General features: G+C 32.5%; 3 protein-coding genes across 3 annotated transcripts; 2 read left to right on the top strand and 1 right to left on the bottom strand.

Annotated features, from left to right (window-relative positions):
- The first annotated feature begins 13,808 nt into the window (after positions 1–13,808).
- On the top strand, positions 13,809–45,067 carry LOC127701686 (syntaxin-16-like). Its single transcript, XM_052205684.1, has 8 exons — positions 13,809–14,005; positions 23,191–23,285; positions 32,670–32,722; positions 33,989–34,095; positions 34,700–34,862; positions 36,833–36,942; positions 38,124–38,267; positions 39,891–45,067. Exons 1-8 carry the CDS (start codon positions 13,925–13,927, stop codon positions 40,071–40,073), a joined length of 936 nt encoding a protein of 311 aa, XP_052061644.1. The 5' UTR covers positions 13,809–13,924; the 3' UTR covers positions 40,074–45,067.
- A 17,118-nt stretch (positions 45,068–62,185) lies between these two features.
- LOC127701687 (uncharacterized) lies at positions 62,186–82,908 on the top strand. Its single transcript, XM_052205686.1, has 2 exons — positions 62,186–62,749; positions 80,176–82,908. The coding sequence occupies exons 1-2, from the start codon at positions 62,686–62,688 to the stop codon at positions 81,033–81,035; spliced, it is 924 nt and encodes a 307-aa protein (XP_052061646.1). The 5' UTR covers positions 62,186–62,685; the 3' UTR covers positions 81,036–82,908.
- Positions 82,909–93,268: 10,360 nt separating this feature from the next.
- Positions 93,269–102,561, bottom strand: LOC127702796 (uncharacterized). Its single transcript, XM_052207100.1, has 5 exons — positions 102,284–102,561; positions 99,605–99,670; positions 96,496–96,582; positions 95,280–95,423; positions 93,269–93,523 (listed from the first exon to the last, which is right to left on the bottom strand). The coding sequence occupies exons 1-5, from the start codon at positions 102,554–102,556 to the stop codon at positions 93,269–93,271; spliced, it is 825 nt and encodes a 274-aa protein (XP_052063060.1). The 5' UTR covers positions 102,557–102,561.
- Positions 102,562–112,247: the final 9,686 nt, after the last annotated feature.

Genomic DNA, 112,247 nt, shown 5'->3' with positions numbered 1-112,247 from the left:
AAAAAGGGGCAAAAAACAAGCATTTTTCTAGTTTCATGACAATAACTTGTGTGTAAGTGTATGGATCTTTCTGAAATTGTACTACAATGTTCCATGTCACAAAGGGAAAGCTGGGTTTGAGTTTGGGGGTAATTGGCCTAAACATTGAGGAATTTGGGGCCAAAAAGGGGCCAAAAAACACATTTTTCTAGTTTCCAGACAATAACTTGTGTTCAAGTGTATAGATCTCTCTGAAATTGTACTGCAAGGTACCATACCTCAAAGGGAAGGCTGGGATTGAGTTTGGGGGTGATGAATCATAAGGGGGTTCAAAAAATTTGGGGGGGGGGGATTTTTTTTTTTTCCTTTTTTTTTTCTTTTAAAATTTTCCATTTTAAGTTGGTTATTTCTGATTTATATTTAAAAGCAAATAATAATGATATGGTAGGAGATACACACCAAACAGGATGTGTAAATTATTATATAATAAGTATTGTGCAATAGCAAGAAATTTTCAATTGCACAGTATTGCACAATAGCAAGAAATCTTCAATTGCACAGTATTGCGCAATAGCAAGAAATATCCAATAGCACAATATTGCGCAATAGCAAGAAATTGTCAATTGTACAGTATTGCGCAATAGCAAGAAATATTTAATTGCACAGTATTGTGCAAAAGAAGATACTTCGTATAAATTGCTTATTTGAATTCTTAGGGTTCTTTAATATGCTGAATCTAACCGTGTATTAATTTTTTGGATTTTGGGCCCCGTTTTTAAATTGGTCCATATTGAGGTCCAAAGGGTCCAAAATTAAACTTTGTTTGATTTCATCAAAAATTGAATTATTGGGGTTCTTTGATATGCCGAATCTAACCGTGTATTTAGATTCTTAATTTTTGGTTCCATTTTCAAATTGGTCTACATTAAGGTCCAAAGGGTCCAAAATTAAACTTAGTTTGATTTTAACAAAAATTGAATTCTTAGGGTTCTTTGATATGCTGAATCTAAACATGTATTTAGATTTTTGATTATGGGCCCAGTTTTCAAGTTGGTCCAAATCGGGGTCCAAAATTAAACTTTGTTTGATTTCAACAAAAATTGAATATATGGGGTTCTTTGATATACTGAATCTAACCATGTATTTAGATTTTTGATTTTTGGGCCCCGTTATTAACTTTGTCCACATTGAGGTCAAAAGGGTCCAAAATTAAACTTTGTTTGATTTCATCAAAAATTGAATTATTGGGGTTCTTTGAAATGCTGAATCTAACCATGTATTTAGATTTTGGATATTGGACCATAATAGGTGAATGTCCAATTTAAAATTTTTAAGTTCTTAGACCACATTCATTCTGTGTCAGAAACCTATGCTGTGTCAAATATTTAATCACAATCCAAATGCAAAGCTGTATCAAGCTTGAATGTTGTGTCCATACTTGCCCCAACTGTTCAGGGTTCGACCTCTGCGGTCGTATCAAGCTGCGCCCTGCGGAGCATTTTATTTGCAATTGAAAAGTTCAGTTTGAATTTTTCTTGTAAACATTTTAGACATGAAATCAGTATTGGTCATGTAATATGTCTACCGGGTAGTTTTGTTTTAGGTGACTTAAGCTTAGATATTTTCTGCAGTTCCTACTGAGCATTTTTGTAAAAAACACATGATAGTTTTGAAAACAGCTCTTCATAGAATGAAAACACTATTGACCACCTGCAACAAAATGTATTTACATGAGTGGGACAATGGTTTTAAAAAAAATTACGATAGCATTTGGTTTCATAAATCATTGTTTGTTTTAAATTTTGGTTTTGATGAAAGTCTGAACTGATATTCTTTAATTATAAGTCAAGTTATTCTCTGGAAAATATTCAGATATTTACATATATTCTTTTAATGCATAAAGTGGATATTGAAATAATGAATAAAAAGATGTGGGGTATACGTTGATAAGACAGCAACCCAATAACACAAAAAAATACAACCTCTTTGAAGTTTGTTTTAAAAAAATGTAACAGTATAAAACTTACCTACTGACTAGTTTAAAAGGAGATCACATGTAGAAAAGACCAATGTCTTTTACTGTAACTGAATAATAATGACATTTTGTAGGGTCATATTTTTAGCTCACCGGGGCCCCATGTGAGCTTATGCCATCACTTGGCGTCCGTCGTCGTTGTCGTCTGTCGTCGTAAACTATTTCAAAAATCTTCTCTGAAACTACTGGGCCAAATACCTTCAAACTTTAACTAAATGTTCCTTAGGGTATCTTGTTTATAAATTGTAACCGAAGTTTGTATCCATCGACAAACATGGCTGCCATGGCTAAAAGTAGAACATATGGGTCAAATGCAGTTTTTTGCTTATATCTCAAAAGCTAAATCTTTTAGAGCAAATGTGACATGGGGTAAAATTGTTTAATTGGTCAAGATCTATTGGCCCTGAAATTATCAGACGAATCGAACAACCCATTGTTGGGTTGCTGCCACAGAATTGGTAGTTTTAACAAAATTTTGCAGTTTTTATACGACCGCAAAAAATTTTTGAGGTCGTATATTGGTATGACGTTGGCGTCGTCGTCGTCGTCGTCGTCGTCGTCGTCGTCGTCGTCGTCGTCCGGCGTCGTCGTCCGGCGTCGTCGTCCGAATACACAATGGTTTTCGCACTCTAACTTTAGTTTAAGTGAATGGATCTCTATGAAATTTTACCATAAGGTTCAATACCACAATAGGAAGGTGGGGATTGATTTTGGGGGTTATGGTACCAACAGTTAAGGAATTAGGGGCCAAAAAGGGGCCGAAAATAAGCATTTTTGTAACTTCCAGACATAACTTGTGTGTTAGCATATGGATCTCTTTGACATTGTACCACAAGATTCCATATCACAAAGGGTCAATGCTGGGATTGATTTTGGGGTTAATTGCCTCAAAATTTTAGGAATAAGGGGCCAAAAGGGGGCAAAAAACAAGCATTTTTCTAGTTTCATGACAATAACTTGTGTGTAAGTGTATGGATCTTTCTGAAATTTTACTACAAGGTTCCATTTCACAAAGGGAAAGCTGGAATTGAGTGTTGTGGTAATTGCCCAAAACGTTTAGTAATAAGGGGCCTAAAAAGGGGCTTAAATTAGTAATAAGGGGCCTAAAAAGGGGCTTAAAATAAGCATTTTTTAGTTTCTAGACAATAACTTGTGTTCAAGTGTATGGATCTCTCTAAAATTGTATTACAAGGTACCATACCACAAAGGCAAGGCTGTTATTGAGCTTGGTTTGGGGGGAAAGGGGGGTGGGGGTGATGAATCATAAGGGGGCGGGGGTCAAAAAAGGGGTAATTTTTTTTTTTCCTTTTTTTTTTGTTTAAAATTTACATTTTAAGTTAGTTATTTTTTATCACGAAGAGAAAGTAGGAATTGAGTTTTGGGGTTAATTGCTCAAACATTTATGAATAAGGGGCCAAATATTGGTCAAAAATAAGGATTTTTTTAGTTTGCAACAAAAACTTGTGTTCAAGTGTATGGATCTCTGTGAAATTGTATTGCAATGTACCATACCACAAATTGAAGGTTGTGATTGAGGTGGGGGATGATGAATCAAAAGGGGGTTGAAAAATGTGTGGGAGGTAGGATTTTTTTTTTTTCTTTTTTTTTCTTTAAAATTTTCCATTTAAAGATGGTTGTTTTTCGGATTTATATATGAAAGAAAATAATAATGATACGGTTATATATCATGAGGAATTGAAATTTAAAATTATTTATATTGGAAATTTAAGTTACATTGGAAAGTAATAATTGGCTTTGGAGGGGGGGGGGGGGGGGGGGGTGGTTATGGCTCTTATGTTTAAGGAATAAGGGGAAAAAAGGTTAAAAAACAAGGGTTTCCATTTTAATAGACAAATAATTGAGTAAAGAACATTATTTAAAAGCAGTGTAAGGTTGGTAATTCAAACTCATTTGAATATCTCATCTACACTGCTTTTAAATTATGTAAATATTCAAATTTTAAAGTAAATTTGGATTTTATTAGATAAATACTTACCATCATAAATTCTGAGTGTAACCCCAATTGCGTCATAGGTCAGATGGAAAATCCCGACTAAAAATAAACGTACTCTCACTGGTCCGGACATATACCCCTGTTTGCCCATATTCTCCCATTCAATTTCCTCAAGACAGAAACGTAGGGAAAGGGGATGAAGGGGAGGTGGGTGGGACCTATAATTTATGATGGTAAGTATTTATCTAATAAAATCCAAATTTACTTTAAAATTTGAATATTTTATAGCTATAAATACGTTACCATCATAAATTCTGAGTAACAGAATCTAACGTAAAGCTGAATCCCCTGTAACAGAAGAAACAGGAGGAAAGTTCAATCTTTGTGCTGAAACTATAGGTCCAAGAGAGTATAAACTCTCGGCAAAAGTAGCCATAGATTGGAGGTAATGAGATATAAAAGAGTTCTCATTTCTCCAGAAACCTGCAGACAGTACCTCTTCTAAAGATGCACTGTTAAACAGAGCCCAGGATGTAGAGATACCCCTAACATCATGAGCTTTAACATTAATAAAATTGAGAATGGAAATGGGGAATGTGTCAAAGAGACAACAACCCGACCACAGAACAGACAACAGCAGAAGGCCACCAACAGGTCTTCAATGCAGCGAGAAATTCCCGCACCCGGAGGCGTCCTTCAGCTGGCCCCTAAACAAATATATATACTAGTTCAGTGATAATGAACGCCATACTAAACTCCAAATTGTACACAAGAAACTAAAATTAAAAATAATACAAGACTAACAAAGGCTAGAGGCTCCTGACTTGGGACAGGCGCAAAAATGCGGCGGGGTTAAACATGTTTATGAGATCTCAACCCTCCCCCTATACCTCTAGCCAATGTAGAAAAGTAAACGCATAACAATACGCACATTAAAATTCAGTTCAAGAGAAGTCCGAGAATAAAACTATTTAAAAGTTCTGACTTAGAAGAACCATAAGCTAAAGATATGCATTTGCATATCCAAGTAGAAATAGTTTTAACAGAAAGATCTGAGATTCCTTTTTTAATAGGAATAAAGAGTCTTGAGTTAGAAACAGAACGTAAACTACTCGTTCTATCCAGATAAATAGAAAGGATTCTTACTGGACATAAAAGTACAGAAATAGAATCGCTAGGGAGTGCAGGAATCACGACTGATTCTGCACCCTTATCTGGAATCTGATTCTTTGCCAAAAAAGCAGGATCCGTTAAAAGAGTAACAGAAGATTTATCCCTGTTAAATCGAAGGCAAGCATCAGAAATAGAGAAGGCATGGATTTCACTCCTTCTCCGTCCAGAAGCCAAAGCTAAAAGAAAACAGCATTTATAGGAAAGAAACCTTAAATCTATTGTTTCTGCTGGTTCAAAAGGAGGAAGTTTTAAAAAGGATAAAACTAGTCCAAGGTCCCACTTAGGAACTAAAGTTTTTTGTCTTGGTCTTTCAAGACTAAAACTACGAACCAAAAGAGAAATATGCTCATTGTTTCCAAAATCTGGGCCACCAGAAATATGAATAGTTCTTGAAATAGCTGATCTATATCCCTTAATAGTAGAGGGACATAATCCTTTGGATTCAAAAAGAAAAACTAGAAAGTCTGCTAATTGTTGTACAGTGACTTGGAAAGGATCAATTTCCCGCTCACTACACCAATCTGAGAAGATTGACCATTTTGCATCATAGACAATGCTAGTGGAGTCTCTGACAGACTTTGTGAGATGCTTGGTTGCTCCTTCAGAAAAACCTCTCTTTCTGAGGCTAACCCTGAGAGAAGCCAGGCGTGTAGATGAAGTTTTTCTGGATTTTGATAAAGAACCTTGCCCTTGATTTGAGACAGAAGGTCTGGTCTCAGAGGTAGAACTAGAGGACAAGCACATGATAGGCGCAGAAGGTCTGGAAACCAAGACTGTTTCGGCCATGCTGGAGCAATAACTATGATCTTGCAATTTTCCCCTGCTATTTTCTGAAGTACTGGGGAGAGAAACCTGAAAGGAGGGAAGGCGTACCCGAACATTCCTTTCCAAGATAGGCTCATTGCGTCTACCGCAAAAGATTTTGGATCTGGAACAGGAGACACAAATGTTAGAAGTTTGTGATTGAGACTGGTCGCAAACAGATCTATCTGAGGTGACCCCCAATGAAGAGTCACAGCTTTGAAAACTACTTGAAGTAGTTCCCACTCCGTGTTTACTGGAGCAAGGGATCTGGATAGAGTGTCGGCTAGAATATTGAGGTGCCCCGCAATATGTCTCACCACTAGATGAACCTGGAGTTGAAAACACAGAAGGAGAATGTCTCTGGCTATCTGATAAAGAGAAGGTGAATGAGTTCCTCCCTGATTCTTGAGATAAGCTACAACTGTTGTGTTGTCCGTGGCCAGAATGACAGACTGGTTCTTTAGAGACATTTGGAAATGATTCAGTGCAAACAGAACTGCTTTCATTTCCAATACATTGATATGCTCTTCTAAAAGATCTGGATTCCAGACTCCCGAGATTGTAAGCCCCTCCAGATATGCTCCCCAACCGAGGGTGGAGGCATCTGTGAATAATGTTAGACTGGGAACTTGAGGGGACAGACATAGGCCCCTCATTACATTTTCCCGTACTAACCACCATTGAAGGTGTGGAAATAAAGGCTGAGTGATTGGAATCAATGCTTCCCATTCTTGTGAAGCTGGAATCCATAACTTGTGCAGATAAAACTGAAGCGGACGAATGTGAAGTCGTCCCAATGGAATTACATCTGCCAGTGAGTTCAATAGACCCAGAAGTTGCAAGAATTGACGTGCTGTGACTGATTGAACCGTCAGGAATAAATGTATTTTCTGACATAGTTTTGTAAATTTTTCCTCTGGTGGGAGGACTAGGCCTACACTGGTTAGGAAATGTTCTCCCAGGAAAACAAAGTCTTGAGAAGGAATTATCTCTGACTTTTTCCAAGAGATTAGGAAGCCTAGGGACAGAAAACAATTGATGACCAAATCTGTCTGAACCCTCAATTTGATTGGGCAAAATTCCTTGAGAAGGGAATCGTCCAGGTAGGAATGAATCTGAATAGACAGGGAATGTAGGTGAGCTATAGCTGCCTGCATGATTTTGGTAAAAGCCAAAGGGGCTGTAGACAGGCCAAAAGGGAGAGCCTTGAACTGGAAAACTTTGTTGTTCCAAACGAAGCGAAGGTATTTCCTGTAAGTATGGGAAATGGGAATGTGGAAATAAGCATCTGAAAGATCCAGAGAAGTAGTCCACATTCCTGGAAGGATTGAAGCCCTGATTGATCTGTTGGTTTCCATTTTGAAATGGGGAACAATAAGAAAGTTGTTCAGAATAGATAGGTCTATGACCGGCCTCATTCCTCCAGTCTTCTTTGGAACCAGAAAAAGACGGGAATAAAATCCCGGAGACAGAGTTAAGAGCGACACCTCCTCTATTGCAGATTTTTGTAACATTGTGTCCACTTCTACTGATAGAAGTTGATACTTGACTGGGTCTTGAGTATGAGACAAACTTATCGGAACTGCAGACAGAGGAGGTGGGTTCTTGAACTGAAGTGTTAATCCCCCTCGAATTATTGACAGCACATAACAGTCTGAGGTAATTTTCTTCCACTGATTTAGGAAAAAACTTAACCTCCCCCCTACTGGTATTGATTTTTGAGGAACTTGTTGTAAATTTTCCCCTGGGGAAGCTGTCAATAACGTACGAGGGGGCAAGAACCTAGGTACTAGACCCAGGTTTCTTGGGACCCTTAAAACCACCAGAAGGCTTACCTGAGCTTTTTCCGGAGTTATTGGGTTTGTTCTGCGGTTTGCCGTAGTTATTCTTCCTTTTCTTAGCAGAAGAAGGAGGACCACCTGAAGCAGAAGTACTAGTAGAACTAGATGTAGCATTAACCGACCTCTTGCCATTAGTAACTTGTACACTAACTTTAACTGGAGGAGGGTTTTTGCTGAGTTCCTCTTGAACCCGCTGTAAGGGTAAACCAAACATCTTGTCAGTAAGTGGAGATTTCAGTAAAGAATCTTTCAAAGGCTCAGCAACAGAAATGTTTTCAAGAAACTCTGCTCTTTTAGATAGGGTGAAATTAGCAATAGAACCCATTAAAAGCAACTGAGATGAACCTAGAGCTTTATCCAGTTGAAGTAAGAAGGATCGTACTTCTGCTGGAACAACCGAATCTTCGCTGTTAAGCAAATGTCCGGTTGCAGCTAGAAAATGTTCGGCTGTGCCAAGAACTTGAGAAGCACTACGAAGGAGATTCTCAGTCTTTGACCAAACAGGTTGAGTGAGACGAAGACCATCTACTGGCTTTTTTCCCAATAAAGATGACATAGATTTGTCACAACTGGGAACAAGTCTACCCAGTGAAGAATCGAAGATATCAAAATCCTTGTACTTAACCTGATCAGAAAAGGATGACATTCCAAATCCAGAGATATTGTTATTAGCAACCTTTTCACTAGCAGAATTAGCGATACCTTCATTAATAAATTGTAAAGCAAATGCCATATGGCCAGATTCAGGAAAAGAATTGTGAGAAGTCACAGTATCCTGAGAAATACCACAGGAAGCTTCAAAAGTTGAAGAAGGTTTCTTCGGCTTGGAAGGAGAGGCAAAAGGGATATGTGCTTCATCCCTCATCAAGGTATACACCTTATCCCTAAGATCCTTCAAGGATGGAGGATCCTCAGTCTCCTTGGTGGGAGGTTGTTGAGCTGACTTAGAAGAAGGCTCAGGGGCCGTCTTCGATACCTTGGGAGAAGAAGAACTTTCAACATCCTCATCAGTGAGGAAAGCCCTTTCATGACTCCCAGGGGAAACAGAAAGCTCGTCATCCTCCCTCTCATCACATTCTACAGACTTAGCTGGAGAAGGTTGATGAGAAGAAACTCTATTCTCCAGTAGAGACATACGACTGGATAGAGTACTAAATTCAGCCTTGAAAGACTCACCAAAGTCCAAAAGCAACTTCTGAAAACCATCCAAAGATGATGCATGATCAGAACCCTGAGTACCATGAGAAGAGCTAGAAGATTGAGCTCGAGAGTCAGGTACGGTGGTAGAAGGAGCTACTGCAGGAGTCAAAGATACTGCTACGGGTGGAGCAGGAGCTAAAGGTGGTGCAGTAGCTACCCCAGAAGGGGGACCATAGAAATTGTCCCTATAAGGCCAAAAACCAGGTTGGTTTGGCATAAACCCACCATAAGGGTAAGACTGTGGCCAAGGTGGCTGAGACCATGAGGGTAAAGGTTGTGTGCCCGTGTTGGGAAGCATATACCCACAATAGGATAATGGGGGTCTAGAACCTGGCAAGTTCAAGCCCATAGCTGTACCTGGGACAGAACTAATAGTACCCGATGAATTAACAGGCCTAGATAAAGTATGAGTCACCGAAGTTGATGTAGGTACCCCCCCAAAATGCATGGCCGAACCTTGTGAAAGGGTCGGATAGGTAGCATTACCAGACACCGTTGTCGAAACTCCGGTCATTGTACTGGTAGTTTGGGGGGGGGACTTAAAGGTAGTGACCCATCTAAGAGATAGTCCGAACCAGGAATATTTACATACGGACTATTCAAATTAAAGTCCATAATAAAATTTACTTTAGTCAAAAAAACACAAATAATTTGTTTAGAAATTCAAGCTAAACAAGGGAATAAATTTCCAATAATATACACAATATGAAAAGCAATTAAGCTATTCAAAAACTTTACAAACAACTAAACACTTCTCTGTTGAATCTGTATATATTTGCACGTGTGACCGATGTCGCAGATGGAAATTGAATGGGAGAATATGGGCAAACAGGGGTATATGTCCGGACCAGTGAGAGTACGTTTATTTTTAGTCGGGATTTTCCATCTGACCTATGACGCAATTGGGGTTACACTCAGAATTTATGATGGTAACGTATTTATAGCTATAAAATTGGAAATTTGCCAATAACTTTATTGTTAATAAATGCATTGGAAATTTGCCAACAATTTTAGTGTAATAAACTTCATTGGAAATTTGCCAATATAAAATTTTGCTGATGAAGGTTTTTTTTTTACCTTTAGCCTTGACTATGAAGTCATTTTCTATTTTTATAGCCTTATGATGTAGTTGAATTATTTAATACTTTTATGATGTGTTTAAATGGGGTTTTATCATGTTTATGGTTGCAAATTTATTGTTTTAGTATAATAAACTCCATTTAAAATTTGCCAATAAAAAAAATTTTTGTTTATTTTTAGCTATGATTATGATGTCATTTTCTATTTTACTTTTATGGTTGCAAAGAAATTTTTATTTTTAGATATTACTGTTAAATGATGCTGATTAAGGTTTTTGCTATGTTTAGCCATGACTATGATGTCATTTTCTATTTTAATATCTGTTATGATGTATTTAAATGGGCTATTATGGTAATAAAGGAATTTTATTTTTAGATATTACTATAAAATGTTGCTGATGCTGATTAAGGATTTTGTTTATTTTTAGCCATGACTATGATGTCATTTTCTATTTTAATACCTTTATGATGTAATTTCCATTTTTAGATATTACTGTTAAATGATGCTGATTAAGGGTTTTTTGCTATGTTTAGCCATGACTATGATGTCATTTTCTATTTTAATATCTGTTATGATGTATTTAAATGGGCTTTTATGGTTACAAAGGAATTTTATTTTTAGATATTACTTTAAATGTTGCTGATTAAGGATTTTTGTTTATTTTTAGCCATGACTATGATGTCACTTTCTATTTTAATACCTTTATGATGTATTTAAATGGGCTCCCATGTATTTAGATTTTTGATTATTTATACATGTTACCAAATTGGTCCACATTGAACAAAAACGGTCCAAATTTCAACTTTATTACATTACATCAAACATTGAATTCTACATATTCTTTGATATATTGAAATTAACAAACAATTTAGTTTATGGATATTCCACCATAATAGGTAAATTAAATTTTTTCCAGTTCTTACACCACATTCATCCTGTGTCAGAAACCTATGCTGTGTCAAATATTTAATGACAATCCAAAGTCATAGCTGTATCAAGCTTGAATTTTGTGTCCATACTTGCCCCAACTGTTCAGGGTTCGACCTCTGCGGTCGTATCAAGCTGCGCCCCAGCGAAGCATTTTATTTGTTATTATTTTGAATATTATTATAGATATATATAAACTAAGCAGCAATAATGTTCAGCAAAGTAAGATCTACAAATAGTTAATATGACCAAAATTGTCAATTGACCCCTTAAGGAGTTATTGCCCTTTATAGACAATTTTACACAATTTGTTCATCAAGTATGCTAACATTTAAAAATCTTCTCTGAAATACAGGTGAGTGATTCAGGCTCTTGAGAGCCTCTTGTTTTTCACCAAACCTTGTACAAATCTCTCACAAAAAGATTTATTAGATTTTTATCTCGTAGTCCATGCAAATAACAACATCCAGAATTTTTATATATAAAATTTGTTAGGGATTAAAATCAATATCACTCAAAGATGAAATGCCTTGATTCAGGTGATTTTCTTATACATGTAGTTACAACTTACCTGAGATTAATCCCAACAAATCTGGTTTTTTACAACTTATGACTTCGGAATAAAAACCTGTAACTGTTGGATTTAATCATAATAGCACCTGCTAGGAAAACAGGTTAAACATATATGGTTTATGTGTATACTTCTTAGAGAGAAATCTTTTAACCACTGTGTAAAAGTATTTAGGGGACAACCATTTGATTCTGAGGAGGGGGCTTGCAGATTTTGGAAATAAATATTCTGGCTCCCATTAAGGTGAAAATAGATAATCTTGCCTTATCACACATGAAAATAAATATTCTGGCCCCAAATATTCAAATTGTTCAAAAAGATTTTGGCTAGCTTCACTCGCCACATTTACAAAGGTGTCTTGAAGTTACAGATAACCCAGAAAAAGTTGGTCAGAACGCATGAAATAAATAAAGTGCAGAGGGGGCATTAAGTTTTACCCCTGTCCGTCTGTACATACGTCCCAAAAATGGTTTCTGTTCTCTAACTTTAGTTTGCCTCAACCAAATGTTATGAAATTTATACACAATGCTTATTACCACAATACACAGATCAAGTTTGCATTTTGATGGCATCACTTTTACTGTTCTAGAGTTATGCCCCTTTACAAATGGAGAAATTGCTGAATTTTTCGTTTCCGTTCTTTAACTTAAGTTTGCATCAACCAAATGTTATGAAACTTATAAACAATGCTAATTATCACAAAACTCAGATCAAGTACAAATTAGGGTAGTGTCATTTTTACAGTTCTTGAGTTTTGTCCCTTTATAACGTGCAAGCGGGGGCATCATCTGTGTCCCATGGACACATTCCCCATTTATTTTACAGAAGTCAGTGGTTATCTTTGGTAGGCGAATTAAATGTACATCCCTTCTCCTTTTAACCTGAAAAAATATACTTTTGTTCATGACATTTACTAAAAAATTTTGACTCGCTATGCTTGCCAGAAATTTTAGATAATAACACCTCTCTTTCCTTTGACCCTGGCTCTTACCCCTGATTGACATGTATTTTCATATTAATAGAATATATATTCTGGACTTCATTTTGAATGCTCTATTTGCTTTAAGTTGTATGTGTATCCTACAAAAAGATAATGTGTATCAAAACAAAAATTAAATTACTTGGGGATGGATTGGGGGTGACGATGAGGGGCAGTTTTTGTGTCAATTTGTGGAAGATCAGAAAATGAATAATCTGGCCACTTTTTGTTGGAAATAAATATTCTGGTCTCATTAAATTTGCCAGGCCCCCATCAGAATCAAATGGTTGCCCCCTTATAGGTTAAGAAACTACCTGCATACTGTCAACAGAAATGATTGCCATTGAAAAAACACTACATGCATCCAATGCATACTTAAAACATTTAACAGTAGCAACAAATCAAATTTCTGAGTTGTAAGCATATAATGAACATTATATATCTTAGATATATCACCAAATGAGTCAAATTATATCCAAATGAGATAAATTTATAACATTTTAATTTGTTAAAAGGAAAGTTGCTTCAAGTCCCATGATTTCTTTCATTTGTGGAACATCAAAAATGAATTGCAGTTTGTAATTTTTTAAGGGGAATGTTTACATGAATGTAAGTAGAAAAAGTAATACTCTTTGTTTCATTCAAATAAGAACATATATATAGTTCAAGCGTCAACTTGACTTTCAAGTAATGAGTTCATCCCCTTTATACAGACATCATAAAGATAAGTTGTGTTATAGCCAGTGAGAAACAACCCATCAATAAAATTCAAGATTAAAGAGTGAATAGCTACATATACCTTAAGGGAATTGTACAGTCTCCAATTTTAGGCAAAAGGTAAGCGATTAAACCTGATACAGTGTATATGCAGCTGTGTGTGAATCATGACCACACAGTATACAATTCTTAAGCAAAGGCCTGACAAAAAAACCAATATTTCACAAATAATCATCACAAATCCTATATTTCAAGAGAAAACTTATACAATATATGATTACCAGAGCACTAATAACAACATCACTATTATACATATTGCACCAATGATGGTGCTCCTGCATAGGAGGGGTTACTCGAGTGAAACTAGATTTCTTACGGATTTTATTAAACATAAATATAGTTAAGGAATGTGTAACGACAGAGTACATTTTTTTTTTGATCTGTAGATGTACTCTTGCATCTTTTTAGCGTGATCTAGCATTGAAGTTGATACGGACATCGATCGGTTTTACGGAGCACCGGAGTGAACCTTGTGAGAAGCAAAGCAAGACTATTATTTACTGCGGATGATGGATTGGATGAAAACAGTTTCCTGAAAATTTGACAGAAGCCGGCTTTTCCTACATATATTTTATTGTACAAAACAAAAAGAGAAAACATTAAAATGGCAACACGTAGTTTAACAGAGGTTTTCATTTTGATGAGAAACAATGCTTTACAAAGTCGTCATATGTTTTCAGAACACGTAAGAAATCAATAGATTCAAGAAAATAAACTCCTGATAATTTGATCTTCGTATATATTCACATAAAAGTTTCATTATATATTTATTCAAATTCAAAAGATAAGCGATGCAATATATTTGAAATATGCAATTTAAATATGCAATATATATCATTTGACATATGATATTGATGTTGCAGTTGGGGGAAAGATATAATAATGATAAAGTTGTAGATAGTAGAGGTAAAGACTTATTAGAACTTTGTATTGGAAACAAATTAAGAATAGTTAATGGGAGAGTATTTGGTGATAGTACAGGTAAAGTTACATGCCATAATTATGCAGGTTCTAGCGTAGTGGATTATTACATTTTCTCTAATTCTTCGTCAATTTATCCCTTTCTGCACCCATTGTATAAAAAAAATTTAATCAACGTGTGGTTCGTTTGATCTCAGTTCTTCATTGGTTAAAATCCGATTATGACGTCGAATTTTCTTGCTTTCCTCTGAAACTCCTATTGTGACGGCATGAAAAAAGGCGACCATGCCTGATGACGTCACATAGAAAGAACACATCTTTTTGCAGATCATTCGAAAAGAAGGAATACATTTGCCTGCGTATTGTTTGAAAATCATTAGAGAAACAGATTCCACCACCAAATCTCGTGTAATACGATATTTATCCACTCTCGACAGTTAAATTTTAAATATTTAAAACGCTCGGCGAGCCTCGCGTTTTAAATTTGAAAATTTAACTGTCTCGAGTGGATAAATATCGTATCACACTCGATGCAGTGGTAGAATCTATATGTATCAGAAATGTTATTAGAAGATATATTATATATGCAGGTATCAGAATTTACACCATTGTCAGATTGCCACTGTAAAATTTCTATGAAAATTTTATCATCATTTCAGAGGGAGTATAACAAAGAAAATATGACACACTTCCCAGAACGATACAAGTGGAATAATTTAATAGTAGAGAATTTTCAAAAAGCTTTCTTACATCCAGCCATTCAAAATGATATAAAATCATTTTTAGATAAATCTTTAGATGTAAGTGAGACTGGAATAAATGCTACTTTCTATATACATCAAATTTTTGATAAGGTAGTAAGATTTTCACTGAAAAAGAAAAAGTATCAGAAGAAAGTTTCAGATAAGAAGTGGTTTGATTTCGATTTAAAGAAAAAAAGAAAAATTGTTTTTGAAAAGGCTGTACTTTTGGCAAAATTTCCTCGTGACCCAACAATTAGAGGGTCCTACTATAAATTAAATAAAGAGTATGCTAAATTGAGGAAATTTAAGAAAAAAGAATTTAAACAAAACATTTTAGATAAACTAGATCAATTGATCAGTAATAATCCAAAAGAGTATTGGAATTTAGTCGCATCATTGCGAGAACATAATAATGATCAAGAGAACCTTCAGCATTTCATAGAAAGGAACACCTGGCATGAATATTTTTCAAATTTATCTAAAATCCCAGAACACTATAAAGCAAGAATACAGGAAATTGAAAGTAAAATTAAACAAATAGTTAATAATTTAGAATATACCAGTTTTACCAATCTAGATTTTAAAATATCACAGTCAGAATTGCAGAAAGCAATAGCTAGTTTAAAATCAGGTAAAAGTCCTGGGTTAGATAACATAAATAATGAGATGCTTAAAGCTGCACAGTTATATATAAACCCGTGTTTGTTAAAGCTATTTAATTCGGTTTTTATACGACCGCAAAAATTGAAAATTTTTTGGTCGTATATTGGTATGATGTTGGCATCGTCGTCGTCGTCGTCGTCGTCGTCTGGCGTCGTCCGGCGTCGTCCGAAGACACATTGGTTTTCGCACTCTAACTTTAGTTTAAGTGAATGGATCTCCATGAAATTTTACCATAAGGTTCAATACCACGAAAGGAAGGTGGGGATTGATTTTGGGGGTTATGGTACCAACAGTTAAGGAATTAGGGGCCAAAAAGGGGCCAAAAATAAGCATTTTTGTAACTTCCAGACAATAACTTGTGTGTAAGTGTATGGATCTCTCTGACATTGTACCACAAGGTTCCATATCACAAAGGGAAGGCTGTAATTGATTTTGGGGGTAATTGCCTCAAAATTTTAGGAATTAGGGGCCAAAAAAGGGGCAAAAAACAAGCATTTTTCTAGTTTCATGACAATAACTTGTGTGTAAGTGTTTGGATATTTCTGAAATTGTACTACAAGGTTCCATATCACAAAGGGAAAGCTGGGATTGATTTTGGGGGTAATTGCCTCAAATTTTAGGAATTAGGGGCCAAAAAAGGGGCAAAAAACAAGCATTTTTCTAGTTTCCAGACACTAACTTGTGTTCAAGTGTATGGATCTCTCTGAAATTGTACTGCAAGGTACCATACCACAAAGGGAAGGCTGGGATTGAGTTTGGGGGTGATGAATCATAAGGGGGTTCAAAAAATTTGGGGGGGGGGATTTTTTTTTTTCTTTTTTTTTCTTTTTTTCCTTTTTTTTTTCTTTTAAAATTTTCCATTTTAAGTTGGTTATTTCTGATTAATATTTAAAAGCAAATAATAATGATATGGTAGGAGATACACACCAAACAGGATGTGTAAATTATTATATAATAAGTATTGTGCAATAGCAAGAAATTTTCAATTGCACAGTATTGCACAATTGCAAGAAATCTTCAATTGCACAGTATTGCGCAATAGCAAGAAATCTTCAATTGCACAGTATTGCGCAATAGCAAGAAATATCCAATAGCACAATATTGCGCAATAGCAAGAAATTGTCAATTGTACAGTATTGCACAATAGCAAGAAATATTCAAATGCACAGTATTGTGCAAAAGAAGATACTTCGTATAAATTGCTTATTTCTTGATCAATTTCAATGGGGTTTTATTCTTGAATTCTTGGGGTTCTTTAATATGCTGAATCTAACCGTGTATTAAGTTTTTGGATTTTGGGCCCCGTTTTTAAATTGGTCCACATTGAGGTCCAAAGGGTCCAAAATTTAACTTTGTTTGATTTCATCAAAAATTGAATTATTGGGGTTCTTTGAAATGCCGAATCTAACCGTGTATTTAGATTCTTAATTTTTGGTTCCGTTTTCAAATTGGTCTACATTAAGGTCAAAAGGGTCCAAAATTAAACTTTGTTTGATTTTAACAAAAATTGAATTTTTAGGGTACTTTGATATGCTGAATCTAAACATGTATTTCGATTTTTGATTATGGGCCCAGTTTTCAAGTTGGTCCAAATCGGGGTCCAAAATTAAACTTTGTTTGATTTCAACAAAAATTGAATATATGGGGTTCTTTGATATGCTGAATCTAACCATGTATTTAGATTTTTGATTTTTGGGCCCCGTTATCAACTTTGTCCACATTGAGGTCAAAAGGGTCCAAAATTAAACTTTGTTTGATTTCATCAAAAATTGAATTCTTGGGGTTCTTTGATATGCTGAATCTAACCATGTATTTAGATTTTTTATTTGTGGACCCGCTATCAAATTGGTTCATATTGAGGTCAAAAGGGTCCAAAATTAAACTTTGTTTGATTTCATCAAAAATTGAATTATTGGGGTTCTTTGATATGCCAAATCTAACCGTGTATTTAGATTTTTAATTTTGGGTCCCGTTTTTAAATTGGTCTACATTAAGGTCCAAAGGGTCCAAAATTAAACTTAGTTTGATTTTAACAAAAATTGAATTCTTGGGGTTCTTTGATATGCTGAATCTAAACATGTGTTTAGATTTTTGATTATGGGCCCAGTTTTCAAGTTGGTCCAAGTTGGGGTCCAAAATTAAACTTTGTTTGATTTCAACAAAAATTGAATATATGGGGTTCTTTGATATGCTGAATCTAACCATGTATTTTGATTTTGGACATTGGACCATAATAGGTAAATTAAAAAAATTGAAGTTCTTAGACCACATTCTTTCTGTGTCAGAAACCTATGCTGTGTCAAATATTTAATCACAATCCAAATTCAGAGCTGTATCAAGCTTGAATGTTGTGTCCATACTTGCCCCAACTGTTCAGGGTTCGACCTCTGCGGTCGTATCAAGCTGCGCCCAGGGAAGCATTTTATTACAGCTGGGATATACCCAGAAAAGTGGCTAGAAGGTTATACTACACCTATTTTTAAATCTGAGAACCCTCGACTACCACAAAATTATAGAGGGGTAACAATATGTAATGGTATTGGTAAACTTTTTAATATTATATTAAATAATAGACTAGATGTATTCCTATGTGATAATAATGTTATACATGAAAATCAGATTGGTTTTTCAAAAAAGTCAAGGACATCAGATCATATATTTGTAATGAAATGTTTAATAGATAAATATATAAACACAGGAAACAAACGATTATATGCATGTTTTGTGGATTTTCACAAAGCATTTGACACTGTGATTCATGAAGGAATAAAGTTGAAATTATTGCAATGTAATATAAATGGTTTGTTTTATAATATATTATGTAGTATGTATAGACATAGTAAAATAGTAGTAAAAATTGGGAATAAGATGACAGAGTCTTTTGAACCTGAAATTGGTGTAAAACAAGGGATGTACTAAGCCCTAATATTTTTAAGATATTTTTGAATGATTTTTCTCATATATTGGAAAAAGATCAGGACAATTCAGTCTCTCTGTCTGGAAAAAGAATTACATGTCTACTATATGCTGATGATCTTGTGATCTTATCAGATAATCCAGAAAATTTACAGAATAAATTAAACATGCTAGATCAATATTGTAAAGATTGGTGTTTAAAAATTAACAGTCACAAGACTAAGATTATTATCTTTAATAAAGGTGGGCGTCTTCTCAAAGGAAATTTTAAGATTGGGTATGATAATATAGAATGTGTCAACAGATGTAAATATTTGGGACTTATGATGTGTTCATCTGGTTCATTTAAAGAAACAAAAACTATTTTATATAACAAGGCATTAAAGGCATCTTTTAAATTATATAAAGATGTAAAATCATTAAATCCTCCAGTTAAATCATTATTACACATGTTTGATCATATGATAAAACCCATTGCAATATATAATTCTGAAATTTGGGGTACCCTTTCAGAAGGAAAGCAGAGAAAGAACAAGGATCTATATGAGTTATGTCAAGATTGGGAAGTCGAAAAATTAAATATTAAGTTCTGTAAGTTCCTTCTTGGAGTAAATAAGAAAAGTACAAACATTGCAGTATTATCTGAGTTGGGTAGAATTCCTATATTTTATTCCATTTTTATAGCTATGTTTTCATATTGGCACAGACTAGAGAATGCAAATGAAACTTCACTACTTCATTGTGCATATCAAGAGAGTAAGACACTCAGTAATGATAATATTAACAGTTGGTACAAGTCTATTGTGTTTCTTAGTGAAAAAATAGGTATTAAATTATCAGGTTGTAAGACATTAAGCCTATCTGTTTTAAAGAGTAATATAAAGAAATATTTAAAGAATTAAAAACCAATTGTTCAGAGAACAATTGAAGGTCTTTCCACATCAATGTTCTAAATTATTGATGAGAAGCTACATCCAGTTTACTCAAAATTACTATTGGCGTCCAAGCTTTGGTTTCTTCATACTGATTCAATTTATATATGGTTTCTATATACTTTTGCCTGAAATAAGGGAGATAATTGCCAACTTCCGGTTTAGAAAATGTCACTTCCGGTCTCATATGATAGCTTTATTTATACTGATTCCAAAAATATATGGTTTATATATACTTTTGCATGTAAAAAGGGAGATAATTAGCTACCTCCGGTTTCGAAAATGTCACTTCCGGTCTCATATGATAGCTTTATTCACACTGATTCCAAAAATATATAGTTTGTATATACTTATGCCTGTAATAAGGAAGATAATATGCTACTTCCAGTTTATAAAATGTTACTTCCGGTCTCAAAAGATAGGTTAACCTATGGTCATTCAAAAAATATATGGTTTCTAGGTACTTTTCCATGAAATAAGTGCAAAAAATACTACTTCCGGTTCACTCAAGGTCACTTCCGGTTGACATTTTTCAAGGTCATAGGTCAACCAACAGTTTGCAAAAGACCCTATGGCTTTATCATGTAACAAGTTGGAGTAATAATCAATTAACCTTAAATTGAATCATTTCAGGGACAATAACTCCTATAAGATGTCATTGGATTGTTTCAGACCAAATGTATCATATCTTAATCACAATTAGGCAAACATTTTGCACTTGTTCTTTAATTTGTATCTTTAAAAGTGACAGAGGAGATCAAATAACAAGGAAAAGTCAAAATTTAGAATATGACCTTGACCTTTGACCTTGGCCTCAATTTCATTTAAATGAACCAAGGAACTCAAATCAATATACCTTAGGTCTCTATCACTTACCATTCATGCTATACATTTATATATCCCTTATGTCAAATACAGAAGGGGAAATAACTCTCATATGGAGTTTACGTACCGCCTCGGTCAAAATTGGACAAAACATCCTGAGGATATAACGAGCAATTTGGTAAAATAAATTTGTCGCTTTCTTTTACGGTTACGGAGGAGATGCAGTAACAAGGAAAACAGTGTTTGGGGAGATAACTCCTACAAAGAAAATTGTTCGGCTTAGAATGGGTGAAAATAAAAAGCGCATTAACTGTATGATATTATATAAGAAATATCTAAGCGACATCTTGCGAAACAAAAATTTTACGTGAGAACAAAATTAGGCGGAAGAAAAAAATAATAATAATAATAATAATAATCAGAACAAATACAATAGGTCTTTCCACAGAAAAGTGGAAAGACTGAATAATTTTTTAAAGTACTGGTACAAAAGAATGGATGACGGAAAGTTAACTGGAAAATTAACCACATATTTTGATTTGAAAGATAATTTTTTTACTGAAGAGTATATGAATTTAAAATCTTTCGAATACAGAAAAGTATTATGTAGATTTAGAATTAGTGCCCATAATTTGAGAATCGAAAGTGGAAGATATGAGTTAATAAAAGATGAAAAAGGGAAAAGGGTAATATTAGAAAGGAATAAAAGAACTTGTCAATTATGTAATTACAACTGTGTTGAAGATGAACCACATTTTTTGATTGAATGCCCTCAATATAACATTGATAGACAAGTATTTTTCAAAGATATTATTATGTCTAATAAGAATTTTTTTGGGCTTAATACTAAAGAAAATTTTTTGTGGTTAATGACAAACGAAGATAGACACATTTTAACCAATTTAGGTAATTTTCTAGTAAAGAGCTTTGATAAAAGAGCAAAACTATTGTCTTGTCTTAATAATAAACATAAGTAATTGATTTATGCACTGATTTGTATGCATTGCAAATTATATATACATATATAGTACATTACAATATTTTGATTTTTTGTGTGTATTTTCCCCAGCTGCAACATATGGAAAAAAGGGTTTACCATTATAAAGATTATATATATATCATTATTATATATTCTAACAATTTGTAATTTGATTTGATATTTATTCTGTCATTCATTGGATTTTCTTTCTTTGTTTGTTATAATCTTTATGCCTCTCGGGGCCCAAAATTGGATAATAAAATTTATCTTATCTTATCTTATCTTATCTTATAGTAAAAAGAGAGATATTAAGTCAAGGGATGCATGTCTATTCTTAACCCTCTTCACAGCTCTTTGCTGTCGCTATTTTAATGTGGTTATGTTTCATATAGCTGGACGTCTGTGACTTCACATGTCGAATTTTGACGTTGTCTATAAATGATGCCATGCCCTGATGGTGTTGCATTTGAGACCCATTTAAAAAAAATATTACACTATAAAATCTGAATTCTATGTTTTATTTGTAAGGGATGCAGTAATTAGCAAGTGTTTGTATAAATTAGATATATGGATATAGCTGTTGTGAACACATGCATGCATGAGTCCCTCCAGCAGCAAGACGGTTAAGCAACTCGTGCAACAGAACATGTCATAAGTTGTGACTGAATGTGGAAATATGAAGATAGATAGAATCCAAGTCCATATCACCACAATCACGTTCTCCCCTGTTCCTGTTTGCCTTGGGTCTGTTAGCCCATATTTATGATTGGATTGTTTGTCATTAACATTGTGAAAGCAGGACAAGTGGAGCCAACTCTGAGGTGAATCAAAGATGAAGATTAAAGTAAACACATTACACTATTTGATTTGCAATGGTTGTACATCAATCATTGTATTTTGCCAGTATCAATCATAGATAATAAACATCATACAAGTACCATGCAAAAATCCAAATATCATTTATTTGTAACCCCGGGGGGATTACTTCCTATATATTTAGTGGTAGGAGTGTGCCGCAAAACAGGGTCACTTTTTCATGCCCTTCTGGTAAGAACAGGGTCCCTTTTTCATGTCCTGCTGGTTAAAACAGGGTCACGCTTTTTCTTGCCCTGCTGGTGAGAACAGGGTCTTTTTTTAAACAAAAGTATTTGTCTAGAAGAGGATCGCTTATTTAACTGTTTAAGATACCGTCTAGAACTCCGGTCTAGAACAGCATCTATTTTATACAGTCTAGAACAGGATCATTCCTGGTGCATATTTCTGAGCGTGTCTAGAACAGGGTATGTTTTCAATATTTCTGTTTAGAACAGGGTATGATTTGGCAAGTGCTGTTGGCACAGTTATACCCGAAAGGATAGTCAGTAACCCCCCCCCCCGGGATTTGTTATCCAGACATAATCATGATCATCCCAAAGAAAACAGCCACAAATGCAGTGAAGCACAGTGTGTTTTCATGGTTTTAATTGCAATTTAGTCACCTAAAATTTATCATTAAATAATGAAAACTGTTCAATTTTTTTTGTTGATTAAAACTTTTTGGCCTTCTTTAATTTAGGGGTCCCTGTACTTTAAGGTTATGGTTCATTAATGGTTATTGATAGGTTAGGGGTTGTTCTAGCTTAGGGATAGGGTGCATGTTAGGGTAAGGTATGAGGTGCATGTTAGGGTAAGGTATGGGTTAGGGTAAGGTTTAGGATAAAGGTTAGTTGAGTATACCTCTATATGGATTGAGACCCCTAATGTAAAAGAAGGCCAACTTTTGATCTTGATGGCAATATCAAATGGGCTAAGAACAACCTTGCAGACATGCAACTTATTAATGAGTTTTTAACTGTCAGTATTTACAATGATTTATGTGCATGTTCTGACATTATGAATATAATTTTTTTAGGTTAATGATGACCGGATGGCACTTGTTTCAAATGCAGCTTCTGATATGGAAATGGGCAGTATTAATACAAAATCATCAAGACTGCCTCCAGAATGGTTAGTAGGACAATATATAAGTGATTATTTCTTGTGGCACACAGAAGAAATTAGGGTTTGTAGTTTATTTTTAGAACTGTTTTTATTATACAACCGCAAAAAATTTATGCGATCGTATATTGGTATGACATTGGCGTCGTCGTCGTCGTTGTCCGAAGACACATTGGTTTTCGCACTCTAACTTTAGTTTAAGTGAATGGATCTCTTTGAAATTTTACCATAAGGTTCAATACCACAAAAGGAAGGTGGGGATTGATTTTGGGGGTTATGGTACCAACAGTTAGGGGCCAAAAATGAGCATTTTTTAGTTTCCAGACAAAAACTGTGGAACGGTGTATGGATCTCTCTGAAATTATACTACAAGTTTCCATACTACAAAGGGATGGTTAGGATTTGCTTTGGGGGGTTATGGCTCAAACCGTTTAGGAATTAGGGGCAAAAAAGGGGGAAAAACAAGGTTGTCCTGGTTAATGGACAAATACTTTAGTACAAAACATAATTTAAAGCAGTGTAAGGGAGATAAATCAAATACATCATTGAAATTACCTCCCTTACACTGCTTTTAAATTATGTATAAAGTAATGGTTAATGAACAATTAAGATAATTTAAAACAGTGTAAGGGAGGTAATCCAAATACAACATTTTGATTACTTCCCTTACACTGCTTTTAAATTACGTTTAAAGAAATGCATATTTATAAAGGAAGACCAGTAAAAATATCTGCAAATGTTGCATCTTTTTTTTTACAAAAAAATCCATATGAAAGATTTGACACTATATTTTAAATTCTATTATAAAATAGATTAAGTTAGCATTATGGTAAATTTAAATGGGTAATTATGGTTGCAAACTCCATTGGAAATTTGAATTGAGATTATGACCATATCTTGAGGGAAAGAATTTTTTTGGGGAAAAAAAGGGGGGGTGGGGTAAAAAGAAATTGTGGGGGGTCAATTTTTTCTCATTTCAGATTTCAGAAATTAAAAAGAATTATTCTTCAAATATTTTTTTTTTTTTCAAATTTCAAATATTGAAAAATTTCAAGAAGTAATCTTTAATTGCACAGTATGGCGCATTAGATTTGTAAAATCTTTGACCACATTGGTCCAAATTGGGGTCCAAAATTAAACTTTTTTTGATTTCAACAAAAATTGAATATATGGGGTTCTTTGATATGCTGAATCTAACCATGTATTTAGATTTTTTATTTGAGGACCCCGCTATCATATTAGTTCATATTGAGGTCAAAAGGGTCCAAAATTAAACTTCGTTTGATTTCATAAAAAATTGAATTATTGGGGTTCTTTGATAGGCCAAATCTAACCGTGTATTTAGATTTTTAATTTTTGGTCCTATTTTTATACGACCGCAAAAATTGAAAATTTTTTGGTCGTATATTGGTATGACGTTGGCGTCGTCGTCGTCGTCGTCGTCGTCGTCGTCGTCGTCCGGCGTCGTCCGAAGACACATTAGTTTTCGCACTCTAACTTTAGTTTAAGTTAATGGATCTCCATGAAATTTTACCATAAGGTTCAATACCATGAAAGGAAGGTTGGGATTGATTTTGGGGGTTATGGTACCAACAGTTAAGGAATTAGGGGCCAAAAAGGGGCCAAAAATAAGCATTTTTGTAACTTCCAGACAATAACTTGTGTGTAAGTGTATGGATCTCTCTGACATTGTACCACAAGGTTCCATATCACATAGGGAAGGCTGTAATTGATTTTGGGGGTAATTGCCTCAAAATTTTAAGATAAGGGGCCAAAAAAGGGGCAAAAAACAAGCATTTTTCTAGTTTCATGACAATAACTTGTGTGTAAGTGTTTGGATATTTCTTAAATTGTACTACAAGGTTCCATATCACAAAGGGAAAGCTGGAATTGAGTTTGGGGGTAATTGCCCGAAACGTTTAGGAATTGGGGGCCAAAAAGGGGCCAAAAATAAGCATTTTTCTAGTTTCCAGACAATAACTTGTGTTCAATTGTATGGATCTCTCTGAAATTGTACTGCAAGATACCATACCACAAAGGGAAGGCTGGGATTGAGTTTGGGGGTGATGAATCATAAGGGGGTTCAAAAAATTTGGGGGGGGGGGGGGGGGGTTTCTTTTTTTTTTCTTTTTTTCCTTTTTTTTTTCTTTTAAAATTTTCCATTTTAAGTTGGTTATTTCTGATTTATATTTAAAAGCAAATAATAATGATATGGTAGGAAATACACACCAAACAGGATGTGTAAATTATTATACAATAAGTATTGTGCAATAGCAAGAAATTTTCAATTGCACAGTATTGCACAATAGCAAGAAATCTTCAATTGCACAGTATTGCGCAATAGCAAGAAATCTTCAATTGCACAGTATTGCGCAATAGCAAGAAATATCCAATAGCACAGTATTGCGCAATACATGATAGCAAGAAATTGTCAATTGTACAGTATTGCGCAATAGCAAGAAATATTCAATTGCACAGTATTGTGCAAAAGAATATACTTTGTATAAATTGCTTATTTCTTGATCAATTTCAATGGGGTTTTATTCTTGAAATCTTGGGGTTCTTTAATATGCTGAATCTAACCATGTATTAAGTTTTTGGATTTTGGGCCCTGTTTTTAAATTGGTCCACATTGAGGTTCAAAGGGTCCAAAATTTAACTTTGTTTGATTTCATCAAAAATTGAATTATTGGGGTTCTGTGATATGCCGAATCTAACCGTGTATTTAGATTCTTAATTTTTGGTTCCGTTTTCAAATTGGTCTACATAAAGGTCCAAAGGGTCCAAAATTAAACTTAGTTTGATTTCAACAAAAATTGAATATATGGGGTTCTTTGATATGCTGAATCTAACCATGTATTTAGATTTTTGATTATGGGCCCAGTTTTCAAGTTGGTCCAAATCGGGGTCCAAAATTAAACTTTATTTGATTTCAACAAAAATTGAATATATGGGGTTCTTTGATATGCTGAATCTAACCATGTATTTAGATTTTTGATTATGGGCCCAGTTTTCAAGTTGGTCCAAATCGGGGTCCAAAATTTAACTTTGTTTGATTTCAACAAAAATTGAATATATGGGGTTCTTTCATATGCTGAATATAACCGTGTATTAAGTTTTTGGATTTTGGGCCCCGTTTTTAAATTGGTCCACATTGAGGTCCAAAGGGTCCAAAATTTAACTTTGTTTGATTTCATCAAAAATTGAATTATTGGGGTTCTTTGATATGCCGAATCTAACCGTGTATTTAGATTCTTAATTTTTGGTTCCATTTTCAAATTGGTCTACATAAAGGTCCAAAGGGTCCAAAATTAAACTTAGTTTGATTTTAACAAAAATTGAATTTTTAGGGTTCTTTGATATGCTGAATCTAAACATGTGTTTAGATTTTTGATTATGGGCCCAGTTTTCAAGTTGGTCCAAATCGGGGTCCAAAATTAAACTTTATTTGATTTCAACAAAAATTGAATATATGGGGTTCTTTGATATGCTGAATCTAACCATGTATTTAGATTTTTGATTTTTGGGCCCCGTTATCAACTTTGTCCACATTGAGATCAAAAGGGTCCAAAATTAAACTTTGTTTGATTTCATCAAAAATTGAATTCTTGGGGTTCTTTGATATGCTGAATCTAACCATGTATTTAGATTTTGGATATTGGACCATAATAGGTGAATGTCCAATTTAAAATTTTTAAGTTCTTAGACCACATTCATTCTGTGTCAGAAACCTATGCTGTGTCAAATATTTAATCACAATCCAAATTCAGATCTGTATCAAGCTTGAATGTTGTGTCCATACTTGCCCCAACTGTTCAGGGTTCGACCTCTGCGGTCGTATCAAGCTGCGCCCTGCGGAGCATTTTATTTAAATTGGTCTACATTAAGGTCCAAAGGGTCCAAAATTAAACTTAGTTTGATTTTAACAAAAATTGAATTCTTGGGGTTCTTTGATATGCTGAATCTAAACATGTGTTTAGATTTTTGATTATGGGCTCAGTTTTCAAGTTGGGGTCCAAAATTAAACTTTGTTTGATTTCAACAAAAATTGAATATATGGGGTTCTTTGATATGCTGAATCTAAACATGTATTTAGATTTTAGATTTTTGGCCCAGTTTTCAAGTTGGTCCAAGTTGGGGTCCAAAATTAAACTTTGTTTGATTTCAACAAAAACTGAATATATGGGGTTCTTTGATATGCTGAATCTAACCATGTATTTAGATTTTTGACATTGGGGTTCTTTGATATGCCAAATCTAACCGTGTTTTTAGATTTTTAATTTTGGGTCCTGTTTTTTAAATTGGTCTTCATTAGGTCCAAAGGGTCCAAAATTAAACTTAGTTTGATTTTAACAAAAATTGAATTCTTGGGGTTCTTTGATATATGTGTCTAGATTTTTGATGATGGGCCCAGTTTTCAAGTTGGTCCAAGTTGGGGTCCAAAATTAAACTTTTTTTGATTTCAACAAAAATTGAATATATGGGGTTCTTTGATATGCTGAATCTAAACATGTGTTTAGATTTTTGATTATGGGCCCAGTTTTCAAGTTGGTCCAAGTTGGGGTCCAAAATTAAACTTTGTTTGATTTCAACAAAAATTGAATATATGGGGTTCTTTGATATGCTGAATCTAACCATGTATTTAGATTTTTGACATTGGACCATAATAGGTAAATTAAAAAAATTTAAGTTCTTAGACCACATTCTTTCTGTGTCAGAAACCTATGCTGTGTCAAATATTTAATCACAATCCAAATTCAGAGCTGTATCAAGCTTGAATGTTGTGTCCATACTTGCCCCAACTGTTCAGGGTTCGACCTCTGCGGTCGTATCAAGCTGTGCCCAGCGAAGCATTTTATATAGACATGTAATAGTAAGGATCTTTGCTATAACAGTGCTTGTCTGAAAGGTATCAACAAAATTAGAATTAAAGGTTTGCATCAAAATTTGTCTTTGTAATTCTACTTGCTGTTTGAAGTAATAATTTACTTAAACAGGTTTTATGTGGGTAGTTTACTTTTAATTACTTTTTGTTTATAGGTAATATGTTGGTAAGCCCATTACAAGTATCAAAGTTAAAAATTAAAAAAAAACATTCCAGAGAGAAGATAAGAAAACAGTCCTGCAAAAATGTTTCTTTTGTGTGTAAAGAGGATGTATTGTAATAAACGAATAAAACTCTATACTTTGCGTTGTGTTACTTTTATGATCAAAATCGATATCGAAGGCGCCCATACAAAGGTACAAATTAACGTCATAAACATAAGACGTAAATACGGGAAACATAACGTTAACATTTGCAGTATATTCTCAACATACTGGGGGGCCGCAAAAGTATATCTTTGTATAAAATTGAAATATTTCTTTAACTGTCCATATATGAAACGAAAAAATATGTTTTAAAATATGATGGGCAATTACTGTCTCTAGAAATCACTATGATAAAATGAAAAATTAGCAGTCTCTATAACGATTTTAAAATCGGACACAAAATTAATGTCTAAGATATTGTCCAAGTTTTAATGTTCTCCTTTGCACGCATAGCTGCCTTTCGCATAGGCACTGTTTTTCTGGTATCAACTTTATTCGTCTCATCTGCTTTATTTGGTAGTTCCTCTTCGTTGATCTCTAGCGGATAAAGTTTGACGATCGGGCGAGTCGTATGGCCACTGTTAGTTCTGATAGTTGCAGATCTGATTAAACCATCATTTCGAACAACTAATTCTTCAACAATTGCTATTTTCCACCGATTTCGAGGTTTGTCGTCATGAACTTTTACAATATCTCCGACCCGGATGTTGATTTTGTTGTCTCCACTCTTTTTATGAAACTCTCTAAGTGCTGTTAAATATTCGGACTTCCAACGGTTCCAAAATTGTTCAATTATAAACGAAAGTCTTTGTGCACGCTTTGAAGCATCAGACGTGTTCATTATGTAAGGTTCATCAATATTATCTATCTCAATTCTCGGATATGGTACAGATGTAATACGACGACCATATAGTAGGTGGGCCGGTGTTAATGGTTCACTGTCATCAATGTCTGTAGATACATAAGTCAATGGTCGATCATTGTAAAACTTTTCAATTTCGGCAATTATCGTTTGCAGTGTCTCTATGTTAATCAATGCACGTCCAAGTATTTTCTTTAAATTCGTTTTAGTTAATGCAATAAGTCTCTCCTACCATCCTCCGAACCACGGGGCTCGGCTAGGGATAAATCTCCACTCGACTCCATGCGTAGATAATGTCTCTTTGATCTTCTGGGATTCACACAGTTGTTTAATCTCTTGTGATGCTGAAATAAAAGATGTAGCGTTGTCTGACATCATAACATGTGGTAAGGATTTTTTACAAGTAAATCTTCTGAATCCTAACAAAAATGATTCTTCTGTCATGTCGGGTACAACCTCTAAATGAACGGCTCTTGTCGATGCACAGGTAAATAAACATATGTATGCTTAATGAATGTTCCGTTCTTTTCCTTAATATGAAGAGCTCCAGAAAAATCTACACCAGTGACGGTAAACGGTGGGGCTTCTTGAAGTCGTATTTTTTGTAACGGAGGAGGGTCTGGTGCCCTGTATGGTTTTCCTATAACTCTTTTACATGTTGTACATCTATATAGTAATTTGGGCGTAAATTGACGCAACGTGGGATCCAAAATGTTTGACGGACTTGTGTAACTGTGGCATTAACTCCAGAATGTAAAACTAGTTCGTGTGAGTTTAATACAATAAGTTCCGATAATCGCTGATTTGGCGGTAAAAGGTAAGGGTGTTTTGCCGATTCGGGTATTGGCGCATTATGAATTCTTCCTTTGCATCTCATTAAATCGTTGTTATCTAAATATAACTGAAGTTGTCGAAGTCGTGGCAATTTAGTTTTCTGTATCTGTTTTAGCTTTAGTGCGCGAACTTCATCTTGGTATGCTATCGCTTGACAACATCGTATCCATAATATTGTTGACTGCTGTAGTTCATCTGGTGTCATTGCTCCAACGTTTCTAAAAGATTTGACTGTTCTACAATTGTGAATAAATCGATGGACAAAGGCTGACACTCGCAAAAGTTTCTTGTATGATCCATAATTGTTAATATCTATAATTCTGTCTATTCCATACTGAATATCATTTTCGCAAGTTTTGCTCTCTTTATCGTCTAATGGTTCTTTGTCGTCGTCGGTAAATACGGATAAAGCTGTATTTATCTCTATAAATGTTTTGATTTATCACCTATCCAAATCGGTCCTTTTATCCATAACGTGCTTTCCTTGAACTGTTTCGTAGTCATACCACGTGATAGTAAATCAGCAGGGTTGTAATTTGTTGGGCAATACTTCCATTCACAGTTGTCTGTTAATTTCTTAATTTCATTGATTCTATTTGAAACGAAACGTTTTAATGTTTTGGTAGTCTTTATCCACTGTAATACGATTTGACTATCTGACCATAGTGTAATATTTGAACATTTTAATGTAGTTTGAAGATGACATGCTAAACAGGCTCCTATTACTGCAGCCATTAACTCTAGTTGTGGTAAAGTTAGTTTTTTAAGAGGCGCCACTCTTGTTTTTGCCATTACCAGTGAAGTGTCCTTTTTGTTATTTAAATACCCAACTGCTCGGTAAGCTTTCATACTTGCGTCCACAAATACATGCAGTACTTTTTGCGATGACTCGCTACTCTCATCAAAATAGTGCCTAGAAAAAGTGGTTTCCGTAGCAGTTTCTATGTCTTGAGCTAAACGGGTCCATTCTGATAGCAACGCATGTGGTAAAAGCTCGTCCCAGTCATTACCTCCTTTCCATAAGTCTTGTATAAGTATCTTAGCTCTAATGCTAACTGGACTCAATAATCCAAGCGGGTCGTATATTTTAGATGATTCCTTCAAAATTTCACGTTTTGTAATACTTTTTTCATCTCCTTGTGCTGGTATGACTGTCCGTTTTGAATACGTAAGTTCATCATTTTCAACGTTCCAGCGCATTCCTAGGATCTTTGTCTGTTTGTCGGTGTCTAATACATCCTCTTTGGCAGCTTGCTGACGAAGTTGTTCACGGCACCAAAATGTATTGTAATAAACGAATAAAACTCTATACTTTGCGTTGTGTTACTTTTATGATCAAAATCTATATCGAAGGCGCCCATACAAAGGTACAAATTAACGTCATAAACATTAGACGTAAATACGGGAAACATAACGTTAACATTTGCAGTATATTCTCAACAGAGGACACTCATAAAATCATTTGCCTTAAGTCAAAATCTATTATTTTGTACATTTATATGTTATATGGGAAATTGTAATTGCATTTTTTTTTTAATCCTTGAGGAACACATTGGTGTGCTATATCTAGTGATGGGAATCAGTATTTTTTTTCAGATAAATGGCAGAATAAACCTTGCAATATACTTTTTTATCCTTCAGGTCTCATGTATAACTCTCAGATTGATAACTCTGCTTTTGTGTAGAAATATAAGCAATTTACAAATGTTTTATTTCCTTCAAGTCTGTAGCCTAAATAAATTGATGTCCAAATATATAATCTATGTAATTGAAATGATTTTGTGTGACTTCAAATGCATATTTCATATATGATGATTATTTATCAAAATTGATAATCAAACATAGATAAGATTTTTTAACAGTTCAAGAGATTATGATATTAGTAAATTAGGAACATGTTGAAATATACATTTGAAAAAACTAAACATGCTAAATATACCCCAAAAAGTTCGATAAACACGACAAACTTTAGCAACAAAAAATTAACTTTCAATGACCAAATGATTTTTTATTTGGTTTAATGTTATGTTTTAAAGCATATTTCAACATTTATATTAATTTGATCTTGTAAATATAAGTTCAACGGTAAGTAACACATGATATGTCCATCACAAAAATTGTCAGCACCCCCTCAGATATAATATAAATGTCCATATTATTGCCAAAAATAGAATTTATGTGACAAACCAGGTGAATGTTTACAATTCATTACTGTATTCATATTTTAAATACAAACAACAGAAATAACAATGAACATGATCAACCAGTAAGCTTACAAACATCATGAACATAGAATCAATATCTTTAGAGTCGTGAACCGATCATTGGATAGATGGCCCTGAAACAGCTTACAAGTCAATGTTTTCAATTATCGGTGCACCACTAGTAATATCAGCTACACTATAACAGGCAAAGAAATCAACAAATACAAATACTTTCATAATTTGCCCTGCAATACATTGTAAAATACAAAAACAATACAAACACTGAGCACGTAAATAGTTGCTGTAACTTACAATGTAACAGGAAATAATGTGTGAATAGGGCAAATGATTTGGATGACTGCATTTAACATAATAAATACATTTAACGATTTATTTTGACAGGGTAGATGGTGTAGAAGAGGTGCAATATGAAATGACAAAAATCAAAACAAAAAGTAAGTACATTTTTGTACTGTGAATTCATTATTATTTGAGGGATATCAATTTTCTTTGGAATAGGCGTTCCACGTATTTAAAAGTTAAACGAAATACAAATTTGACATACAGTATTCGGCAAAACCAAGAAATGCAATATCCACAAAAATACTATTTCTCCTAAATTCACTTAAATAGGTACCAGATAAAATAAATGAATGTTCTGTTTTCAAATTATTTAAGATTTCAATTACTGTAAATTCAGAAATTATTGCGATTTTTTTATTAATGCGAATAATGCGACTAGCTGAGTATCGCAATAAAAGGAACTCACACTCTGATATCTGATTCATATATATGTAAGCAGATTTTCCTGAAATCGCAATAATAAATATCGCATTTGTGCCCATTCTTAAAAAATTGCAATAATAAATGAACGCATTAATTTCTGAATTTACAGTAATATATGTAAATTTAATTATTGCACTTATTTGAATTGTAAAGGTTCTTCCTTTTTCATTAGTCAACACTTTTGACAATTTGGACATAATAAGAACGCAGAGAATTTATACAAATTATGTCACGCTAAGATAGAACAAAGGAGTAAGTGTGGTTAGGGGCCATATTTGGCCCTGATTATTAAGTTAAATGTTTCAAGATATAAACTGTTTTAATTTGATGAAAAAACATGTGAGAAAGTTAAACAGAACTTTTTTTAGCCAATGATTATTCTAAAGCCTACATTTCTACATACCAAATAGGCCAAAAACAGAGATTTTTGCAAAATTGACAAATTGTCCAGATTTCAACCAAATTAAAGCCTAGGAAACATAGAGCGCAAACATTGACAAACTTAATATTCAATTCAGATATGTAGAAATATTAAAACAAACATTATGTGAAAAGATCTTTTTTGTCGACACATGCACTCTGTTCAAAAAAGCAATAGAAATTTGGCCGTTTTCACTGAACTTTTCATTGAAAATCAAAATGAGTGCTATTTGTGATGCCATGAATAGAACGCAATTTCGTAAATTTTCAACAAAAAGCTTAAGATATATCTCCTATCTAGTCATTGTATTAGCTATGATATTGGGATATTGGTCAATAAATTCTAATTTGAAATTGCAGCTAGAAATAGGGGCCATTAAAGATGCCGTCATTTTATTTCTAAACAAAAGAATTATAACAATTGTTATCTTGAACTTTACCGTATATTATACTGGCTTTGTCTGGTTAAAAAAGGTTTGATCATTACATAAAACTGCATTTACATAATTTTTTAGTGAAGGAACTTGCCACACTCCATGACAGACATTTAAACAGACCAACGTTAGATGATAATGTGCAGGAGGAACATGCTATAGAAATAATGACACAAGATATTACACAGGTTGGTTTTCTTACAGATTTGGGGTATACATGAATAAATAAGCAACCCAATGACACAAAAAATAGACTTCTAGAAGTCAAAATAGATACTTCAACGATAGATCAGTGTCTACAGGATGACAAGCTCTAATTGCCCAGAGTATAGAAAAACTGTGAAATTTAACCAGAAACCAGCAAAGATTTGCCTTCCACATTAAATTCACTAAATGACAAAATATATAATATAACTAAAGACCACATATGACAATGTTCCTGACATGGGGAGGCTAATGAACATGTTATAGTATATATTCAAAACACAATGCCATGCAAAACAATAATAAAGAATACCCTAGCAAAGAATACTTGCTTGTATCATCAAAATAGCACAGTTTTTTCTAGTAACATCCAAAATTTTTCATACTGTGAATTCACTTATTTTTTTTGGGTAATAATTTTCATGGATTAAAAAAAAATTGTTTTTTTGTGAATACTTTGTTCAAGTCTGCATACAAGCAAATAGATAATTTGTACATTGTTGTTCATTGAAATTTCCACAAAACCCATGAAAATAGGTATCCAATGAATAATATGGAATGGACAGTAAACAATTTGTTTTTTTGCAGATGTTTACAAGATGTCAAATTACAGTTCAGAGAATAAGTCACAAAGGTAACCATGGAACAGAACAGGAAAAAAGACTAGCCAAAAATATAGTATCGTCTGTAGCCAGATCACTACAAGATATGTCATTAAATTTTAGAAAAACACAATCAGATTACCTAAGAAGTAAGTGGTATTGTCTTTTGTTAATGTAGAGAAGAAATACTTTGATAAAGATACTGTTCACTACTGTACTTTAAACATATTTTATTGTCAAAACAAGAGAAATAAAGGATAGGACACAAGTTTTCAACTTGCAAGGTCTTCTCCAATACACAATCATCATTATATAAGAGCTTATGACATGGTTCACTTGACACAGAATTATATGATATTTGAAAAGAAAAAAATGATACAACATACACAGCAGGCATTTGCTGTTGTCTGAAGAAAAGAGTTAAAAAGAGTAGATTTAAACTAATCACTAATAGTCGAAATTATACAATTTTGTATTGCTTTAAATAACATACAGTTGATGTCAAAGTGCACATCAGAACATCTAAACTTAATATTGTTAATGTTAAATTCAACACACAGATCTTTAAAGATTTGTGAGACTTGAGCGATGACTAAAGTTGGGCTAGAGCATAATTGTTTATTTATTACCATGATGAAGTACTCTAAATTTGTATTATTTCTTGGGTTTCAGATCTCATTGATTAATTTGTTTTGCGAACAAGTGCCGATTGAAACACTGAAGTTTTATACTCCTCTACAAGTCATAGCTTCTTTTTATATTACACCAAGCTTCATCTTGTTATGCCATGGGATGTATTCAGTTATTAGATTCCTGTTAGTCAAAAAACTTATATCTTTAAATGTTCATATAATGTAACTAGAAAAATGCTTATTTTTGGCCCCTTTTTGGCCCCTTATTCCTAAACGTTTTGGGCAATTACACCCAAACTAAATTCCAGCTTTCCCTTTGTGATATGGAACCTTGTAGTATAATTTCATAAAGATCCATACACTTACACACAAGTTATTGTCATGAAACTAGAAAAATGCTTGTTTTTTGCCCCTTTTTTGGCCTCTAATTCCTAAAATTTGGAGGCAATTACCCCCAAAATCAATCCCAGCATTCCCTTTGTGATATGGAACCTTGTGGTACAATGTCAGAGAGATCCATACACTAACACACAAGTTATGTCTGGAAGTTACATTTTGGCCCCTTATTCCTTAACTGTTGGTACCATAACCCCCAAAATCAATCCCCACCTTCCTTTTGTGGTATTGAACCTTATGGTAAAATTTCATAGAGATCCATTCACTTAAACTAAAGTTAGAGTGCGAAAACCAATGTGTCTTCGGACGACGACGACGATGCCGGACGACGCAGGACGACGACGCCAATGTCATACCAATATACGACCACAAAATTTTTTTGCGGTCGTATAAAAATAAGGAGATGTGGTATGATTACCAATGAGACAACTATCTACCAAAGTTCAAATGAAGTGGATGTAAGCAATTATAGGCAACTGTACAGCCTTCAGCAATAAGAAAACTCCATACCGTATGCACATATATGAAATTTTCATCTCATTTTTCTTAGCAAATACAAGTCATATATTCTTGATATATGACACAAAACAGTGTTATAAGTAATAAACAATAGCTTACAATATATTTTGTTTAGTTTATTTTTGTATGAAGGGAGATAAAAACCATATAGAAGATTGTACGTTGGATTGGAATTCATAAGACAACTGTCTCATTAAATATTAGCAATGTTCTCATAAAATATGTAGTGCTTTTATTGCTGTTTTTCATTTTGACAATTGTTTAAAGATAAATGGATAGAAAATCAACCTACAACTTACATTAAAATATACTGTCAATTCATTATTATTCATTGGATACTAATGTTGTAATGTATGTGAATCACAAATTTATTTCAGCCAAATTCAAATAAGACTTTTTAAAAATCATGAAGTTAAGTACCTATGGAAATGCAATTTTTCATCAACCATGAATAATTTAATCAACAGTAGACAGTTATGAGTGTCATGGGTTCTCAATGTAGAAGACTATTTTTTGCAAATATATATTTATTTATTCAACATTAAACAATCTATTTCATGTTTGCATTTCAGAAATTAAAAGTAGAGAAGAAAGGTCTAGAGAATTTTTTGATACAAATATAGGTCCAAGCTCAGGGTCATTTATGGAGGAAATAGAACCTTTTGAAGATGTATTTGACAAGGTAATGGAGGGAAGCTACCTATGTTAATCATTCAGAGTTGTGTTTCTGTTAATTCTGTTAAAATTAAAAAATAGATACAGAAAAGATAAATTAAGTCTTATTTTAGAATTCAAAAACATTAATTTGTGAAATACGAGTTTTATTGCGAATATTGCAGTAAAATGTTCTGAGACATATAAAGTTAATGTTCTATTTAATGGTCATCCATTTGTGCCCTGCATTTTATAAACAAACCAAGCGAATTATTTTCATAAAAATTCATAAGGGTTCCGCGGTACCCAGTGTCTCGCCTACTTTTGCTGTTAATCGCAGGCTCAACAAAAATTGAGGAAAAAAATTAATAAAAATTTTCCTCTCTATAATATCTTTTGATTGTAAGTAGCTTCTGTCCAAGTTTGGTAAAAATCCAGGATAGTTTATGAATCTAATAAATGTTTTAAAAACTTAAACTGCAGACTGTATGTAATGTTAACTGGAAGAAAAACTAAGTCCATTTATAAGTAAAATACGGAAAAAATGGAACAAATTTTAACAAAATTTCCTTCTAGATACTAGCTTTTAATCATAAACAAGCTTCTGCCCAAGTTGGGTACAAATCCAGGATAGTTTAAGAAAGTTGTTAACATTTTAAAAACTTTAACCACAGAGTGAATGTACTGTTAACTGGCAGAAAAACTTACGTCCATTTATAAGTAAAATACGGAAAAAATGGAATTTTTTTTTTACAAAATTTACTTTTGAATATTATCTTATGATCATAAACAAGCTTCTGTCCAAGTTTGGTAGAAATTCAGGATAGTTTAAGAAAGTTATTAAAATTTCAAAAACTTTAACCACAGAGTGAATATTTGTGGACGCCGCCGCCGGAATGTAGGATCGCTATGTCTCGCTTTTTCGACAAAAGTCGAAGGCTTGACAAAAATTAAGAGAATTCTGAGTATTTGCATTATTTTTGTGATGAGTGATATATAGATTTCTTTGTGTCATTCCCTTTAGAAGTTTTTCACCACTTTCACTTAATTTATTTTAAGCAAGAAACATTTATAAACATGATGTCGTAAAATTGGTTATACACTTATATACTCTTTGGTTGTCATGACAACAGTTAACTATTATCACAAGGACATCTTCAAAAATACTGAATCTAGTTGAATGATAAAAGCTTCATTTTTTTATTGAAGGGTTTTACATCATCACAACTACATATGGTTGAAGATAATACTGTACATGTAAAACAAAGAGAGAAAGAAATAGCACAGATAGTACAGTCTATAACAGATCTGAATGAAATATTTAAAGATTTAGCTACTATGGTTGTAGATCAGGTTAGTGTACTAAGTTTAAGTAGCTAGAATATAATTACTTGTCAGAATGGTGGATGCAACTAGTCATTTTATGTTGCATATGTAGCATAGGAGATGATATATAGTGATTACTACTTGTGGCATTGCATGGATGGCAAACTTACCTGTTATTCATAACTTCTTTGAAAGCAGTGGGTCAATTACAAAACAAATAGAATCTTGAGAACATGATATAGTCACTTTTATTTGTTTTATTTCAATTCAGAATGAAATTTTAAATTTGCCAGACAGATATCCAAAATTTTAATATGCAGGCACAGGAACACAGGAGGATACATCTTCTATAACTATGTTTGGTCCAAAGTTTGTGCATTTGTAAACTTGAGCTACTTTGAACAACTCAATAATTGGAATACTATTTAATTGCTGGGAGTGACTTCAGCATTTTAGTTTTGAATTCAACTAAATTTCTTTTTTCGAGTATCTGCAATTATTGATCAGGTGCAATGTTAAACATATATACAAATGTTAAGTGAGGTGTGCAAGACAAATATTTCTGTAATGAATCTTTTGAGTCTAGAGGTTTTTAAGTCCAAACAAAATAGAAAACAAAATATTCTCATGGGAGATACTCTTCAATATTGGTCATTTAGAAATAAAGTCCAAATTAATGCAGATTATGTTAGATAGTTATTGATTCAAAGGGGAGATAATTTATAATTATATGTACTTTGGTTCACGTTTATGTTTGTTAGTTTTACAAAGTTATTAAATTTATATATAAATAACTTTATAATTATGAATTAATAAAGATGTGGGTTAAATATCAATGACACAGTAACCCAATGACACAAATGACCAAAAGTTATCCAAGATTATGCTGGTCAATTACAGAGTTCTCTATAAGTGGTGGTCTGAAGGTTTTGACCACCAAAATTTGGCAAAGGACTGACACCAATTTGGTATTTTGCAATATAAATAATAGTTAGGAGCAGCAAATTTTCTTCAAGGACCACCAGGGAAAAAAAGATTTTGAGAACTCTGCCATAATTTGTTTCAAACTCCAAAAGAAAAAAAAACTGTCAATATTTGTGATATTACAATTGCACATCTTAAACTTTTATGAATTTAATAATGGACAACTGTTTATGTTTGTAAAGGACTTAAAGGATGTATGCTTCTAAATTTATGACCTTTTCAAGTGCCAAAAGTAATATTAACTAGTTGGTAATTATTAAGATTGTAGGTCATAAGACCAATTGCAATCCATATATCAAAGGGACACAATTAATTTGTTTTTTATAGCAATCAATGTCACTTTAATTACAGCATTGTTGGAAATTTTCACACATACTGTAAATGAAATATTTTATACCACGATTCAGGATCTCAAGGGTAAATTAAAATCATAAACAAAATAAAGATGGTGTTAGTGGCTCAATAAAAGATTATATATTTGAAATAGTTACTTTTTCTTGAAACACAAAAAGTACATTTACATTTCCTTGAAACACAAAAAGTACATTTACATTTCCTTAAAACACAAAAAGTACATTTACATTTCCTTAAAACACAAAAAGTACATTATACATTTCCTTAATACTTGTTCATATCAGTACCAAAGTAATTATTGTAATTTTTCAGGGAACAATATTAGATAGAATAGACTATAATGTAGAAAATGCCAGTGTACAAGTAGATAAGGGACTACAACAATTACAGAAAGCTGAAAAATATCAAAAGAAAAATAGAAAAATGTTATGTATTGTTATATTAGCAGCTGTTATTATATTATTATTGATTATATTGATAGCTGTCAAAAGATAGCATAAGTTGTCATTTAGAGATTTTAATTAGTTTAATAAAAAAAAGGCTGTGATTAACTTAAAGTTTAAAATGGACTTAAGGAAACATGGGATTGTGCCATTTACTATGCATTCTGTTGGAGCAGAACGTTAGGTTTTACCTCAATTATACTTAATGTCATGTATGATTTTTAAGATATCTTCAATGGTTTCTCTTCAAGCTAGATGTTAAAGGTTGAAGTTTCCTTACATTTATATATAGATGTGTATAGAAGAGTCTGTCAGAGAGTCATCAAAGTTAAAATTTTGAATAATCTAGATAATTAGTATTTTTTAAGTTTATTGAACAATTTACAATAAGACACAGTTGTCTCCATGACTTTATGATGGTGAAACTCTTATCGTTTTCTAACTTTCCGCCATTATCAAATTATCTCATCAATGGTTAAGTTTGCCAGTTGCCAATGTTAGGCAAATTTGATTTTGTGTCATTAGTTGCCTCTATTTTTGTTTTGTCAACTATGGTTCATCTAATTGCAAAACCCCTATTGTTAATCAACAATGCCCTCCAAGTTACTATTTTATCGACCCTAGGGGCTGTCATGCTAATGACAGCTCATCACTTTTTCCTGTTTTCACACCTGTCAGGAGAATATATTGATCAAGTTTGCATGATGACTTCATTATTTAATTTTATTTATTTTGCAGCAAAAGCTATCCACATTTTGAATTTAAAATTACGCAAGTAAAGGGATTTTAAAGTGGTTTTATGATATTTTGTGTCTATGACATTTTATCTGTAGATTATATTATTATTCACTGTGCAATAACTAGTTACTGTGTTCACCACTGTGTATTGTCAATTCATATATTTCTGTGTGCATTTATTATTGCAACTGTTGAACTATGTACAAAAATATGAGAGTTTAGGAAAGACTACATACAAATGATGATATCAAAATTTAGAATGAAAGTTAACTTTACAGTAAGTTAGTAATGTTGTCAATCTAGACATCGAGAGGCCGATGCATAACTTTCAACAATGGACAATAGTCCATACCAGATAACAAGCCCTTAATAGTGCCTCATTTGGTGGTCTTGTGGTAGTGTGTTTGCCTCAAGGCGGGAGGTTGTGGGTTCAAACCCCAACTGGGTCAAACCACAGACTTTAAATTTGGTATTTGTTGCTTTTCTGCTAAGCATGCAACATTAAGGAGTAAGAGAAAAGACTTGTAGGCTTGTCCTGAATATTCATTAAATTTGCCGCTGGATGTTCAACATCCATCATTATCGGCATCTTATAATTAATAGCCAAGAATCTAGACAAATATAGATTTTCGTTAGATTAAGGTGGTACATAACACTACAGGAAGATAACTCTGTAAAAATCAGCTGAACGTTTTAATCACGTTCTATTGTTAAGGAAATATTAAGCTTCTCAATGATCAAAGTTAGTGTTTGTCAAACTGCTATATATCCAATGAAATTTTTCTGATAAAGTGTGTGGTTCAAGTTTTTTGAAATTGTTATATTTTTGTCAAAGGGTCAAAGGAAATATATTGTCAAAATTTTATGAATTAAAATATTAAACGAATCAAATTAATTTTAATCAAGGTGTTTGGTACCACCTTAACAAAGTTAAAACATAAAAGTTATACCTTTGACTGATACATAATTTGTTGATTATTGATTAGGGTTGATGCAATAAATACTGTTAATGACAGCATACACTTGACGACAACTTTGGTTAAATCTGTAAAACATGTCCTTTAAAAACAAGGGGGGGGGGGGGGGATAATTGAGCATTTTTCCGGAAATTTTAACAAAGGTAGAAAATATTAAAACAAACATGTATTCAAGGGAAATGCTAGAGGTTGTAATAATATACTGTTATTTGATTACATTGTATTTGAACATTCACTTTTTTTTTTAAATATTCCATCTTAGAGGGTTTTTGTTATGAAATGTTTTAGGAAAATAGTGGTTATGATGTGGACTGTTACATTATATATATGTAACTCGTGTTATTTTGAAAAATCTTTTTCAAGTCTTATCTTTCATGTGAAATATCAGTAAAATTTGTTGAAAATCAAAGTCTACCAAATTGAAATACGTGATGAAATTCATGATAACATATGAGGTTAATGCCATATCTTGAAAGGTTGGCTCCATATTTGTGGCATTTCGTTTCAGAAAAAAATCTTTAATTTAAATTTGCTATCATCGAAATATAATAGTTCATTCTTTTAGAAAATTCACAATTTAGAATCTGTCAGTTTTCAGTATTTATCAATATTTTAAATGTGTTATATATAAAGTAAAATATAAAAAATAAGGAGATGATTTCAGTATTATTTATATTGATTTTCTGTGCAGTCTGTATGATATTGACTAGAGGAAAGATGTTTTACATAATATGTGTATGTTTAGTTTTTGTTCAATATGTAAAAAGTGAAAAAGTAAGCGGATAGTTACAAAGTTTGTATTGAAAACACTTTTTAAGTATTGTTTATTTCACCATTCCTGTAAGAAATATACACATTCCAAAATAGTCTAGTCAATACTGTCATTATATTAAATGTTGTCATATTGTACAACATTATACATGTAATATGATGTAAAACATGTTGGGATATATATATTACATTAAAACTATGTTGAATAGAAACAAAGTGACATTTCACTGTGATCAAAATTTGTATTTAAAAAAATTTTGAATTGCGTTTCAAAAATTCATTTTTAAATATGAAGACAAGTAGGGGCAGAACAATCAGAATTTTTATAAATGGATGCACATATATCTATTGACTAAATTGCTGTCAAATAAGGTTTAAACAAATAAAATAAAGAGTTCTGGTTTTCGCTGTGTTTAATACATAACAAGGATGAAAAAATGCACAACCTATCTCTTTTGGCATCATGTCAATTCATTATGGAAAACATTCTAATTTTTGTTTAGAAAACTGTAACAATATTATATTAATATATTTCCGTGAAATTTTTAGCTTCTTTGTAAAACCATATCTGTTTTGTTTGTTTGTTCAGCACAGTTCATGATTCGTGTAACTCATTATTGGCAACAAAAAATTGCATTCAATGTAACTACTGTTACAATTTCACAAAATAGTGGTAAAACTTATACTTACATGTGTGTATTATATATACTTTTGTTATGTATACATATCCTGTGTTGTTTAGTGAAATGGTATCTATATAAAAGTAAGGAGATGTGGTATGATTGCCAAATGAGACAATTATCCACCAAAGTTCAAATGAAGTTGATGTAAGCGATTATAGGCAACTGTACAGCCTTGACAATGAGAAAAAACCCATGCCGTAAAGTCAGCTATAAAGGGCCCAACATAAAAAATATATAACAATTCAATTGAGAAAAATATTGACCTAATTTAACAAAACCATTTGTTAAAAAACAAATATGACAGACATGAACCAACGACAACCACTGAACTTCAAGCTCCTGACTTGTTACAGCTGATGTAAAGACCTTATCACTATTTGTCAATCTGTGACACTTGACCTGAGAATTTGCATCATTTGAATTATTGAAGCCATACAACAACCATGTTTCTTTTGGGGTGTCAGACGTATTCTCTTGTGAGTCCAGATTTTATAGGAACATTCTTGAGGTCCAGTAATGGCAGACAAATAGCGATAAGATGTATTGATCTGATGAAGTATTCTTAAATTGTGCAGCAGTATTTTATTTTATGAAAATATAGTAGGGGATGTTGAAAAAAGAGTAAAATTGACAATATCTTATAAATTGAGCATTTTTAAACAAGCATTTTCCTTGTCCAATTAATGATACAAAACATTTACATGTCTACTAAATTACATAAAACTATATAGACATGATAGAGGTAAGTAGAGCCATTATAAGTAATAATGTAAGTTTATGAAATATACGGTAATATATTTTTACTGCTGTGAAAACCTTATGTTAAGATTTTAAAGTCTTTGTTTTCGTAATAGTGGATTATGTGTGACTCTTATCCAGATTGTTGACACAAAGGCTATATATTTACATTTATTATTATCGTTACAATATAAACAACTGATCTCCACTGGAACAGATCATCCCAACCTATCAAAATTATAGAAGGGATCAAGACTAACTACGGTCAATGACAAATAAGAGTAACTCCTATCTGATAGATGCAGGTTCAGCAATCTGATTTTCTCCATACAACAGATTGCCATTAAATTGAAGACTGTCAATCGGACAATCAAACCATATGTACATATATCAAAACCACAGCAAAATGTTTTTTTCTCCTTTTAAGCACTGTTGAAATCCAAATTTGTCATTGCATTTGGAGTTGTTAATCAAAACAGTACTGCCACTCAGTACAAATTTAAACTGTAAAGGTTTTGTACATCTTAAATTTTTAAACTACCTATTTAAATGAATTTTTAATGGGAAGAATTTCTTTTTTGGTTTAATACAAGTTTTTTTGTAAAGATTTGAATGGGTATAGATTGCCCCATCAATTGTGGATGAATTGGTCTGATTTGTATGGAGTAACCACACACATGTCTCTAAATAAAACAAATATTTGTACGAGGCTCAGAAAAAGGTAGAAATGTAAGGCTTGCTAAGCATTCTATCCTGGTTCTAGCGGAGCACAAAACAATTTTATTTTAGAGATAATGTTGGTTATTCCTTTAACTGCAACATTCATAACTAAATCTTTTTGGTGAAAATTGTGAATTTTGGACATGAAGCCGCAATCTAAAGAATTCCTCAAGCCTGTATTCTTTCATAAAGTCATTAAAAAAATCAATATAGAAACATAATGTTCATGTCATAAACAATGCTTATACGGTCAGTAACTGTTTTTTAAAAATATTTATATTTGACTGTGCAAATAGCATGGTTACAATATAAATGACTATATTATGTCTATATCATATAAGAAATAAGTAATACTTAAATATTTTAAATATAAGTTATCAATTAAAATTGAAATAAAGCAAATTATTTTGTTAACAAAAAATGTCTTGTTTTGTGTTATATTTTAGCATAAATGATATGAAACCTATAGAGTGATCTTTGAATCCCTAATTTAGATTTAAAGAGCGAAAAAATATCTGTTGGCGTATACAGAGTGATGAATAATTCGGCGTTTCAGAATCTAATGCATTCTGGGTAGTATTTTCCAAAGTGTACATCAAAATCTTGTGATTGGTTAAAAACCTCCTTAACAATTGACAGTCAACCAATGATGTACCGTTATTAACATTATGTTCATATATTGACATGCAGATTCAGTGAAAATAACACTTCAAAGTACTGTCTTTTCAATAGGGTTTAAAAGACCCCTAACAAGTTTTACCTGCATTGTTAATTTTAGTGTTGCAGCAGCCAGCAGCTAACAAAAAGTAACACAAACCTGCACATTTTAAGGTTGAATATGAATAAAAGGAGATATGTGGTATATGCCAGGGAGACAGCTATCCAAAAACCATACCTTTCAGCTGTATTAGTAGAAAGAGAGAAAAATAATGATTGATTGTGCAATTCTTGTATATTGAAAAGATGTTTGTTTGTTTGCAAAAGAGGTGTGATAAATACTACTTTTTTAGCCTATAGAACAAAATAATAACACAACCTTAGTTAAAAATCTATTAATAAACAACCTTCACAAGACACTAATCAACAAAGATAAATATTTCTTCACTTAGCCATCAGACTTAGCATAGTCTAGGAAAACTATCAAAATATTCTGGTGACATCACTTTAAAATCAAGACACGAGCAACAGCTATTTTGCTAAACCCATTCACCCCCCCCCCCCCCCCCACAATCATGTTACAGCTATTCCTTTATATCCCATATGACCCTCCTTACTTTTTTTGAAAACTCCCAGCTGAACTGTGTTGGCAGCAGGAACTACAATCTTGCAATGCATAGTCCATAAATTCTTTCCAGATGTGTTGTTATGAAAATATGACAACCCTAATGCCCTTCTTGCGATATAAAAATGGGGAAAATGTCAAAAGTAGCCAAAATCAGGTTGGATAGAGAGTCATTTGGTGGCCACTTCATTAATGTATAGGCCGTAGGTATTTAATTGTATCCTAAATGCATCAATATATAGTTCAGAAACACAGGGAGGTATTATATGTCCAGAACAATTCAGGTCTGTAAAAACAGTATACTGTTTTGTCAGAATTATGTAAATACAGACATTTTGTCAGACCTGGATTGCCATAATGTTAACTCAGCAAGACAAGTCGCATTTACTTCCAGTGAACATGGATGGGATGCTGTTACTTTAAGGTAACAATTGAATGACAAAGAAACACTTTTGTCCTAGCTCACCTCTAAAGGTCGTATTAAAATCGAAAAATAGACTGAAAATGACAATTAATTTATTCAGCAGGGTTTGGGTTTCCAACCAACCTGCCTAGCCACCCAAACCCAGATCACCCATACAGTTTTATAATTCAGCATCAGTTAAATTATCAAGAATCAATTTATTTGCATATAATTTTCATGTTTTTGCAAAGGAGAAGGTCTGATTGGGCCACTTTATTTTAATTTGAAAATCAAAAAAGTATTATAAATCTACCAAGTAAATGTGATTTCACATTTCGACATGTCAAGGAAATGTTATATTACAGTATGACATGTCAAGGAAATGTAATATTACAGTATGACATGTCAAGGAATGTAATATTACAGTATTACATGTCAAGGAAACGTCATTTCACATTATGACATGTCCAGGAAATGTAATACCTGGCACAAAATGACATAGCAACAATTTACGGACAATTAGATAAATAGGTCAAAATACTTTGGACGAATTGGAATTATAATTAAACAAACATAAAAAATATTTTTTTAAACTGATTCAAAGGCATGTGACCAAAGTAGTAAATGTTCTTGAGATACAGATATGGAGTAGTGATGTCATATGGCCACGGTCTTATCAGTGTGCAGAATGATTTAGATTACTAGTACTGCGTGTATACGTTTGAAATGTATTCTTTAGTCCTGTTCATAATTGTGGGTAAGTACTTTATTTTCTAGATTAAAATTAATAATGAGTTGTCTCGACGGCGACGACTTTCCCTGAAAGCGATGTAGGTTTTGGTATGCTGCTTCTTGTGCAAAACATATTTGAGAAGATCAAAGAAAAGAAGTAGAAATCCGTGTTCTAGTTCATAGAAGAATCATGGTAGGAAGGATTTTAGGCATAGGGTATATATCAGGTTTTTACATTTTTTATCTCTTTTTCTGCTGAATGAATCCCATATTTCTTTTGGTAGATTTGCATTTACCATACAAATAATAGGTCAACTATGTTAGGTTGTACGGTTTACATACTCGTCTAACAATTAACCGCTAACCTTGACCTCATTTTCATGGTGTTCAGTTTTAGGAGATTTGAGTTTTCTATAATTGAAAAAAAAACACCTATTATTCTGGTTTCAGTGCATATGCTTCTTAAAGAACTATGTACGCTCAGAGCAAACAGTTTAGAAAGACAAAATATTAAAAGTTTGACAGCAGAAAACAAAATGGTTTAAAAAGAACAAATCAAATAGTATAAAGTTCACTTTGACTGAGGGCGTCTCAACCTTACATTATTATATGAACTGGAAATATACAAACAAGATTAAGATGAATCATTCAAATCACGACGCTACGGAACAGTTGGTTACTGAGCGAATTGTTTCGGAATAACCATCATCAGGTACCGTGGACAGAAAAAAAAATGGAAAGCCAAAATATTTGGTTTTCTCGTTTGAATTGATTTACTTTTTGTCTCAGTTTATGAGTTACTGTATTCAATTCAATTCAAAGTTTGATTTAAAGTCGATATTCAATAAACACAAGCTGGTGAGCTTTTCAAATCGACTGAATAGCAAAATATATACACACAAATACAAAAGTCATGAAATCAACACAATTTAAACATACAGTACATGGTAGGATACCAGAGATGAGCATATTCTGCTAAATAAAGAATATCTTAAAAAATAGCATACGTTAGAATGATAAGCACAACAGATTATAGCCACTAAAAAAGCTAAACAAATCAAACAGTCAAACAAAATTAAAAATTATAAAAGCACTATATGCATGCACTGCATTGGCATGAGCTGTTATTTGGATCCCATGTTTGTACCAATTTTTTGAATTGGTCAAAAGATGTTTCCATTCGACAATGGTTAGGCAGCTCATTCCAGATTTGTGCAGCATTATAGCGAAACGATCTCAAACCATACCTGTTAGTTCTGACTCTCGGGAGTACTGTACGGTATGAGTTTTGGTTATTGTTGAAGGCCGCACGTTGATCTATAGTTGCTTTCACCCACGTCATTTGTTCTCTGGTGGAGAGTTGTCTAATCAATCATACCAATCTCTTATTTAAATAATATGTACGAATTTTCAAGTTGATATGACTTCAACTTCGTGGTAAACTACCTTCACCAAAATCTTTTACCTGACAAGGAACGGACGAACAGGTGGGAGTACAAACAAAACATAATTATGTCCTCCCTATATATAGCTAACTATCGTAGGCGGAGCATAAAAATAAAATATTTTTTTTCAAAATTTACTATAGATATTGCATTCACCTCGTGTTCGTTCTAATCTTACTGGACATGCTGTAGAATTCAACACTGAATTCAGATTGTCTGTATATTTATTTCCAGGGTATGTAAGTGGAGCTACTTCACAATCGTGTCATCAAGGATGGACATACTTTCAAAAGTCTTGCTACTATTTTAGCGACATTACGATAGACTGGATAAACGCGGGAGTATGTTGTTTAGAAATATATCCATTGTTGAAAAGCTTTGTTTGAAGTTAACCAATCACTTACGGATTTGTTTCAAAATGCAAACGGCATATTCGTTATTAAAACATACGAAAGATTTCCAAGGCGATGAACTTATTAGATTTAACAAAAATTCAGTAAGATTCCTCTCATAGCCAACCATTCCATTTCTGAAATTCTCTGCTGAGTGATGAATTTAGAAATTTTTAGGAAATTAGGGTTCCAACTCTCTCAGGCAAAGCTGACCTTATATGGGTTTGGTGATTCTCCTTATATCCCATTTAGTCATATAGCTCCTGACGTGTACAATTACGATGCATACATATATATATATATATATATGCTTTCAAATTTGAGAGTTTGAGTTTTCCTGGGTGAAGGTAAATTCAAAAGAACGCGTTGTACTTACTAATTTTATACAGTGTTATTTTCATGTTTACACATCATATACTCATTTGTTAATTAATGCCTTTTGTTATTTTTGTGTCGAGGTGTTGCTATTTCACTGATATATACAATTAACCATATTTTTGGTATATTAAATAGTCCAGAATAACACTACTAATTAGAAATAACAATTAAGTGTTAAGGTCAGATACCGTAAAGAATCAACAAATATAACAAAAACTATTATTATAACAACATAAGGTATTTTCCATGCAACTCGAAAATTATAGAAACTTCTCAATAAGAATACGCTATCGTGCCGTTGATATTTCAAATAAATGTGTGAACTTTATTTTCAGGCTTTTTGTCAGGTTCATCATTCTGAACTTTCTGCAATAGAAACGCAAGCTGAGAACGCATACATAGAGAGTGAAGTGAAAAACAGAACAGGTATACAGTGTATGATTAGCTATAAATCTTAGCGAGTCAAAACAATCCATAACGATGAACTATACCACTATATAACAAGAATGTGTCCATAGTACACGGATGCCCCACTCGCACTATTATTTTCTATGTTCAGTGGACCGTGAAATTGGGGGTCAAAAAACTAATTTGGCATTAAAATTAGAAAGATCATATCATAGGGAACATGTGTACTAAGTTTCTTGTTGATTGGACTTCAACTTCATCAAAAACTACCGTGACCAAAAACTTTAACCTAAAGCGGGACAGACGGACGAACGAACGGACGGACGAACGGACGCACAGACCGAACAATACCCCTAGGTGGGGCATACAAATAAGATGCATGTGCAATGATCTAAGATCACTATATTACATTCTCGCAATGTTTGCATGAAAGAATTGCAAACTGAAATATTTTCACAAACAAAACATCGATATTCATTTGATTGAACACTTTATTATCCTCGCTTCATTGTTGTTTTAGTGAGAAAATTGCAAAATGTACTTGAAAACGGTCATTCTGTATATGTATTTTCACCATGTGACTTAGTTCACTCTTGTAATAATGATACCCATGACTTGATAGAGTGTCAATTATTTGGAACAATACAGAGTTTTCCTATACCAATAGCATTAAATGACGGATTTTTAAATTTTTCAAACTATTATACAAAAAAAAAAACCAAATTCAGTAAGAGATCTTTTTAAGCTATGGATGAATCTGCTCTGAAAAAAGTATTTTTTTGTTGTTGTTTTGAATATATTGAAAGGGAAATTAAGTGAGTCTGGCGTTATAAGACATTAACCTTTTGCGTTTGACTCATTTGTACTTGTTTTGAACTGTTCCACTTTTTCTTAATATAGACAAGAAATTTTATACTAGTATCAAGATATGCAACTTCCTTAGTGAAGAGGTTCAGCGAGAGAGAAAAAAATGAGTAAATTGCAGTTTCACAAAGTCAATCTGATTAAAATACAATCCAATCTTTGCTTACAATGATCTGAAAACTCTGCGTTCTACTTTATGTTTTAAACACTTTCCGGTATCCTCTGGTTTTTTCGGATTAATACACACCTTCAAATATTTAAAGGCTGAAATTTAATTGGCTGATGTAATAATTACCAGAACAGAAAGTTAAACGGAGAGATGTCATATCCTTGTAAGCAAAGCTTGAACACAGGAGCTGTATTTGAATTAGATTGGCATTACCAACCATAATTGATACGAAAAGCTGGTCAGCAGAGCAAAAACAAAACTTCTTTGTCGTGTATCATCAAATCAAAGGCATAAATTGATAGTTTATAGCTGCTTCAATAAGGATATATAATTCATACTACCATATTACAAACTGCATCGTGTGCAATTTGTGAAGGTTTTTTTGTTGTTTACAGCGAAGAAAAGTATTGTAGCTACCGCAACTAAATACTTTTGAGTTTTAATTAATATATGATAATATTGTATAATGATTACCAGAATGATTCAGTCGTTATATTTCGCAGCTGTAAGATGGCTACATTAACCTCCCGAGTGGGAGAGTCGATCAAGGGGAGGGACTGAATTATTGGGGTTAGTGTACTATTCTTATTGTAGTAAAATTCTGTAACTCGTCTTTCTTGTATAAAAATCTGATACAGGACATTACAATTGTTTTGCATTATCGTTCGTATTACTAAGATATGAAGTATAAATACTTAGTATATAAAATTTATTTTTATAAAAATGCAGTTTTGGGGATATTCACAAGTTACCTTACACTGCCAATAACTATGCTTTATTTGTCACAAATCCAGGTGGATATTGGCTTGGAGGAAATGATTCTGTGACAGAAGGAGTATGGGAATGGACATCAACTGACGAAGTTTTTGATTATTCTAACTTTGCACCAGGAGAACCAAATGATGTTAATGGAGGAGAAGACTGCTTGATGACGAGTAGTGTTCTCAATGGTAAATGGAATGATGGAATTTGCTCTGCCAATTTACAATTCATCTGCGAAAGAATGTAGGTTACACACATGATATATTTATAACGTTATATATCAGCGATTCAAATTAGAATGTTTGTTCTTAATGAGAGCTATTGTTAATATACTGGTTATATGTCTTTACTCAAGAAAGAACCCATAAGAAACAGCTAAAAATACTCGCCAGTCATGGACATTTCAGTGAAATTTACGATCAATTTCAATCGCAACATATCTCATAACCCGAATAATCTAGTCGTTATATTCCGCTCACTACAATCCCTACATTAACTTTAGGATACTGACCGTCAGAGGACACTGAATTATTCGAGATAAACGGATATTTATGGTAAAAAGAGACCGTGATTAAATGCATCGTAAACAAGAACGGTTCCATAAATGGTTCATTGGTATATGTACAAAACAATAATAACACTTTTGAGCTAATCTAGCCTTAAAGGCCATGTGAACGTTTGCCATTAATTGGCATCCGTTGGCGTTGTCCGTCCGTCCGACGTCGTAAACTTTAAAAAATATCTTCTCCGAGCTCTGACACTACTGAGCCAAATGTTACCAAACGTTACCTGAATGTTCCCTAGTATAGTTTTAAAATTGCATCCCGGGATTTGAACCATCACCAATTTTTGATGTTGCTAAAATAGAACATAGGGTTAAAATGCAGTTTTTGACTAACAACTCAAAAACTAAAGCCGTTAGAGCAAATCTGACATGAATAAAACTTATCAGCAGGTCAAGGTATTTCAGAAAAAAACGGAAAACCAATTTTGGAGTTATTGCCACTGAAGTGTCAGTCTTTATTAAATTTCAAAGTTTTTGGCTTAAGTTATACCTCAAAAACTAAAAACGTTAGAGCAAATCTGACATAGGAAGAAAATGACCAGGAGGTCAATGTCTATCAAAAAAATCGGGCAACCCATTTTGGAAATGTCATTTTTTTTTGCACATTTTGGAGTTTTGGGACATTATCTTGAAAACTAAAACGATAGAGAGATATTCTAAAGGTAAATATGACCAGAACAATAAGATCTACAAATAAGTCAATATGGCAAAATAAAGCCTACAAATAAGTCAACTAGGCCGAAATTGTAAACTGCCTGCGTATACGAGTTGTTGCCCTTGAAAGATTGTTTTATCCATTTTTTTTTCATTTTTTGCAGAAACCATTAAAGATAGAAAGAAATTGTAACTAGCAAGCAAAAATGCTAAACACAATAAGATCTACAAATAAGTCAACATGGCCTAAATTGTCAACTAACTACTTTTTTCAGTTATTGTCCCTGGATGGCCAGTAGAAACAATGATAGATAGAGAACAACAATATATAGCAAAAATGTTCAGCGAAATAAGATCTACAAATAAGTCAACATGGAGTTATTGCCCGTGAAAGATGGTTTTTATCCACTTTTTTTCATTATCTGCAGAAACCATTAAAGATTGTGAATATTCATCGCAATAAGATCTACATATCAGTCATCATGACCAAAATTGTCCACTGATTCCTTATAGAAGTTATTTTGCCTGAATGATGATTTTTGGACTCTTGGAAGCCTCTTGTTGTAAATAAAATGTGCTATCTTATAATGAATCGTATGTGACAAAACTACAGATTAAAAACATCAAGAAATTGAAACATTGAGATTTTCTCTATTTGTTGCATGTTTATCATTTTAAATCAATTTAAAAAAAAATAATAATTTCTTGATCTGACAGCTCATGCCAGTGTTTTGCCAGCAAACCAGTTAATCTGGTTGAACATCATGTTCTTTGTCTTTTGCTTTGTTTTTAGCATAGAAACTTTATGTTTTAAACTTATATTGCCTTTGCTATTTTTTTCTTTTCTTATTTTAGTTATATAACTAATATCTATGTGTTTTTTATGTTTACTATAGCTTTTGTATTTGTATGTGCATGCTTTAATAAATATGTGTGTTTAAACTGCTTGATTAAACTTTTGTGTTTTATGTAAGCATAATGTGAACTTTCGCTTTCTGTGTTTAATTGTGTGAGGCATATTTTGTTATGTATTGTTTGATGTGCTTTTTGTTTTGTCGGTTTTAAAAGCTCCCAAGAGCTTATGTTTGCAAATTGTCTTTTATATACCGACTATAAATAAAGTATATGTCTTACCGTATGTCTTATGGTGTTTTTTTGTTTGTTATTAAAACGTATATATTCTGTATTTCAGGAAAGAAGGACCAGTCATTGGATAGATTGTTGTAATTATTGATTTTTTTAAGTAAAATTCATTTAAAAATTATGTCTAGTGTATACATTTGTTGAATAATTCAAACTTAATTCAATATGTGATTTTACTTCTTTTTTTAAAGTTTAATTGAATTGTCTGAATTAACCTTTACAAGAAACGGACAAAACTATAAAAAAAAAATGGGTAGAAAAAAACCCTTAAAGATTAAGAAAGAACAAATTAAAAGCAAACTGAAGTAAGAAATAACGTATGTAAGAAAAATTCCATCGGGTACCGCGACTCGAAACAAAAAGTTGAGAAAGCCAAAAGTTTGACATAGTTTGAGCGAATAAAATCCAGAGGGTACTAAAGAGAACAGCATAAATCGTCAATTTTTCCCGAGGGAGTTCCATTATCAGGTCTAGTACAATAACCTAATTTATGAATTGTCAGTAAAAATGCTTTTCTATATATTAAATAACAAAAGTTCTGTAAAAGATATATACATATAAAATGAAATGTTCTTTCCATTTCAATCTTAATTGACAAGGATTGTCAATTTTCGTACCGAAGGTCGGTGGTTCTTTCTGGGCACTGCGGCCAACTCTACCAATAAAAACTAACCGCCATGAAATTGAACAATATTGCTGAAAGTTGCGTTTAAGACCAATCAATCAATCAATCAATCAATCAATCAATCTTTCCATTTGTCAAATTTTCAAAAGGTGCTTAACAGTCCTAAGAAAAACACATTTTCCAGAAATCTACCATTTTTTTAAACAAAGTTTTCGAGCACAATGGTTCTTTCAAAGGAAAGTTTCAATATATCTGTTCAGATTTAACGACTTTCAAGGTTCACGACATCCAACTTGGTCAAATCTTCATGGAATTTCATGAAATTTGGACAGAAGGTTGTTTATGACCAAAATACAGAGCAAAATTTTGAAAATATTTATTTTCATTTTCCTGTATTTAACTGATAAATGGACTTAGTTTTTTACCGTTAACATTCAAATTTAGTCTGGAGTTAAGTTTGTTACACATCAATTACTTTATCAATAGATATAAGAAGATGTGGTATGAGTGCCAATGAGACAACTCTCCATCCAAGTCGCAACTTGTAAAAGTAAACCATTATAGGTCAAAGTACGGCCTTCAACACGGAGCCTTGGCTCACACCGAACAGCAAGCTATAAAGGGCCCCAAAAATGACTAGTGTAAAACCAGTCAAAAGGGAAACCAACGGTCTAATCTATATAAAAAACGAGAAACGAGAAACACTTATGAACCACATCAACAAACGACAACCACTGAACATCAGGTTCCTGACTTAGGACAGGTGCAAACAAATGCAGCGGATTTAAACGTTTTAAAAGGCACCAACCATCATCCTACCTGAAACAATAGTGTAACATCACAACATAGAAAGACACTTTAAAATATCAATTGAAATGGCTTAGCTCAATCAAAAGACATATTAACAAAAACAAATGAACATACACTGAACGAATAAATTTGATCTATGACACAATGTAAATACAAAATTAATAAAACAAGGGGGTTAGATGTAAAACAATATCAGAAAGACAACCATAACATTGGACAAAATGCCGCCAAATAAAATAACGTACACAGGTAAATAAAAATAATTTTGTTGTAAGGGAGCTACCATTTGTTTTTTATGGGGGGGTAGGATGAAAAATTGTGTCCTGCATTTTCTTTTAGTTGTAATCTCGGTCCTGCCTTTTTATTTTTCACTTTATTCGGCCCTGCCTTTTTTTATTAGTTTATCCTGACTTTTTATACATAATTTGTCATCCTGCCTTTTTTTTTTTGCCAAGTTGCTCATCCTACTTTTTTTTTACTCAAAACTTCTGTCCTGCCTTTTTTCAAATTTCATCCTAGCCCCCACCCCATAAAAATCATATGGTAGCTCCATAAGGTATACATGGAGTACGGAAATAATTTTTACAAAATAAATAATTTTGTTGTTCCTAGTACGAGAACAAAAGTGAAAATTTATCGTCATACTAAACATTTATCAAAGGTGGTATATATTAAAAATAGTGAGACTAGATATAACACTGAATAAGTAAACATTAAATAACAAAAACACATTACAAATTGTATCAACAGGTCATATTAACACGAAAGTACCTCCATAGGATTTTATGAAACTTTGGCAGAAGCTTTTTGATTATTTAGTGATTATGTCTGAAGCAAACTTTGAAAACATATTTTTTACATTTTTAGTATGTTTCTCATAGATGGACTTAGTTTTACAGTTAACATTTACATAAATTGTTTTTACATGATAAATTTGTAAACCTTCATGGATTGTTATGAAACTTGGACATAAGCTAATCTTTAAGACCAAGAAATAGCATCTAAAGAAAAATTCAGTATTTTGCAACGACAGCAGCAATCGCAGGCAAGACTTGGGGTTCCGCGGAGCCCTTTACAAATTTTTAGATTAGGTCGTCTCGATTATTATATACGGTCTTTTCGATTTCTTTGCATTTATGTTCGAATAAGATCCGTTTGAATTTGACTTATTATAAATTAATGCTGCACATCGTTCGGTTTCTTTGGTATTTTATCTTGAACATGTAAACTCGTACATATCACAGAGAGGATTCGCATGTTTCTTTGACATACTAGCATACAACCAGAACTAAAATAAATTAGGGTTGTCCGTTTGGATTCTGTTCTTTATAGAAACACTTTAAACTAATTTACATAAAACTCATATAGCCTGCTTTTCTCTTCGTTAGTTATACATGTATTCAGAGGAAAATAATATTGTTATATTTTCATTATTACTATTTACCCGAACTTTTTCTTGCCTACTTTTAACCAGTAATAACGTCCTTGCAAGGAACGTACAAAACAATGAAGTGTTTTAGTTTGAAGGGTGATATTTCATGTCATCAATTCTTTTACTGATGATGTCAGATATATAATATTATATATAGATAACACGACAATCAAAATAAATTAGACATATTCAATCTGAATTTGTTTATAAGGTTATGTGCATGGAGACAATAATCCATCAAAGGCCAAAGGACAAGGACGTAATCAATTTAAATCAATTTAAATAGCCCCTTACAATATGAAATGACGTGAGACGAGTTATGTAATATACAAAGATCAACTATATTTTTTTGTAATAATGTATACAGTGGGTGTATTACTATTGTTCACTATTACAAAAAGACAAATTAACCTTCAAATTTGACAATGTTCGGGTATGTTCCGTAAACAGCTGGATGTGTATTTATTTCTAAAGGATTTTTACAAAATATACAAATTATTGAAATCCCCGGCTATACCATTCCATACAATCTTGCATTTTCTTCTCCTCCGTTAGTGCATTTTATCAACAACCAGTTGCTTAAGGTAAATGTAAATTTGTCGCATCCTGTCTTTTTTAAGTAGGTTTCTTATCAATTTTTGGATAAAAAAAATATATATATAATATATTTATGACACCATACCGTGTTTGTACAATCTGCTAGCATATTTTATTCACCACAAATATCACATTCTCCAAACGGGAAAAAAGTGCTCCGATGATCTGAATCGGACTTCATATAATTGGTTGAAATGATACATTTTATCTGTAAATTTCTAGTCCAAAGATTAAGTTAATTTCTAAAACTAAGGTTAAATTTGTAAGTCTAGGACATAGTTGACCTTTGACAGTTTTTCGTCGAGCCTGCGACTTCTGTCGCAGAAAGCTCGACAAAGGGATAGTGATCCGGCGGCGTTAACTAACAACTTATAAGCTTTATATTTTAGAAGGTGGAAGACCTTGATGCTTCATACTTTGTATATAGATGCGATATGAAGTTTCCGTCTGTCATATGTCCATCGTCCTTGGCCTCATTTTCATGATTTAGTGACTACTTGAAAAAAAAGTTAAATTTTTCAGTGGTTAAAGTTAAGTTTTTGTGTTTTGGTCTTTTTTCTAATACTTTATGCAATAGGTCAACTATATTTGGTGTATGGAAATATTTTACGATGTACATGTCAGTCTGGTAGGTTTTATTTGACCTTGACCTCATTTTCACCGTTCACTGCTCAGTGTTTAGTTTTTATGTTTTGGTCTGTTTTTCTTAAACTGTAAGCAATAGGTCAGCTATATTTAATGTATGGAATTATTGTAAGGTGTATACGTCTGTCTGCAGGTATCATCTGACCTTTACCTCATTTTTTCATGGTTCATTGGTCAATGTTAAGTTTTCGTGGTTAAATTAGCTTCTAGATACTTCAAGCAATATGTCAACTATTTTTAATGCATAGATTGATTGTAAGGTGTACATGTCTGTCTGGCATGGGTCATCTGACATTGACCTCATTTTCATGGTTCATTGTTCAATGTCAAGTTTTCCTGGTTAAGTTCGCTTCTAAGAAACTATAAGCAATAGGTCAACTATATTTGGTGTATGGAATGATTTTAAAGTGAACATGTATTTCTGGTTTTGTTTATCTGACCATGGCCTCATTTTCTTGGATCATGTTAAGTTTATGTGATACTTGTAAAGCTTTATATTTAGGACTATCAACATAAAATCAATGGTCAGTAAAGCAGGCGAGACATTTCAGCGTGTGCACTCTTGTGTTGATCTGTTTAGGCACTTTTGATCTCAAATGTTTTATATTTTGGCTTGCCGAACTTTTGGTATCGAGTGATAAAAGTTATATCAGACACTGGTATCATGCGTTCTTTTACAACACTTTTGCAGAACTTTTAATGGATTTGTTCAACATTTTTCAAAAAGTTTTTACCCTAAGACTTCAGAACTTGGCGATGTATTGGTTCTATAATAGAATCAAATAGTTTTAGAATAATATCAGCAGGTAGAGACTTCATATAAGCATAGGCACAGTAAAGCCTTTATTGCTTGTTTTTGTCTTGTCGCGATATAGTATTCATTTTCACATGTTTTTTTTGTAATTTAAAACATTTACACATTGGACATACAAAAATTAATGTTTTTCGGTGTCTAATGGTTTTTGTTAGTATGAAAAATTAATAATGGTTGATTTCCTTGATAGTAAGTTTAGTAACTACCAAGAGATCTATTCTGACTTTTAATGTAATGTTTATAGACTCTTTATAATCAGAGATTTGTGATTTTCTTGGAAAGATTTAATTTTGGAATTTTATGTGCTGATTTATGACATACTTATCCGAAATAGATATGTCAAGTACAAACGAGAAAAATCATCTATTTAGTATCTTTTAGCATCATTTTACCGGATTCCCCTACAGCAGATACAACTGGATATCATATGTTCCCGATTGCCATTCAAATCAATTGGTTTTGCTGTCGTGTACAGCAGATGCAATTATAAAATAGTTTAGTTTAAACATATTTTATTTGCATAAACACAAATTGGATGAGACACAAGTCAAACAGACTTATGAAGTCTTCTCCATTTAACTTATTTCACATTCTAATATGACGTGCTTCTTTCGCTTTGTGAATAAACCCATGCTCTAAATCCAATAAAATTCGTTTGCACATGCTTATATTGACTACTGCAGATAATGAATTTTAGCAAATTGGCATGCATTTAATATATTTCATTAACTTAAAACACTTCCAAAGTCTTAAATGATGCACATGTTGTTACTAATTCATTTATCGTGACTGTAATGTGTTGCAATCAGAAATTTGACACATTTGACCTAGATACGACAACCGTTGGCTGTTCAAAACTCCCCCTCTGAAAAATCACATTGCCTGTCGTTTGCTTGTTTACAAACAAAAAAAGGGAGATTTTCATGGAAGAGCCTATACAAACACTCTACACTTATACATATCGGACATAGAAATCACCTTCATTGTCCTAATCAGAATCGAAATAATTGATGCAAGCTATACTTTATTGTAGTTTTAACATGGGTAGGCATTATATTCGTGTTATTTTAGCCCTCACTATCGCTCGGGCAAAAAATAATCACGAATATAATGCCTACCCATGTTTAAACTCCAATAAAGTATAGCTTGTATTAATTATTTCTTAAATACAATATATAAGAGCATGCATACAGTACATATTATTTCTTCATTTTTATGAATTGGACAGAAAATTTAAGTGGCACAATAGAACAACAACAAAATAGAACACGAAAAACAACAAGGAAATAATTAATTTAAAACAAAGGAAAAAAAAAACACTAAACAAAACAAAACAAAACAAAAAAAAAAACAACTGAACTAAGATGGTGATGTGTGTGTGGTCATTTTTTACTATCTAAAGAATAAGAAATCTATTCGACCCTCTAATGAACTCAAATATATGTTTAAAGATATTTTCATTATGCTCCTGAGTAAGTTTACAACTACCAGAGGTTACTAGTAATACATGTTGTAGTTCTATATTTAATGGGCAGTTATTTGGGAGCCACCTAAGATTTTATAAAAGCTTACTTCGTTTTTCTGAATATAATATACATTTTAAAAAAAGAAATGATGCAAATCTTCGCAATTCACACCGCAGCGGCAATATTGATCAGAAATAATATTAACTCTATACAGATCAGAATTTAAGAAGGAAGCAGAACATCGAAGTTGGTTAAGAATAATATTGAGTGGACTTCCAAACTCATATTGTTTCGGCATGTATTTATTAATATTGGGATTTTAAGTTTTTAGTTTCGTTTTAAATTTTCCTATGTGTCTACCATGTCTGCTCCACGAGTTGAAGTATCAATGTTATTCCATAGACTATAGTTGATGATGTCAAAGAGAGGCGAAAGATATCAAAGGGACTTTTAAACTCATAAATCGAAAATCAACTGACAACGCCATGGCTAAATAAGAAATAGACAAACAAAAGTACACAAAACACAACATAGTAAACTAAATATTGATCAACACGAACCCCACCAAAAACTGGGGGTGATCTCAGGTGCTCCGGAAGGGTGAGCAGATCCTGCTCCACATGTGGCACCTGTCGTGTTGCTCATGTTAGTACAAACCCGGTAATAAGTCTATTCGGTAGGTCACATTCGGGGAAAAAAGGACGGGATTGCAGTTACGACATTTGGAACATATCCGCTATCATATGTGAAAGGGATATTCCATAACGGTCAACCAACTCGTGATGGCGTCCATACAATTTACGAAGGGATGATTTCAACTTCACACTTGGAACTCTTGGTTTAATAGCTTCCTTGTGAGCAGCAACCCTCTATCAAGGACATCATGATAGGAAATACAAGCCCTGGAATATCGCACCAACTGGGAGATATATACTTCGTATGCAGGCTCTGCTGGAATGTTGCTACATAGAAATGGAAAGTTCACAATTGGGAAGCTGATATCATCTCTGTTGTCGTAAAGTTTTGTTTTCAACCTACTCTCATTGTCAATTTCTAGATGTAAGTCAAGATATGAGGCAGAATTAACTGTATCTGTTGCATCCTTAATCGCAAGTTCGATGGGATAGATGCATTCAACATAGTCACCAAATTTTGAATTATTTAGTGAGAGAACATCATCTGTATAGCTGAAAGTAAAGTTAAAGGATACTGCTAACTTCTTTTCTTTTTCCTAAGAAGGTCCTGTATGAATTCAGCCTCATAGGAATAAGAGAACAAGTCGGCAAGAAGAGGGGCACAGTTGGTACTCATGGTAAATGATTCATTAGTTAATGCGAGTCTATTATATCGTTACCATTGTGCAGTGGATAAACAATCATACTTTGAATTGTTGGTGGAATTAGATTACTCAAAATGATAAAGTATGCGATAGTGTACAGCCGATTTTGATCTTTGTTCCCTAATGCATCTACACTGCCGATAAGCAATCCCGATTTTGCTGTATTGATATTTGGAGTTACTTCCCATTTTTATAAAACTTTTCAATCTCATAATTGTTGTCGTAGTTTGGCATCTCCTTTTACATCTCTCTTGATATATATATATAAAAAAGCAGAATTAATACAAATAGCACTGATTGGTTAATTAGCGAAACTTGTGTTGTATCAGAGACATATAATTGTATTATACGTCTTTATACTATTAATTAAATCTGTTGCTAATTAACCTTTACCTTTATATGTTACCACGACATTAAATGATTTAAGTACTTATAAATTACTGACAAGTATTTGTTACAAACGGTGTAATGACATAACATTATAATGTTTCAATAGAAATTTTTTCTTATTAATCAGCTTAACCTCCAATTAAAGACAGATTATATGCTTTTTAAACACAATCGATATATTAACGGGTATATTTAAAGTTTTTCTGTAGAGGTACACTACGATCTAGTTTAAGGAATAATTAAATAGCAGGTTAAAATTCGGTTATACCTGATTTAATAAATCGTTTGTTCAGTTATAACTATACACATAGAACTGTTTGTTTGGAGCAAAGCATTGTTGACACAGAGAGCGAAAATTGGTGGATATTAACAATATGCGGAGGTGTTTCTCGTTTCAAAAAGTTTGCTAACTTTTAATGGACTCATACTGTGATACTGGTAACTTAGAAATATATTAAATATCAACATACAATCTGAAGATTATAAATGAACACATCGCTATTTTTAAAGGATCAATGGATATGTGATTTATTTCAAGATAACCGGACTGCAAAAAATTGACGAGTGTTTAACAAAAAGGAACACATTTATGATTGACCTGAGTCAAGGCCATTACCACAAATTAATAATTGCTGAAATAAAACAATGAGAAAGTTTGAATCGCTCTTTTCTATGATATTATGTAAAAATGGGATTTATTGAAAATTTGATGGAATATCATCATGGTGGACCCTGTGACTGGGTTCACAGTTGTTACATTTTGCACACTGATTCATGAAATAAAAGGTAAGTTTGAATAGAACAATTTAACCCTTTTACTTATTGTACATGACCAGGATGAACTTTAAAAAAAAATCATCACAAACTTTTAACTATATTTTTAAAAAAACATCGACTTTTACGTCAATACGTTGGATATCGCATGCGAAGTGAAGTAGGATTCTATGCCGCATGGAGCCCCCTGATATTTATCACGATTACTGGTCTGTTCTGCAATAGCATCACATATATCATGCATGATTGTGGTGGAATGGAGGCAAGCGACTGGGTTAGTCACCACACTGAACCACCATTTGTCATACGAATCCTTAATATATGTATATACATGTATTAATAAGATATTTTTGTTGTCAACATTAAAATAAGATAAGAACTTATCTAACGGTAAATGTATTTATACACAAAAATTTTGCCAGTTCAATACGGACAAATAATCACAGGTCTTTTTGTATCCGGATTATTATTGGGCAAATTTGTCTAAATTTACTACTAGGGGGTGTTTAACGACCTTGACTACCCATGAGGGTCTCGCACGGTCGGCTTGTCTAAATGATAAGTATCGCAAACTCTTATACATGTCGTACATGTCTTATGACATTCTTGGTTTTTTTTTATAATTGGTGGTGAGTGGATTAGATATTCCAGTGGCATAGCACCAGTATATCATTGTAAGCATGTGCTTACAAATAATTCTATTAAACATATTATTTTCCATTAGAATTTTACTACAATCGTTCAGCTTCTAGGGGTGGGCTGTCGCCCCCAGACCCCTGCTTACTTTTTTGTTCCAGTGGCGAAACTGAAGTATTCATTAAGTAATGGAAAAGAGGTGAAATTTCACGCTTAATATTTTAAAAATGCGATAAATATTATCATATAATGCGCTAATGCGATATTGTAAGCATACATTATTTAATATACACAAATCTATAGACACCTCTTAACTGTTTCCTTCAAAAAGCATAAGTAAATTTTCAAGGCCTTGATTACATGAATTTAACTTTAATTTTGTATGTTTGTAAGTTATTATCTAGGACAGTGTGATCTATTATATACTTATTTAGTGTGTGCTTTTGTGCAATAAACAATATTACACAAGAAATAATGGTCATTTCAAAAGAGGATTTAAATCTTACTATGTTCAAAGTAAACGGTCCAAAGATTTCTTTAATCGTATTCTTACATACTCAGCTTTTAAACTAGATATAAAAATATTATTTATAAAAAAAATGTAAGGTGCTAGTGTTGACATTTATTCATTTTCATTTATTATTTAAACAATTTATCGCCCTTAGCCATTCATAACTTTATATTTAGTTTTTACCATGAAAGGACATATTTGGCACTGAAAGTAATTTCATTACATAAATTATATTTAGATATATATATATATATATATAAACGCCTAAAAAGTGTACACAACAACACCAATAACAAAAAAAAAGGAACTATAAATGTAATTATTTTTAAATATTTCGGATAACAGATATCCTTCATCAGTAAATATGATTGTGATGTTGAATGAATCATATATCAGTCTACTTAGATTAAACTATAACAATCTTTAAATTTATACAATAAAAAAGTCAAACCGAACATCAGGTAAGACGCTTGCACAATTCTAAATATGTGTTAAACACGACATAGGTTATATGACTAATTACAACAGAGAGTTCAAATATATGCTTTAAATAAAAATAATAATGTGCGATATGAACTAGCACAATTCTAAACGTTTAACGATGACGACAGTTATGATGTTACAAGAACGATTGCGTCAATAAGAATTCCAAATAAACAGCACTGTACGATCTAAATTTGTAAATATTTCAAATTTGACAACGGTAGAGTAGTTACAACAGAGTCTGCGTATTTAAACATCGCAAACAAACGGCCGTTAAAATATGATAATAAATTTTGACTAAGGTTAACTAGTTGAACGTGGCAGGGTACTTTTACATCCCTCAAAAAATTAAGCAATTCAAATTGGTATATTCAACAGATTTATTTTAGAGATGAGTAAGGTAAAGAAATAGAAACAGAGACTGTAATAATAAGTAATATAACCCAAATGTGAAGCACTGCATGGAGTCGAACTACATCTTTTCATTTATCCCATTTGGTGCCAAAGTTGTTAATTTTCTTATCCAAAATCTTTCCCGAGTGAGTCTATCCTCCCTAGACCAAGCAGATTTGTGGTCAATGATTGTAATGGTCAGTCGATTGAGATCTGCCTTAGTGTGGCCAGGGGATCTCAAATGTCGACTAAGAGGGAGGTCTGGCTTGCATTGGTAGTCGCTACGATGACCGTTCATTCGTTTGTGAAACGGCTGTTCTGACTCGCCAACATACTGTTTACCACATTTACACTGTAGGAGATACACAACATTTTTAGTCTTGCAATTGACATTGCAAAATATGGTGTATTCTGTACCAGTGGAGTGACTGTTAAAAGTCTGGGTAACCAGCATTTGTTTGCAAGTCAGACATCGTTTGTTCCCGCAACCCTTGCAAGAGCCCACAGACGAAGAGCCTGCTTGAGAGGATAAATCAGCTCTCACAAGCAAGTCTTTTCGGCTTTTGGGCCTACGGAAAGCCAGTACAGGTGGCTCGGGAAAGATCTTGGATAGTTTAGGATGTTTTTCGATTTCTTTCCAATTTTCGCGGATTAGGTGAGATAAGTTGTCAAATTTTGGATGGTAAGTCAACACAAAAGGCACCCTCCTGTTGACCTTTTTGACTTTATATTGTAAAAGTTCATCTTGGCTGATGTTGTTAGCACGAGAAAAACCTTTATCAATGTCTTACATGTATCGTTACTCGTAACGATCCAGCGCCCTCGTGGGAAAAATCGTTGACTATTATTCAGACGTTTTATATATATATATATATACACATACCGTTTAAGAAGTTAGTAAAATTTTCAAACATTTTAAGACAGAAAGTTAAACAGTAAAATTCTAAACGACGGAAATGTTTATCAAATGATGTTGAATATACATTAGTTAGCCTTGCTAAATGATGCCTTTTGCATTTCTTTTGATTAAAAAAATCAGTTTGCACTTAAAGAAATGAACCGATATCTACACTTTATATTTTCCTGACTAAAGGAAACATTTAGTACAATCAACAGTAAAATTGGTACCATTTATTTTATTTATGCATCAACGGATATCACATTCTTACACATTTACGATGATGTTGTTAATAGAGCTCGTAAATTCAGAAGCCAGCCATATACACATGTTTATCCTTCGAATAAATTACATTACAGAAAAAGGCTTTACATGAAATACAGCTAATATTTTCGAAGGTCTATTTGAGTAAAAAAGAAAAGTCATGTTTGATAAGATTGTGTGAAAGTGTAGTCACGGTTGTGTCAACCGAAGCCAGTGAAACGATATTTTAATTGTTTGTGTAGTTTAGGTAGCTAATCCATTTAATACCGTTAGTAGGGACCTTATTGGCTTAAGCTGAGCTATGGTAAAATTGTATGCTATTTGACTCTTTGTGGAGCGCATAACATGAGCGTAGAAAAATTTATAATTTCATTATTAAGAACGACAAACCTCTACCACATTGTTGACTGCCATATGGGCTGGTACGAGCACAAAACGCCTTGCGAGTACCTTGAGTTTATTTCTAATCCTATAAAATTTGCTCATTATAAAACCTTTTATTAAGGTCTTGGTTATTTTCGTCAACCGCTGAATTACAGGTTTTTGACTTTTGACAGGCACAAACAGAATGTGGCGGGGTTTAAAATTTTTGCGAGCGCTCAATCCTCTCCCTGACCAGTATGAAAAAAATAAGAAGATGTCACACAGTGGTATGATTGCCAATGAGACAACTCTCCACTAGTGAACACATGCATAGAAGATAGCAATTATAGGTCACCGAACGGCCTTCAACAATGAGCAAAACCCATACCGCATTGCAAGCTACCTTATAAAAGGCTCTGAAATGACAAAATGTAATACAATTCAAACGAGAAAACAAACGGCCTGATTTATGATCAAAACGATAAACGAAAAACAAATATGCAAATTCGTTGTACGCTTGCATGCAGCATAGAATCAAGTATAACATGGCAATACCATTATATTTTTCATAAATAATAATAAAGGACTATATTAACAACAATACTTCACTATGCGGTATGGGTTTTGCTCATTGTTGAAGGCCGTACGGTGACCTATAGTTGTTAATTTTAGTGTAATTTGGTCTCTGGTGGAGAGTTGTTTTATTGGCAATCATACCACATCTTCTTATTTTTATATTCAAAAACTTGCATCCAAATACTAGCCATACCGTTTTAAAATCGCAACCGTTTTAAGATTATAACAGTAAATTTAAATTTAAAAGGATTAATATTCAAGGCAATGTAAACTACAATTCGTCGCTTCGTAAGCCGTTATGGAAATATTAAAGATTAAATATAAGGAAAAATAATTTAAAAAAAATTACTGAGGTGTTATCTTGTTAGAATGTGTTAAAAGAAAAGTAACCTTTTCAATACTAAATTTGAATATTTTGATAGGGTCTACATGTATTTGATTATACATAAGATTGGTCAAAATCCTTTCAGTGTTATGCTCTTCATACAATAGAACCGTAGCAACCATCCTTCCTATCGGTCATATATGAAACGTTGCAGGACTTTGAAAATATAGACGTCAAGATTTATAAACAAATAATTTAATTTTGGATGCAACACGTCTTCTGATTGGTTGAAAGCTTTTATCAAATTCAAATTCAAAATAACCTCAAAATGAGGGGGTTATACAGTGTGCACCTCATTTGGGATGTTAGTTCTTCATAGACAGAAGAAATATTACATTCATTCCTTAAATATTTTGTTTAATCCTGTCATTGGCCATTTACTATACAATTAAACCTAACTGTAAACGGTTTATAGCACAAATATTGGTGAATATTTCCCCTTGAGAAAAATAAGTTTCAATATTCTTACAAGGAAAATATTCAGATATACCCGTTAAATAATCTTATATTTTGAGACCGTACATTTTCACCGGGAAGGACCAATTAGGTTATGTATAGAAAACCACAATAATTGTTCAAAACAGATTTTTATGTGTCCTTGAATTGTCTTGTCTTGTCTTTTATATTTTTAAAAGATGGTTTATTTATTTGATTTTCAATATCAACAAACATTATATAGATGATGGAATATTTAGTCTAATATTTTGGGATTTGCTTCTACTGCAAATTTCTAAATAGCCCAGTTGAAATTGAGCCCTATTACTATACCTTATTCATAAAATTGTTAGCAACACCTTGATTGATAAAAAATGCATACGTTTGTCTTTTTTCCTATAATCTTTAAATTACTATTCCGGGAACAAATGTAACTATTGATTATGACAGTTGTTTCACAAGACAAGTGTTGTTGATTTTCATTTCTGTCAACTTCAGGTTGACAAGTGTGCTTTCAGTATAATAAGCACTGTGTTCACTTCCAATGAAATTATAGTCGTGTATAATATCTTGATATCAGTGACAGCTAATGGCTGTTCAATAAAGCATATACCACTCATTTCTTTTTCGTTCATATTTTTAAGAAATGTGACTATGGCATCTGAAGTCTAAATTTCCATTTGAACATAGTAAAGTTTACCTTTGGGAAAAATTCTGAGTTTTATTTCATTAATTAGTGACTTTATCTTTATCAAAAAGTATTCAATAAAAACGTTATAGCGTTTCCGACGAAAAGATGGACCTTTCAGAAGACTTTTGAGTTTTATTTCACTATAAACTTTGTCAAAAAGCTCACAAAGATGGACGTTTCAGAAGACTTTTGAGTTTTATTTCACTATTAACTTTATCAAAACGCTTTCAATGAATAACGTTGTAAACTCATATAAAGCAGGCGCGGATTCAGACGGGGGAACACTTAGCCCGCGCACCCCATTTAATAAGAAAACAATAAATGTAAACTACAGCCATTGTTTTGTCAGAATATGGTCCATTTACTCCTAATTCTCGGGGGCGTCCCCTAATATCAGATCCTAAATCCGCACCTGTAAAATTAGGTAATTCAAAAGCAGTCTACGGCACAAAATATCCATATCTTGAAGTTTATATTTCAAAGTCCTACAACGTTTCATATATATGATCCCTAGGAAGGGTGGTTGCTATGGTTCTTTTGCATGAAGAGAGTTTAACATACTCTCAATACATGACAGGAATTTATACTCATCAAATGTGTAAACCTAAACCTTTTCAGACAAGATGGAAATGTCACTCGATTTTATTAAGGAGTTTACGAGTTCATATTTTTATTATTTCACTCTGAAGATGTGTGATATCAGAAATGTATAAAACTTTAAAAGCAGCTACTGTTTCTAGATTAAATAGTAATAGTTGGTTTTACGGGATTAAACTGTAGAGGCCATTATAAAGTACGCTTTTATATATTATATCAGCCGATATAAAAATATTTAAGATTTAATCCCAAACAGTTCAGAGTATTGTTGTGTGATTAGAATGTGTGTATAGCAAGGTAATCAATTGTTAAAATAAATTCACTTTTTGAATAAAGATAACGTCATATACATACATTGTAACGTAATTTATGCGAAAAAGGCAGACGATACCAAAGGGCAATCAAAAAACATATCCGAAGTACCGTTAATCCCACTATTTTTTCACATTATGTTAAAGACGTCAGACAATTTCATTCTGTCGCCAGTTTAGGAACCAATTTACACTAATGTATAAATGCTATGTGCTTTTCGGTTAATAGACAAATAGTCTTGTTAACACATTTCAAACATTAAATAGAAATAGTTTCAACAAAGTTTCAACATAAAATAAAACGAAAACAAAGAAAAAAAAGCAATAAACAAATTATCACAAGATTAAGCAGAAGAGATTTTTTCTTAACACCCAGTGGCAAATATTTCATGAATGTTCATGGACGACATAGTGAATATAAAAAGATACTATTTACACTTTACATCCAATTTGAATAGAAACATCATGAATTATGTCACCCGTTTTGGAAGACTGCACTTTCAGCATCTTTATGAACCTTTCTGCTTCACTTCTGGTAGGTCTGTAGGTGGCCTCTAGCGAAACATAGTATGTAACCTTACTCATTATTTTCTTGTTGAGGTCAACATAACTAGCCTACCCGTATAATCTATTGACCTTCAGAACCCACCAATGTAATTTGCAGTGCGGTTGACATAAGCGTTAATATGTTTGAAATATTTGCCAATGGTCGTAATGAGGTTTTTAAAATAAAAAGGATATATTGAAAACGTATATCGCCTTTCTTTTATCAATTTTTGAGCAATTATTCAAATATCGCATCATAAGGAATGTCGATTCTAAAGCCCTTTTCTTTATATTAAACTGTTATTTATCTTATAATGTCATTTTCAAAATCTGGGTAGGTCCAAACTGAATCAGCACCAAATAATATCTAAAAGCCATGAAAGGACATCTCTTATATGTCAAAATACATTTTCAAAACTAACCCATGCAATTTGTTGCTCTTACCCTTTTGTTATTTTCTGAACATATAGTGTTTTTTTTAACATTTTCATTACTTGAGGTAAAATGTTCATGCACATTATCATGTGGTTTTAGATGCACAAACTATCTACGCTATAAATTATTTATTAAAGTTCTAAGTATTAAACTTGAAGCATGTTTGATAGTAGATATAGACATGCATAAGAGGAAATGTGTTAGTCTACTTACTGTCTGAAAAATACCATCCACAAACATGATTATAATACTTATTTCATTTTAATGACCTGTTAAAGGAGAGCTTGATACTATGACATTTCACAACTTCGGGTGCCTTTGTTTAATAGCAGTGAAAGTTTTGAATACTAGACGTCTTTTGAAGTGGATTTATGTATAATATTGAAAAATCATATAGGTCATGCCTTTCCAATTACCTTTACGTTATGTATTAATTTGATATTTAAGGTAAGTACTTCAAACGTTACAAGTTTACTTACAAAACAAAAACAGATATACTTAGAACGGTACGAAACCAAATGAGATAATAAACAAATGAATAGATTGATTCAAATTAATTTGGTTGTCCTGTAAAGCTAAGAATTCAGTGAGGATTGCAGACCTTTTGTGGTCCCTAAAAATTATGAATAGATTGATTAAAATTAATTTTGTTGTCTTTTAAAGATTTCAGTGATGATTGCAGACCTTTTGTGGTCTATAAAATATTATCCACAGATTGTCTAGACTCCGAGTGGTCTTGAGCTTGACAAATAGATATACTATGTTATAAATATTTATAAATTGTAAAAGAATAAACAATACAATTTGTTTGCGTCGGACACTATTTCGACATGGTGTAGTATTGAGGTATACCGTTATTCAAGTAAACGTGTCAATGAGCATATCTTAGGCCACACCAAATTGATTATTAGTTATTTGGATTTTCCCGCTCCTGTTTTGGAGAAATTGACTTTTCAATAAAAAAAAATAATTACCGCTTCCGCAAATTTTTGGGCCGCATGCCGCTCCAAATTTTGTTTCTTCTTGAAATTTTTTTTTCACATAGACGTTTTTCTTGTGCATATATTGCTCCGTTCGATTCAAACGCACGTGTGATAAATCGAATTGTAAATAAAAGATCAAAAATCGGGATGCCAACATGTAGTTGTGTCAACTCATTGCCGTGGACAAGTAGTTACTGAACACACAGTTATCCGAAATGCATCTTGTTTTATCTATGAAGACCTGTTCTAGGAGACGAATATTAAAAATCTGTCTTTAGATGACCACGATCACATCAATGTTCGTTAGAACCATCGTCATCCCGGATTATTGTTTCAACAGACATAGACCTGAATCTGAATAAGTACGTTGCAGGGCCAGGATATAGCATCAATTGCAACGCCAATGGAAGAGAGGCGCTGGAAAATTAGTCCAACGATGTGAGAGCAACCGAAGTTTTAAAGCTCTCAATTGTCTTGGTACACACGAGATTGTTTGGTAGTCTATTCCAATAAAAATTGTTTTTACAAAGAATGACTGTTTATATTGTTCAGATTTGCTATGTGGAATTTTGAAACACCGGCTGCTGTTTTGTACAAGTTTATCTACAATGTTTGTTATTTTATAGACCTATCTATCTTGGATGAAATTAATATTAAATTCCCGTGAATTTTAAAAAAAATCACAGATTTATCTTATTTTGATGAAACCATATCTCCTTGTTCGTCTATTGGCATACAAGCAGAAATTTAAGAGTTCCAACGTTCGAGACCAAAGTGGTGGTATTGTGATAGGCATGCTCATAACAATTAGGGATGTGTAATTGGTTCAATCTCTTCTAGTCAAGCTAAACAGTTTAAAATGCATTGCAGCTTTTAGGAGCAAAAGGAAAGAGTATTTTGCTGTCAGAATAATGCATGTGAATGTTGTGATATGTATTTTAAAGGAATATTTTAATACATTGTGATCTACATGCATAGCAATATAAATATCTTACTCATGATGTTGAAATATTCACCTCACTCATTATGTTGATCCTTTGTATGGATAAATTATAGTTATAAACAATCATTACCATATAAAGATATAATGAAAACAACTATATCAAAAAATATTTAATATTTTGCAGGGGCATTTTTTTTTTGATACATACACATATTTAAATTTTATTCAACATATGTCATTTACCAAACTAACATAATTCCTCTTGTTAAAATGCATCTGCAATTTTAATGAAAATTCACGCAGACAAAGCTTATTTGACGAAAATAATCAAAATTAACTAAACCCCAGCGAGACAAGAAAGTTGGATATGGTTCATGCGCCAATCCATCAAATTATATGCATTAGAGCATGTTTTTTCCTCCTTTTTCTATGAATTAACCCAGTTTTAACATGTACATAAATTCAAAATCGCACAATTCAAAAAAAATTATATATCGCTCGCTTCACTTGTAGAGCACCCGCCTCATAAAAACTCATTTTCAAGTAAAAAATACAACAAAAAAAATTTCGCTCGCTCGCCCCATATTTTTTGGAGCTTTTGTCCGAAGAACTATAAATCAAATTGGTGTGGCCTTATCTGTATTGAGCCATCTTAATTTTTCAACTGTTTGTATATCTACTATATACTATATGTTATTCGGCATCTTTAAAAGGGATATATGCTCATATCATAGTGTTTCATATCTTGAACTGTCAGGTGAAGGGGGTATAGGCCACTGTCAGGTAATATGATCCCATATTGCCATAAAGCCCGAATAACAATTATATAATACTGGAATGTCCTAATTTAACACTGATTACTACTCTAATCCTCATTTTTGTTCACTGGGCTCATATACCCTCTCCAATTGTTTGTTTGTTTGTTCTCATTGGTAATCATACCATATCTTCATATTTTTTCATTATTTGTCTTTCTGTCGTCTTTCGTTTTTGACATGGCGTTGTCATGCAGTTTCTCTCGATTTGTTAGCCTGGCATCCTGACCCAATCTGATACTTCGTCGATAGGTCTACTGTCAAGCAGTTGGCCAGGATCCCAGGCTATCGATTTGTGAGATTTTAATGTCCCTTTGGTATCTTCAGCTTTATTCATAAATAAGTCTATTAAATCAGAAAAAAATATTACAGCAAAGACAACACCTAAATGTGTCTTTTCTGTAAATATCATTGACACAAGAACTGAATTTGAATTTTTTTTCTGCAACTAGTAATACTCTTCAGTTACTCTTTCTATTACACAGCAGATCATCAGCTTGCTGGTCGAATGTTGTATGTTGTATCTAGTGCGTACCAGTGATTAACCTCCCCCAACCCAACCCAACCCAAAACACACATACAATTTCATTTTTGTTAGAACTGTATTATTTCGCTGTTGAATGAAACGTTAAACATTTTAGTCAGAGTAAATGTAAACGGTGTCAGATAATTTGGATCGCACATCATCATGATTTTTGCAATGAACACTGAATCTAACTGATCTTTTTGAAAAATTAATTTTCAACTTGAATAACAATTCTACGAGTATCAAACTACGCGTCTTGAGATTGATTTGAGTTTTCGTTTGAAATGTCTTAATTACTTCATTTAAACTTCGACTTACAAAAATTTACATTTTGAACTAATACGTATATGTCCTTTTCGATGACTGGTTTCCTCAGTGTTATTTTACGCTATATTCCTATAGTAAAAAAGCAGTAGACATGCATATTAATTGGAATCGGAAGTTCACAAGTTAGTGACAACTTTTAACCCAACATATTATATACTTTTGATTTTTATGCCCCGCTGTAAGCCACGGGGGAATTAGGTGTTATCCTTGACTGTCCTTCCGTCCGTCGAATTTTCGTTTCCGCACTCTAACTTAAGTTTGCCTCTTACAAATTTTACGAAACTCATACACAATGCTATAAGAACCGCAAAACGCAGACAGAGATCGAATTAGGGCAGTGAGTCATTTACCGTTCTAGAGTTATGTCCATTTTTAACCTAATAAATTGCAAAGCTTGAGCGGGGTCATTCGTGTCCTTAGAAACATTCTTCTTTTTTTTTAACAGTTAAGCAATGTCAAAGTTGCAAATAAACTGTAAGTATTTAATACGGTTAGTCTGTGCAATCTCATACATTGTCTCTTTTTTTCAAAACCCTGATGAACAACTTGAAATAAGAAAACGACAAGTTTAAATTTAATTATCTGAAATTAAACAACTTAATTCCAATCAGAAATCATACCTTAAATAAAATCGGAGCTTTACAATAGAAATACTGAGTGCTTTTTGAATAAACAGTTAAACAAACAATTGAAAATACAAGAGCATTTAAAAAGTATACTTCTCCTTAGAATTACCTATTTTCTTCTGGATCCGCAAAAAAATATTTCAACACAGCGAAAAAGAATTATAACCATAAAAATAGTCTATCACGTTTCTTGTGTTTATGAGCGGCAACTCTGCGATGCGACGTTTTAAAATATATGAGTGTGTTCAATTCATACAGAATTATTGTTTTATTGGCAAAAACGACGAATCACCTGATTTAGTCAGATGTTTTTTCAGTTATATTAAAGCATGTAAGTATTATATCGATATTGCTTCAAGGGTTAAATCAACCCCGAAAATTAATAATTCAGTATTAGCTCCGCCCACATGTTTAATCACACCACTTTTATATATTATTCTGATTGTTATTGTAATCAAAAAGCTTCCTTGGTGTACTACAGTAAATGTTTAGAAAATAGAAAAATAGCAAATTCTATATATTTTGAAAAAAGTTGTTTACATTCTATATCGTGAATATGAAGCATTAATAGAAATATGAAACAATGAATAAGTATCCCATAATACATAATATTAGTTATTGAAATGTATTTTTACTATTAGTTTTCTAGTTTGAATTGTTTTACATTTGTCATTTCGGGGCCTTTTATAGCTTACGTTCCGGTATTGCTTTTGCTCATTGTAGAAAGCCATACGGTGACCTGTAGTTGCTAACCTCAGTCTACGTCATTTGGTCTCTGGTGGATGGTTTTTCTCATTGGCAAACATACATCTTCTTATTTTTATATTGAGTATAACAAATTTACCATTAAACATTTTTTTTTATTAAAATAAAATATACAATCATAAACATAACAATAAATTAATTATCATAACAAAGAAAATAAACCAGATAGTCAGGATAAATTTTTATTTGAAATAAACAATTTATAAAAAAAATTATTTCCGTAACTTTGAAATTTTTTTATTTTAATTTTTTTTACTCAATATACTTTTAAAATCGACACATACATAATGCGAAAGAGTTCTACCTTTATGACGTTCCGTCGCATTACGTTTGCGCGAACAGTTTACCACCATTTTGCGACATAACGCATTACGCGGGAAATTTACTTATTGGAAAACAAACAAACAAATAACAAATGTCTTACACACAAATAATTAAAAAATCGTCAACTGAAATAGAAATGTGGTTAACGCACGACAAGGATTCGGGATTGCAATTTCTTCACGGGAGAAATTTAAGGACAGTTTTATAGATGAAATAATGCCAGATGCTACTGATAACGAAATCCGCAAACTATTTGCCACTTTTAAAAATTATATCATCAGTGAGTCTATAATTCCGCCAATATTATAATGTGGACGGCTGTTCCAAATAAAAGCACAAAACGTAAAAACAACGAACAGACAGAGTCTTTTCACAGCAAAGACTGACTTATAGAGTGTTCCTGTCGAGATTACATACTGTGTTTTATTTCAGAATAGGGTTTATTATACTTAGAATGTTCCCTTTGACGTCATCTCAGAATAAAGTGATTAATACCTTCACAGGATAAACGATGAGTCTCATAAACTTATATTTATATATTTCATAATATTATGATTTAAAAAAATATAGCATGGTAAGATATTTCATTACCGGGAAGTAGTAGAAAATAATTTAATAAATTAGAATCAAGGGTTTTAATTTCTACGTCAATGTTACTGACAAAAGTACACATATACTAAAACACAAGTCTTAGCAAATGTCGTCACAGCAATACTTTTTTTAATTATTGAAATAATGCACTATTATACCCGTATGGGGTTGATTGCATACATGTAAACAAAATAACACATTACATAATACATCACAAAAATAATAAACAAAAAAAAAACAAAAAAAACCTGAATTCATATATGTACATATCATATATATAGTATAATCATTTATTTTTATAAAATTTTCTGGGATATCACTGTATTGTATATAAATGTTTGTAAATAGATGCATATTCCTTTACATAATTTGCACTTTCTCTATACCTATTTATCTGCAATGGTTACGAGAATAAGGATATTGGGCAAATGTAGTTTTTATAATCCTTTAAGTACTAGTAAATTGAAAAGTTAGCTCGATGAAAAGATATAACAATAAAAAAATTCAAATGAAATGCAATTTAAATCAGATAAAATAATAATAATAATAATAATAATAATAATAATAATAATAATAATAATAATAATAAAGATGATGATGAAAAAAACTATAAAAAAAAACTAACGAAAGCCAAATTCATCCTTGGGCATTCATAAATCCATCCCAAATTTCAGGATGAGGTGGTTTTCCATTGTGTGCAAAGAGATGACACATAACCTTATGCGAATCAAAAAAGAGGAAAAATACACGTTTAGAATCTACAATGGTCACAATAAATCATAATATATATGAAACTAATTCATTTGTGTGTCAGATAGTACAGTTAAGTGGAAATGATTTTGTCCCTTGAAATGTCCAGATTATTGTTTAAAAAAAGGTTTTTGTTAATTTTTCAAAATTGACAGTAAAAGATCAGGCAACGCGTAATTTGGATCGTGAAAGATCAGTCACTGCGTTATTTGTTCTTCTATGGTCTTTCGCAGAGGGAATACAGACAACAAACATATACATGTAAAAAGTCTAGCGATTGCATCGTTCATGGGACTTATTGATAATTCGGTTCAATACTTTTCAAAACTTTTCATTTATATATATATATATATATATATTATATAAACTCAGAAATAGACCTGTTTTCACTTAGAGGCAGTAAAAACAAGACAAAAAAACCTAACTTGTTGCAAAAATAATCTATCTTTGTATGACTAATGCTACATGCGCGAAGTAAGAGTGGATCTTCTCTGGAGATATATTGAATGTAAACGCTACTTCTTTATTTTAAGTAAGGGTTATTACGCTAATGGAAACCTACCTTATTATCATTTATTAGGAGTTTCGTTCGTACATCACTGTTTACATCATAGTACCCAACAAGGTGGTGAAAATACCAACGTACGTACATCGAGTGTGTTTGGATCAATTTTCCAAGTTGGTCTGTAATTGTACCAATATTGTTCTATTTCCTATCGTAACAAGTCTGGTTCCCTTGCCTGGTGATGCCTGCAATAGCAAAAGACATGGTATGGCCTCCCTTAGTTTGGAAATAATTAGTGGCTATAAGGTTTTTTTTTCCATCTTAGTTTGTATCTTCAAAATGTGTCTTTAATATAAAGTGATAGTCAATTCCTCTATGCTAAGCACGAATCACTAGTATCAAAATTATATGTCCGGATATAGTGATCCTGCGAACTGTTAACATTTCTTTAGCTCGAACTTAAATAATTCAGCTCGGCGTATATGATACAATAAAGAGATAACTCTCTTCTAATCGCATCATTCATTGTTTCCATTCCAGCTATTTAGACGAAATTGCATAGTATTGAAACGTTTAAACACAACAAATTTAAACCAGGAATTATTTCTGGATATATTCTATGTATTTTACCTTTTTTTTCCAAGCAATGTGACGGTCATTTCGAAATGTCCACAAACGGATAAAATTGACACGGGGATCAATTCGAAAAGGCATATAATACCTAAGTTATAATTTTCGTAAAAAGGGCACAAACAGATGATTCTTCAATTTTGTGATTTTTTTTCCTTAAAAGCTTAGTTTTTACCACAACTTGGACATCTCTAATCAAAATAAAATAGCATAAGACACTTCATTTAATTTATTAAAGTTATGGTAATGGATTCAATTTTCTAGCGTAAGAAGTTTAACAGATATTTAAACGTATGGTGCGATGAGATTTTTACAAACATCTACTGCTTTTATATTATTAAATCTTAATTATAAGATAGATTTAAATTCTTTCAAGAGGGTTTTTTAACAATGACATCGCTTACAGGAATTGGTTAACCAGACCATAAATTTTAATTAATTGAACAATCACAATAAAATGAAGATTAAATTATGCTTGTAAAAAGTTGAACTATTTACAGTATTGTTGTTTATATATATAATACTGAGACACATTTCCATTGATTAGATGAGTAGACTAGGTTCAAAATCAACGACTTTATTTCAGCAAATGGGAACGCGGGTTAAGTGTTCTTTTTCTACTATGGTTTCGTGTTCCTTGATATTTATTTTTTTTGTTAAAGTACGGACTTGTCTGTCTAATTTTAGCATTCTTGACTACTATTTTGTTTATTTTTTTTTTCATCTTCAAACTTTTTGTTAACTTAAGATATGCTGTATAATCTGTCAGGGTGTTTACCATTACAGGTGATCTGGTTTGCTTCGGCCATAACATTAATCGACGTTCATGTGTAAGAAAATATTAAGAATTACCGCTAATGAAAAAAACAACAACAAAAAAAGCCCAATAAAAACAACACTACCCTAAAAAAAAACCTAGAAAATTCTCCGAAAAATATTTTTTCAGAAAGAAATAAGCAAAGATACTTGCAAAGAGAGGCGAAAGACACCAAAGGGACATTCAAACTTACAACTCGAAAACAAACTGACAACGCCATGACCAAAAAGGAAATAGACAAACAAACAACAGTACACAAAACACAACATGGAAAGCAAAAGACTGAGCAACACGAACCCCACCAAAAGCTGGGGGTGATCTCGGGTGCTCCGGAAGGTTAGCAGATCCTGCTCCACATGTGACACCCGTCGTGTTGCTCATGTTAATACAAATCCGGTGATAAGTCTAACTCGGTAGGTCACATTCGGGGAAAAGGGGACGGGATTGTAGTTACAACAATTGGAACATATCCGTTGTCATCTGTGAAACGGATATTCCATAACAGTCAACCAACTCGTGTTTCCAGGCGTCCGTAAAATTTACGAAGGGACAATTTCAACTTAACCTCTTGGAGCTCTTGGTTTAATAGCTTCCTTGTGAGCAGCAACCCTCTATCAAGAAAATCATGATAGGAAATACAAGCCCTGGAATATCGTATCAACTGAGAGATATATACTCCGTATGCAGGTGCTGCTGGAATGTGGTTGCATAGAAATAGGAAGTTCACAATTGGGAAGCTGAAATCATCTCTTTTGTCGTATAGTTTTGTTTTCAACCGACCATCATTGTTAATTTCTAGATGAAAGTCAAGATATGACGCCGACTTAACTTTTGCAAGTAGTAGACTAAAAAAATATCCATAACTAATGCATAATGGTAACTGTGCCTCTTTGTAAACACAATTATGTTATATATGATTTAGTACATGTAACTTTAATTTAAGTGTATAACCTTTGCTATTTAGATTCGTTAATGTCACGAAGAGATATAGATATTTAAAGGCCCCTTTAAATCCAGTTCATGGATTTTAAACTGATTATCTTTTCAGTATTAATCGCTTAGTATTTAGACCGATAAGTAAGCCACGAATAAGAACTTATAAACTACTATATCTATAAAGAATTGATAAAAAAGAAGACTAATACTGTTGAGAACTGTATGTTGATCTATAAATGTCTTTGGTTAGTTTCGACATTGGTGTTGCTGTGTCATTGAGGTATACCATACATTTCCTCTTATTTATAAGACTCAATTTTAATATCGAACATATTTTGATTAACGTTTCTTCTAAGAACATTATTTCTATTTGCAGGTTCCAATAGTACGGTAACGGCAAATTACACTGAAACATACCCCAAAATAGTCATAACTATATGTATAGCATTATTTGGTGTAATTCTTGCAGTCATTATAGCAAAGGTAGCAAATGTCTGTCACGATAGAGCCGTTATTGAGGACGACGCCAGCGACATTAGTGATAACACTAGAAATATCATAAGAGCTAGACTGTCGCTTATAGCATTACAAAGGAAGGCACGAAGTGTAGGCGTAGGCCAGAGGTTTTTCCGACTGTGGTCCAGAAAAGCAAATGACACATTAACAGGAAATGAAAGTGACAAGACTTCAAGTACTGTTATTACAGTAGAAGAAGCGAAATCAAAGATTAAAGAAAAGGATAAAAATGCATTGTCTAATAAATTGACTGTCCTCCTATCAAACAAAATCAAACAAGGGCCTGAGGACGAATTAAAAACGAAGACTGGAAATATACAATCAAGTGAAAATAGTAAAGAAAAAGCATCAACTTCTACTACAAACAATAGTTCTCCTTCTTCAAAACTAAAACACAAATTACCTACAACCAGACCGCCGTCTGGTAAGAAACAAGAAAATTTTATAGGACCAAATGTTTCTAGATCGAATTCTATAACTGACTCTAGACCCGATTCTAGAGCGGACTTGGTAACTAAAGTTTCTCCTGGAAGACCACGCGATGTTACGTCAGCAACAGGCGTTTCTATTAGTGTTTCTATAAATGGAAATAATGGCAATAATAAGACAAAGAAAAGTGTTACATTTCAAGACCTTGTAGAAGTTAACGGGAACAATTCTTCTAGTACGAAGGCTGCAGATGTTAGTAGTTCAAATAAATCTAATTTGAAGAAGACATGAAATTGACAAAATTTCTTTTCATTTAATCTAAGTAGTGGATGGCCCTTACAAAGTATTATGCTATTAAAGATGCGACAGTCAATGCAGGGTGACATCTTTGGTTTGCTGAAAGAGATATTGTACAAGTTCATTGTAATTGCTATTATTTTTTAGTATTCCAGTGCATTGAACTTTCTGCAACTGCAGTATATGAGTATCAGAAACGTTAGTTTAAACTTCGCTCAAGTAAACATTAGACTTAATCAAAAGTGCTTTATGATTAATGTTGTACAGGTGTGTTTGCTCGACAGTTTCCTTTCAAAACAGATTTTTGTGCAAATACCTTTCGGTAATTAATGCAATTTCAATGATACTACAATATTTATCACATATCAAAAGAATCTAAAGAAAAGTATATAATAGTAGATGTCTGAGTCACAGATTTTTAACCACGACAATGAATAGTTTAACTTCAATATGTTTCCTTTTTTTGTAAATTTATAATTATACATTTGATAAAACCAGGTTTCTTGTTCTAAAATCCTCATGTCCGTTTATCCGTCACTTTTTGTAGATTCAAATCCTTTGAAACTTTACTTAAAAGTAATAGGCAAAAACAGCATAGGTTAAGACAATTTGGCATTTGCTATTAAAGAGTATTTCTAACTGGTTAAACAAAACGGTAGGGTCTTTGAGACAAATGATTTACTTTTGTTTATTTATTTTATTTGTATATATAAGGAAAATGCATTTTTTTATATCCATTTTTATTACAATTTTATGAAAGATACAAAGATACTAGATACTTTGTATGAACGCATTGTTAGCATCATTTCTTTAAAGAAATTACCAATACCTAAATTATTTAAAACCCATGAAAAGCAAATCGTAAATGACATTCAAAATATTGTCTTAGATATTTGATATTATAAAAGGAAACTTCATTTTATTTTCAATATGTGATTACTGATGCCAAAAGCAAGTCATATAACCAAATAATATCAGCAACATAATTTACTATATAAATATTTCTTTATTTGCTGCTGATGATTTTTTTTCAAGACTGGTTGCAGGACATTAATCGAAATACTACTATAGAAATACGGGTACCTAATTACTAGTAACTGGATTTTTATATTAAATATAGAGTGCCGTTTTAGGCATGAAAAAGAATCAACAATCGAAATCACAGAAAATAGACATTAAATAGGACTATATAAACTTATGAAACACAATCCAAAATAGACTTGCGTATATTATATTTTCTATACGAAACTAAACATCTATTCTTACACGAAGCACATTTTCTGCCCCTTTCCAGTGACTGCCAAAATTTCCCTCTCTTCATCTCGGTCGGTCCTTTTGCAAAACCTATTGTACAACATTTTTGATAATTTGTCCTGAAAAATATGCATGACATATATTAGTCACTGGAAGTTAGGCAAGCAACGATCAATCAATCAATCTTATATGAGCGAAACACAACTCAATGATTCTGTCAATGTCCAAATTTTTCCCGAATGGTTAGTTTTATAAAGAAGATCATTGGCTACAAAAAGTAACATTACAAATCAATGAATTTGAAATATTTGTTTATTGTGATAAAATGGACATATGCATAGAAATTTTTCAATATTGTTTTGCCTTTCATAAGTTCTTTTATTACAGTTTATGCAAAACTGAACTTAAACAAATAGCAGTATTTTGTTGGTTTTATATTTTTTTTTATGGCAGTTGATATGCCTGACCAAATCTGTGATACCCATTTAATATTTATTTTTGTTATATGTATTATATTGCACTGTATTGATTTTTAATATGTTATTGTCTTTCATATTTGCTTGTAGTTGTCATGAAAGTAATCCTACGTTTAAAATACAATGTCTGAGCAGTATCAAGATATGCATTTTTCTCGCCTAATAAAGGGAAAACATTTAAGGAACAAATAAAAATAAAATGTACGATTTTTGCTGATGCCGATGACCTTTTTTGCATTCTGAATTAACCTTCACTAGAAAGATGTAGCATCGAAAGGGAGATAAATACAAAATGAGCTATTATGCCAGTTGTCGTAATACAACAAGATTAGAACAAATTCATCTAAACTAATACTTTACACCAGTACTAGTAAAAGGCCTTTTCAGGTTGTCTTCCAATATCTGAAACAGGCTTTCAATAGAGCCGAAAATAGTCAAGGGACTGTGCTTTACGAGAAAAAAACCTTATAGACCGTTGAAAATAACAGATTCTGTTTCACAATTATTTAAATATGCTCAAATGTTAACAACAAATACACAACCTTTCAAAAACAAAAACAGACGTGAACACGACATATTTAAGGTTAGAAACAAGAAAGAGATATCACGTGCTCTGAAATTATACTTAAAGATTGGATTTATTTCTTTCTTCTCTCACAAGAAATTGAAATTTTATCTCCGTTAATTATCATGTTTCATATCTTCAGCCCGATCCGACGCGATGCATTTAAGACCATCAGCATATACTTTTATTTAGGTACTTTCTGATCATATAACTGTTCAACTGTTTCGGTTTTTATACATCCTTGGCTTTCAAATATTCAGCTTTGAGCGTTCCTGATGAAGGTAAATCCAGAAAAGCGCTTCGGACGTATCAAATTTATGTAGTGTTGTTTTCATTTTTTACAGCACTGGGTCGATACCTCTGCTGGAAGACTATCAGTCCCCGAGGGTATCATCACTAGGAGTCAGTACTTCGGTACTGACATGATTTATAACAATTCTTTCTAAAATTGTCCTTTTATAAATTTTGAAATTATAAAGAAACTAAGGCTTCAACTCCCTCAGTCAAAGTAAACATTTTATGGATTTGTCTTTTTAGGTACTATTTGACCATATAGTTCTTCATCTGTTTCGGTTTTTATACATCCTTGGCTTTCAAATATTCGTCTTTGAGCGTTCCTGGTGAAGATAAATTCAGAAAAGCGCTTCGGACACATGAAATTTATAAAGTGTTGTTTTCGTTTTTAACAGCACTGGGACAGGTTATATTTGTCCGAGAATGAAAGTGACATAATGTCCTTGCTGTCGACCAGGTCACTTACCACGTCAAAATTCGACTCAGATTGGCTGTTGTGTACAACGCAGAGTATACATATCCATACGACAATTACATACTATTGTCCTAAATATACATGTAACATTTGCACAGAACGTTAAACCTATATCTGCCATCAATAAATGTTATTAAGTTAAACGATTTTTTCACATCTGTATTTACGAAAACTTACCTAAAAATAGGTTAGCAAAATATCATGTTGATATTTTTCAGGATTTAAGTAAGTTTGTTTTTATATTCTTTGTTAAATTCAAATAACACTTTATTAATTCCTTGCGTTCGAAGGGCTTTTCTGGATTGAAAATTCATAAGGAATGCTGAATCGTTTGAAAGCCACGGATGTGTAAGACCAAAACTCAAAAAACTATATGACAAAAAGGAACCTGAAAATAACCAAATCAATCTTAGGTTAACTTTGTCTGAGGTAGATGATGGAACCTTAATTCGTTTTTTTGTTAAAAGATGAAATAATTTGCTGTGTCGTGGAAACGCTATACCCATTTTTATGAATATTTGGATGTAACCATATCTTGACACCAGCTTAAGACTGAACAAAATTAGCAAATATCATTACTAATGAATGTTTTGTCTTAAGACAATACTACTTGAATGTTCCTTACAATACCTAAATTTTTAATTTGGATTTGCGTATCTAATGGTTTGGGATATTTGTATCTGCATGCAATGATTGATGTTGCAAAAGCAAATAAATAATTAAATTCTCATCAAGGCTTAATTAAGTTAGAGAAGTCCGTTGAATTACAATTGAATAACATAAAAGACATTGATACTTTCTTTGACAACGTAATCTTTATCCCATCTTTTCTTCAGACATCAGCATAACCATAAGGGATTATGTAATTTATATAACCTGCAACAAGGACGTTCAAATGCAGAAAATCGGAATCAACATTGTCAAACTTATAATTTGGTACGCCTGACGCACGTTTCGTCTACTTTTGACTCATCAATCAGTGGCGTTTGAATTAAATCAGGTGAAAGGTCAAATAAAATACGAAGTTGAAAAGCATTAAAAACTGAAAATTTCTAGTCATTCAATATTTCATAAGCAGCAAATTTACAGAAAATGAACATATCACTGATATTTCATGGCAACACAAAAGTGATGACCACTGGACTTGTGATACTCTCGGTGATGCCCTTGTGATACGAAACAACTACCAGTTGTGCCATGGACTCATTGGTTGTAAAATTTATCATAGATACAAGGCTTATGATTTAAAACAGCTAAAAGACCGCATTAACAACAATCAGACATACGAACTTACCCCACCTGAAAAATGTAAAATAGAAAAAATACCAAACTCCAAGGAAAATTCAAAACGGAAAGTCCCTTATCAAATGGCAAAATCAATAGCTCAAACACATCAAACGAACGGAAAACAACTGTCATATTGCTGACTTGGTACAGGCATTTCCTTATGTAGAAAATGGTGGATTAAGCCTGGTTTTAAAGCTACCTAAACATCTCACTTGTATGACAGTCGCATAAAATTTCATTATATTGACAACAATGTGTGAACAAAACAAACAGACATAATAGGTAAAAATGTCAAAATATAGGGGTACAGCAGTCTACATTGTGTTAGAATCTTAATCACTATAAAAACAAACAAATATGTCAACAAAGAAAAAACAAAATGGCATCTAGACAAAGCATATAAGCAAAGATGAAAGACAAAAATACAAAAAAAATGACCATAGTACAATAACACAATGGCGGGATGTATAAGTACCGAGCCACGCCAAAAGGGTATTACAAAAAATGGACTAAACAGGCAAATAATTTACAAAGACAAATAAAAGAACCATATAACATGTATGTAAGATGATAAACAACGTCAGTACTTAGAATCTATACTTCATCATGTATTATTTGTGAAGTTGATACGGAATATTTATCAACAAGGTCTTGGTATGTTCCGATGAACTTTTTTAATAAAAAGGACGAGACGTTCTTTGACATAACCCTAGTTCATCAACTTTTTGCTGAGAAACTGGTGACGTTTTATAAAGTCTGAGTAGCAGCTGCAAGCTCTTGAATACCGAATGAGTTGGGAAATGTATATCCCATATGCAGGTGAAGTTGGTAAACTCCTATTAAGGTCGGGGAAATTGGTAATTTCAAAATAAAAATTGTCTTGTTTGTCATGGATCCTGGTATTAAGATGACCGCTTATGTCAAATTCGAGGTATAAGTCTAAAAATGAGGCGGAGGAAGCCGTGTCTGTTGTTTCTTTAATTTCTAGTTCTGGAGGATATATAAATGAACTGGATTCAACACGACACGACATGTTGACAACACTTGCGGCATATGTCTTTGGGATAAATTAAAGATTAGTTTAGCATAATGCAGAGGTGCAAGCACTTAGTCGGCTATATATCATTAGTAACTTGTTAAATTCATCCGTAACTCAATGATACCGAAGTTAGATGTTGAAAGCTTAACTTTATCATCATATGTCTTACGTTATAAATGTTATCCAAAAGAACTTAATGGACTTCAAAATAAATCTTTAGACTCTGATATCCACATTACCATAGTCTATGCTATTGTAACTTTTAAATCATAAAACCTAACTTCAACCATGGCAGTTTAAGCATATTTCGATTAAGACACCAGATGACAGCTAGTCCTTTCCATTGTACATGCACCAACTGTCCTGGTAGCTCTTCACAATAACACGTTATCTCATTGTACTACCAACTGAAGAATAAGTCTGCATAGACGTCTTTGACTATCTATGGAAAATCCCATACAATTCCTGATGATCATAACCCGGTTTCCTTTTCCTATAACCTCTAACAATTTATACGTTGTTTTTTTGCCATCCACTATGACTAGGCAGTTAACTTTCAATTTTATTATCATATTAATACATTATGTCTGTTTGGGTTGCACACTACGTTTTGACAATATGACGGAACTATAGACAAATGTCATACAAGTGCAGGAATATGGCAGTTGTTTTTCACTTGTTCCGTTGATCGCTAGCGTTTGATTTTGTCAATTTTCATGGACTTCCCCTTTTTTAATTCGCCTAGAGTTCGGTATTTTCGAATCAGCAGCTACAACGATATCTGGGATTGCATATGTGAGTACTGGCATTGTCACTGACTCGCAAGTTTCAATGAATGACGATTTGGAATATTACTGCAGGTATACTGGTTCAAATCTGGTACTGTCCTGAAATGAGACTGACATCATAACGGTCGATGTTTTGTTAGAAGTCTAATGGTTCCAAATAATGATAGAGATTGTTTTAACTACAAGAGAAATGGGAAGGAACCACGCACCACATTCATAAGCCATCGGAGAATGTGCATAGCAAGGGCAAAGAATTAGTAATAGTTGCAATAGAGAAAGACCGAGCAGGATATAATATGAAAGATAGAAGTGGTATCATCAAATATGATTCAAGGCGTTATTAAGGATTGTCGCTCGTGTGGTCAATGAATGGGAAATACCATGATACAATGATTCACCAATCCAACAACGACGGAGTAATCATTACAGCCAGTAAGGGAAACGGAGAAGGATGTACTTAAACTCTACACTGCAAACTTCTGCTGCTCAAAGGATTCATCATCAATATAATGTCTCCCCTAGATTGATTCATCACTGAGAAATATAGATACAATGAAACCCAGTCTGAGTTGATAGTAATTAACACATCTAATCGAGATGAACAACTGTATAGTGACCCAACCATCCCTCAGGAAACTGTTCTTGTTCAAGATATAGCTGCTATAGGTTGGACCACTTACACTAGCACAATTGTTCAACATCAGATCATTGCAAGACAAAGCGTTTCACACTATGATACTATTCAATCTGATATTCTTGTTGTAAGGGAGTCCAAGTTAGATACAAAGTAAAAAAAAAACAATTTCAGTCCGCTGATCAATACAAAGCGGAGACCAAAATTCTAGGTAAGGGCAGGTGAGTGATGTGTTAGTACCTTAACCTACTGGGAAAGGAAGGTACACTTAATCCTCTTCATTCCTTGTGGAACATAGGGCTGAAAGGGAGGTAGAGTATATCACAAATATCGCAACAGACTGCTGTGAATTTTTTTTTAAGATCTAGCGTATGGCACAAGAAAATAACCCGTTTTTCATACTTTAAATAGGTTTAGAATACAGTTAATGAATAAACTTCATATTCATTTTCATAATTATTTATTGTTTGTATGGTTGAATACCTATAAGTCTTAGATTACATTTGATTTGTTTATTACACCATGGAAGTAGTCAATGTAATACTTCCATGATTACACTTATGCGGGTACCTGATAATTAAATGCAGTGTTTTATCTAGATATTTATCTTTAATGGTAATTGACAATGTTAAAAGGTTAAACATGCTACATTTCTTTTTCAATTCTCATAAATAATTTTGAATACATTGTATACTCACTTTTAGAAGCTTACTGAAAGTCGGTATTATAGATGAAATAAGATGACTTTAAAGCAGGAAAACTTATTCAATGAACCATGCAATGAAATTTATGAGGTAATTCAGTCCCTGTTAGACGGACATGTACACCTTACGACGATTTTTTTTGGGCCACATATGATTGACCTTTTACTCAAAGTAACTGAGAAACTGACCAAGGACAAAAAATTTACATTTAACCTTAAACAATACAACACATGCATTTAAACCTTACAGGAATTTTTTTGACCTCCTACACCTAACCTTTTATTTATAGTCAATGAGTAACAAAACTAATCAAGATTATGTAACTTTTCATAATAATTTAATGTTGACAAAAGTAAATAAAATTTGTTATTACCATTAATTTCGTGTGTCCGAAGCGTTTTAGTAAGAATGAAATTCAGGTCAATGACTTCTGAATGAACGGAGAGTTACACGTATTTTTTACAAAATACCTAGCTCTTCCACCCTTTGAAGTATTAAAACTTATACCGTCACCACGGCTCAATGCGAGACAAAAAGAATTTGTCGAACAGTTATCTTTTATTTCAATTTCTAACAAAATGTTCTGAGACATGCCTATTAAAGATTTTTAACACAAATTACTTAATAGTAGTGGCGGTCATGTTTGTTGACAAAAAGGGTTTTCGAATCTTATAGCTATTCCCAAAAGCAACCATCATTGGAACATTTCACCAACATTTTAGTACAAAGAAGGTGTATAATTGCAAACTAAGTTATCAATATAAGTGTTACTACCTTTTGTCTAGTTAGTTTGATTAATACTCAGTTATAATTTTTTAAGAAGATCTTCCTCCTAAGGATGATGAAGGGTAAGTTTTGTTTTTGTCGATTAGTTTCAGAGGAGAATTGTGTTCTTAAATCATGTCGAAAAACTGACAACAGAACATGTATACGACGATTTTATTTAAATAAATATGTTTCCAACTTTGTTAAATTATTCAACCATCACAGATAAACCCAGTACACCCGAAAAACTAAAGTTTGGATAATACGAATCCACTAAAACCCATGGTGATCTCAGGTACCAGGATATTTATATCTTCCATGTGAAGGTGCTACTGGAAAGTTACTACATAAAAATAAAAATGTAGCAGTTGGGAATTAAGGCGACAGCAGCTCACCAATGATCAAATGTCGTAAGTCGATTATGAAGAGACATATCAAAGTAACAAACAAAATATGAGGGACTTGCATGGAATCCAAAGGGAATGTGTTGACAGGGTTAGCGTCTCTTGCTATGTATGCATTACCTGTCGTGCGAATTAGCACTTAGTCAAAAGCAACACTCGGGAACAGGACACAATCGGTAAAACCACAAATCAGACGACTATTCTGGTATCTTAATATCTAAGAAAGCAAAAACATGTCGCCAGTGAGTTGGGACACCGACACATTGTGTCGGTCAACCAATTCGTGATGGTGACCGTAAAACTTATGAAGCGCCGATTTCAGTCGTTTTTCCTCGTGTTGAATCAGTTTTCATGTAAGGAGCAGACCCCTGTTCATTTGAATAAGGTCAATCGTCAATAAATACAAACTGCAATCGGTGCTGACTGTCGATTTGTATGTTAAGGTCAAGCTATAAAGCAGATAAACCTGTATCCTTAATGTCAAATTCAATGGGTTTGAATGATGCATTTTGAACCTTAAAGACGACCGACCGTTCATATGTAAAGATTATGTCTGGAAGATAAAATACTCTTATTTGGAAAACTCTTTAATATGTAAATATACATTTTAATTTAAAATACAAAAATCTTAATATAAGTTATCCAAGGTACCGTTAATGTTATTTCTACCACTGGGTCGATGCCTCTGCTGGTGGACTGTTAGTCCCCGCGGGTATCACCAGCCCAGTAGCCAGTACTTCGGTTCTGGCATGAAAATACGGATTTTTTGTTATTAAAATTTGCTGTTACAAAATTTTACAAATTATTTTAAATTAAGGAATATATCTCCCTCATGCAAAGCTCTGATTCCTTGCCCGGCATTGGCTTTACTTTTTTTTTTATATCTTTTTTGGATTATAGCTCTTCATCTTTTTAATAAGCTTTGGATTTTCAAATATTTTGGCCTGAGCATCACTGAAGAGACATTTATTGTCGAAATGCGCATCTGGTGCAGAAAAATTGGTACCGTTAATGTTATTATCCTAGATACATATCATTAATGAAAGATATCAGGTAAACTTAAATAAAAAAGGAACCTTTTTAATAAAGGGTAATCAAATAAAGGCAACAGTAGTATACCGCTGTTCAAAATTCATAAATCGATTGAGAAAAAAACAAATCCGGGTTACACACTAAAACTGAGGGAAACACATCAAACATAAGAGGAGAACTACGACACAACAGAAACACAACATTAAAATGTAACACACACAGAAACGAACTATAATATAACAATGGCCATTTTCCTGACTTGGTACAGGACATTTTAAGAAAAAAATGGTGGATTGAACCTGGTTTTGTGGCTAGCCAAACCTCACGCTTTTATGGCAATGTTAAATATAACATTAAATTGACAACATTACATGACAGGACTACAATACAAATAAATGGGAGAAAATATAGGACAGAGAAACATACGAATATTAGCTAACAAAAGGTACCAGGTTTAAAATTAACGCGCGTTTCGTCCACACAAGACTAACCAGTGACGCTCAAATCAAAAAAGTACGAAAGACAAAACAAGTACAATTTGAAGAGCATTGAGGACCAAAAGTTCCAAGAAGTTGTGCCAAATACGGCTAAGGTTATATGTCTGGGATAAGAAAATCCTTAGTATTTAGAATAATTCATACTTTTGCAAACAGTAAATTTATAAAAATGACTATATAATAGATATACACGATAACACCGAAGTGGTGACTAACTACAGAATAAAAACGAATACATAAAACAACATAAACCAGCACATAAAAATTCACAGCCGAGTTAGCCAAAGAGATCAACGCAAAAAAAGTGACGTCACATTTGAATTTCTGAAATTTCCCCAAAATAGGATAAAATTAGGATAGAATTCAAGATTTGTTTTATAATACTCATATAACATTTATTAATAACAATGAAAATTACAATACCAATTAATATAAAATGTGGTAGTAATTAGATAATTAATAGTATTATCTAGCTATGTTGGTGTTTCTTCTAAATCAAACTGTAAACTAAATATATATCGTATAAATTTAGTTGACCCAAACTAAAATCTAATTAATGAACTGGGTGATTAATTATCTTTACCATAACACACGAATACAACAGAAAAAAATAAGATTTACAACTACAAACGATAAGACATTTGACAAAATCCGATGAGAATAACAAATATAACATCAAAACTAAATACATGAATTTTGGATAGAAAAGTACCGTGACACGTCTTATAGCAATGCGAATTCACACTCAGCAAAACAGTCACAATCGGGAATAAGTCACGTTCGGTAATTAAAAGACCAAAAGACGTAATGTAAAACCACAATCTAACAGACATCTGCACTTCAACGTATACAAAATGTACCGATGGGAAAGTGCTGCATGCTTACATATGAACAGTCGCATAAAGTGTTTAACTACATTATATAATGTGAAAGTATTCATATGTGTAAAAATAAAAAAATCAGTATTATTTCTGGTTTAGAAAAAAATTTAGACGAAATAAAACGAGTCAAAATAGCACGAAGTACACGGAAATAAGCAATAAATCCAAGAAGCAGCGCTTTTATGGCCGTGCTTTATCTTGTCAGTTGTAGGTGCTCAACTACGAATTAATTAGAATGTATTGTTTCTTTAAAAAAAGACGGTATTGGCCATGGTACAAAAATGAGAAACTTTTAACCTTTGTCGTAAGAGACTATAGTACATGCCCATAAGGGGTCGTCACATACAATTGCTTGCTTAATATTTCATATAAAACTATGTTGTTTTTAGAATTATTATGGGGCCATTTCTTGTTTGACTTTAATCAAAGTTGTACCAGTAGTAACAGGATTGTCACAGGTCTCATGTTCTCATCAGGAGAAAACAAAAAACAGCTGATGACAAAACTATAAACAAATGAACAAAATATCTTCAGACAAATCTGCGTCTTTCGACATCAGCTGGTTTGTCAAAAACCAACCAAAAACGCATTCAATATATATATTTTTAAATGTGATTTTATTTGAAGTATATAGCAAAAAGTTGAACGTGGTGAATACCAAAGAACATGCATTATAAGTCGGTTTTTTTAAAGTATTACTCAACTAAAAATTGTTCAAAAGTAAAAATGAATGAAACTGCATGTACTCATTTTTTTTATGATAATAGAAATAAATATGGATTAACATAAAAAAAGCAGGTAATTTATCAGTATCGTAAACTATTTTGTTAACAATATGTCACTCAATTCATTACCGGTACATGTAATACCGTCGTATATAAATAGATTAAACAATTCTAAATACACGATATGATCAAATCACTTCTTTATGTGGACTGAATTACAGAGAAAGAGCAATAAACCAGTTTACATGTATTTACATTCCTTGAGAACGTATGTATATTCATGTTTTTTTACAAGTGTTAATGGATATACAATCTTATACCCAAAACCTTAGCATTTGTAGACAATGTATATAAATAATCAAATTAAAGCTAATCATTTATTATTCAAAAGGTAACTTTAAAAACAATCAATCAATTTCAATGTTCTTATCATTGACTGTTTGTGGACTACCACCAGATAGAGATTGTTGTACCATTCCGTACGGACTTGTCGGACACAGTGGATATCCTGATGCAGCTGGTGCATTACCCGGAACTTGACCCGCTCCTGTGAACTGCATTGGCATTTGTCCTTGTAGGTAAGGATTAGGTTGGTATCCCATAGGAAACTGATAACCTGGTACCTTACTTGGTACAACGTTAGCAACGTTTATAATGGTAGTCTTAAAAATCATAAAAAGCTATGAGTTACAATGAAAGCATCGTATCTAATGTATATATGCATGTATAGAAAGCATTTGAATTCATAATATAAAACAAAATAGCACCAGTAAATTTATTCGGCCAAAATATTCGGCTATACTTTTCATAGTAAATTTTGGAAATGATACATACAAAAAACTCATCATAGATACCAGGATTTAAAATTTTACGCTAGACGTGCGTTTTGTCTACACAAGACTCATCAGTGACGCTAGAATCAAAGAGTTAAAAAGTCAAATGAAGTACGAAGTTAAAGAACATCGAGGACCCAAAATTCCGAAAGGTTTTGTCAAATGCAACTAATCTAATCTATTCCTGTGGTAGAATGTCCTTAGTATTTCAAAAAATTCAAAGTTTTGTTAACAGTTAATTTATAATTATGACCAAAATCAATGATATTCATGTCAACACAGAAGTGCTGACTATTAAAAGTAAAGGCTTATTCGAATAAAAAATATTACTTCATGTATGTTAAAAAGGAAAGTTATCATTCCATCGTTCAGAAAAGCAACATATTAATTTGGCAAGTGTCCTTGTTGTACTAGACTGGTTCCCTGTCCTTTATCTGTTTGGCTCTGACAAAAATGGTTACTAGTAACCGGCCCTTGACAACAAGGATATCTCAGATACCCGTATGTTACAAGGGAGAGGACCAGCCTATTGTTGTGCTTAACGACGCAATCTAATTAAAATATAGATCCCTGATTTCGTTATGCTCATAAGACGAATACGCAAGTTACGACAAATCAGAAATTTAATCAGATTGGACTCACTCTCAAATATCGATTTTCTTACCGTTCTACGTTTTCTTGTTTAGGACACATACTTATAGACGCCATGTTTTAATTGTGATAATAGTATTGTTTATAATTAAAACAAAACTTTTAACATCTTTGAGCAAATGAGGTTCGTCATATCACCCATACAAACCCTGGGTCAATGAATGCTTAAAAAGAAACCAAAGGGATAGTCAAACTCATAAGTCGAAAACACAAACCGACAACGCCATGAAATGAAACGACAAAAAGACAAACAACAGTTCACAGAAAACTAAAGACTGAGCAACACAAACCCCACTAAAAATCGGTGGTGATCTCGGGAGCACCGATGCTTAACCATCTCAATCAGAGACTCGTATTAAAAGCATATAGTTATTATTCCAGTGGAAAATGATTAAAGAGCATCCTATTTATGTAGGTATCATAAATGAGGGTCTGGTTGTGGGGTCCTCCATTTCCATCCACACCCTCATACATGCATTTTATTATCAATGTACATGCCTCTGTTGCCTTTACGCAAGCTGAAGTCCAGTATCAAGTATAATTAAGTCACACAAAGATTCAGCCAACCTCCATGCAGATATGTTGCAAATAATTATGTGGAAATAATAATACCGGTAAAAGCATTTCTAATAGTTCCAATTGATTATAACTTTTGTCCCAGTCCAGTAGAGGTGCGCTTTTGTAATTATTTTTCTGGCGACCAAATTGAATGAAAAGGGTAAATAGATAAACAATAAAAATATAGTAGCTACACGATTTATGCAAATTCAAATAACTATTACGAGCACAATGATCTTAGTGATTATCGTGGCTTTCCAATCCATAAATTAACTTCTGTTTTATGAAAATAAGACACCCTAGCATCAACACAATTGTTTCTAATGTTTAAACTCTGTTAAAAAACAGTATCATAAATGATGTTTTTATCACTTACTCTTTGTTCATTCTCTGGTTTTGGAGCACAGCAAAGAGAGTACGAACAAGAAACGATGGTCAGTACAAACGTGAGGAAAGCTGTTATCATTATTGCTACTGAAGTTGCCCATGTTTCCACTGCCCATGGCAATAATGCCCTTCGCTGTGCAAAGAAAAATACAGTTTTTGAAACATCTTTCAAATCATGTCAATCAATATAACATAACTACAATAATACTTAAAATTTCACAGAAACCAGGGTGAAGACATTTTTTTCCTTCATGTAAGTGAGTGTGTACATGCTCACTTAAACAAGAAAACAGAATACATATAATGCGCTCACAATGAAAAATGTATATACATAAAAGGGGGGGGGACAACGAACATCATACAGACAAAAGAAAATATGTGTGGAGTCATTAGTTTGTTTGAACTTAAGGTGAATAAAACGAATCTTGATTTTAAAAAATTGAATATAAGGTGAATAAAATGAATCTTGATTTAAAAAATTGAACATAAGGTGAATAAAATGATCTTGATTTAAAAAATTGAACATAAGGTGAATAAAATGAATCTTGATTTAAAAAATTGAACATAAGTTGAATAAAATGAATCTTGATTTAAAAAATTGAACTTAAGGTGAATAAAATGAATCTTGATTTAAAAAACTGAACATAAGGTGAATAAAATGAATCTTGATTTAAAAAATTGAACATAAGGTGAATAAAATGAATCTTGATTTAAAAAATTTAACATAAGGTGAATAAAATGAATCTTGATTTAAAAAATTGAACATAAGGTGAATAAAACGAATCTTGATTTAAAAAATTGAACATATACTAGTAGATTAAAATGACACTTCCATTCGAAGGGCTTTTCAATATAGCTAACAGCAATACAATTGAAAGACAGCGGCTCTTTTCATAAAAAATCTCACGATGAAAAATGATCGTAAGTTATCCTGAAATGTTCATGACTTACCAATATCTTTTCTCGTAAGATTTTTTGTGAAATGAGTGGCAGAGATGTATAAAGACGTAGAAACGTTAGGAGCTTTTTGACTAAACGGTACCTAAAAAGAATAGCAAAATTCAACTTAACTGAAGAAGATAGAACCTTTGTATCTTATAGTAATTTCTTAATTTATCAACTGGGATTTTTTATATATAAATTGCATTAACAGTAGTCATGCATTTTATTTGATCGACATGAAATCGTAATAGATAAATACGCACGAAGATCAAACCAGCTAGTCCCAAAGCACCGATTGTTGGAACGATTGCTGACGCTCCAATAATACTGCACACCATAAACGCCAGTCTCTAAAAATAGAAAGAAAAAAGCAATAATTATGATCTTCTTATAAAAAACTACACGCACATTAATTTTTCCTAGTGAAACCTACATAGAACAGAAATGTTAGACAAAAGAAAATCTTTTACTGATAAGTCTTGCGTATCATATTGAGATTATACGTTTATAATTGTTTACTATGATAGAATGATGTTCAAAGGTCCAATCGTTCAAACAAAATAAGATTATATGGTATGAGTGCCAATAAACACATTTCTATTTCTAACGAAACAGTATACACAATATAAAATAAGAAGATGTGGTTTGATTGCCAATGAGACAACTTTCTACCAGAGACCAAATGATATAAAGATAAACAACTATAGGCCACGGTACGGCCGGCCTTAAACAATGAGCAAAGCCCATACCGCACTGCAAGCTATGATAGGCCCCGAAATGACAAATGTAAAACAATTCAAACGAGAAAACAACTTTATTTATAAACAAGAGGCTGTCAGAGTGACAGCAAACCGGATTTTCTTGCATGAAAATGATATTTGCCAATCTGGATCAAGTAAAAAAAATATATATAGCATTCAGAAAATTAGATTATACAGAACAACAAACAAACCTACCACAAAATTCTTCAAACAATTTACCAAAGAAAAGAAAAAAAAAATTCCAAAATATCATTTATCATTCTTGAATACTATGTCTTTTAAAAATCTATAAAACTTATCTGTAATTATCTTCAAAATGTCTGATAATGAACAGTAAATTTCAAACTATATTTATACTGCGAATGAATGAATCTTTTATTCTCATAAACTAAATACAATGTTACAGAGAATGGTACATATATATACATAAATAGACTAACTAAATGCATACTACATGTAAGTTACATATTTTAACTAGGAGGACATACTTTCACATTAATAATTTTAATAAATTTACACAGTTTTTTCTAATTGTACAGTATTTGTAGAATTGAATAAAACATAAAATTTGTATGTGTTTGGATTTTTCCCAAAATAATTAGATAACAATTTTGTTCTATCTGTTTTAAGTGCTTCGCAAGTCATAATGTAGTGGTATTCGTCACCAATGTTAGTTCAGTCACAAAGATGGCATACTCTATTGTCTCTTGCAAGACCCTGCCATCTTCCCGTCTCAACTGGCAATCGGTGACTACCACATCTAAATTTGCACAATGTATACAAATGGTTATTTGACAAAATATTAAAATATTTCTCAAACTTAATTTCTGTCTTAAAAATTCTATAACATAACCCTTTTGGTGAAGCATCTATATCTAACAAACATGACTGTTTATATTGGTCTTGCAATTTTGGTCAACACTTTTTGATACCCATTTATCAGCAAATTGTATATTCCATATGTTTGACATTCCACAACTGTCTAGAATATTTTTTATATAAACAAGCCACTTGTTTTCATATCCATACATAGTAAAATTAACGAATAAAAGTTTATATAGTAGACAAGATATTTTACTTTCTTAATCATTTAATAATCTGCCCCAGAAATTAATCATACGAACTTTTGCCTTTAATGATATAGGATATCTGCCAAGCTCAGCATAAACAATAAAATTGGGTGTACTTTGTTTTAAATGTAGAATCATCTTACAAAATCTGAGGTGAATACGTTCCAATTAATCAAAATTTTCAAAACCCCAAATTTCTGAGGCATATAGAAGAACTGGCACTACAGCTTTATCAAAAATATCTAACTGACACTCTATAGATAGATTGTTCTGTCTGCATTTTTTAAGGCAGAGTACACAGCTTTCATACCTTGCTCATATAAATATTTTCGTGTTGTCAAAAACGAACCACTTCTTGCGAAAAATATACCAAGGTACTTGTAGCCTTTGACAATTTCAATTTTACTATCATCTATAACAAAATTCAAGTTTTGTGGAATTCTAATACCTGAAAAAATTAGTATTTTTGTTTTTTCGACATTAACAATCAGCTTCCATTTTTTACAGTAACTTGAGAAAGCATTTAACATATTTTGTAAATCAGAACTGGTTTCTGCTAACAGAACAGTGTCATCAGCATATAAACATAAAAATATTTTAAGTAAACGTATCTGAGTTAATAGAAGTCAAACCAGATAAATTTGATCTCTCTAAAAAATCTTGGAGATCATTTAGATATACAGAAAATAAGGCAGGAGATAAGGCTATGTACAGAGCTTATCATCAACAACACTTAGGAAACACAAAATTTTCAAATAAATCGGTCACTCCAATTATAATTGTGTGATTGATAATTAACACATGCTTTGTTATCTTTTAAAAAACACTTAGTGTAATCATGGAAATATTATATTGACGTCAATATAATACTTCCATAATATAATTAATAGTTCCCAATATTTTTTCTTTCATTTGTCACAAACTAATATCTGCAACTTGTCTATCAATGTCAACAACTTTATCTGCACAATATAATGTAATGAAACATATCCTTTAATAGCAATAGATTATCATCTAATGAAAATGATATTTGCAAATCTGGACCCCCAAACAGGATCAATTAAAAATTAAACATTAACACACACAACAAAAATAAAATACCACATAACAACTGTGACATCTACATTCAAAACACTCATGACTTTAAAAAAAATAGTTATAAGAAATTTTTGACAATTCCTGACTAAAATCAATCGAACAGATACAATCATTGATAGACTATCTATCCATATACTTATTAATTACGCCATTTCTGTTCAAAGGGAAATAACTCAAAATAAAAATAAATCATATAATAAATATCATTTTCCCTACTGAAAGGTCTACAACTCAACAACGAGAAAAGCTAAAATCGTGAAAATTGAACTTGACCTTCATTTAGTCACAGGAAAGAACATATCTAAATTTGAAAAGATTTCGTTAAAGAGTTTTCATGTTAATGAATGGACACTGTTTTGAAGCCGCCCGCCCGCCGTACATCCCCAAATCAATAACCGATTTTTCCTTCGAAAATCCGGTTGAAAATCATGAAAAAACCTTACCAGACTTCTCCATTCCGTTTCTCTCTTCTGGGTCATAAACATTGGTATGGCACCAGTTACCATTACCTATAACATACAACATACATATATAATGCATATTCGTTTTTTGATAATTATAAGTATTCCATTGATAAGCTTAGTTTGTTCAACTTTTTACAGGAGAAGGTAGGACAAGGTCCTATTTGAGCCCTTTTAAAGGTAAAAAATTAATGACGTCACAGTGACAACACAACACTCATTTCTTTTTCAGTGTCCAGATAATATTATTTTTTTCTATTCATTTAACAATAAAACAAACATAATTTTGAAAGAATTTAAAATTTTCACAATTTTTGGGAATTCAGAGGCCAGATAATACCTTATAAATGTAAATATTTTTTATTTGAATATATGTTCAAGTGTCCAAGGAACAGATTTCTGAAACGAAACATGCAATACTTTATGCAATTATAGACAAAGTTGGTAATCCATAGTTGTCTGGTTTTTTTTTAAATATTGAATGGTTCTTTTTTGTATTTATTTAAGAATTGAATGCTTCTTTTTGTAAATTCATTGGGGTGTAAAAGCGTTGACCGAAGTACATTTTGTATGAAGCGCGGAAGCGCTTCATTCTAAAAATGTACGCACGGTCAACGCTTTTACAACCCTGTGAAATTACTAAAAGAAGAATTCAATACTTATAATTACATTTTTTCGCTATGACCATGAAAACACGATTACTATCATTTTTTTTCTTTTATTTACCTGTGCATTGTGGAAACGTGTGTCATCATGTATGTTACAGTTCATGAAATTCATTTTGAAATGAAGAATGACGCGAGATTGCTGTTAGCCAATCAAACTAACGTATAATAATGAAACATACATCTGATGTAATTATTCGAAGGTAAAATCGTTGACCAATTGAAAGCACATTTGGTGAAAAACGAGGAACAGTTTCATAGTAAAAATGTATGTCCAATCAACGCCTTTTCAACCAAATAAAAGTACAAAAAGCATTCAATTCTAATAATTACACTTTATAAGCTTTAAAACTACAATTATAAGCTAAAGTAAGTTTTTATTGTGTTTTGTTTTGATTATTCCCACGCATTGTTGCCGTGTTGTCATGGAAAGCACATGCAGTCAATGGATGCTGCGTTTTATTGGGCAATAAAACATCACTTTAAACCACTCGTGATAGTTGTCTCACACGACCAATCATAACGATGCAATCCTTCTGAAATATCTGTGTAATCTTATTATGATGACAGAAAAATATGTTACATATGATATATATTAGAGGGGGTTAAAAAAACGTGTTTTTTTTTCTTCATTTGATGAAATAGCATTAGAATTATTAAATCAATGAAAACATAAAGCTAGTTGATGGGGAAAATGTAAAAGTTTATTTTAGGACTGACCTAGTCTTTAGATGGTTCAGTACTAGAAAGCTACTTTAACCCCGAAATATGTGTCAGTCAGCACCCTTATAGGGATTATTTGTTTATATTCCAGAGTTTTAGTTTATTAAGGAGTGTGGTATGATTGCAGATATTAGGTAGTTTCTATTAAGATTAATCACGTTTTTTCAAGACACAGAGCGATTTAAAACTTGACTTATGGTACAGAGTAATGACTATTGTTGAAGGTCGTTCGTTGATCTTAATATTATTTTTTTTTTTGTATGTATCGTTAGGTTGCTGTCATAATACTGTTTACCAAAAGATCTCATTTTATAAATATTAAGTGCTAGTGCTTTGATGCTAAGAAAATAAATGACACCAACATTGACATTTCATACTACATTGTACTAAGTAATTGAAAACCATATTACTAGCTTATTTCCGTCCTTTTGGTTGTGTCGTTTAAGAGTTACGGGACTTTAACCATTTGAATTATGACAATTTTTCACATATTGCACACTAACTACATCATGCCTGGAATGATTTTCTCAAAACATTACATTATTGTTGGGATTGATAAAAAAAAAATTCTGGTTTGTCGTGCTAGAGTTACGGGACTTTAACCATTTGAATTTTGGAAATTCTTCACATATCCCACACAAACTCTAGTATGCCTGGATTTATTCCCAGAAAACTGTACACTATTATTGTGAATGATAAAAGGAAGCTCCATTCCGATTTTTTTTTTTTTATTGAAAACTATTTTCCGTAGAATACATTTTTAGATAAGTGTAAACGGGTTAATAGTAATATTAAAAACCATATTCTCTAAATTTTCATGCTTTTTTCACATTTCTCGATCGGTGTGAGAGAAATAGAGAAAACTTTATTCTCGGCAAATGATTGGTCGAAATTCAATTATGACGTCAAATTTTCTTGGTTTCTTCTGAATTTGACGTCATGAAAAAAGGCGACCATGTCTTATGACGTCACAAAAAAAACCACAACTTTCTGCAAATCTTTGAAAAGGAAGGACAAACTTTGTTTAGATATCGTCTAAAAATCATAAGAGAAACAGATTCCAACACTATAACTCGTGTATTACGATATTTCTCCACTCTCAACAGTTAAATTTTGATTATTTAAAAAGCTCGGCAAGCCTCATGCTTTAAATATTAAAACTTAACTGTTTTGAGTTGAGAAATATTGTAACACACTTAATGCAGTTGTGGAATCTATATTTACATAACATCGTGTTCATGATTTTCATCTTACAATGAATGACTATTCTTACCCATATAGATAATCCTAAACATGCACCGTCCATTCCAATGAGATCATTTGATCGATCTTCACATTTTAAGAAATCAAATCTAAGGTAAGAGTGGATATCTAATGAAAAAGAACAATCCTTTTTGCTCTTATCCAAAATTAAACCGACGGCTCCAATGGTTGCTAGGATACCACCTAATACCATCTGTATTGCTCCAAATGTCTTCAAAGATTTCAACTGAAAAGCGATGGGATTTAAACGGTCAGTATTCACAGACGCAGCCTCTGTCAACATTTTGATGTTATCGTCTGAAACGAAATCACATGTGAACTAAATTTTAGAATTGAATTATTCTTTTGTATTTTATTTGGGTGTTAAAACGTCGATTCAAGCTATTTTGCGTGAAGCGCTTCCAAAATGTGCGCACGATCAACGGTTTTACAACCCTATTGATATAAAAAAAAAAAAAAGAAAAAAAAGAAGAATACATATTCTCATAGTTACATGTTTATGCTACAACCATGAAATAGCGTGTTATATCAATTGTTTCGTGTATTTGGCTATGTAAATATATCTGTTCTACAAATCGTAAAGATTTTTAAGGGGAGCCTGTACTACAACTTCCGCTCAGTGACGTCCAACCGTACAATAACTTTCATTTTTCGGAAGTTACAGTATGAGAAGGGCTTCCCATTGATAAAAAGACAAAGAAATATGCCACATGTACAAAATGTTTCTATTGTATCTCTAGATCTGTTTTAAAGGGGCATTAGCTACGAGATATAAAAAATATATATATATATATGTTTTGTTTTTGTTCAATCATTTATGAAACTAAAATAGTGAAATAATAATTCGCTTTTAGCAGCCAGTTTAGTTCAATTTTGTCAAAATAAGCTAAGAAACATCACTGATGAACTATTCACTTGCAAGTGAATAATTCGACCTCATTGAATCCGTATTATTAAATGTGACCTTCAATTTAACCCCTTAGCTAGAGATTGGTTACGCATGTATTTGTCGTGTTCAGCCATTAAAAGGAAAATAGTATCAACATTGAAAGTGAAACAAAGGTCAACCATTTTGTTGACTGATTCGATCCACAAAAAAAATCATTCTTATGCAGGTAAAAACGATGGTTAACTTACTTTTTCAACCTATAACACGAAATCATACAGACCTTGAAAAGTCTAATTGCACGAGGTCGCTATCTATTTATATTTATGTTTATATCGGGTTATGTGACCGTCGGCAGTCTTCGGAGGTCATCTCGATGATTAATTAGATGGCGTCTAGACTAAAATACACACGAAATGTTGATATATATTACCGAGTCCATGCATTGTTTATTGTTTATTTCAGCCTTGTTGTAAATTTGGATATACGTTTTAATGTGCTATAAATCAAATATGAGAATTTGAGTCAAATCGGTGAACATGAATTTGACAGCTAATGCCCCTTTAAACAACGGTCAACTGCAAACAAATCAAAATTAAACATTATTAATTATATATACATACTTTAAAAAACATGCATTTCCTTTACATTCTACGAAAATTAGCAATGATCACTCATCATCATTACATCTTTTCTCAATTCTTATAAAACAAGAGACTCCCAAACTACAGCAAACCCTGCTTGATCGTCAAAACCAAACTTGAAATCGGTATCATATGTGCCGACCGATATCCCGTCCGTCAGGCCTGCCCACCGTTCTACCAAGAATTTATCTCCATACAAAAACAAAACTGTGAAAATTTTATGTTCTTATCCAAAATTAAACCGACGCCTCCAATGGTTGCTAGGATACCACCTAATACCATCTGTATTGCTCCAAATGTCTTTAAAGATTTCATGAGTTTCATCATGCGCATGCGCGACGCGAATATCTTCGCGCTCCTAAATTGTAAATCACTTACAACTCCTAAAGTGTTCAGTAAATATAATTTGTGACGTTGTAAAGGGAAGCACGTGCTTCATGAATGTTGCATTCTATTGAAAAATAAAATTTGATTTTGGAATACCTCACGACTGTTTTCAGCCAATCTTGCTGAGATAAAATGGAATAAATAACCATATTTTGCTTAAATTGTACAATATTGACACGAAAAACTCATTTAATATTAGCCAGTATCAGAAAAGCGTAACATATAAAATTGAGAATGGAAATGGGGAATGTGTCAAAGAGACAACAACCCGACCATAGAGCAGACAACAGCTGAAGGCCACCAATGGGTCTTCAATGCAGCGAGAAACTCCCGCACCCGGAGGCGTCCTTCAGCTGGCCCCTAAACAAATATATATACTAGTTCAGTGATAATGGACATCATACTAAACTCCAAATTATACACAGGAAACTAAAATTAAAAATGATACAAGACTAACAAAGGCCATGCACATTCCAATTCATTTTGTATGAAGTGCACATTGCTAAAAAAAAAAAAGGTCGTGCGGAAATTATGTATCCCGACAATCAGATGTTTATTATGATATATAATGTTATTGCATGTATGTTTCATTAGAATCAATAATTTTGATTGGCTTACAACAATCGTGAGGCACTCCAATATATAATTTTATTTCCGTATAAAATACAACAGCTATGACTGCACGTGTTATCTGTGACAATGTTAAAACAATGCATAGAAGAAAAAAAATTCCATGGTGGTAAAATAACACCAAACCTTAACAAGACCAAATAAAAACCGGATCTTGACCTGCGTCGCTGCATGCAATTGACTGAGGTAACATGTATACTGAAGCATAACTCATCATTCCCTTTCATTGAAGACAAAAAACAAATGTGACAAACATTTTCCTTGTACAATGAGTGCTGTAAAATTTCAAAATATCGACAAACAGAAAGTGACTGGACGATAGATACAAAAATTGCTTACTCGCTACAATTCTACATTATGAAGTACAACTCTACATTATGAAGCTGCAGGCCAAATAATTAATCATTATCTTCAATAGGAGTCGAGAAATTTTTTAAGTTTGACGAAAAATTTTCTAGTATAATGAGTGTTGTAAAATTTCAAAATATCGGCAAACAGGAAGCGAATGCACGGCTGACGTAAAAATTGCTTACTCGCTACAGATCTAAATTATCAAGCTACATGCAGACCAAATATTAAACCATTCCCCTTTATAGAAGCCAAGAAAAGTTTGACAAAAATTGAGTGCAGTAAAATTTCAAACAATTGACAAACAGGAAGGGAAGTGGCTGCACGGCGGTTTTAAAAACTGCTTACTAGCTACTCAGACTCGCTATAACTCAAAATTAGATGAAAGTTTTCTACCCAAGGTGTTTCGGACGGACGGACAGAGTCGAGCGGTTACTAGACCTGCTTTCGCCTTCTGCGACGCAGGTAAAGATAAATGACCCAAGCCTACGTCTGCACATTAAACAAATAAAAGAAAGGACGAAGATTGCACCGAAATTACTTTATGACCATAGCTATTAATTTTCATATGATTATCATTTTTATTATTAATAATGTTATCTAATTACATTTTCCAACTCTGTTCTAGTTTTTGGATGCGGATGCGTTATATTAACCTACATAGCCAATGTATGTCACCTCTGAAGTAAAATATTTTAAAAATAGAAGAAAACGCTGATGCTCCTGATAAAACTTGATGAAACGCAATGTTTATATCTACAGTTTTTTATGTAAAAAATAGTTTCATAATGAAGATAAGAGGTTGTGTAGTTTTAAGTAAAGTCGAACAAATTGTATATGTTTTCAAGTTGAAGATATATTATTTAAGTGTTAATGTACCAGGCTGAGCGTAATTTTCAATTCTTTAGTGTTGTGTTCTGTATTTTCTGGTAAACATGTGCTGTTGTCCAGTTTATGTAAACTATATGAAATTTTGGAAGCAGAATATAAAAAAATCATAAAAATAAAAGTACTCATATTCTACTAATATCAATACTAAAAGACATGGTACAATATTAGTTTTCGAGTATTTCAAATCATGTTAAATACAAGAGATATTATTAGCTAGAAAGTACTAAGTATATCCTAGTATCTTATATAGTGTACAAGACATACGATTATTTACTTTGAGTTTATCGTTTTATAATATGTCGGCATACATTGTATGATATAATTCAACATTGAATGTAACATAGTATACAATTGTATTTAAACAAAAAAATTCAATTTAAAAACTTACCCTACTTATGAAATTTATCCAATTCAAAACACTGTTCATGAAAAAGATTAAATTAAGGTTATTTACTACAACTGCATGAGAAAACAATTATGCGTGCATCAGAATATTGGTGTTTATTAAAATGTTGATAAGATAAGATATTTTATTCCAACTAAAGGGCCCATAAAGAGCAAAGTAATTTATTACAATGATTTTAATAATTGACACAATGATTTTGATAATAGATATAAGAAGATGTGGTATGAGTGCCAATGAGACAACTCTCCTTCCAAGTCAAAATTTATAAAAGTAAACCATTATAGGTCAAAGTACGGTCTTCAACACGGAGCCTTGGCTCACACCGAACAGCAAGCTATAAAGGGCCCCAAAAATTACTAGTGTAAAACCATTCAAACGGGAAAACCAACGGTCTAATCTATATAAAAAACGAGAAACACTTATGAACCACATCAACAAACGACAACCACTGAACATCAGATTCCTGACTTTTGACAGGTGCAAACAATTGCAGCGGGTTTAAACGTTTTAATGGTACCAAACCTTCACCCTTATCTGAAACAATAGTGTAACATCACAACATAGAAAGACACACTATAAAATATCAATTGAAATGGCTTAACTCAATCAAAAGACATATTAACACCAGTGAACATACACTGAACAAATAAATTTGATCTATGATACAATGTAAATACAAAATAAATAAACTAAGGGAAGAATAATTAAAGTAACATGTTATACCGCTGTGAAATGTTAAATTATTAAGAAAAACAATATGCTTGAACAAATATATCAGCCATTTGCAATTACTTTAAACACAGGTAAATGAAAATAATTGTGTTGTTAGGTATACGTGTACAGTTCAAATGGAGAAAGGAAATATTTAAAAAAAATAAATAATGTTGATGTTCATAGTACGAAGAAGTGAAAATTCATAGTAATACCAAACCAAAGCTAGTATATAGACCAGATATAGCCCTGAATAACATTAAATAACAAAAACGCATTACAAGTAGTATCAACAGGTCAAATAAACAAGAAAGTACGATTTTAGAGTACTCGCAGTTACTGACAGCTAGTTAAAAGTCAAAAACAATTAATAATAAAAAAATCATGCATCAGAGTATTTAGTAAAAAATTTACGTAATTTATGGTAACGAAATCCCTGACTTAATAATTTACCAGTGATGCATTGATTACGTTCGTTAAAATCTATGACATCACTACACACACGGGCATAACGAACGAGTTGGGATATATAAACACCGTATGATGGAGCCTAAGGAACATCGCCGTCTAAAATAAGAAATTAACAATACGGAATGAAAAGTCTCTTTTGTCGTAAATTTTAGTATGGAGTTTTCCTTTAGAGATTGAAATGTGCAAATCTAGAAAAGGACAACTACTGCTGTTTATGTTAGATTTAGTTAAAGTAAGTTCTTTTGGGTAAATTTTGGTAGTATATTTAGAGAACTCTGGATTATTTGACGAAACAATATCATCTAGATAACGGAAGGTATTGTGAAATGTATCAATCAAATGTAACAATGACGTGTCTTTACTGAGTTTGGTCATAAACTGAGATTCATAGCAATACAGGAATAAATCAGCTATTAAAGGGGTGCAGTTATTGCCCATAGGAATACCTACTACTTGTCGATACACTTTATCGCCGAAACGTACATATATGTTGTCCAGGAGAAAATTTAAAGCTTCTATCATATCTTCACATTTCCAGTAAGTGTGTCTAGCATACTTTCCTTTTTCGTTACAGAAAAAGGCTTTAAACGAGTTACAGCAAATAAATTTGTAATGAGATTTTTCAAAAGACCATTTAATTAAATATGAAAACTTTTTTCTTGATAAGATTGAGTGGAAGTGTAGTATAGAGAGTAGAAAAATCATAACTGTCAACAGAATTAAAAGTACCATCAAAAGCATGTATTTTATCTAACACCTCTAAATAATTTTTAAAACTCCAAAAATAATTAATACCATTATTTTCATAAGCTTTATCACAAAAGTTAATAACAAGTTCTTTGATAGTAGTAAAGGAGGTAGTTAGAAGCACTGATAGATTTGTAGTAGAACACTTACTAGATGCGGAGATGAAACGGAATTTAAATGTTTTTTTGTGCAGTTTAGGTAACCAGTACATAGTAGTGACTTTTAAATGTTCGAAAGAGGCTTTAAACTGGGTAGTGGCAGTGATATGCTTGTTTACAATTTGACTCTTTGTGGAGCGTACGGACCTGAATGTAGATGAATTTGTAATTTCGTTTTGGAGAACTTCCGTGTAGTATATGCGTCACACCACCACTACATTATTTGATGCTTTGTCTGCCGGTACGAACACAAACCATATATAAATATGAATATAATCATCTCAATTTTAAGATCTTAAATCACAAGTATTTTCACATCTTATTTCATCAGGTTTATACAATTAATTAAGAAACTATTGTAACTCTTTTTTAAGAAAATAAACATAGAACTTTTTAATAATTATCAAAAGTAATATAAAAACGAACAATTATTTCAATTTGTTACATTTTGGACAAATCTTTGAATTTTTACAGTATACATATTCTTTTCAATTCTGAAAGATTATCAAACTATGATAGAGAATGCATAACGGAATAATATTTTGTGAAATTTTAAGTTCAATATATTGCCATTTAACTGATTTACGTACAGTCAGAAAGCTGACCCCGGTTTGATCCCATTTCTTAATGCAACAATGGAAGTCATTTGACTACCATATTTGGGCATTTTTGGGGTCATTTTTTCTTCAAGTGAAACGAGTCTGTTTCCTCCAAAAACTCATATTAAATGAAATCAAAGCAAGCTGTACGTTACAAATGCCAACTGCGTATACTTTTTAGAAGTTCTAACATACAAATTGTTTTGATTAAGCGTACTGAATTAGAATACGAAGCCTTCAAACCCCAGGTCGTCACTCGTCGCGTCAATCTTTTTCAACACATCAGCTGAAATTTCTTTCTTAACTTCTGGGGAACCTATGCTGAATTTAAAATATGTGATGAGGCTTTTTATGAACTAGCCCGTGTCAAATTTGTGCCACTTAATACGCTGTAATACGCAAATGTGCCACTTCGATGTGTCGATATTTATGACGAAGCGGTTCCGATAGTAATTTATGAGTTACGTCCCTTTGTTGACACTTTTCATGAACAAACTTATTTGTACTAGGTATTATTGCTTCGCATCACGGTGCGGAGCTATTAGTTTCAGTCGGTATACACGCCATCTTGAAATAATTACTTATTGCATCACATCACGGTGCGGAGCTATTAGTTTCAGTCGGTATATCTTGAAATAATTATTTATCACATATAGATTCTGATTGGTTGCTTTATGATGCGGCTGAGATACAACAACAGCTATTGGCTTAAATGAGATAAAGAATTACAGACTTTTCTCGTCTCAGGATAAGACGTCAAATGCCGGAAAATTAACTATGTGTATTTCAGTTCCGATCAACTGTCATTAATTCATGTTCGTTTTATTATGCATATATTGCACACTGAAATTCAATATTTGTACGTCTTTATTTGGTTTGTTAATCTGCAATATGCACGATTTGTTTTGCTAAATAAATGTTCCTATACAATGTTTACAAAAATGCATTATCTGTATTTTATAACTTCTACCAATCTAGGCACACCTCCAGAGAGGCACACCTCGATCTTTCAACAAATAAAGTGAACAAAATTTTAAAAGCATGGGTGTAAAACGCACACTCTTAAAATAGAACAAAATCATTTTCACTGAAACTAAATATATATTGCTGTTTACAATTGTATGTTATTACTTCGCATTTCAAGCTTTCATGTTGCCCTTAATCAACATACCTAAACATTCACATATATCTAAATAAATTGTATACAGAACTAGCAATCAATTAAAATTGCATAGCAATGACCAGCTGAAAGAACTAGAAAACCACACTCCACAAAAACACATTGACAACTAAACACTGAACAGCCAGTTTAAAATTTTCAGAAAAGTTCCTCTTAATATATATACAAAAATTGATATTCCAAGTCTAAGACATCCATTTTATATAAATCAATATCTAAAAATACCACATTTCCTATACTAAATCAACAACCACATGCACATATATTACCTTAAATTAGGATAGAGCGAAGCAGTCCACAGCTTTTTAGAAAGCTCAAACTTGTATATATTAAGGATGTATTCTTCTGACGTTTCAGTCTCGTTGAAATCTCGTTCTGGAATGATTTCCAAAACATGTGATACATGAAGTGGAAAATATCAATGAATTTAAAATAATATTATAATCAAACTTAACTCTGTGAAAAAAATGTGTATTTACAATAAGTAGTATTTGAGTAATAAAATTTCAAATTTTATAACCAATCAAGTCAGTCTCATTAGCCAAAATGTTGAGAAAATGGGTGAGGGGTACAAGAAATGATTTTAACAGATACATGCATGTACATCCCATATCAAATTTTTTTTCAAATTTCTTCGATATGTATTTTTTCAATCATTTATAACTTATACAAAGAAGTTGAAATAATATGCTTTTTGTTCTAAAAAAGGAGAAAAATCCCAAATTTACAAAATTGACAACATGGTAAATTTGACAGGAAAAAGCAACAAAATTTTATAAAACTTTCTTATATTAACACCTACCCATAGTTTTTTTAAGTTAAATTTATTCAGATTGGTCCACTTCATCTTTAGAATCTCTATTTTGTTGCAATAGGGTTGTCATGTCTGAGGGGTTCATGTCAATTGCTTACGATTTACTTTTGTGTCATGTGATTGAAATTGCATGCTATTGTGGCAATATTGGAATTAAGAGTAATTTATTAGCTCCCTTTTAAGTTTAAGCATATTTACATTTTATATAATTACTATTGTTTACATGAAAACTTTCACCTGTGTTTATGTACACAATAACTGTACTCCTTTTCTAAACCGGTTATTAATAGTTAAAGGTAAGATTGTGTTGGTTAAATTGCAAATCTTATTTTAAGAAAGTACCATTTGTTAAGTCATTTTGTTATTAATTATATACTGAATTCACATTTAATACATTGTCCAGAATTCATACTTTCCTCGAAGGTAATTATCAGTTGTCATTACAGCCATGCTGTTTACTATTACTGTTCTGGACCACTTCGTCTATTAAATGTGTTGGCACTAATTAGGGTTTAAACGTTAGGACTTGGGACTAAAATGGTTCAGATGGTACAATTTAAAAGCCCTACTTAAAGTAATACATTTTCCCCCTTTATTTAACTTCTGTATTGTTGTACAACTTACTGTCATAATATAAGAATATTTATTGTGTATTTTGGTATGAAATAAATATGATAATTTAGGTATTATTTCTTTAAGACTTCCCTTCCTAGAATGCTGGCTTATACTTGTCATAATCATTTCCCGGTCAAGTATTAGCTTTGTCCTCCCAGAGAATTGTCCGTTATGTCGGTTGTTGTAGACACTTGTCCCCTAGTGTGACAAGGTGTCCAGGGCAGAACTGGTCTTCATTGTTTATGTAAAGAACCTGGGTTTATTTGGTTATTTCGTGACTGCGCTAGCATTAAGTAAGAAGGTATCCAGAAAACGTTACTTTTACTTGAATGTCAGATCAGTCCGTTCACATTTTGGTGCCGTGACCATACAAATTGCCCTTAAACATTTCTGTTATTTTGTAAAATGGCATATTCAATGGATTATGCAAGCGGTATAAGCCAGCAAGATAAAGCAAAAATTGAGCATTCTGATAGATTTTCAGATA

Source organism: Mytilus californianus, unplaced genomic scaffold (assembly GCF_021869535.1).
Source record: "Mytilus californianus isolate M0D057914Y unplaced genomic scaffold, xbMytCali1.0.p SCAF_5, whole genome shotgun sequence".
Classification (NCBI taxonomy): Eukaryota; Metazoa; Mollusca; class Bivalvia; order Mytilida; family Mytilidae; genus Mytilus; species Mytilus californianus.
Note: the sequence above shows the minus strand (reverse complement) of the source record. Positions and strands in the feature narration are given on the sequence as shown.

Excerpts from the sequence above, each read along its gene's own strand:
- LOC127702796 (XM_052207100.1), bottom strand. The coding sequence starts at position 102,556 with ATGTTGACAGAGGCTGCGTCTGTGAATACTGACCGTTTAAATCCCATC. Across the intron at positions 96,583-99,604 it reads AAACGGAATGGAGAAGTCTG|AGACTGGCGTTTATGGTGTG; the intron begins GTAAGGTTTTTT and ends TTCTATTTTTAG. Across the intron at positions 93,524-95,279 it reads AACCAGAGAATGAACAAAGA|ACTACCATTATAAACGTTGC; the intron begins GTAAGTGATAAA and ends ATGATTTTTAAG.
- LOC127701686 (XM_052205684.1), top strand. The coding sequence starts at position 13,925 with ATGGCAACACGTAGTTTAACAGAGGTTTTCATTTTGATGAGAAACAAT. Across the intron at positions 14,006-23,190 it reads GTCATATGTTTTCAGAACAC|GTTAATGATGACCGGATGGC; the intron begins GTAAGAAATCAA and ends TAATTTTTTTAG. Across the intron at positions 32,723-33,988 it reads GACAAAAATCAAAACAAAAA|TGAAGGAACTTGCCACACTC; the intron begins GTAAGTACATTT and ends ATAATTTTTTAG.
- LOC127701687 (XM_052205686.1), top strand. The coding sequence starts at position 62,686 with ATGGTGGACCCTGTGACTGGGTTCACAGTTGTTACATTTTGCACACTG. Across the intron at positions 62,750-80,175 it reads ACTGATTCATGAAATAAAAG|GTTCCAATAGTACGGTAACG; the intron begins GTAAGTTTGAAT and ends TTCTATTTGCAG.